The sequence below is a fragment of the Zeus faber genome, assembly GCF_960531495.2.
Source record: "Zeus faber genome assembly, chromosome: 5".
Lineage (NCBI taxonomy): Eukaryota > Metazoa > Chordata > Actinopteri > Zeiformes > Zeidae > Zeus > Zeus faber.
Genome location: NC_137192.1, coordinates 17,920,053 through 18,044,059, shown reverse-complemented (window position 1 = coordinate 18,044,059; position 124,007 = coordinate 17,920,053). Strand labels below are relative to the sequence as shown.

The 124,007-nt window shown below is 43.4% G+C and overlaps 9 protein-coding genes across 13 annotated transcripts; 6 read left to right on the top strand and 3 right to left on the bottom strand.

Annotated features, from left to right (window-relative positions):
- The first annotated feature begins 5,468 nt into the window (after window positions 1-5,468).
- tarbp2 (TAR (HIV) RNA binding protein 2) lies at window positions 5,469-15,853 on the top strand. Of its 2 annotated transcripts, none has more exons than XM_080001240.1 (7): window positions 5,469-5,677; window positions 6,780-7,094; window positions 11,745-11,814; window positions 11,982-12,099; window positions 12,382-12,509; window positions 12,799-12,994; window positions 13,300-15,853. In XM_080001240.1, the coding sequence occupies exons 1-7, from the start codon at window positions 5,625-5,627 to the stop codon at window positions 13,452-13,454; spliced, it is 1,035 nt and encodes a 344-aa protein (XP_079857366.1). In that variant the 5' UTR covers window positions 5,469-5,624; the 3' UTR covers window positions 13,455-15,853. The 2 variants fall into 2 exon arrangements, with proteins under 2 accessions (XP_079857366.1, XP_079857365.1); XM_080001239.1 differs by having other exon boundaries at window positions 13,297-15,853.
- Window positions 15,854-16,704: 851 nt separating this feature from the next.
- LOC307230582 (bone morphogenetic protein receptor type-2-like) lies at window positions 16,705-41,586 on the bottom strand (the record flags this gene model as incomplete). The annotated part of the gene is made up of 11 exons (XM_080001018.1): window positions 16,705-16,899; window positions 18,024-18,104; window positions 21,436-21,555; window positions 22,680-22,760; window positions 38,719-38,846; window positions 38,941-39,097; window positions 39,687-39,844; window positions 40,048-40,162; window positions 40,831-41,052; window positions 41,223-41,323; window positions 41,577-41,586. The coding sequence occupies 11 exons, from the start codon at window positions 41,584-41,586 to the stop codon at window positions 16,705-16,707; spliced, it is 1,368 nt and encodes a 455-aa protein (XP_079857144.1).
- A 4,449-nt stretch (window positions 41,587-46,035) lies between these two features.
- Window positions 46,036-48,501, top strand: LOC307230581 (cell division cycle-associated protein 7-like; the record flags this gene model as incomplete). The annotated part of the gene is made up of 8 exons (XM_080001017.1): window positions 46,036-46,143; window positions 46,453-46,731; window positions 46,933-47,025; window positions 47,107-47,250; window positions 47,444-47,587; window positions 47,691-47,840; window positions 47,952-48,088; window positions 48,434-48,501. The coding sequence occupies 8 exons, from the start codon at window positions 46,036-46,038 to the stop codon at window positions 48,477-48,479; spliced, it is 1,101 nt and encodes a 366-aa protein (XP_079857143.1). The 3' UTR covers window positions 48,480-48,501.
- Window positions 48,502-49,324: 823 nt separating this feature from the next.
- On the bottom strand, window positions 49,325-60,831 carry sp1 (sp1 transcription factor). 2 transcript variants are annotated; one of them, XM_080001438.1, is made up of 6 exons: window positions 60,777-60,831; window positions 60,075-60,148; window positions 57,893-59,267; window positions 53,707-53,845; window positions 52,387-52,580; window positions 49,325-51,492 (listed from the first exon to the last, which is right to left on the bottom strand). In XM_080001438.1, exons 1-6 carry the CDS (start codon window positions 60,781-60,783, stop codon window positions 51,185-51,187), a joined length of 2,097 nt encoding a protein of 698 aa, XP_079857564.1. In that variant the 5' UTR covers window positions 60,784-60,831; the 3' UTR covers window positions 49,325-51,184. The 2 variants fall into 2 exon arrangements, with proteins under 2 accessions (XP_079857564.1, XP_079857565.1); XM_080001439.1 differs by lacking the exon at window positions 60,777-60,831 and adding an exon at window positions 60,286-60,612.
- Window positions 60,832-64,512: 3,681 nt separating this feature from the next.
- On the top strand, window positions 64,513-72,880 carry tespa1 (thymocyte expressed, positive selection associated 1; the record flags this gene model as incomplete). Its single annotated transcript, XM_080001016.1, has 7 exons — window positions 64,513-64,663; window positions 65,360-65,402; window positions 69,826-69,879; window positions 70,252-70,347; window positions 70,478-70,686; window positions 70,854-71,321; window positions 72,816-72,880. 7 exons carry the CDS (start codon window positions 64,513-64,515, stop codon window positions 72,878-72,880), a joined length of 1,086 nt encoding a protein of 361 aa, XP_079857142.1.
- Window positions 72,881-83,315: 10,435 nt separating this feature from the next.
- On the top strand, window positions 83,316-85,636 carry LOC307230579 (anti-Muellerian hormone type-2 receptor-like; the record flags this gene model as incomplete). The annotated part of the gene is made up of 6 exons (XM_080001015.1): window positions 83,316-83,320; window positions 83,929-83,974; window positions 84,148-84,369; window positions 85,040-85,154; window positions 85,348-85,505; window positions 85,616-85,636. 6 exons carry the CDS (start codon window positions 83,316-83,318, stop codon window positions 85,634-85,636), a joined length of 567 nt encoding a protein of 188 aa, XP_079857141.1.
- An 852-nt stretch (window positions 85,637-86,488) lies between these two features.
- Window positions 86,489-88,866, top strand: prr13 (proline rich 13). Its single transcript, XM_080001472.1, has 4 exons — window positions 86,489-86,561; window positions 87,174-87,237; window positions 87,373-87,827; window positions 88,297-88,866. The coding sequence occupies exons 2-4, from the start codon at window positions 87,222-87,224 to the stop codon at window positions 88,336-88,338; spliced, it is 513 nt and encodes a 170-aa protein (XP_079857598.1). The 5' UTR covers window positions 86,489-86,561; window positions 87,174-87,221; the 3' UTR covers window positions 88,339-88,866.
- Window positions 88,867-89,416: 550 nt separating this feature from the next.
- LOC307230879 (poly(rC)-binding protein 2-like) lies at window positions 89,417-100,806 on the top strand (the record flags this gene model as incomplete). Of its 3 annotated transcripts, none has more annotated exons than XM_080001352.1 (13): window positions 89,417-89,508; window positions 90,564-90,696; window positions 91,013-91,036; window positions 91,137-91,169; window positions 91,293-91,409; window positions 91,736-91,867; window positions 93,089-93,217; window positions 93,481-93,555; window positions 94,281-94,322; window positions 95,396-95,495; window positions 95,783-95,835; window positions 96,117-96,286; window positions 99,514-100,806. In XM_080001352.1, the coding sequence occupies exons 2-13, from the start codon at window positions 90,628-90,630 to the stop codon at window positions 99,548-99,550; spliced, it is 981 nt and encodes a 326-aa protein (XP_079857478.1). In that variant the 5' UTR covers window positions 89,417-89,508; window positions 90,564-90,627. The 3 variants fall into 3 exon arrangements, with proteins under 3 accessions (XP_079857478.1, XP_079857477.1, XP_079857479.1); XM_080001351.1 differs by lacking the exon at window positions 99,514-100,806 and adding an exon at window positions 98,081-98,507; XM_080001353.1 differs by lacking the exon at window positions 94,281-94,322.
- Window positions 100,807-103,321: 2,515 nt separating this feature from the next.
- Window positions 103,322-121,808, bottom strand: LOC307229871 (mitogen-activated protein kinase kinase kinase 12-like; the record flags this gene model as incomplete). Its single annotated transcript, XM_079999979.1, has 13 exons — window positions 103,322-103,408; window positions 103,534-103,831; window positions 104,062-104,129; window positions 104,816-105,560; window positions 105,668-105,808; window positions 106,276-106,392; window positions 106,640-106,749; window positions 112,713-112,821; window positions 112,910-113,068; window positions 115,349-115,507; window positions 118,136-118,327; window positions 118,672-118,855; window positions 121,298-121,808. 13 exons carry the CDS (start codon window positions 121,806-121,808, stop codon window positions 103,322-103,324), a joined length of 2,880 nt encoding a protein of 959 aa, XP_079856105.1.
- Window positions 121,809-124,007: the final 2,199 nt, after the last annotated feature.

Genomic DNA, 124,007 nt, shown 5'->3' with positions numbered 1-124,007 from the left:
CATAAAAGGCAAAAGGGGGGGAATGGGGGAACGGGCAGGGTGTGTCAGGCAAGTGAGTGAGGGGGGTAAGGAGATGGTCAGCGGATTTTAAAACCTCTACTGCTGCTACTGGTATTTTCGGCCTTTTATACCCTCCCCCGGCAATGGTGTCACTTTAAATTTATTTTTACTTTTTTTTTTATTTAGCGAGCCAGGAAACATTAAGTGTCGCTTCAAATAAGGTTATGAAAGGATAAATATACGTAGAATGACCCATATGAGCAATACCAAAATGTGGACATTCTGTTCCACACGGTTTTTCCACTGCCAGGCCTTCGCTTGAGTCACCATAGCGTGTGCACATTATTTATTTTATAACCGACGCAACTTTATAAAACAATCACACAGTCCACGTCACGCCTCGACGTGGCTTGATTGATCAAATTGGTCGTGTAGCACCACCAGCCCTCCCGCCCCATCCTGTAAAATGAGAGCAAAACACATGATGATGTGTGAAACCAAATGCAAATGAAGCTGCTTTTCCTGCCATTATCTGGTCCTGACTGAATAGTCCCGAGAAAACAATAGAGCGCTCTGACGCAGCCACAGGCTCGGGGGTCTGCTTCGCTGAGCCCCTGCGTGCGGGGGTGGGGGCGGGGGAGACATCCAGGTTTCGGACAAAGGCACAGGTGTCTGCAGGTGTGACGCCGCCTCTGCAGCGGGGTTGGGTGGGGCGCGGGGGGGGGGGGGGGGGGGGGATGTCACATTCTGCCCAGAGGCTCAAAATCCCAGGAATAGGTACAAAAAAAAATAAAAAAAGCGGATTGCAGACTGTGAAGGCAAAGTGAACCAATAGCACCCTCCAGGCTGAGCCCAGGTCGGGTCACATCAAACCAGGAGCGAAGAGGGGGAGACTCGAGATAAGAGGAAACAACGAGTGAAAAGGTCGATCTCTCCCCCGAAGATTCATATCTCCGCCGCTTTCTAAACATCCTGAGCATTTGTTGTGCAAGGAAAATATGTGGAAATTTAAATAACGCCCTTTTGAACTCTCAAAGCACCTGTTGTTAAATGATTTATAAAATATGCAGTGTCTTAATGGGAATGGCGGTGATTACTTCTGTGGTCACAGGAGTTTAGATCCATATGTTCCTGTTTTGTATTTCACAGCACTGCCTAGAATTAGAAAACGACTAGATCCGAAAGACCATGAACGCCTCTCCTCTGTTTATCTATGTGCTAGTGTGAATTTTTCAACTATAGATCTTAATCACATTTTGAGTCCGCCTGTTGTTCTGGATTCTTATAGAACCACTTTTAAAGGGTTACCACCCGTTGTGCAAGATGCACTTAGTGCACTCTAAATGAGGGTATTTTGTTTATAGCTACCGTGGGAGTTGTGGGTGACTCTGTGCCCCTTTAAAAAAAGATAATCCTTCCCATTTAATGGCCTCCGGATGACAAATTGCTTCCAGCAGAAAAAAAAAAAAAGTTGACAAAATTGCACGTGATACTCAAAAATACATATTCAGTCTACATGAGTACCTTTGATAACTCAAATTAAATTATACAGAGTGGAGTGTCAGCAGAAACCTTTGTGCCTAATCCTCAGAAATTGATAGAAATAATTATCTAAGAGAAAAGATTCTGAAGTCCATTAGTGCACACCTAAAAAATGTAACTATCTCAATGATGCAACAGGAGTCAACGCAGACGGAGTCAGGAAGATCTCGTGAGGCAGTCCATAATATGAGTTCGTAAGGGCTAGTGCGGTTTATTCAATTTCATCCCCATTGGAAAGTCTTATTCATTGACAGGAGAACTACTATACACTGCGATGGCACAGAACAAATAGTTCTTGAAGATGGTCGGAAAAACACTTAGAAGATCGGTGTCCATTACAACCTAATACCTTAACAAATATATACAGCACTAATAAGCTGTTCTTCCCCTTTAAAAAAAAAAAAAAAGCCTAGTATTCTGATGGAAATCTGACAAACATGCAGCCGAAACCGTCCTTGTTTTTCTTTTTTCAACGGTAGCCACTAAAAACTTCCTTGGGACATATGAAGCAGGGGGGATTTAAGAAAGACGTAGTGGCGAAAGGATGAGAAAAGCGATGGCAGAGAACCCTAAAAACAAACAAGTCGGAGAAAAAACAATCAAGAGTGGCTTGTGCGGCCATCAATCAGAATTTCCAACAAAACAACAAATGGAACAAGGCTTTGAATTTGTAGTGAACAAGAAAAATAGAATGGTAAGGGGAAAAAAAGGGGGGGGGCGCAAAGCGGGAGCGAGGATCGGCCGACGGAGTGAGACAGAGTCAAAACGAAGTTAAGAGAACTGAGTGATTTGGGTTTGAAGCGGGGACAGGGAGCCGGAGTTGGCAGCGTTTTGGTGGAGGAGTTTGGTGGTTCAGAAGTCCTCCAGCGCGAGGCGCCAGTGTGTCCGGCGGGGGCCCTGACCATGAGCTGCCTCACCCCCCCTGAGCCACGGCCACAAACCCCCACTCCCCCCGTCTCCCCCTCACCATCAGCACCGCCACCCATCCAACCCCAAAGCCACTGGCAAGCAGCGCTGCACTGAAGCTGCTGGTGCTGCTGCTGCATGTTTATTTAATATTCTGAAGAAATTGAAATATCTTTGTGGTTTAACACACATGCATACACACTTATATATACACACACAGACACACACACACACACACACCAGCCAAATATAAATAAATAAAGTAGAATAATAATATTCTCTTGATTTGCGGCCAAGAATCGAGGCGGAGAAAATCTGTGTTTTCAAAAGCGTAATGGGAGGAGCCCGAGTGGCCTCACACTGCAGGCAGCATGTCCATCTCATTGCCACAGAGGAGAAGGGGAAATTAACAAAGTGGTTATCAAACACCAAATACCACTGCTGTGTGACACACAGTGTAAAGAGAGAAAGCCTCTCCTTTTGTTTTTTCACATGCGCATATCACCGAATCTCGACTCGGCCACCGCTAGACGGAGGGATTCATATTCATAGGAAAGGGGAACATCTTTAAAGGTTTAGCTTTGGAAAAAAGGGTTATAGTTTCTTTGCACTAAAAATACGGTACGGCTAATTGAGAATTGAATTAGTAATTTTCCACTGAAATTATACAAATCAGGTGTGTGCATGGAATTGATTCCAGGTGTTCACTTAGAATCTCCCCCCATGCAAGCCTGATGTCGCACGTGTTTCTATACGTGTGTATCTATGAATGTGCGTGAATGCACACGTAGTATATCGATAATGACTCCGGTCGTTATGGAGCAATTCTTTCAGACAGAAATCCTTTAAACAGCCTCGGTTTTGGACTCCACGCTATCCCCCTCCTGTCTCCTCTCTCCTCAACAGCCACCAACCGCTGCTGCTGCCAAAAATAACACAGGAGCGCCACTCGAACCCGCGCCTCACCACAGCGCGGCCTGGCCGCAAGAGAGGGATCAAAACACACACAAAAAAGGAAACACATCACGTCGGGGAGGGGTGGGAGAGGGGGGGGCGGCGGCAGAGGGAGGGAGAAAGAGCGTTCATATAAGAAGATATCTACTGATGATTTTGGCAACCAAGGAACCACACATACTAATGCACAGGGCCAGGACAGGGAAAAGGAAGGAAGAGGGGAGGGTGTGTGTGTGTGTGTGTGCGTGTGTATATGCACATAAGAGCACAGATGCATGCATATACTAATGTGTACATATGTATGCGTGTACACATATCCGTGCGTATGCATTCATGCGTGCGTGCGGGTGAGCGATGACAACATTATTTATACTTCACCCTCACACACTGGACGCAGTCTGGCTGCGTAGTCATTTCAGATCTTCGCCAGAAATGTATCACTAACCCCATGAAAACAATTTTGAGTATCACATTAAGGGTCAATAAATTGCGGTGCCGAACCAACAAATAAAGGCCCGGCCACCATGACAAATTAGTGCTGGATCTAAATAATGAGTAGGATGAGTGTGTACTGGTCACAGATAAATCACAGAACAGTGATTGTAGGTTCGCAAGTTCAACTCGGTCGGGGGAAACTGTTTTCAAGGCCATTTCCCTCTTTTTCTCTCGTCAAAAAGCGGTCGTCGACATCGAAACACATTCACCAGTTCGTGGATGTGTAGCCAGGAGGGCTCAAATTCTACTTCACCGTTGGGTTAAGAGATTTGTAAATGAACGATGGGAGGATTAACGGATCAATCACGTCAAGAAAATGCAAACGTGCAGAAAATGACTGAAATCCTCAACTCAAGTAAAAATCCTCCTACTGTCACGTTAGCCAAACCGGAGGCCCCGACAATTTTCTGACATGAATATTTAGCGTTTTCTGACATATTATGAACAATATTATGAACGACTGCCTTGAAAATATTAAATATGATCCATGGCAGGATAAAGGAAGGAAACCTTTCCCGACACATTTCCTAAATTCTTACATTATCGTGTTATTCAGACATATCCTGTTATACAGACATGATTTACTTGCAAAAATATTTGCAATGGGCTTGATATCGATTTAAAAAACGTGTTGGGCAAACACACATATGCACCCAGCACATGCACTGCACATTTGATCCTGGGGTTCCAAACCCCGTTACCCCCTAAAAACGTCACAACCGGTACAACAGGGCTTATTATTGTGGCCTACAAACAGTTCTCACTTTCAGTGTGAAACTAGAGCCGTGTATCCTGGCCCGAGCTGGTGAATTAATACCGCTTTGCAATTTTATTATTACGCCACAAGAGCATATTACCACTGCTTTATTTCCTCGGCTCTTTCTCACGCGGGGCTCCAGCAGCTTTGCAGTGCGCGTCCGCGCACGCAACTGCAGGGCGACGGCCAGGGTTGCCAGGTCTGTGTGAAAGAACCAGCGTGATGGGCCAATGAGAACCAGCCCCTGGGGGTGGGGGGGGGGGGGGTTGTAAGACAGTCACGGTGTACGTGTCCCCCCATTACGCACGGTTTCGTTCCATCATCCGCAGACCCCGTTTTTTTTATGCATTTTATTTATTTATCCACCAGCGGACAACGGATTCAACCCGCGGCAACGCTTCAAAAGTTGCCAAATTCCGCGGGAACACCGCGGACCTGGCAACACCGATGCCAGGCGCCTCTGGCGAGGAAGTGCAGAGCGCTGGATCAGCGGCGCCCTCTAGGGGAGGAACGGATCCATTACAACAAGATGAAACCTGATCGACGGGAGTTGTTTAAGGGGCAGAAGCTGACAGAACAGTGCGCGTGTGTGTGTGTGTGTGTGTGTGTGTGTGTGTGTGTGTGTGTGTGTGTGTGTGTGTGTGTGTGTGTGTGTGTGTGTGTGTGTGTGTGTGTGTGTGTGTGTGTGTGTGTGTGTGTGTGTGTGTGTAGAGCCGGTAGACTCCGTGCAACAAAACGAGCCGCCGCGCGACCCGGCGGCCCAATCAGCGGCCAGCTCTCAGAGCTTGGCAGCGCGTCAGCACGTACCGAGCAGCAGTAGCAGCAGTAGCAGCATCTCGTCTCGTCTCGTCTCGGGTGGCGCGTCGCGGAGGGTCCGGCTTCTTCTAATGAACGCTAGTGTCCGTCTTGGTGGGGGGCGATCTGGATTTGCCATCCGAAAGCGACCGGCTCCATCCGCGTGGAACAGGGGATGAACGACGAGTCGGCGCCGGACAGCTGCACGACGCTCTCTGGGTGCTCCAGGTACGCGGCCGCTAGCATGAAGCTAACTGTTAGCAATCACAGTGTTGCTCAGACGAGCATCTCCCGGGCTTTTAACACATGGCTTAACAGGTTTTTTTTTTTTTTTAATATTTAATCATATCTGAACAAAGTACTTCATATATATATATATATATATATTATTTTAACAAATAATATATATATTTTTTTATAAGCTTTATGGTTATGGTTAGGCTAGTTGGTTCCACCCGCAGCCGTGCTTTGAGCTAACAGTGAGCATGCTGCCTATGTAGATGTCAGTACTTGACACACGAGGATGAAATTGATATTGAGATTGAGATTGCAATCTGTGTAAGATGCACAACAACAAAAACAAGGACGGTATCCACGACTAGAGTGAGTCAAGTTCACCTTTGTAGCGTTTGTCTGTGTACAGTGACCCAACTGTACTATTAACTAAACTATTCCTTGTCTTCTGATCAGCGAATATGAGTAACTCACCATGTGTCACAAACATTTCGTCATACTCTGTATCATGTATACATGTGTTTTGATGAGCTATGATGAGCAGTGGTTGAAAAGCACCTCTTCAATACTGTTACTTAACTAGAACTATTCAGGACCTGATATTAAAGCTTCTTAACGGGACCACCGGATTCTATTGAACATCTTCGTCTATCAAAACTAGAAATATTCATCAGTACTTCACATTTGATGATTTGACACGTTCCATCATCGCTGAATTACCCTATATGCATTAAGCTGAAGGTGTTGATAGTTAAGATTTGTTTACCCTAATAGTTTGGGTTGTCAAACTTAAACATTCATATAATCTGGTGTGATACTAAATGTACTCAACACTACCTGATTATATAAAGCATTCAAGTCTATGTTAGTAGGCTATCAGAAAACTAAAAGTACTCGTTCAACATCATGATTTTATATTTTGATATAAGGACACATTCCATAATGATTTAAGCCTTGAGCATACGTGTTTGTCATTCATATTGTGATACTGTTGGCAAACTTTAACATTAACCATTTTTGTAAATTGGATGCATTCCATGTATGAGAACCACTTTACCACAACTAATATACTTTTTTTTTTTTCTTCCTTATTTAGTATTGAGCAAATGCTGGCTGTGAATCCTGGAAAGACGCCCATCAGTTTGCTGCAGGAGTATGGAACGCGGATAGGCAAAACCCCTGTGTACGACCTGCTGAAGGCGGAGGGACAGGCCCACCAGCCCAACTTCACGTTCCGCGTCTCCGCCGGAGAGATCAGCTGCACCGGTCAGGGGCCCAGCAAGAAGGCGGCCAAGCACAAAGCAGCTGAGGCTGCCCTTAAAATGCTCAAAGGAGGTTTCGGGGATCCCACTGGAATTTGTGTCGGAGTAGAGGGGTTTATTGGGGTGGATGTAGCTGTTGACGAAGACAGGTAAGCTTACTGCATCATCTTTCATCAGTAGTTCAGGGAGAGAGAAGACACAAGCTTTCTAATACAGCTTTATATAAGAGCTGTCACAATTAGGGTTGGGTCCAAATTTTCCGACCGGCCACTGTCAGCCGAACAACTGGCGATTGTCGATATAATTGCATGTTTTGCAAACCATTCTCACTGATCGGGCTCTGATGAACGTCCTTCTCCTCGTCTCCTTTGTCTACAAAAATAATTTCCAACGCAGGTGTTGAAAGGCTCCAATCTCCATCACCATCTCCACTTGGCCTTAAGTTAGGTTTATACTTGCCCCAAGCACAAGGGAGTGTATGACGTCACCAGGGGGTGGTACAAAAGCGCAAGGGGACCTGCGTGGGGACCTGCGTGGGGACCTGCCGCGGGAGGTCGCGCACCTCTGAGATTTTGTGACTTGCTGCGAGGGGCGCTCCCTGGAAATGCAATGGCAGATCAGCGTTTTACTGTTTTATTTCTGATATGTTGGCCAAAATGGAACCATAGCACAAGTCAGATGTGAAATTCAAAGGCTACCAATAACTTTTTGAAGTTGAGACTAAATAGTATACGCAAAGCCCATTCATGTGTGGTGATTTTATTGTTAATTAACAGGGCTGTTGTAAAGTTCAGTTGGCAAATAAGAGGTAACGTTCTTATTGGTATTTTTGTGCAGTTTCTTTAGAATCAGAATCGTCTTTATTGCCAAGTAAGTTAACATGTACAAGGAATTTGTCTTGGTGTTCAGTGCATACATGAAACATAAATGTAAAGTAGAACAGGAAAAAAAATATGTAAAATATATAATAATATGTAAAATCAGCCTTTTTTTTTTTATTTAATAAAGGACTGTACAGTTTGTGCAGGAATGTGTAAATGTTCAGAGTATAAAGTAAAACAGTATGTGTAATGTGTACAGATAACGCATTGACATATCAATTCAATTGAAGGCGTACAGGTCCGTGTAGTGTCTATGGTTGGATGGGATGAGGGTCTGTTTCAGTGGGGGTCCCGGCCCTTGTTGATGAGGCCAGTTGCAGACGGGAAGAAACTTTTCTTGTGGCGGGAGGTTTTGGCCTTGTTGGACCGCAGCCGCCTGCCAGAGGGAAGTGTTCCAAACAGTTAGTTTGTGTCCGGGGTGGGAGGGGTCAGCCACAATCTTACCTGCAGGGTCCTGGAGGCGTACAGGTCCTGGAGAGATGGCAGATTGCAGTGAATCACCTTCTCAGTGCAGCGAATGACACGCTGCAGTCTGCCCTTGTCCTTGGTGTTTGCAGCAGCGTACCAGATGGTGATAGGAGGAGAGAATGGATTCAATGATGGGAGGTGTAGAAGTGCACCATCATCATCTCTGGCAGGTTGAACTTCTTCAGGTGCCACAGGAAGTACGTCCTCTGCTGGGCTTTCTTGATGATGGAGCTGATGTTCAGCTCTCACTTGAGGTCCTTGGAGATGATGGTTCCCAAGAAGCAGCAGGACTCCACAGAGTCGACTGGGGAGTCCCACAGGGTGATGGGGGTGAGTGGGGCTGCGATCAGTCCACAACTATCTCCACTGTCTTTACTGCGTTGAGCTCCGGGTTCTGGCTGCACCAGGTCACCAGATGGTCAAGCTCCCACCTGTAGACTGACTCATCCCCACCAGAGATGAGCCCAATGAGGGTGGTATCGTCCGCAGATTGCAGGAGCTTGACAGACTGGTGGCTGGAGGTGGAGCTGTTTTTATACAGGGCAGAGGAGAAAGAACGGAGACTTGAGGGGAACCGGTGCTGATGGTCTGGGAGTCAGAGACGTGTTTTCCCAGCTTCACGTGCTGCCTCCTGTCAGACAGGAAGTCTCTGATCCACCTGCAGGTGGAGTCAGGCACGCTCAGCTGGGAGCGCTTGTCCTACAGAAGAACCGGGATGATTGTGTTGAAGGCAGAGCTGAAATCTACAAACAGGGTCCTAGCCTTTGTTCCTGAGGAGTCCAGGTGCTGGAGGATGAAGTGGAGAGCTAAGTTTATTGCTTCGTCTACAGACCTGTTGGCTCTATAGGCGAACTGCACGGGGTCCAGGAGAGGTCTGATAGATTTGAGGTGAGACAGCACAAGGCGTTCAAAAGACTTCATTACCACTGAGGTCAGGGCGACGGGTCTGTAATTATTAAGTCCTGTGGTCCTTGGCTTTTTTGGGACTGGGATGATGGTGTTTTGGTTTGCGGTAAGTGATTTGTCTGAACCCTTTCCAGACAGAGGCAGAGTCATTGGCTGAGAACCGGTGTTGGAGTCTCTGAGTATAGTCGTTTAGCATCTCGCACCTTCTTGCTAAACCTGTACTCAGCCACTTTAAACATGTCTCTGTCCCCACTCAAACGCCTCTTCCTTCTCTGACCTTAGTTGTCTGAGTTTAGCTGTGAACCAGGGCTTGTTGTTGTTGTAACTCACCCTGGTGCGTGATGGTACACAGCTCTCCTCACAGAAGCTGATGCATGATGTCACAGCCTCTGTGTACTCATCCAGACTGTTGGTAGCAGTCCTGAAAACATTCCAGTCGGTGCAGTCCAAGCACGCCTGAAGATCCCCCACAGCTTCACTGGTCCACTTCTTTGATGTTCTCACCACAGGTTTACATAGCTTTAATTTCTGCCTGTATGCAGGAGTCGGGTGGACCAAGACGTGCTCAGAGTGTCCCAGTGCGGCACTGCTTACTGTGGTGTAGCAGTGGCCCAAAGTATTCTCCTCTCTGGTGGGGCATTTAATAAACTGTCTATATTTGGGGAGTTCATGACTGAGGTTTCCTTTGTCAAAGTCGCCAAGGACAATAAACTAAGGAGTCCAGGTTTGTCCGTTCCACATACTGTATCTGGTCAACGGGCATGCACTGGCTCCTGCACGTTGGCCTGCGGTGGTATGTAAACACTGATCAGTGTGAATGAAACAAACTTACAGGGGCAGTAGAAGCGTTTGCAGTTAATGGAAAAAATATTCCAGATCGAGAACAGTGCTGTAGGATCACTGTCACGTCATTACACCAGCTACTGTTAGTGTAAAAACACAAACCTCCACCTTTTATTTTACCAGCACGTCTCTCTCTCCTACGGCGTTCACTGCGCACACAAAGGTGTGCGCACCTTTGACCAGAATGTTCAGTAATTCCACGGATGTGACGATTAAAGTTAGAAATAAATCCACAGGGGTTGTAGCCCTGATGTTCTTCATCATCTCTCCTCTGGTGTACGAGCTCCCGGAATTGTCACAAAACACTAAATTAACAAACAAAATAGAGTTCAGTAAGTAGTCCTCTGTAATATAAGGCTGAGCAGAACATAACTTCAACCTCCTTCTCCTGACTTTGCATGAACGGGTGGAAAGACCAGCTCCTCGTTTGCACTTTTATCAGAGTATTAACCACCATGAGCAGCCATTCCTCCTTGGCACAAACAAACTGCGTGCAGCCAGGTTTGCTGTTTGTGCTCTTTTTTTTTTTTTACTACCTGCTTCACACGGTACTTTCTCTCTACTGCCACCTGTGGTTTCTGAGAATACCGCAACAGAGAATGAGCCCGTTATAAATGCCCTGCACGGGCGGGGCACAACGCTGCGCCCTGCACGGGCGGGGCACAACGCTGCGCCCTGCACGGGCGGGGCACAACGCTGCGCCCCGCCCGCACAAAGGTATATCCACACCCGCGTAAAGGTATAACCAGGGCTTTCGACAATTATTTGAAGAAGAAAAACTGGCAAAGCCTACGCTGGTCTTACCACTGGGCCACACCAGAAGCGACAGGTCAGCCTTGCGATAAGCGGCCCGGCTTCAGATACAATGTTAATCAATGTGGAAGTTGACACCAAGCGGAAGCGTCATCGCCGTGTGAGCGGCATGCCGCTAAATAATGAGAAAACACTTTAATACTGTAACAGCTCAATAAATACACCTTTATACATTTTGGCAATCTACTGCATCCTCCTCTGGTTAATGGTACTAACTAGGTATTTAGTAAGCCTTGAAACACTGCTTACGTGAGCGCGCCATAGATGGAATAAAGGCATACCCAGGAGAAATAGACGAATCGCCAGTTCAAGAATCTGTCCTCTGATTGGTGGACTGTGGTCGATAATAACCGAGCTTCTGATAAGCTGAGTGTGACACGACTCATTGTGACATAAAAAGCCACGTGGTTTGCCAAAAGCGAGGACATTTCAATGAAATAAACAGTGCATCCGGTTTCACCAGGAAGTGACCCTGAAGCGCATCATTGTGGGCGACGACACACTAGGTATTAAAGACCAGTTAATTATTTCCCGAGGTTAATTCTCGTGGAGGCAGATCAATAAATTTGCCAAATAAAAGGACAAACTCTGTATATATATATATTGTATTTATTTATTTATTTATTTCCTATGGGCATTAACCAATCAAAGATTTCTAGCACCTAGATGATAGGACTCTCAGGTTGAATAATTTCAATTCACCAATACTCTTTCAACACAGCTGCTAATTATTTTGGCTTTTTTATAATGTTAGCCAGCTGGTGATGCTGTCATTTGGCTAGAAAGCATTGTTGGCAAACTACCTATTTCACTGCTACCTAGTAATATTTCAGTCAACATATTTCCTTCACTAAACATTTTTATTTGTGTGTACTGATTTTTATGCAGCTTGCAGACAGATATGAAGACTTCCAGCACTTTGCAACAATCTGAATGCAACCCAGTAGGAGCTCTGCAGGTAATCTAACCATTTCATGAAATAGAATAAATAAATCCTGTGTTTGTGTGGGTACATGCATACCTTAATGTCCGTTTCTATGTGACTGTGCTTCTCTTTGGTCACTTTGTGGTTTCACCTGTATGATGGTTCGTGCCCATTAATGTGTGCATGTATTCGAATCCCAGGAACTGGTGGTGCAGAAGGGCTGGCGCCTGCCTGAATACACTGTTACCCAAGAGTCTGGTCCAGCACATCGTAAAGAGTTCACCATGACTTGTAGAGTCGAGAGATTTGTAGAAATTGGTAAGCCTTCATTATAGAGAATTGGAAATGCGACAGTTTTATGGATACTGAAAACCCTACATAATGTATATGTATGTGAAAAATAATCTCTTGAACTTGAACTTGAAAATGCCGTTTACAAATCTACACATGTTACTAATGTAAGGGAAGATGGGAGGCTAACAAGATGAGGTGATGAGAATGTGTCATTGCTCTTCTCTGCCTGCCCTATGTGTTTCAGATATGTTTTAACCTGTTGAGATCATTACCCAGAGACAGTGGTTCCTTTTCTCCTCTTCCTAGGAAGTGGAACATCCAAAAAGCTAGCCAAGAGAAATGCAGCAGCCAAAATGTTATCTCGTATCCATGACGTACCGGTAGACCTGAGGACCAGCAACGAGGCTGACATAGAAGAGGACACATTCACCATGGTGAGAAACCCAGACTCTCTGTGAGGCCTGGACAGTATATGGACAGTCTGATATGAGACCAGATATTGTCTGGGTTGGTTGTCCTGGTTCAGTTAAATGTTGTCTTAAAGACTGCTTTACAGTAAAGTAATGCACTTGAACTTGAACTTGTTCTAATTAACGCCTCTACCTGCTGGGATATAATATCCACATTTCTCATGATTGTTTCTCAAATATTACTCGTGTGTAAATGTCCTGCAAAAGCACCAATAGTCATCCTCAAACGTTCTGCTGTTCTCCATGCATGTAGCATATGGGCAGCAGGGCCGAATCGGGGAAGTGTAAAGGCTTCGGCTGCACCTGGGACTCGCTGCGTAACTCCGCAGGGGAGAAGATCCTCCAGCTCCGCAGCCACCCTCTGGGCATGCCCTCCGACTCCAACTTCTGCTCCCTGCTCAGTGACCTGTCCGAAGAGCAGCGATTTGACGTCAGCTATTTGGATTTAGGTGGGTGTTTTTATCATGTGTTTCATCAAAAAACCCAAGTAGGACGGCCAACAAGCAGCATTACAGTAGCCTGTTGAAGCCATAAAAAAAAAAAAAAAAAAAATATATATATATATATATATATATATATATATATATATATATATACACACACACACACATACAGTATATTAATCTTTGTAGTTGAATTTCAAACATTGAGTTATTTAGTTAGGCTGCTCATGGTATTCAACACAACTTAAATTCACAGCGGACTTTTCCGTTAAAAGGGTGTGGCTGTCTTTGTATGCTTGTTCTTCCAGAAGAGCGCAGTCTCAGTGGCCTGTGCCAGTGTCTCGTGGAGCTCTCCACCCAGCCGACCACCGTGTGCCACGGCTTTGCCCCGAGCACGGACACGGCGCGCGCCAACGCAGCCCACAATGCACTTCAGTACCTCAAAATCATGGCCGGAGGAAAGTGATCTCTCCTGTTCCTCTCCCAAGACTGAAACTTGGCGGCAATAATGCCACGATAGATTCCCCGCTCTGCAGGATGAAGGCACTTCACAAGGTCATCAGTGAAATGACCCCATGCTGTTGTGATTGATTTGAATTACTCTCCATCACCTTTGATGGGGAAATTGAGACTTCTTCCCATGACTAAATTGCCCTCTGGAGCCCATTCACTTTATCCAATTGTTTCCCAAATTGTTGCCAAAGGACACATAGTTGCTAGAAATTGCAACCCCTTTGACCTTTATGCCCCGAAATGAAACTAAGTTTTAATTTTAAATTCATGGCATTACATTCCTTTTAGTGAAGGTTTTTTTTATTCTGACATGAGTAAACCAGTACAGACTTTCTGTGGCACGACAAAAAAAAGATACATGTCTTTTTTTGAATTGCATATGTAAGCGCAAACAATTATCGATGCCAGAACGGCTTCCCAACACTTGAAAGGGTGCACGGGGTCAAATGGGGGCTATACATTCTTGTCTTACTGTGTAGTCCTTGGGTTTTGGTGCGTCCATTGTTGTCCGCTTTTATCGGTGGATTTCGCCAACCAGCTGTGCTGCTGAAACACTTCTCAAAAGAGACTTTTCAAAGAATGATGACGGAAGACATTTTAAATAAATCCCTTATTTTTTAATTTATCAGAATCCATATCAGTCTTTTTGGGGAATGATGACCATGACCTCCTGTGGATTTCCTGTGAAGTTTTAAACCCTAGGCGTATTGCAAAATTTGGTATTCTGACAATTACACCATGAAGGTCAGTTTTCAATTAAGCCCCATTTTAAAGTTAAGATTTAGATGAAAATGAAAAATGTGACACGTGGACTATTTATTAGACGACATCAACCGAGCTTCTCAAAAGTAATTGATCTTCTCTGTGTCTCTTACCTCATTGGACGGTTTTGACATTTGAGGAAAGTCATCGATCGATCGCTGAAAATTTGAATCAAACATACACTGTAATGTAATGGCTTTTGAATTGCATTGCCTCGAAGACTGATGGGCCATAGAAGTGTTGAGCTCCATTTCTTCAAATGAAGCTGCAGTCTTCAGTTATGTCTCTTAAATATGAACACTTTTTCATGGAAAACAACCTTCTTGAAATAATCTGAATTGGAGAACCGTATGCCAGAGAAAATGTGTAGCTACATACTGCTCCATAGAGTATTGTTCACTACTTGCAGCATGAAAGGAACGGTTCATCAGGCCTTATTAAGATGTTTCTTACTTTATATGGAGCACAACCTTGCGGAATGCTCTACTCTTGACAAACTTACCACTCTGCTGGAGCTTCTCACTGTGCTTTAATGCAGTCCAATGGAGAAAACATTGAACAGAACATGTTAAATCTCCCGTTCAAAAATGGGAAGCTCATAATATAGTCACCAAGTCCTTATATCTTATCCTCCCAAAAATGGTTGTAAACTGCGTAATCAGGTTTTTCAGAATTGTATTGAGTCTTGTATAGAACAGGAAGTTGCAGCGCCTCATTTTCTCAACCCAAGATTGAAAGGGAGATTTCTATTATTATTATTTTTTTAAATCAAGGCTTAAACATTTGCGCCATTGTGCAGAGTAAGTGGCGAGTTTCTCAATTGTAAAGTGTTTGAGGTTGTCGTATGAACACTTGATTGGATACAACATTTTAATAAGGGGTAAAAAATGCAGAAGCTTTATTTTTATCTTTACTAAGTAATAGTTTCTTGGAATTAATCTTTTACGTCATCAAGAAAATTTTGGCCATCAATCAATTTGATGTGCACTTCTTTTCTAAATAGTATTGTGGTCAAAACAGTGTTATCTTGTATCAACTATCTTGTATTTGTTTGTGAAAACATTGCAAATTCGGCATTTCATGAGTTGATCTTTTTTCCCCCCAGATTCTCAAACTATTTATTTTTCTTACAACAACCCCTCGCTGTGGGTGGTGTAACTCAACTGCTGGTGTATTCCACAGTCAAATCACAACTGAAACAAGTCAATGTTTAAAAAACAGACTTTGCACCTTAATTATCACTGCCTTTTGCACAGTGTAGGGTGACTAAGCGCTTCTAGATCTACCTGTACTATGTTTATGTCCCGAACGGCTCAGTTTTCAATGCAGTCACTCCCATGAATAAATAATGACTTGTTTGTTAGTTGTTTTAATTATGTAAATCCCCTTAACTTGGCATTTTCTGTCTCACGTTACTGGGAAAATTACCCATATTTCAATTTGGCTTAAAGTACCAATCATATAAATACTTATTTCAGTTTCTTTAGTTGTTGGCATTTTTGTACATTTTTGTTGGAAATGGACATTGATCAAATCATCATTTGAAAATGCTGTAACATCTGTTTTTAATCTGCATTTTATTAAAATAAAACTGCCTTTATTTCACTGGTTTAGTGTGCACTGTATCAAATGCCAGCAATGTGGAAAAATCTCTTTATAATGCATATGTCCATACAGAACCAGATAGGTTTCCTTATCCCTGTTTCAGTGTAACGAATGTCCTAAAAGTATATGCTCACAACTGCCACTGTTTGTAAGAAAACAAACGATACATATTTACAATGCAAATTCCAACAAACGTTTTGTTAGGAGACTTTGTTCGAACATTAACATCCAATCATTTTCTCAAAAGTCTCTTTATTATCTCACATGTTTGATAAAGCTCTTGGTATCAGATTGTTGTATTCAGGATATTCCCACATGAAATGGCCGTTTTTTCAACCTGTGCTGTCAGCATGCTGGCCATACAACAGAGTATTTGTGCCATTGCATCTAGAACAGAGTTGGTCTGCGAGTGGAGTTCAAGTTCTCAACCTGCAATGCAACTCTTTATTCATTCTTTAATTGTCAAGAACTGTTGCAATAACTGTCCTGTTTTGTTGTACGGAACCCTCACCGACCCCCCCTCTTTGGTGAACTATTTTACCATGTTTGGGTCTATAATCAACTAATCACTACTCCGAGAGAGGGAGAATCACCGCGGGTGAGACAATTTAATATAGACACTTACAACATGCACATGGAAAAACAAACATCGGACGACAACATGGAGAGGAGGAGAGGAGAGATGGAGATGTAAGCAGGAGGGTGTTGGGGTGCGTTCAAAGCAGGTGTGTGTGTGTGTGTGAGAGAGTGTGAGTGAGTGTCCACCGGTGAGTGTACAGGACCTATCCCAATTGGTTCTGCTGTATAAGGTCGGTATTATACTGTAGCGCCTCCAATCAGCGGAAAGGGCCCCGAAGCCAGCACTGAGTCCCATAGCGGTACAGAAACCCCACGGCTGCAGAAAAGAGCACCTCGCCCTGCAGCCACAGAAGACCTGCCCCCAGGGAAGCGGAAGCCCACGGAGCAACCACCACACCTGGCCCCCGAGGAGCATAACCCAGACCCAGGGAGTACGAGGAGACCCCGCACCCCTGAGGCGTACACATACAGTACAACACACCCCCATGAGCAGGCACAAGACACAGCCGCAGGCGCTGAACCCGGGCCGCGGGCACCAGGCACGGACCGCAGGCCCGGAGCCAAGTCCCAAACCTTTGTAAAACATTTTTTTAGAACTGTTAAAAATACAGGACATTTATGGGAAAATACCCTCCATTAAACCTAATAGTACTAGCCACACGTAAACACAGCGGTAGTCCGCTGTTATTTGTAGGTTTCTGGTGCATGCTCAATGTGTGAAACAACAATTGCCCATGTGAAAAATCGAGGTCATGACGATCGTCTGGTGAAGCCTCCATTTCACCGGTCCACACGAATACGCAGAAAAAAGAAAAAAAAGAGTTTTGAAAAATCTCCACCATGGAAGAACTTTTTTTCAAATGCTTGGTTTTCCAGTGACCTGAAACGTCGTTTCGGTGTGGATGGGAGGCCAAAACGCAGAGAAAATGCTACGTTTGTAAAAAAAAATACCTGTATATGGGTGGATGGGACCCAAGAAATTCTCCCCATTCAAATGAATTGTTGCAGAGTTTATGTGTAGCACAAAAAAAAGTCGGACAATCGTACTCCGGGACACGATTCGATGGATTAATCTTTGTGACTGTGAAATAGTATCAGACCAACCAAGCCCATGTGTTACAGTGAATGTTATTAAGCGGTTTGTCCGCATGAAAAGGCTATTTGGTTAATAAATACAATAACATAATTGCATAAACACAACAGCAACAACTCACCATTTTATTAAATCTTCACACATAATGTTAAAAACTCACACTCAACGGTATAAACATCTAAGTTTCTGGGTCCCAATTCGAGCTTTGCCCTCAGACAGCACACACAGCCTGTCAAAAACGACACGACTGTTTGTTCCACACTTCAACTCCCGCTCCGTGGGGAACGGGGGACGGATGGAGATCTAGGTCTGTTCTTCCGTTATTGTACCGGTCGGAAACCCTCCCCTCTCCACTCCTATACACGCCCACCCTTCCCACTCCACCTCCCAGTGGCCGCGCCCAGTCAGAGCGTCTCTGCACAAAACCTGTTCCCTGACGTCAAGTCTCTCTGGGTGATCAGGAGGTGGCTGCTCCTCTCTAACCTGCTTGGCCTTCCCGGTGGTCTCAGACGGGCGGGGGGGCTCTGTGCGCTGTGTTTGGGTCCAGTGTGAGTTTAGCGCCATCTGATGGAGAACAAGACGCATTACACGACATTAGGCAAGGTCACTGATCAGACGCTTTTGTCCGAAGCGACTGAGAAGAAGAACGTTTGTCACGGTATCCAACCGACTGTATGTCACGGTCGCATCCAAACGTCCTCTAGACGCGAGCGGCACTAGTGGAGTCACAGAGTTGTTGTTTTTTTTGCTGTTGGCCTTCTGGCATTTGGCCTGGTCCTACAATGCGCCGGCCCAGTCCGATTTGACTGCGTGGTCCCTGGCAGGCCCCTAGCATGTCAGCCTGGGCCAATAACATGTATTACCATAATAATTTGTTTGAGCGCTCATATGATGTCACCTTCAAAGCATTATCATTTCTCGATGCAGTGCACTCAATTGTATAAATACCACCGAATTCACTTAGGAATTACGGTCATGCTTGGTAGTTAATTGACAACAGTCATGACTCACATAAAACCATTGAATACAATTTGTATTTATTTAATTTGGGTTGCCAAGAATTCTCTTGTGAATTCCATCATTTGAATAAATCTTTATTTTTTTTTTCCCTGTATCTGTAAGAGCCAATCAAATCAAAAGGTATTTAAAAAAAACACATTTCATGCAGTATAAATGCCATGCAAAAAGCATCAAAAAGGAATATATGAAATATGGGGAAATGTGGAAAGGCTCCCTCTGATCTGTGACGCGGGCGGCCTCCGTTATCATCCAGCCACTGCGCCTCTTCCCCCCCCGTCCTCGGAAGGACTACAACCGTGGACAGCTGCGAACGGGAGAAATAGCAACAAACCTCCCCAGCGAACCAAGCGTGCGACTGGAGAACAGGTTTGCTCCGTCGCCGCGGGACCCCGGATCTTCGTCGGGGAGAGTTGGCGATCCGGGCCCCAAACTCTGATTGTGGGCGACATTGCTGTAAAATATGTAAGAATGTGCAGTAAGAACACCACAATACTTTGCTTTCCTGAGGATATGGTCTCTGACGTGACGGAAAGAATCCGGAATATATGGTGGCTGCACCTCCAACTGTGAAAAAGCATCATCATGCCAAAAGTGTCCAATGATGTTGGGAAACAGTTTGACGTGCTGAAACGAGACTTTATTGATACTTGAATGTTCAGGTGTTTGTCGGTGGTCCCCCACCACCGAGCAGAAGAGGAGTTGAGAGATTCAGCAGATTGTTGGCACTGAACACGTGGCTGACAACCGCAACTATCGCCCATTCGGCGCAATTTATTGCCCATTTCGACTCTCTCTGGGAGCGCAGACATCTTTTTAAGGCGGGGGGACTTTGCCTCAACAAGGGTTGGGTTTTGAGGAAGCGAGACGATGGCTGGAGGAGGCTAGGAAGAAGAAGGGACACAAAGGAAAAACATGGAAAAACAGAAACTAACGCTTTTTACGCCTACTGGAGACACTGAAGTACTTTACAGACGGAGACAACAACTCGGACCACAGCCCGATCCCCCTCCGTACCCAGATCTGCCGCTCCTCACTCCCTCAGCGGCCTCCTACTCCCCTCCTCGCCAGGAACCAGACCCTCCAATTCCATCAATATACCCGGACTTACTACACGGCGGAGATCCCGATGGCCGTGTCAGCACCCACTGGTTAAAAATGTTATAAATTAACAAATATATAAACTAACAAACAAACAAATAAATAAATAAATAAATTCCCATCACCAAGTCAGGAGTAAAACTTTTTTATCTCGAACGTATTTTACTTCCTGCGTCATCCGTCTGTTCCCTCTGCCAAGGACAAGAGACAAGAGGAACCAAGACAAAGAAGACATAACACAACGTGGAAACTTTGGAAGAGAGCCACCTCAGCCCCCGCCCGGGGAGCTTTGTATCAACTATCTTGTATTTGTTTGTGAAAACATTGCAAATTCGGCATTTCATGAGTTGATCTTTTTTCCCCCCAGATTCTCAAACTATTTATTTTTCTTACAACAACCCCTCGCTGTGGGTGGTGTAACTCAACTGCTGGTGTATTCCACAGTCAAATCACAACTGAAACAAGTCAATGTTTAAAAAACAGACTTTGCACCTTAATTATCACTGCCTTTTGCACAGTGTAGGGTGACTAAGCGCTTCTAGATCTACCTGTACTATGTTTATGTCCCGAACGGCTCAGTTTTCAATGCAGTCACTCCCATGAATAAATAATGACTTGTTTGTTAGTTGTTTTAATTATGTAAATCCCCTTAACTTGGCATTTTCTGTCTCACGTTACTGGGAAAATTACCCATATTTCAATTTGGCTTAAAGTACCAATCATATAAATACTTATTTCAGTTTCTTTAGTTGTTGGCATTTTTGTACATTTTTGTTGGAAATGGACATTGATCAAATCATCATTTGAAAATGCTGTAACATCTGTTTTTAATCTGCATTTTATTAAAATAAAACTGCCTTTATTTCACTGGTTTAGTGTGCACTGTATCAAATGCCAGCAATGTGGAAAAATCTCTTTATAATGCATATGTCCATACAGAACCAGATAGGTTTCCTTATCCCTGTTTCAGTGTAACGAATGTCCTAAAAGTATATGCTCACAACTGCCACTGTTTGTAAGAAAACAAACGATACATATTTACAATGCAAATTCCAACAAACGTTTTGTTAGGAGACTTTGTTCGAACATTAACATCCAATCATTTTCTCAAAAGTCTCTTTATTATCTCACATGTTTGATAAAGCTCTTGGTATCAGATTGTTGTATTCAGGATATTCCCACATGAAATGGCCGTTTTTTCAACCTGTGCTGTCAGCATGCTGGCCATACAACAGAGTATTTGTGCCATTGCATCTAGAACAGAGTTGGTCTGCGAGTGGAGTTCAAGTTCTCAACCTGCAATGCAACTCTTTATTCATTCTTTAATTGTCAAGAACTGTTGCAATAACTGTCCTGTTTTGTTGTACGGAACCCTCACCGACCCCCCCCTCTTTGGTGAACTATTTTACCATGTTTGGGTCTATAATCAACTAATCACTACTCCGAGAGAGGGAGAATCACCGCGGGTGAGACAATTTAATATAGACACTTACAACATGCACATGGAAAAACAAACATCGGACGACAACATGGAGAGGAGGAGAGGAGAGATGGAGATGTAAGCAGGAGGGTGTTGGGGTGCGTTCAAAGCAGGTGTGTGTGTGTGTGAGAGAGTGTGAGTGAGTGTCCACCGGTGAGTGTACAGGACCTATCCCAATTGGTTCTGCTGTATAAGGTCGGTATTATACTGTAGCGCCTCCAATCAGCGGAAAGGGCCCCGAAGCCAGCACTGAGTCCCATAGCGGTACAGAAACCCCACGGCTGCAGAAAAGAGCACCTCGCCCTGCAGCCACAGAAGACCTGCCCCCAGGGAAGCGGAAGCCCACGGAGCAACCACCACACCTGGCCCCCGAGGAGCATAACCCAGACCCAGGGAGTACGAGGAGACCCCGCACCCCTGAGGCGTACACATACAGTACAACACACCCCCATGAGCAGGCACAAGACACAGCCGCAGGCGCTGAACCCGGGCCGCGGGCACCAGGCACGGACCGCAGGCCCGGAGCCAAGTCCCAAACCTTTGTAAAACATTTTTTTAGAACTGTTAAAAATACAGGACATTTATGGGAAAATACCCTCCATTAAACCTAATAGTACTAGCCACACGTAAACACAGCGGTAGTCCGCTGTTATTTGTAGGTTTCTGGTGCATGCTCAATGTGTGAAACAACAATTGCCCATGTGAAAAATCGAGGTCATGACGATCGTCTGGTGAAGCCTCCATTTCACCGGTCCACACGAATACGCAGAAAAAAGAAAAAAAAGAGTTTTGAAAAATCTCCACCATGGAAGAACTTTTTTTCAAATGCTTGGTTTTCCAGTGACCTGAAACGTCGTTTCGGTGTGGATGGGAGGCCAAAACGCAGAGAAAATGCTACGTTTGTAAAAAAAAATACCTGTATATGGGTGGATGGGACCCAAGAAATTCTCCCCATTCAAATGAATTGTTGCAGAGTTTATGTGTAGCACAAAAAAAAGTCGGACAATCGTACTCCGGGACACGATTCGATGGATTAATCTTTGTGACTGTGAAATAGTATCAGACCAACCAAGCCCATGTGTTACAGTGAATGTTATTAAGCGGTTTGTCCGCATGAAAAGGCTATTTGGTTAATAAATACAATAACATAATTGCATAAACACAACAGCAACAACTCACCATTTTATTAAATCTTCACACATAATGTTAAAAACTCACACTCAACGGTATAAACATCTAAGTTTCTGGGTCCCAATTCGAGCTTTGCCCTCAGACAGCACACACAGCCTGTCAAAAACGACACGACTGTTTGTTCCACACTTCAACTCCCGCTCCGTGGGGAACGGGGGACGGATGGAGATCTAGGTCTGTTCTTCCGTTATTGTACCGGTCGGAAACCCTCCCCTCTCCACTCCTATACACGCCCACCCTTCCCACTCCACCTCCCAGTGGCCGCGCCCAGTCAGAGCGTCTCTGCACAAAACCTGTTCCCTGACGTCAAGTCTCTCTGGGTGATCAGGAGGTGGCTGCTCCTCTCTAACCTGCTTGGCCTTCCCGGTGGTCTCAGACGGGCGGGGGGGCTCTGTGCGCTGTGTTTGGGTCCAGTGTGAGTTTAGCGCCATCTGATGGAGAACAAGACGCATTACACGACATTAGGCAAGGTCACTGATCAGACGCTTTTGTCCGAAGCGACTGAGAAGAAGAACGTTTGTCACGGTATCCAACCGACTGTATGTCACGGTCGCATCCAAACGTCCTCTAGACGCGAGCGGCACTAGTGGAGTCACAGAGTTGTTGTTTTTTTTGCTGTTGGCCTTCTGGCATTTGGCCTGGTCCTACAATGCGCCGGCCCAGTCCGATTTGACTGCGTGGTCCCTGGCAGGCCCCTAGCATGTCAGCCTGGGCCAATAACATGTATTACCATAATAATTTGTTTGAGCGCTCATATGATGTCACCTTCAAAGCATTATCATTTCTCGATGCAGTGCACTCAATTGTATAAATACCACCGAATTCACTTAGGAATTACGGTCATGCTTGGTAGTTAATTGACAACAGTCATGACTCACATAAAACCATTGAATACAATTTGTATTTATTTAATTTGGGTTGCCAAGAATTCTCTTGTGAATTCCATCATTTGAATAAATCTTTATTTTTTTTTTCCCTGTATCTGTAAGAGCCAATCAAATCAAAAGGTATTTAAAAAAAACACATTTCATGCAGTATAAATGCCATGCAAAAAGCATCAAAAAGGAATATATGAAATATGGGGAAATGTGGAAAGGCTCCCTCTGATCTGTGACGCGGGCGGCCTCCGTTATCATCCAGCCACTGCGCCTCTTCCCCCCCCGTCCTCGGAAGGACTACAACCGTGGACAGCTGCGAACGGGAGAAATAGCAACAAACCTCCCCAGCGAACCAAGCGTGCGACTGGAGAACAGGTTTGCTCCGTCGCCGCGGGACCCCGGATCTTCGTCGGGGAGAGTTGGCGATCCGGGCCCCAAACTCTGATTGTGGGCGACATTGCTGTAAAATATGTAAGAATGTGCAGTAAGAACACCACAATACTTTGCTTTCCTGAGGATATGGTCTCTGACGTGACGGAAAGAATCCGGAATATATGGTGGCTGCACCTCCAACTGTGAAAAAGCATCATCATGCCAAAAGTGTCCAATGATGTTGGGAAACAGTTTGACGTGCTGAAACGAGACTTTATTGATACTTGAATGTTCAGGTGTTTGTCGGTGGTCCCCCACCACCGAGCAGAAGAGGAGTTGAGAGATTCAGCAGATTGTTGGCACTGAACACGTGGCTGACAACCGCAACTATCGCCCATTCGGCGCAATTTATTGCCCATTTCGACTCTCTCTGGGAGCGCAGACATCTTTTTAAGGCGGGGGGACTTTGCCTCAACAAGGGTTGGGTTTTGAGGAAGCGAGACGATGGCTGGAGGAGGCTAGGAAGAAGAAGGGACACAAAGGAAAAACATGGAAAAACAGAAACTAACGCTTTTTACGCCTACTGGAGACACTGAAGTACTTTACAGACGGAGACAACAACTCGGACCACAGCCCGATCCCCCTCCGTACCCAGATCTGCCGCTCCTCACTCCCTCAGCGGCCTCCTACTCCCCTCCTCGCCAGGAACCAGACCCTCCAATTCCATCAATATACCCGGACTTACTACACGGCGGAGATCCCGATGGCCGTGTCAGCACCCACTGGTTAAAAATGTTATAAATTAACAAATATATAAACTAACAAACAAACAAATAAATAAATAAATAAATTCCCATCACCAAGTCAGGAGTAAAACTTTTTTATCTCGAACGTATTTTACTTCCTGCGTCATCCGTCTGTTCCCTCTGCCAAGGACAAGAGACAAGAGGAACCAAGACAAAGAAGACATAACACAACGTGGAAACTTTGGAAGAGAGCCACCTCAGCCCCCGCCCGGGGAGCTTTCGGAGCCAAGAGGAGCCTCCACCGCACTCACCACCGACAACCGCCTGTGAGGATTCAGGATTCAGTTGCCATTCTGTTTAATGATTCCCTCAAAGGAAAGCAGATATCGTATGGAAATTTAGCTTCTTTTAGAATATGTGGATCTTCAGTTGAATTCCTCCCCTCGATCTGTGTTCCTATATATTTACGGGCCACCCAAATACTGTGCAACCTTTTTTTGATGACCTTGTTGAAGTGCTGTCTACAATCTGTATTGACTTTGATTGTGTAGTTATTGTGGGTGATTTAACATCCATGTTGACAACCCCCAGGACAAAGGGGCCAAAGAACTGTGTTGTGTTCTTGATAACTATGGACTGACTCAGCATGTGACGGAGCCCACACACAACAAGGGCCACACTCTCGACTTAAATCATCTCTGAGGGTCTGAACATTCCTCGGGTGGTGGTGGTGACTGATGCTGCCCTCGCTGATCATCGCTGTGTTTTCTTTGAGAGCACTATCTCCGCGCACACATGTTCAAACAGAGGTCGTCACAAAACGGTACATCGCTGTGAAATATTTCTTCAGGCCTTCTCCTCCAAAACCGCCCGCTCTTGGCTCTCAGTCAATGAGCTTGTAGATAATTCCAGGCTAGGAGATCACCTTGACAAGGTGAAACGCTCTTTGCGGAATAGACAAAATAATTGTTAACAAAAAGTAAAACAAGGTTTCTTTGATTCATTTGTTGCACTGCACTATAACTTTCATGCATTCTACGTCCTTTTATGATGTGTAAAACAGCGCCTCCAGTGTATTGCATTGACATTTACATGTCTTTGCGCTCTTTTAAGGACAGAATTGAGTTGAACACGCAATCTGTCAGTCCTCTCATCAAGGCGGCTTCAGTTAGGACGTCATTTCCTCGTTCAGTAACTTGGTTGATTAATATTTATAAGTTCCAGTCGGTAGAACATGCATTTTTGCAAGTTCTACCTGCTGGTGTAATGCTAGCATCAGCAAAGCCACCTGCGGCTCAGCCAACCATGACGTCAACAATAACGTGAGTCACGATGAACTGTTGGTCAAAGGATCAAACGCTGTATTTTTGCTCCCAGAACAACTGGCACATTGTCAACGACAAAGTTTAGGTGCAAAGTGTGTAGCAGAGTTACATCGCTTGCTGCTCAAAAAGAGCAGGGACTGAGGCTGTCGACTGAGTGGAGTGGGTGCCTTTTGGTACCTACGAGGCTAGACAACAACATCCACCGCGTAAGAAAATCAAGGAACACAGAGATTGCGGATCCCACTTAAAAACAGCAGAGACTGAAAAGATGGCATCGGGCGATGACATTCACAAGAAAATTCAAGACGTGCACGGAGCCGAAAGGCGGTTGAAGTCGCGGAGTGTTTTCCGAACAGCCTCCGGAATCGCTCAGCGTGGGCGCCCATTGACGTGTATGCCAATCGATGTGAGCTTGCAAGAGTTAAACGGAGTGAGCACGGGCCGGGTTTTGCACTCAGACAAGATGTGCGGTGACATCATTGACCATATTGCAACAGAGATGAAGGAAAAAATGGTCAACGACTTAATCAGAAGCAGAGGAAGATTGTGTGTGTGTTCATTGCCGAATCCACCTCAATCAGCGCAAGTCTGTGTAGGGGGTCTGTTTACGGGAAGGTATTGCCGACGCAGAGCCAGACATAATATTTTTTGAGCTGCGTGTGTTGGATGGGACCACAGGAAATGATATCACAGAGACATTGCGGCATGTCTTCACTTATATGGCTTCAACTGACCACTTTTTCGGCCTTTGCACAATTTTTACTAACTTGAATCTTGACAAATCCACTCGAGAGGTGAGCTCGAAGGAAAGTTTGCAGGTTGCGCGGGATCGTGGCCAGATGGCCTGACCTCTAAACACTTTTACTATCCAAGGGAGGATAATCTTTTTCTCGAATAGCTAAAAGTGCTGTGTGTCACTTTGCAACCGTGGGCCTCACAGGGTTAAATAGGACGGATCAAAAAAGCAAACTCACCCGGCTGCTGCGGCGGCGCGACCAACATTAAGCTTTTTAAGCCACTTGCCCGATTGCCAAATTGACTTGCCCCAAATGGAAAATCTAGGCCTATTAAAAAAAAAAAAAAACAACCAACAGGGATTTGGATGGAATAATAATTGATTAATGTACAAAACCTAAAATTATCTGGTAACAATTGCAATAAATAAGGTATCGATACCCAGTATAGTGTATAGGTCGGGCGATCGTTTCTATTTTCATATTGTACAATCGTGGCTACTTGGGATCACAAAAGGCGATCCGATCGCCAGTGTGTGGAGGGAGTAGGTGGGCGTGGGGGTACGTCACAACACACCAGAGTTATGCCAGCATGGATGACGTGGATAGCAATATTTCTTCATTTTATTAAATCATTTATTATTATTATTATTGATTATCATTGATGTTGGAATTACATTTTTATGAAAGATTTTGAATGATCACCTCGTTCTTCTATCATCTGATTTTCGCCGTGTTCCGTTTAACATCATTATCTTATCTTTGACGTCACCAACCAACTATTCTTATTCTTATGCGCCGACGCGTAGCGGCACTTCTGGCAAGCTGCCGGTCTCTGTCCTGCCCTCTTTGGTGGACAAATCAAGTGGAGGAGCGCACTTCTTCTTAAAATTATCAGAACACACAAGCTGCGCACTCCGGCTTGAGCCGCAGTCCAAGCTGGAAAAGCTGGGCTTCAGCGATACAGCACGCAGTTTATTTTCGCATAACGTTACATTAGCGATCACGTTTATTTTTCATTTGCCCGATTGGACAACTGCACCAGGCATTCCACTTGCCCCAGCACAGAGTTTGTTTGCCCCGGGGAAGCGTTAATGTCGAGCCCTGTACATACGCATCTCCTGTCCCCCAGCTGTACAGCAGAATATACTGTATACAGTAGACTGGGGCTTTCTCACACTTTATTTCCCACATCTGACTGCACACCTGGCACAGCGCACACACACACACACTGAAGACAATACCCGTTGATCTGTAACTCTGTTAACTTTTGAAGATGTTGATGATGTTTTATCTGTGAGGGAGTGGTTACAGAAATCGCTTTGAGTAAGACCCGTTTGAGGCCTTGCCCACATCTCATTCGGAAGCAGCACCTGCAGTTGTCAACACGAGCAAAAGATCCACAACTCGTGAAGCTCTTGATTACATATTTGCTCATGACGAGGAGGGAGTACAGGGCGAATGTGAAATAGAGGAGGAAGTGTCTAAAATGGAGGACAATGTGGAAGGAAGTCGGGACTACAATAAAGAGAGCTCTGATGAGGAAGAGGACCCTAATTCTAGGGTCACACCACCAGCGACAGGGCCAAGCGCCGTACAGTCACACCGCCGGCAACGACGCTTCTGTGCCTCTGGCTTATTTTTTATTAAAATGGCAAAAAAAAAACAAAAAAAAACGTAAATATTCTTTCCATCGGTTCCTTAAAATAAAGAATTTTCCTTGTTGAAGAAACATGAAATGATGTGTTCCTAATTTTATCAATAGTTCAAGTGATGTTTTTCATTTAAAATAATAGGAACAATGCAGTGGTCCGAGCGTCCATTTTCCAAGGAACAGCGCCACTGAGAGCGTATCTATTCCTATTGGCTGTTGTGACCGTACCATAATGACTCAGAAGCTCAAAGAAAGATAATGAACCGGCCGGAGCAGTTAGCCTTCCCCATTGCAAGCAGAGCTCTAGTCGCATAAGTACACACCACCAGTATGCATATGAAGACTAGGGTTGAATTAGTTAGCCCTCGGCAGTTTAGGGGGGAGGCTCCTAACCATCAATAATCAATCCTCTCCATGGCTGTGCACTGTGTGTTGCACCGTTTTTTGGTCTCAGTGTTGGCTGGGAAGGTGTGCTAGTGTTTGTTACCAGTATGTCAACTGAACATGGAAATCCTTTGGTTGCTGAGTTTGTTTGTTTTTTGAAACGACCTGTGCGTAGCACACTGGCTCAATTTGTAAAGGCAGATCTAGTTGACTTAGCTATACATTTGGACCGTAAAAAAACTGATACAAAATACCTAGAAAGGCTGAACTGAGGGTCATTGTTGAGGTGATGGCAGTGTCATATTTTTGAGCAAGGTAAAGTTTCCTATGCAATGCTTCCAAGGGTAGTGGGAGGAAATGCAATTTAAATTAGAACATGAAAGGCTGCAGGAGGAGCAGGCACAGAAAGCAAGGGAGTCAGAGGTCTAATTGGCTCTGGAAAGGGGTCGGCTAAAGCTCGAACGGTTGGAATTTAATTTTGTAAGAGGTGAAAGCTAGTGCATCTCTTTGTGTCTCTGGGGAATGCAGAGAGGAAACCTGTTATAACTTTGTGAGTTACAGGGGCAGGACAGAGTTTTATCTTAGAGGGGTTACTGCCTTCTTCACCATACAGACACTGGCTATAAAAGTCCAGATCTTGGCATTAGTTTGATTCCATTAGCTGTGCCATTGCACCGCTTCAACCTATTCTAAGACCTAGTTAATGGTGAAGTCATCATGGGGTGTGTAACTCATTGCCGATGGACGGGGTGGACGTGATTCTGGGTAATGACTTGGCTAGGGCAAGAGTGTGGAAGTATGTTCCGCCGCCACCGGTAGTGACGGCATTACCTCGGTGCTCTGAAAAACCGGATGAGTGTGCAAAATACCCAAATGTTTTTACTGTCTGCGCTGTGACTCAGGCAATGAGCAGGGCTAGCTCGGAAAAAAAAAAATGCGGAGTCCACACAATCTGATTCCCCGCGGTTGTGTTCCCAGAGTAAGGTCCTGAGAAAGTCCAGGATCAGGCTCTACTGTGGCCTTTGCCATCTGTCAGTAGAGAGGAGCTGGTTGCAGAACAGGCGGTAGATCCCACAGTGACACCTTTGTTTGAGTTGATTTGGCCTTTGAACAAACGAGAAGTTTTGAAAAATTGTTACTTATTTCAGGAAGGTCGGCTGCTGAGGGAGTGGACACGTGTTGTTGACAACTTGGATACAGACCAGATAACTCAGGTGGTGGTGCCCTTCAAATTCAGGCAATTGGTGTTGAGCATTTCACGTGATGGTGTTGCTCGCCACTGAGGGGTCAAGAAAACGTCTGAGTTGAAGTGTGCGTCGACATTCTTTCTGGCCTCTGTTAAAACGGGAGGTCTCGGCATACTGTTCACTGTCACACATGTCAGCTGACTGGCAAGCCTAGCTCCTTTGTGCGGTGGTGGAGAACCCATTTTAGTACTTTAAGACTCTGACTTGCTTCATATCCACTTTTGGCATACCCAGAGGTGATACACACAGGTCAAGGAAGTAACTAAATGTCTTGTGCCATTACTCAAGTGCTGAAGCAGCTTCGGGCGAAACACAATGTGTCAAGTGCTTATCATCCAGAGTCACAGGGAGCCCTCCGGCAGTTTCACCAGACTTTGAAGTCACCGTTGCGCTCTTACCGTATTGAGCTTTCCAGGGCTGGGAAGAAGGTTTGCCCTCGCTGTTGCTTGCTGAGGCTGAGGTTTGTCAAGAGTGTACAGGGTTTGTGGTCATTTGGCAGTTTTTAGTGACCACTGGAAAAATGTCGATCCTCCTGACAATATGTCAATGACTTTCGTTGCCAGTTGCGTACTGCCTGTGCAACTGCCCAAAAGTGGCTTAGCGTGGCTCAGGGGAAGAGGAAGGATCTTTTTGATCGTGAGGCCAAGTCTTGTCAGTTTGAACCAGGTGACGAAGTTTTGGCCTTGTTGCCTGTAGGTTCTCCTTTTGAGGTGAAGTTTAGTGGGCTATATACGGTAAAGAGCCGGAGTGTGACTACCTGATCCATACAGGAGAAAGAAAGTGAAAACTACCTGATCCATACAGGAGAAAGAAAGTTAAATTATGCCATGTGAATCTTTCGAAGCCTTACTATGGTGGGCAATCAAATGTTTTGGAAGAGAAGAGGGATAGTGATTCATCAGTGCAAGCATCTAAGTTCAAAGTCGTACTGGCTGCTGCAAAGCTTGCCACAATGCCCTCAATGCCCGCTGAAGACTTTGTGGTTCCATCAGAACAGAGTGCCATGGGGAAGTTAAACAACTCCGCTTATTTGAACAATTTGAGAGCTCAAAAAAGTTATTTGTCATATGCTCAACGGACAGATTTACTTCAGTAGATTAACTCTCATCTTTCACTGTTTTCAGACACTCTGTCACATACCCACCTTGCGCAGCATGACCTAGATGTTGGGGATGCGAAACCAATTAAGCAATACTTCTATCGTGTTCCGGTGGAGAAGCACAAGCGCATGGAAAAAGAGATTGAGTACTGTACATACTTGAGGATAGTATAGCAGTCGCCAAGTTTGATTGTCCCTGACTGTTATCCAAATCCACGTATTAAAGATGGCCTTGATGAGGTAGTTAGTGTGAAATTCATGACAAAACTGGATCTTCTAAAGGGCTCTTGGCAAGTGCCACTAATGCAAAGGACAAAGGAAATATCTACTTTCATAAAACCTGGGGGATTGTTCTCATACAATATCATGCTTTTCAGTAGGGCTGCTCGATTATGGCAAAAATCATAATCACGAGTATTGAACACGATTACTCATTGACTTTGGAAACATCGTGCACTGATTGAGCAAACAATAGCTCCTTTTAAAAAGTGGATTTTCTTGAACTATGAATATAATTCAACTGAAAAACAAAATGTAAAAAAAAAAAGAAAATTTGATTGCGGAACACTCCAGCCATGTTCCAGCGCCTAATGATTAAGGTTTTGCGTGGACTAACAGGCTGTACAGCATACTTAGATGATGTTGTTGTGTTGTGGGAATGTCATGTTCAGCGTCTCATGGCCCTGTTTGATCGCTTGGCTGAAGCCAATCTGACGTTCAACTTATCAAAGTGTGAATTTGGGAGGGCAACAGCGACATATATTGGTAAGGTTATGGACCAAGGGGAGGTGTGCCCTGTTAGAGCTAAAGTTGAGGCTATTGCCAGGTATCCTGTGCCAACAACAAAGAAAGAGCTGACGCATTTTTGGGGGTTTGGTGGGGTATTACCATAGTTTGTCCGAATCTTTCCACTGCGGTGGCCCCAATGACAAACCTTTTGAGTAAGAAGGCTGCATTCACGTGGTTGACCCAATGTCATGCTGCTTTTTTAACTGTGAAAAACCTGCTTTGTTCCTCTCCTGTGCTTGCAGATCCGAACTTTGAATGGCCTTTAAAATTCAAGTTGGTGCCGGAGCTGTAATGATGCAAGAAGGTGGAGGGGGTATTGACCACCTGGTCTGATTCATGAGGCCCATAGCTTCCGAACATACCCTACACATTCCCTACATATACTTTAATATGAAAGACCAATAACTGCTAATTTTAACGTATAAGAAAATACAAACAAGTTATTTTGGGAATTATTTTGTTGATCATTAGCCTCTCATGGTCTTCTAATATATTGGCCTGTTTTGTTCATCATTAGTGATAAAATAGATAAATTCCTATTCTACACTAAAAACGATTTATACATTGTAAGTTAAATGTAGCCTGATCAGGTATGTAAAATATCCAAGTAAGTATATATGTTGTGGATGAAAAATACTTTATTTAGCAGATAAAACATTTTACTGGATCATAATACGTGGGTTTTTTTCAGCCGCAGACCTCTCTCCTGAGGCCCCTAGTTCTGTGATCCTACACCCACTGGTCGTAGGATGTATTGCATTTTATTTTTCCAGGTCATAGTTCACTGATGATCTAATTATAAATATATGAAGACTATATCTGCTGTAATATATTTTACGAATATTAAAATACATTAATATTAGTTATTAAAATAACAATTGATGCTCAAAAACAAATTCCTAATTTATTCACATCATTAACATATTAATTGGTATGAGTGAACAAAATATAATTATCTGAAAACTGTACATTAGAATTAATTAATCAAATTATACATTTATGAAAACCATATGTACTGTAATACTAATCCATTTTGGGGAACAGAATTATTTTATGGCATTTTGTAAATCAACAGAAAACTGCCTTCACAATAACAATGTATTTTATACAACTATAAATAAATAAACTTAGGTAAGTGGTTCAAGTGACTTCAATTGCAGAGTAATATATTCAATTGAATTGTGTGTAATGGGCTACACAAAAAACACAAAAATAATGAAAGTAATTCAAAACACATACACAATAAATACATGTTCCTTGTCTTACGTAATTGCTTATGGTTATTGTTACCAGTAATTATAATTCAGGTAGACTGCATACATTGATATCTCCAGAATGTTTATAACTTCTGACGTTATTGGGTTTTTCTTTTGTAGAACTTACTCTTGTGCATGTCCGTGCGCATATATTTCTGATATTTAATATGCTGCACATTGTTAAATGAAAATGTTTGTCTTCTGGAAAAACAATACCTGTCCCTTTGTTTCTTTTGTATGGTTACAATTTTGTAACTTATAATCCTTTAGTTAAAGTCAATTCGCCCAAGGTTACTGATTCACATGATCTATGTACTCCATCAACTTGGCATGCATGCAACAAGTTCTTCGTTCTTCGTACTACATGTCTATGCGTGGCGCCATCTTAATGAGGTAGTCATTGTTGATCACAAACTCCATCGACAATACTAAATTGCTTATCTGGATCAAACTCAAACAACGCCATGTTGGAACTGCCCAAATACAAATCTTATTCAAATTGCATGACGGTTGGTCGGATCCATAACATCCATAAAAGTCTGACGTCATCTTGGTGAGGGCCCAGCTGTTGACCAATCACGAGGCAGCAATGCTATCATGTCACATGCACATGCTTATCATTTGCACATGCACATGCATTGCAGCCATGATTAAAAAATACCGTTTTTTTCTAAATTATTCCACAATAATGGACCGATCTGGATCAAACTTGGACGACGGCATAATACACCTTTGCCGAATACACCGTTTATTCATCTTGTCTGTGAGTGTGGCGGATGCATGATATCCATAGACTACGGATGTCAGTTTCTCATTTACAATAGTAATAGCCCCTCGGGGCTGGACCCCTAATTAGATGGCGCCGCTATATGGCAGCCCACTCCTCCTAGATACTTGGGTTACTAGGGTGGGTAAAATACAGAGGAATGCATTTTGTCGCCTCAGTACTTGAACTTGCAATGACAATGAGTTATTGTAAGTAATCATGACATTTCACTGCATATATGTTTGAACATATGTATATGTTTGTGACAAATAACCTCTTCAATCTTGAATCTTGAGTTAAAAAGAAAAAAAAAAAAAAGATTGTCTGGTGTAGCTTTTTATATAGCTCCCTCTGGTGGGCAAGTGAAATTATTAGATTTTCATCCTCAGCACTCATGACAAAATAATTATTTTAATTGTTAAGCTTGATCAACATGATAGAGCACTGAAAAATGATTGATTATGGATTAATCATAATCCAATCGAAACGCTCTGCATTCACGCCTGAAAGGCAGAGGAAGAGATGACGACACATTTCCGTCCCGCCGCTGTGGGTATATATCACGGCTTGACCTCCGCTTCCTCGTCTTTTCTTACTTCACGTAAGACGAATCCACAACGACCCGTCAGCCTAGTGGAGTTTCAACAAACTCAGTGGTCACACTCTATCTCCAAACAAATTCACTCCAATCTGGCACAACCCAGATTTTCTGGTTATAAACAGACCAATAATCTTCAGGTCTTGGAAAAGACGGGACCGACCCATGTGGAACACATTTTTGAAAACAATTTTCTCATATCCTTTCCAACTTTAACACAAAGGTATAACATTGGTGGTCACAGCTTCCTTTAATTCCTTTCAACTAGAGCAGTCTCTAAAAGTTCAAATGTAGTTCACGAACAAAATCCTACAACCACCTCCAACGATTGAACATCTTACTCATATCGGTAATATTAAAAATCCCTTTTCCAGGATATACAAACTTTTATTAAAAACAGATGATGCTTTATCTTTACCTACCATGAAATTGTAAAGAGACCTTGCTGTTTCCACCGATATCAACCTGTGGAAGCAACAACTCCTTTTCTATGACTCCAAAATGCAACTCATCCAATTGAAGATTTTGCACAGAGCGCATATCACCAACACAAAATGTTCAAATTGGTTTTGTGGATGAAGACGTTTGTTCTCACTTTTCCCTTTATACCAGAGATGACTACTTTCATGCCTTCTGGCTCTGCCCACCAACCAAACATTCTGGACCAACATCGCCAAGAAGCTATCAACCCTTCTGGGTCACAGCACTCCAGTCTACCTCTCTGTCTGTCTCCTCAGTGACCTCTCCTCAGTCGACCCACCACCCAAACACCACCAACCCATTTTGAGCGCCTTCACAATTGCCAAGAAAATAATATTACTCAGTTGGAAAAACAGAGATAATATCACCACATCCCAATGGTTATATTTATTAATAAAATACATCCCAATGGAAAAACTATTGGCAATATCCAAAAACGAGGTTGATCCATTTGATGAAATATGGGATACTGTTATCACTGACATAACTCCATCCATTAATGCTTGAGTCTTCCTAAGTCGGTGCAATGTCGTGGTGTTTTGGGGCATGTGGGGGTCCCTTGGGTCACACCAGGGCTCTGCGGTTGGCTGGGTGCCCAGCAGCTGTGGGGACGTCCGTGGCGCTTAGTGCTATGGCCGTGGGTGTGAGGGGGGGGCCGCCTATCTCTCCCAGAGTCAAAGCTCATACTCAGTACATACACCACTCAATAGGTCTAGGGTTTGCAGGCACACACACACGCCACCGGCACCTGCTTTGAACGCACCCCAGCACCCTCCTGGTTGCATCCCTCTTCTTTTCTTCCTCATTTACTGCCATAACTATGACAGGAAGAGGCCACATGTCCAACTGCTGTTCCACTTTTCCTGGACTGAATTAATCCTGTTTTTTTGATAAATGTTGTCGTCCGATGTTTACGTTTTTCCGTGTACATGTTGTTTGGTTCTATGTTTATTTGTCTCACCCGTGGTGATTCTCCCTCTCTCGGAGTAGTGATTAGGTGTTTATAGACCCAAACATGGTCAAATAGTTCACCAAAGAGGGGGGTTGGTGTTGGTTTTGTAGAACAAAAAACTGTGCTCTTGTCATCCTACAGGTCGTCCACAGGACAGAGTTGTTGCAGCAGTTCTTGGCGATTAAAAAATGAATAAAGAGTTGCATTGCAGATTGAGAGGTTGAACTCCACTTGCAGACTAACTCTCTCCTAGATGCAATGGCACAAATACTCTGTGTTGTATGGCCAGCATGCTGACAGCACAGGTTTAACCTCTCCCATCTCCCTCCCGGTGGAAGAACCTGTCGCCAGCTGCCTTACCCAGGGAGGCATGCTACCGGCATAGCACGGGAGCCTTGGTGTGGCCCTGAACCTGTCCCCCTAATTGGGCCTAACCGGACTCCAGGACCGGGACGAGGCGCCGCTGCTCGACGCCCTGGTGTCCCCCACCGGCGCCTTTGGAGAAGCTACGGGCCTCGTGACAATGAGGTTTGAGGAGGAGAAGAAGCAGCAGCAGGACGACTGTCCTGTCCCTCCGAAGCCTTCCCTTCTCCCCGTGTCTACAGCCGGAAAGCACGCGCTTACAGCGAAAAAACACACACACACACACACACACACACACACACACACACACACACACACACCATTTGCCCACCGCGGTGCACAAATGTCTGTGCCATGAATCACATGCCCCATCCCCCACACCTCCCACCGTCCTTTCCTTTCCTCCCTCATTTACTGTAACTATGACAGGCCACGTGTCCAATTGCTGTTCCACTTTTCCTGGACCGAATTAACTCTGTTTTGTCCATACGTGTTGTCGTCTGATGTGTCTATGTTTATGTTTTTCCATGCACATGTTGTTGTTTGGTTCTATGTTTATCAATCTCACCCGTTGGGATTCTCCCCCTCTTGGAGTAGTGATTAGTTGTTTATATCGTCCACAGGACAGAGTTGTTGCAGCAGTTCTTGATGATTAAAGAATGAATAAAGAGTTGCATTGCAGGTTGAGAAGTTGAACTCCACTTGCAGACTAACTCTGTCCTAGATGCAATGGCACAAATACTATGGTTTGTAAGCCCAGCATGCTGACAAGCGCAGGTTAAAGAATAAAAATAAAAAACAACAAGCATCTGATAAAAATGAAATTCCCGATGCTGACCACACGTCAACTGCTGGGGTTAATTCGACCAAACGACCGGTTTGTGAAATTCGATCCCCGGTACAGTAAGTACCAACGCTTTACTGGAAGCGGCGATAGCACCGCTACGCCAGCAGGTGGTGAGAGTTTACAACTACCTGGACGACTGGCTCATCTGCAGCCAGTCGAGGGAAGGAGTCAGGCAGGCGGCCAGATTAACCCTTTCTCACCTGGGGAGTCTGGGCTGCGCTGTCAACATGGAGGAAAAAAATGTATTGATTCCAAGCCAACACACCCCTTTTCTTGTCATGGAATTGGACTCTGTTTTTATTATGGTCCGCGTATGCTCAGCCAGGGCTCAGGCCATCAAGTCGTATCACAGTCACAGAGTCACAGTTCGGACCCGGACGGTCAGTGATGTCATTTTTTTGTGTCAAAAACTACTGGGCATGATGGCGTCAACGGGCGTGGCGCCACCCCTTCGCATGCTGCAACCCAGAGGGTGGTACGCGACCAAGCGGGGAGCATTTCATACCACTCTACCACAGACACATCCACCACGGGGCGGGGGGGCCGTTTACAACAGTGTAACAGCCTACGGGCAGTGGACGATAACACAGGCAAAACGCCACATAAATGTCTTAGAGCTGCACACGGTGCTATTCGCTCTTCAGCACTTCCTGCCGAGGGCCGACATGTTCTGATGAGGTCAGACAGCGCGTTGGCCATAGCATACATCTAGCGACAAGGAGGAGTCCGGTCCCTCTCCCTGTTTCAGATGGCTAACCTTTAACTGCTGTATGCAGAGCAGAACCTCCTCTCCCTCCGGGCGGTCCACGTCCCTGGCTGCCTCAACCACATGCAAAGTATTGTGAAGTTATTGATCCAATCTATTCCTCAAATATTAAACTACTCAAGAGTGTTAATTACCTTAAACTCTGAAGGTATGATCCTCGTAACATCCAGGAAAAAGTGCATCAAAGTTCAATGTCTCTATATTAATAATTGACCATCATTTCAATAAAAGCTCAGAGTTAAGCGGCAGAGTTTTCAAACAGTGAACTGGAATGTATTCATTAATTAAATCCCACCATAGATCATCATGGGCTTCAAGATCATTCCTCTGTAAGTACATGTAACAGCTGCTCTCATTGGTCGGAATGAAATCATGTTTAAAATAACTTTTTTTTTAAAGTGTAGCCTGTAGAATACTTGGTGAGAAAGTAATAGATTACGTCACAGTGAGTATGAGTTCAAACACACCATCTTAAAAATGTACAAAATAAATACTCAATTACAGTCATTAGTGTGAAGTGGAAGACGAAACCAGAGGTTTGTTTTTTTTAAATGTATATATAAATACAGAATTGCTCAAGTAAAAGTACCACTTTTCTACTTCATTCAAAGTATAGCACTTCTTCTATCCAGTTCCCTGATATAACGGGTTCCTTAGAAAAAAATACAACAAAAACAGCCAAATATAATTTGAGAAGTAAAAAAGCCAACGCATGTGAAATGAATGAATAAGGCAATGTACCGTAGACATTTTACTTTGCTGAATAAATGTACGGTGAGAGACATCAGTAATGCAGAATTCTGAAAGGTAGTAATTTTTAAAAGTGACTTTGACAATGAACTATACAAAAATAAACATTCCGACAACATTTTTGAAGAAAACAACATCAAATCATAGAGTGCAGCAGGATTGCAGAGTGTGTAATCTGTCCACAACACACGGAGCCGTCAGTCTGGCATCAGGTTCATGATCCCAGCACTCCATCATGAGCTCCTGTAGTGAGGGTCCCTGAAACTGATATTTAGATGTATTTAGTTATTATCATTAAACAGTCATTCTATGTCTTATTTTCAATCCTGGTGGTATACACATTTTAATATGAGTCAACAGTTTCTGCGGAAACGCTGAAGTACCTGCTCCCAGTGTTTGGGTATGGAAGGCCTCTGGTTCATCTGAGACACATACAGGACGAGTTCTTCCAGTGTCACGTTCACTCCCAGCTCAGTTTCGTACGGGAGGCAATGCTCTGGTGCCGTATTATCTGCAGGTTTTTAAACATTTTGAGCGAGTTTGAGAACGGACAACGAGCCGTGACAGAGATGACCTGACCTGAGCGTTTGGGCTTCCAGTAATACCTTCAAACAAGTCTGTGCAGCGCATGCAGATCTCCCACAGCAGCAGCCCCAGCGAGTAAACGTCCCCCTGCATGAGGCACTGACCGCTGCTCAGGTTCACAAGGCCTTCCAGGATCTCAGGGGACATGTAGCGCAGCGTGCCCACATGGACACAACCCTGCAGATTCAAGCTTTGGATGGTCATCTCTAGCGCTGGGCAATATACCAATATAATATCAATACCGTGATAGAAGACTAGATATCATCTGGAGTTTTGGTTATTGCAATTTTGTGATAAAGTTAAATGTTGTCTTTAAGGCTGCATTACAGTAAAGTAATGTAATTATATGAACTTCATAGACTGATCTTGTTGTTCTCCTCAACATATTCATATTACGAATGATTATTTTTCAAATATTTATTGTGTGTAAATATGGTATGAAAGTAACTAGTCCTTACTCAAATACCATCCAATTATCGATTTGTCAAAAGATGTTGTGATATTTGTCAATATTTCTCAGCCCTTGTCATCTCTTTATCCCCCCTACGCTAATAGCTGCTATGATGGATGTTTTCATGTGTAATAACTTTGTACATCGAAATCTCAAGTAGGCTATTCGACCCAATCATGGTCATGTAGCTATTGCTATTTTCTGCATTACAGTAGAATAAAAGAGAACACAGGGGAGTTTTGATTGATCAATTCTGTGATCAATTCCACATTGTTTTTCTTTGACCAGCTTATTGTTGCTTAGAGTAGGGTTCACCTGCACAGTCCTTGTGGGCCACGGCCAGTTGTGGTGTCCCGGACAGGAAGACAGAACGGTGGAGCACCCAAAGTCGCTCAGGGCACAGGTACCGTCTGCTCTCACAAGCACATTGCTGCTGCTGAGATCCCTGTGGGCCACTGCGGGTTTGTGCACACCTGTTGTGCAAACACAAGACACACACACACACACACACACACACACACACACACACACACACACACACACACACACACACACACTTAATAGATTTAGAATTAATACATACACAAATATATGTTAATATAGAAAACACCAAAAGTTGTTATCAACAATGTTTTGGCACAAACCACTGGATACCATGGCTTCTAGAGAACCATACCATGTCTGTGGAGGTCAGAGTGCAGGTAGGACACACCCTGAGATAAAGACTGGGACAACTTCATCGTTGATATCCAGTTGCTCATCGTGTTACACAAGAAGGATTGGAGGGAACCCTGTAAGGGAGTAAAGTAAAGGAATGTTTGAGAAGGGTGACATTGTGTACTTACAAGTCAGTATTATTATGCAGCTGCAGAACAATGACATAATGACTTATGATAAGCAACATGGAAAAACCCATGACATCATAACTAAAGTAGAGATGCATATTTGAATGTGGCAGCAGGTGGCAGGAAGCGTTGAAGTTCAGTACAATACTTTTACTTTACTTTAGTCATTTGGAGGCCTTTGTACTTTATATATCCAATACTTCCACTACAGTTGGAACTCGAGTGCATTCATTTGGAACATTTGTTTTTGAAAAAAGTGTTTTTGGTACAAGTCAATATTAATACCAAGAGTCTTTCAGCTGGAGTCTGAGTCAAGTTTGAGAAGAAGAGGAAACCGCTACTTCAGCTAAATCAGGTCGAGTCATCAAACAAAAGTTTAGGTTCATGCATTAACTATGGAATGTGTTTTGAGTAGAACACTGAATAGAGGACTTTTACTTTGACTTGTACACGGTTTTCTAAGGTTATTTATACCTAATTATAGGATATGAGTACTACAGGTCTCTGCATAGAAACCAAACAAAACTACATGAACACATTTTCTTTCCTTTTTACATTCTTTATATCTCCAAAATGTGAACACAAGACGTTGGTAAAAGTTCAGCACCACCCACACATGCAGCAAGTTCCAAAACCATGAGCCACTGTCCGCCCTCGTGGTTTCTCACAGCACCAAGGAAATGAACAATGGCGGAATGATCCATCAGCGGCAGCTCGTGAATTTCTTCCTCGATGAAGAACTCCTTGTCGCCGCCTGCGGGGAAAACTTTTACCGCCACCACGGATCCCCGGTAGTTCCCTCGCCAAACAGTCGCAAAATGACCCCGGCCCACGATCTGGAGGGAGTATAAAGACAGGACTATGTAAATACAGTACAGCAGACAGTTGAGACATCCACCAGGGAATAAAAATTATTTCTGTAAGATATTCAGAATCAAGCATTTAAATAACCCTCATGGTATACTATTCCACCGTTCAGTTGCCCATTACACCAGAGACAGCGTACCTGCTGTAGTTCTATGTCAGCATGCTCAATTTGAGGTTTTTTCACTCTGTGACAGGAACACAAGGGCGTGAAAGCTTGGGGAGAAGGCTGTCGTTTCTGATCTGAGGTCAAGAAAACAACAACAGCAATCTGTGACAATCTCAGAAAGGAGGTCGGAGAAAGGGAGTAAAGAACTCAGATAAAAACCAAGGACAGTCGGGGGCAGAAATGAGAGAGAAACAGCTGCCAAGGTCAAGGGAAATATATCACATGAATTGAATATAAGACTGGCCACATCTACACAAGATTGGGGAAAGGCCTGTACATATGATTCTACAACTGTCTAATTTGGATTTTTGCGTTTCTTTGGCAGACAAACACACATTGCGCCTTGAAATATTAACAGATGGTAAAATTTGAAAGTATTAATTTTAATTCAAAGATATAAAACATTTCACCATTTTCTTTGAAGAGATGTCTCAACTTGACCACAGCGAGGATGGAGGACAGCAATAGAAGAGCTCCAATGGGAACGCCAATCAAGTAAATGCTTGTTTTATCTTAAACATAAGATGCATATAAAAAGTTTAAAATATACAATTACATCTCACAATAAAACAATGTTGAAAAATAACATTTAAATAAAGTGATAAATGTCACAAATAGGAATGACTCCTTCTCACGGCTGAATGTGTGTGAGTATCTGTCAGGAAATCATTAGTAACCAGCCTGTTTTCCTACCTACAGAATTGGAGTGTGTGAGTTTATTGGGTTTGGGCTTTGGCTTCCAGCTGCTGATGTTGACGTTGCTGTTGCACATGTCTGCGCTGCACACACACTTGGTGAGTCTTTGGTCAAAGTGTGTGGACACCACCTGGCAGGTTGTATCTGGGCAGGAATCTTCAGCCCCATCACAAGCTGCAATACACAGTTCAGCATCATCATCAAATAAAAACACAGCAGCAATCATTTACAGAGCACAAAGGGATCATTGGTCAAAGATCTATTGATGCACTTGAAAACAGTAACTTGAGGGAGGACCAAATTTTTTTTATTTTTTTTATTATATTCAGTGTTTATTATTGATATAGATTAAATAAAATTGTATTCTAACAAATACTTTGTTCATACAGGATATACTAAAGAACGTAGTCGACTGTAGAAATGTCCAATGACTTTTGGGATACAACTCACTGAGCAGGTCAACCTCCAGCTGGCCGTTGACTAGTAGAAAATAACCCACACAACACTTAATGTGAGCGTAGCAGAGCTGCTCTGACCCATTCACATCTCCAGATATATCACTGTATTTCATGTTGTTGGGCTTGGCCTGGAAAGCACATCGCCTCCGCTGAATGACCGACTGCCCAGCCCCAGAGACACACAGAAAGATGCATTCTGAAGTGGAGAGACAGACAGATGGTGTGGATATTTTAGAAATGAGATTATCAAGCAGATAGACAGAAAGACATAAAAATACAGAATGACAGAGAGACGGACAAAGTAGCTAAATATGTAAATATGTAAATAGGTATTTGCATATGTCATTATTTCTCTTTCATATAGCTGTTTATTATTATGTAACTCCAAATCACAAAGGTTTAAATTATATCATACAATCCAACCGCAGCACACAATCATGTGTCTTCAAATGATATTTTTGCTTCTATGGAAAAAAAATGACATAACTTAATATGACATAACCTCTTTTTTAAGTATGCATGTGCTTTTTCCCCAATTCAAACTATTCAATTCAGCAAAAGCACTTACCCAATGTTGCGCACAGCAGCCACAGTTGCTGGATCATGGTCAGGTTAAACAAAGACTGTCCAGGAAAGGAGGTTTTCCATTTATCAGCCATGGGAACGAGGAAAGGAGTTTCAACGATTCCCACAGTCACTCCCCCAAACACAGCTGCTTACATACGACACATCTGAGAGTCCCAACATACCTGCCAGCTAATGAGCATGGAGCTGGGATGCAAAACATCGACAGGAAAGGATGTTTATTTTCATTGTTATTTATTGATTACTTTTACTTCAGAGATGTGAGAAACAACAGATACGAAACACAATAAATACATTTAAAAATTAAAGAAGACATTCAGCAAATGCTTAATCGAAACAAATCAAGAGAAGGAGTAAACGCTTATTTTTCCCCCTTTTCAATTAATATGTACAGTAAATAAATGCAGCAGGGAGACGGTGAGGAGGTGAGCACCCAAAAAGAAATGCAAAAACAAACACATTTGATTGGCATGTATTATCAAATATCGATTCTATATTGTGAAGTTATATATACACAAATATATATTAATATAGGAAACACCAAAAGTTGTTATCAACAATGTTTTGGCACAAACCACTGGATACCATGGCTTCTAGAGAACTGTATACTTACCTATATTGTCAAATATTGTGGAAAATATTTCATACTGCTGAATAATAATAATGACCAAATATCATTGTTGGTCCAACAGTGTTTGTCAACATCAACAGAACTTTTAAAATTCAACTTCACACCGACAACGAAACACAAACTTTGTTATTATTATTCTGGGCTACATAAAAAAAAATGGCCTGGTCATCGCCCGTAGTAGGTTTGTGAAGTGACACCTACTTTTTGCCAGCTTCAGTATTAACTCTTGGAATGTGTATAAGGCCAGAGGAGCTGAGAGATCTGAGCGGTCATCGCTGACCAGCATGTTGGAAATCTCATTTGGTGCCGGGCCAGTGAGAGCTTTAGAAACCATCACAGATATTATTAGTTTAGTAAGTAAGTATTAGTAAGTTATTAGTAAGTAATAGTGTCATTGTTTGTGAACTATCTTTTCAAGAATTTTACTGAGATATTGGAAGGTTATTATGGGGCTAGTGTGGTCAATATACTACGCCAGTGGAAAATAAGTGTACTGTCCGCAGCACAAGGAACGATGGGATCATTTGCTCGCTGTTTTTCAGATTATCATTAAAGTCCTGGAGGCGCGAGGACCAACCCGGTAGCAGGCAGAGATCACCCTGGTTAGAGGGAGACCGTTTTAACCCTTGAAGAAAACAAAATAGTTACAGCTCTGCAAGGCGTTTGTTTGTTAAAATGAATGAATAAATGGGTGATGGCTGTCCTGATGTGTGATGGTTCTCAAGAGTCCTCGCTCGACATCCATGTGTGAGGAATAAAGACGTGTGCAGACATGTGGATCAACGCATCCATCCGGGTTACTGAGGGGGTCGTTTCTCCCTGACCAGGGGCCGCGATCATCTTTTTGCCCCTTGTTCTCGAACTGGAAGTCTAGAGGCCGGTACTAAGTCCACACCAGACACGCACTTTTATTGAGTTTTTGAATAGTTTTTACTGCTGTTTTTTTTGGACTAACTGCTAGACATATAATATGTGTTTAATTTAAAACAAATAAATAATCAATTAATTACTTAATCACCTCCGTTGTTTCATTGGGTGTTAAAAACCTTGGTCGATAATCTTTTAAATGATTGAATAATGGAGTCATTATTCACAGCAAAGCGTTTCAGCGAAACTTAATACGATTACGGCCTGCTGTGGCTTCTATAGCGCCCTCTGGTGGGCAGGTTGAATGATTACACGTTCATCCTCACAGCGCTGACGAAATAATTATTTTCATTTGATGGTTGACGTGATCAACATGATAAAACAATGACGAATAACAGATTACGGATCAGTCACGGGCATCCCATTGGGGCTACATTGGGTGGGGAAGGATGGTAGTAAGTTGATAGGATAGCAGTCGGCTCCGTAAATGCATTTCCCCCCCACAAACTGGAAGCACGGCCGCGAAAGTCGGAACAAACTTTTTAATGAGCCCTTGTAGATCTAATGTGGGTCGGGATTCAGCGACCGGATCGATACACTTTCCCCCCAAAATTTGTTGAGAAACAACATTTCGGCGGACCGATGAGTTGACATCGGCGCGAGTTCGCGGAGCGATTAAAACGGGACCCGGAACTTGTGCTCAAACGCCATTGGCTCACAGAGCCCGGAACTTGTGCTCAAACGCCATTGGCTCACGGAACCCGGAACTTGTGGAAAGGACGAATTGTGGAAAAGGAAGTTGGTTCGTTTTACTTAAGTTAAAATAAAAATTAAAAAAAAAAAAAAGACCAAACTCAAATGGTTATATATTAACTAGGACGAAACGACACAAATCTTTCCAAAAAAAATCCAACGCCAGAATAAAATAAATGTAAAACATTTAAACACACACACACACACACACACACACACACACACACACACATACATACATACATACATACATACATACATACATACATACATACATACATACATACATATATATATATATATATATATATATATATACACACACACACACACACACACACACACACATACATACATACATATACATACATATATATATATATATATGGGTTTTTTAAAGAAGAGACTTTATGAACCTTGTTGGTAATTCTATTATAATGAACATTCAATGGGCAACAACCATCCATTTTTCCAGCTGATATCTCCGACAAACGCGCTCCCATAAGAAACAACATCGGTTTTGGAGACAATATCGGACATTGGTACAAAGGCTGTCGGCCCAGTCCTGCGCTCCACCCAGAGACGCCCGCACCCAGTGTCCAATGTCCCTAATTGTGCAATCAGCGGCCGGAGGACCAAACCAATGGTGTTGAGAGTTGCAACGAGCGGGGGATCCGTTTGTTCACGACTCGAAGCAGATAAACCCGACGCCGTGTGTGGGGTGGGGAGGGGACACCTTTTAACCCACCGGGCCTGCGACGTGTTCATCGGCCGTCCTCCGGGAGGGAGCCTCGCTATGCATTCGTTTCCACAAGAGCTCGCCGGTGTTTTCGGGGAAGAGTCCGAGAATGAACGAACGTTTTACGGGTTTTCTGAGGACGAGGTCGGCGACGCGCGGGACCAGGTAGGACTCGCGGTTAGGTCGATTTAAGCGAAGGGCGTTGATTGAGTTGGGCCGTCTCGCTGGGTTAACACCTGGGGTCACAGTTGGGTGAGTTTTAAAACTCGCAGCCCTTTGAAATCTTTCAATTAATAACCATATAACCGCCTCATTATGTAGCACCTTTTTTTTAAGCCGATTTCCCAACCATTGTCCTAAAAAGTGTGTGTGTGTGTGTGTGTGTGTGTGTGTGTGTGTGTGTGTTATAAACCTCATCAGACTTGGAGTTTGGAAGATGACTCGGGGCCGGTCCCTGACCCGTCCTTCGCGAAGGGGAAGGAGGCGTCCCCCCGGCGGCCCGCCGCTCAGCCCTTCAGGCTCAGGGTGGCCCTTCGCCTGCGGCCCCGCGCCCATCGGCCCGAGGGAGGACGGGAGGGCGGAGACGGACGGGCCGGGCGAGCTGGAGGGAGGGAGGGGAGACGTCTCAAATCTGAGGAGGACGAGCGCCTGGTGACGTCGCGCGCCATCAAATCTGGCTCCGGTTCCGAGGATGACGGAGCAACTTCCTTCTTGGCCGAGAGAGAGCGGACCATCAAGGCAAACAAAGCAATGGTAAAACCATCAATCTACAGCACCCAAAAAAAACACATATCGCAGGACTTGATTTGGCTGGAACCGTTATCTGGCTCAGCGAGGGCAGTGGTTATGTTAAGTAAGAGAAGTTGTTGTTGTTGTTGTTGAAGCGTGCGCGGTATGTCCCATCGACTTGATCTCAATGCATTTCCTAAACGCTCGATTTTGCTGTCGTAACAGTTGGCTCGACTGATGGCGGATCTGCAGAAGCTGCCAGGGGGCGCGGGCCTCCTGAAGACGCAAACCAGCAAACAACCAAAACAAAGCGGCTCCGTAAGTAGGTTATGATCCCACGTAAGACGGTGGACCCCCAAATTCAGAAATATCCCTATAGATGTCATTGTTGTCTTGCAGCGCCCGCCGCGCGCCGGCGAGGCCAGGAGGAACCCCGAGCGGGCGTCGCGGAGGCAGACCCGGTCCATGGGCGGGTGCGGGGAGGACCCCGCGGAGCCGCGGGAGGCGGAGCTGGAGCTGAGCCTGGAGGAGGAGCTGCTCCAAGTCAGCTCCCGTTTTGACTCTCGGGGTTTACCGCGCTTAGGACGAGGACGGTTGTCGAACACGTGTGCTTTAACTTTGCGTCTCGTAGCTCGAACACTCGGTGTTGTCCGTGGGGGCGGGTGGGGGAAGCCTCTTCCGGCGTGGGTGTCGGCGTGCCAGCCGGACCCTCTGCTAAGATCTTCTGGTGTCTCAGGTGCGCGGCGCCCCGCGGCGGCGCGGCGCCCCGCGGCCCGGCCAGAGCCAACCTCACCCGGTGCGTCCGGTGGAGGAGATCACGGAGGATGAGCTCCAGCTCGTGGCGGAGAACATGACGGAGAAGGTCTACGACAGAGTCGCGGTGAGCTCCCAAACGACGAGTCCCACCTGGACACAGACGAACCCAGCGAGCGGGGTTTCCGGGCGTCCGTGTTGCCGCTTTATCTCCGCGTGCTTGTTCCCAGGGCTCTACCTGTCACCAGTGCCGTCAGAAGACCGTGGACAGCAAGACGTGCTGCCGCAGCGGAGACTGCCGCGGGATTCAGGGCCAGTTCTGTGGGCCGTGCCTCAGGAACCGATACGGAGAAGATGTCAGGAAGGCTCTGCTTGATCCGGTCAGGACGTGACTTTAGCCGGAGCCGTTCCGACTTCCCCCCCCATCGCCCTGCTCATATGCTGTTTTTATTGTCTTTTTTTTAGATTTAATTTTTTGGCCGTCTTTTCAGGAGTGGCGGTGCCCCCCGTGTCGCGGCATTTGCAACTGCAGTTTCTGCCGTCAGCGAGAGGGTCGATGCCCCACCGGCATCCTCTTTCCCCTGGCGCAGTACCACGGCTTCTCCGACGTCCACTCCTACCTCAGCAGGTGAGGACGCGGGGCGTTGGGGGTTTGTTTTGAGTGTAATATCCATCCATCCATCCATCCATACTGGAATACAGTTCCCCGCTCCTTCAAGTAAATCTAGACAAACGTTCAACAGGAATGTGTGCTGCTTACAGGAATGTTTACAGCAATGTGTTTCTCACTGGCCACTATAAAGACTTGAAATTCCTCAAAGTATCCAGTCGTTCATTTACTTTACATTTAGTCATTTAGCAGACGCTTTTATCCAAAGCGACTTACAAGGGAGAATAACATTCAAGCTACAATGTTGTTCAATGTTTGATTTGACATAACTGATTCTTTTTCTTTCTTTTTTTTCCCCCTCAGCCTCCGAAACAAACTGAAGGATGAAGAGGAAGACATGGATTTGTGATTTCTAAACACGAGTCTCATTCCATTGTTTTTAAATATGTTCTTGTTTTTAGAAGTTTTGTTTAAATCACTTGTGCATGCATTTACGTTCTCTGTGAATAAATTATGCTGTTTTTAATAACAGCAGTAGCTACAGATACTGTATCCACTTTCAATTATTTCCTTATCCAAGTTTACTAAATACTATAGAATTACTTTTTTTTTATTTTTTTTATTTAATAAATTGTATGCATTATTTATATTCTTCTTGAAATTGTCATGCTGTTCAGCAAGGATCCTATGTATTAGGTCCAGTTATTGGTGTATATTTGAACATTTATTTTATATTGTTTTGTACCACTTGAGGTGGAAAGTAAATAGTTTTCATGTATTGTTACAGTACCCTGCTTCCACCTGACAGTACTTTTGTTTAAGAAAACTCATATTTCGACTACAATCCACAATGACTTGAAGAAATCATAGGAACATTGCCTTTCTCTAAGGTTTGAATTCCAGAGCTGATCAAAGCTAAAGCAGTTTGGCTGCAACCAGCACATGGACCCCAGAGGTCACTACTGTTCTTTATCATACTGAATAAGTCTGTCAAAGAACGATTTGAATGTGAAGCATACTGAATGTTAGACAATTAAAAATGATTCATTTATCTCTTAGTTATTTACCACTGTGCTCCTCCAACTACACACGGTTATAAAACAAACAAATGACTTCAGTTAACTAGTGTACTCTTGGGTTATTTTCATTACTACCCGATGCATTCTCTGTAGCCACTAACTGAAGATTCCCAGTTCTTGTACTGCATTCCCCCATATGAACTGTTTCACAGCAAGAGATAGAGGTGAGACAAAGTTATTTCCATAATTTTAATCCAACGGTTGGCATTTGTAGAAGTATACATAAAATATAAAAAAAACCTCCTGTTTAAAAAAAGAAACATGCATAAGGGCACTTGTTTTTAAAGAACTTGAGTTTGTTTTTTTTGACAAATGTGACAACATAGAAACTATAATTCATATACATCCCAAATAAAGTACTCATTCTTAACATGGTGGATATTCATTTAATAAACAGTGATGAGTATAAACTCATCCTATTACCCTGAATTTTACATTTACATAAAAAGATGTGCATCCAAGGTCTGACTGAGCTCGCCTGAGGCTGATCTTTCCAGTTAGATGTCTGCATTTCATGAGCAAACCTCATAAACCAAGGACATAATTTGATTCCTTTCATAATATAAACCTTTGGTTTGAGCTTACATATTCTTGCAGTATGTAAATGAGTATAGAAAATATTTCACTTGATAGGATTAAATTACACATCTGCTCAGGAAAATTGTTTTTTTTGAAACACATTGAAAAGACCACTAGGTAAAGTAAAGAGCAAAGTAAAGAAGTAAATCACAAAGACGATGTGCTTGGAAGACCTGGATTGTGTTGAATACACGGAGTTGCATGAGAGAAGGCTTGAGAGTCTCCAAACAAAAACTACATTTATATTAAAGTAATGACAAGAATGTGTATGAGAGGCACATACAACTGAAGGACAATCTCTTGCAACCATATAGAATGAGCCTCTTACATTGAAGAGTTTGGGAAGCCTGTCACACAATAGAAAATATATACATATAAATCATCATGGCTTTAATGAATACCTATATAACAAAAAGGTGAATGTTATTCCAATGAGGATTCAGTGTGCTTATATTCTTACATCCACAAACTGAATATTACTCCCGCCCCTGAAGCCATTCCATCCCTTCAATAAACTGTCAGGGGAAGAGGTTTTACAAAAAAATAATATATCTTAACACTTTTATATTGTTGAAAGTCCGTCACAGATGAGAGATCAAAGCAAGCGGAGGCCTAAAATATTGCTCGATTACCCGAAGGGTCAAACAGATTTAGTTTCAGATGGAAATCTGACTTCAAGCCAGATATGGGGTCAGTCACAACTGTCCGGTTTGAAATCCATCTGTAGTGCAGCGGCCGATCTGAGGGCCGAAAAACACCTGAGGTGAAGAAAAGCGAGAAACAGGGAGGAAACAGCCTCTTAAGGACTACCGTGATGTCTTCACAACAAAGGCTGTTAGAGACGTTGTTGTATAATCACTACTGAACAGTGAAGGTTAATAATAATAATAATAATATGAAAAAAAAAAAAAAAAAAAGAAATTGGCTGTTTGTGTGGTACAACTCTGAATGTAGTGCCATTTCCCTTTATGATAGCGATAGTCCGATACCATAAGTTTCTGTATTCATTATTTTATTTCAACCCTCAACTCATTCCCCATGACCCATGAATGCCGCAGTAACTTAAAATATAAGAGAAATATCAGACTTCCTGCCCCAGCTATAAAATCCACTGTCTGCGGTGTTGCATTTACAACCACTTCAAAATCTGCCTGAAGCACTTTTACGTGGGGGATGGGCGGAGCGCCGATCCTGGCGTGACATACTGCAGCCGCATGTAGCTCCCACTCGGAGCAGGCTCACGTGTTTTTTTTATTTATTATTTTTTTTTAAAACCTGGCGACTCAGTCACCATTTATGTAAATTTTTTTGAGCAGAGCAGTGAATAAGCCAATCAATGAGTTCAATAATAAGAGTGAATAGTACAACAAAAATAAAGGTATCCGTGCCTCTGTGCTGTTTTAGAAGTCACCAGACAAATGCAACGTCCGCAGTGGCCGCCTCCCCCTGCGGCGCTCTAGTAGCTGCTGCCGTTCATTTGGTGAATGTCCACTTGCAGGACGTTGACGCCGCTGCTCGCCAAGCGTGCTATACTCTCCGCGGACAACGTTTCCATGGTGACGAGGGTGTGCTGGTCGTTGGCCACCACTGCTCCAGTGCCGGCTTCTGTCCCCGCCGCTGGCGAGGCGGCGTCCCCCGACACCGTGGTGCTGGTGGCGGCTGCTGCTGCAGTTTTTTTGTTGAGGTGGGTCTTGATGTGCTTGGAGAGGTGGTCGCTGCGCATGAAGCGCTTGGGGCACTCTGGGCAGAGAAACTTCTTTTCACCTGATTGGAAAACAACAACAGAACTTCAGGAAGGTGCAGCTGTTATCACACACTCGGACTGGCAGATATAGTCTGTCAGGGCTTTTTAAACCCTGCCCAGTAGCGCCTTGGAGTAAATTAAACAATTCCAGTATATTATCACTTTATTTTTTATTTATTTTTTTTTCATAAAAACACATAATTTTAATGAATTTATGACATTCCACTGCCATGTATTAAGCCCATTTACAAATGCCTCTTATATAAGGTCCAGTGAATGTAGTTAGGCTGTTAGTTCGCATGAAAGGGCTGTTTGGTTCAGCACCATCAAAACGTAAAAAAAACAAAAACAAAACATATCTTAAAGTGCTAGTAATAGTGCCAAAACTAGCCGATCCCATGTCTATGTAGTTAATCCGGGAGAAATAAAAGTTTCTCTATAATTAATTAAAAAATATATGAATTATTCCTTACGATAAGGATCATGGGGTAAAAGTTGAGATTATGTGCAAAGTTTCCTCATCCAATTTTAATTCACTTTTTAGAGGATAAAATCCAGGACTGTCACCATGTTACTTGTTTACATTCAAGATTCAAGAGGTTTATTCGTCACATACATATACATACGTTCATACATATATGCACTGAAATGTCTTTGCACTGCAACTGGAGTTTATGCACAATAGTTACTCAACCGAACATAATGGTTAACCTAATTTCTACCTAGCTAACTAACTGACACTAACTGATTCATAAAACCTAATGCAGTTGGAGAATTGAATAATATAAAAAAAATAAGACTCAAAAAGGTAATACAGAGTGGGGATACAATATAGAAGTAAAGGGAATAGAGTTATGTATATGGGATAGGCTATTTCACCAAATAGTCGTTTTCTTTCTTTCCGAGGGTCTGACCTGTGTGCGTCCTCTTGTGGCGCTGAAGCTCGTCTGAGCGGGTGAATCGCTTTCCGCAGAAGGACCAGCCGCAGACGAACGGCCGCTCTCCTGTGTGCCAGCGGAGGTGGGCTCTCAGGTGGGACGTCTTCCCGTAAATCTTCCCACACCCCGGGATGTGACAGATGTGCTGCTTCTTCTTACTGGGGTCACTGCTATGGAGTTGAGGAGAAAGAGCTCAAAGCTGTGCATTAACCACAGTGCAGTGGTCAGTGCCGGGCTCGGGCCATCGTGCAAAATGACAACAGCTGTTGCTGGGGGGCAGCGATTGCCGATTGGGGGTGCGTGCTTATAGAACACAATGTACTGCGGCAAATGCGGTCTCCACGTTACAGAAGTGCAGGATTTATTATTTACAAGTAAAGTATTTACACAAAAACATTTTGTTTTTGGTAAATTAAGTCCCATAGCAACGGAAAGCAACAGGGAGACAGGATGGGACAGTGGAGACACTTTTTTTTTTGGGAAGTGGGAACAGTCCGGGAACTCAGTTGTGTTTAAAATTTTGTAAATAAAAATATCTTAAATAAAAACCCCAGTAAAACGGGCACTGGAGACAGGAACTGGAGCTCGCATAGCGAGAAAAAAAACAACAAAAAAAACAAACAAACTCCACTCCAATTCTCTGATACCTTTTTCCGTTGTGGACATTGGTGCATAAATAGACAGGAGTGTCTTACAAAACCCTGAGGCACAATGACAAACCTGCCAGGCTGGGGGAAATATTTTGAGAACCACAACGGTGTAACAGGGAGTCTCTGTGGCGTTTGAGTTACCAGAACAAAATGACTCAGTAACAGTGTGTAAATTTGACCGGCACTGAATCTGAAAATATATCTGACACTGATCGGCCGGTCATGGCCGATCCATCGGTGTATCTCACGTTTTATATGTGAATATCACGGTCACATTTTTGTTGCTTTGTTATAACTCTCCCGCATTTGGTACCTGCATATTTTGACTAAGAATTGCATAGTTGGTACACAAAACACGTGGAGGTCAGCAGGTTCGCAATGAAAGACGCTGCCGCCGCCCCCCCCCCGCCTCGGCCAGCACACCTGGGGGGCTCGGGCGCACCGCCGCCTCCGCCGCCTTCCACATCATCTCTATTCGTGACACATCCCGCCTCGTCTTTTCACATTTGAAATAATTTGTAGTGCATGTTCACGTCAGAACAGAACATGATTATCAACACTCCACTCAGTTCTCAAAATCATCTTGTTGACGAGCAGTAGAAGCTCTGCTGAGCTGTGAAGAAAGACATTGTGTGTCTTTACATACCGGCCATCTCCTTCTTTGCAGAAAGGGCAGGTACACGCTTCCCTGCGGTTGCGTCGTCCCTGAGGAGGAGGACTGACGTCTTCCTCATCCATGGCAGTGCTGTCATCCAGACTGTCTCCGCCTGTCTGCAGCCCCTGGTCTATTGCGTCGGTGAGACAAGTACACTGTGGTTAATCATGGTAAAAGGCCTAGATCATCGTACTGTTTTACTTACACACACACACACACACACACACACACACACACACACACACACACACACACACACACACACACACACACACACACACACACACACACACACACACACACACACACACACACACACACACACACACACACACACACAAGATTTAGAATTAAGTTAAAGGTAGGGAAGTTCAGGGACAATGGCAGAGGCAGGCATCAGTTATGGTGAAGTCATGTGATGAGTAGCACACAACATCATAATAGGCATCACTAATTTTAGTAGCGTATAGTTCTTCAGAGTGGGTGTGTCTATTACAGTTTTAAAAAGTTATAATTTGACCAACTTTCGGGTTGTGTCCACCAGCTCCCCCCCCCGGGGAGCAGAGATGGGGGGCTACTTTCTCCAGGATAACTACACGATTTGGTACTTTTATTAAGCTCCTCCGCTCTTTATCCTTTGTTGTGAGATTTCAGAGAACGGCCCAAAAAAATGGAGACGAAAAAAGAAAACCCCAACTCAGCGATTGTTTTAACTGAAACCGCCGTGCCACCCCCCGGTGGGACCCGGTGCTCTGTCAACTGCTGCGTGCCACCCCCCGGTGGGACCCGGTGCTCTGTCAACTGCTGCGTGCCACCCCCCGGTGGGACCCGGTGCTCTGTCAACTGCTGCGGTGCCCTGTATGGCGCAGGTGCTGCTGGCAGAGCCCCGGAACACCTGTAGAGTCCGTACGGAGCCTCTACCGGAACTCTACGTTTGTTTTTGTCTTTTTATTTAATGAGCATAAAGCTGTACCTGCACCTGCAGGGACCAAAACAAATTGGAAAAAATAGAGCGCACGGAGCGGCGGACGGACAAAGCTTATTCACTTGCGCGCAGAGCGAGGACGTATGCGCGCAACATTTTTATAAAATAAATAATACATTTTGAAACACTGCATATTCTTTTTTCGAATGTTAATTTTCAGATTCGAACAATTACAAGGCTTGAGGTTCAATCAATCAGTCGATATTCTACTGCAATTGAAGGTTTTTCTTTTTACAATTCAAAAGTTAAATAAATATGCTATTTATATAAATTCGTGCATCACTTAATCTCATTTCATCATAACATGTGGGCCTGTCCTACAGGAAAGACAAGTTTATATGTTGAGTGTATCCATTGCTGTGCTGGTTATACTATAGAAAGATTTATTGCTTGTGTTTAGTGAATAATACAGAAGGAACTTAAAAAGATGTGCATACTAAATCGCAATCTTGGTCCAAAACCCCCCCCCCCAAAAAACAAAAAACGCAATTTGATTATTTTCCCAAATTGTTCACCCCTTTAACTGTATGTTGAGGGTGACCCGTAACACAGCTACCTGAGCAAATGGCAAAAAAGCATCCCATTGTGCCAGCCAAAACAAATTAACGAAATGTTGGGCCTGTTCCATGTGAACACAAGGTTAAACTGGTAAAACCAGTTGTTCCGAAGGCAAACAGTGAGAAATTATTGTAGTCTATGTCTATAATAAGAAAAATTCAACCATACACTACTGAAAAACAGGGACATAACGTCTTTGTCGTCACCAGCTGGTTTCTGAAAAGGCGATTTGAAGCTTCCGCCATCTCGGCGTGAATCATTTCTAAATTGGGACGGCGGGGCGGAGCCTTGGTGTGCTGACATGGAGTGACTGAAACCACAGTCAAAGGAAGGAAGAAACACATCCACCTTGCTCAGACGTGAACAATAGATGTGTCAATCAAGCCAAATACCACTCTTTATGGAACTATTTTCAAATCGCAATCAACCAAAGCCCATCACAAGACGTACACTTACACCATAAATTATTATGGAAAAAAATAGTAACTACCTAGAAGAATGTATTTCTAGTAGGGAGGCAACGGTACAAGGTATGTTATCTAACTGTTCGGTCCGCCCCCTACGGTTCAATGCGCATACGTGAACCGCGGTATTTCGGTATCACGGTCCACCTGCCACGTCAGTCGTGCGGGGTCCGCGTGGAGCCACGCAGCGTTTCTCTATTTTTTGCGCGACAGGTCTATTTTATTTATTTTTTTCCAACTATGCGTGGCTACGCAGCCTTTTCATTAGACACACAGATAAAACTACATAGAAATGTTTTCGTAAAGAGAACAATCAATCAAGTTTTCCAGTCGGAAAATAACCCCTGGGACGGCCTTTTCCCTTTTTATTACAAACTACTACTAAAGACACTCACTTCCTCGGTGAGTTCCACGGTCGTTCACGAACGATCCGATTCTTTTGAACGACTCTTTTGTGGGAATGAAGGGAACCGAGTCTCGCTGCGTGATGAGCTGTTCTTTTTTTTGTCATGTTTTACAGTTTTATGTTGTGTTGTTTGTTTAAGTTGCTGTCTCCTGCCACCGGCAAATGTTTTCCCCTCCATGCAAGAGACAGCATGTGCTCCTCCCTAAACGAGAGGTGCCGTGGCTGAAATGGAGCGCACCCACTGTCACGTCAGGTTCACAAAGTGAAGGCACACACGCACTGGTCTGACTGTGAGGTTTTATTTAAATAAGTTATTTTACTATTATTATTATTTATGTGTGAAAAATACTGTTTATAGCTGTTCTTTACAAAAATAACTTACTTTAGTACACAGTAACTGGACCGTTTCGGTATCTTTGTATTTAAGGGGGTAAAAAAAAGTTTAAAGGTGTAAAAAGTGTTTTTAATATATAAAGTTAATTCTTTTTATATGAAAATTTGTATTTGAATTATCCACTATCCTGGACACCTGCCCTCCAATCAGTTTAACTTATGCAGATTATAAAAACCCACCAATTAACTTGAACCCTGCCCCCCCAGTCATACACAGAGAGGATTACGCTAGTTATTTGTGGCAGACATTTTTTACACCTCTTACCCCCCCCCCCCTTAAATATAAAGATACCAAAACCGTACAGTTACTGTGGCCCCAAAACCATGATACATACAAAATCGTGAGCCCATAGTACCGTTGCAGAGGTTTTCTTAAGCAGCACCTCGTTGCCAGTTTAAATCACTTCCACATTGGCTTCAACAATCAGCCATAATAGTAATACATTCACAGAAAGCTATATACAGATGTGCGATGCTATACTGGCACAGCTGACTTTGTTTGAATGGCATAGCAGGTAGTCTGCAATTAATATAGCTCTTACTAATATAGCTAAAGCTCTTGGTAGTTCATTCTTAAAGCCATGTCCAATTTCAGTCCAGCTTTAGTAAAAATGGATCATGAGCATTGCATTTTTTCAGACTTTTACTCAGAGTGGATTGTGTGGCAATGATTAACTTTGGTAACTACAGGATTAAATAAATGAATTTGAAAAATGTCACACTCTGAGCTGTTTCAGAACATTGCTGTCCAGAGACAGCTAAAAACAAACTATTTACTTCATAATGAATAGATGTTTGATGTGATTTTAGACTCCTTAAAATAGAATTATGTTGTCCCGTACGTATTTAAGAGGGAAAACATTCCTTTCAGGAGAATACCATCATAAACACAATACAAATAGAAACATGTTATTCGAGTTAAAAATAATTGAAAAGTTCCCATCTCCAGCAGCATTTTTTCATGCTATTACTTAATATTTAATATAATTTATTTCAATCCTCTCAATGCATATATACTCTGCACAATTGCCCCCCTAGAGATATAACCAAAAAATATATTGGGATAACCTTAGCACTAGAGAGCCTGGCTCTTAATACTGAAATACAAAAAATAACTTAAAAGCAGCCAGTGTTATTTCTGGAACCTTTGGAAAGTGGATAGATACTAAACTAAAATCCCAACCGATAAATACTCATGAACATGAATGCAAAAGTCAATCTACTAAAAAAAACAAAAAAAGCTAAGGTAAGACCTGCATGACAATTAAATCCACAATAAACAATAGGAAAGCTTAAAACGTGTAGAACACAAAAATGTAAATAAATTAGATATAATTAGAGATGTGGTGAAGGGGGGGGTTCCACACTGACCTGCAGGGTTAGAGATGGTGATGGGAAGCCCCTGCAGCTGCAGCCCGGAGCTGCTGGGCGTGTTGAGGTTGATGGTCTGGAGGCCAGGGATCTGCACCGTGTTGATGGCAAGCCCTCCAGCAGCGCCTTGAGCATGGCCCAGTTGTTGAAGAGACTGCATGGGGGCCAAAGTGATCTGAGCTCCTGCCGGACTTTGGAGCTGAATGGTCTGCCAGCTCACTTGGCCGTTCGGACCCACGGTGCGCAGGAGGATGGGTCCCGTGTTTGGCATTATCTGAAGATTTTGAAGTCCTTCCTGGGAAAGCGTTGGCGTGGCGAACACTTGACCTCCTGCACCGGCCTGGATGGTCTGGAGGGGCGTCCCACCCTGAATTATTTGCTGAGGCTGAATAAGGATTTGCTGTGGCTGTTGCTGCTGACCATCTCGGTTATCTGGCTGTATTGGGACACCAAGTGCAGAACCTGTACTCGGCTGAAATGCCCCCGTGACCAATCCATTGCTGTTCTGCACCTGGGTCATTCCATAGGAACTGGCAGTTTGGGTGGTCACAGTGGTTGTGCCTGTAAGGTACCCGGTAGTACTGTTGGACACAGACTGCTGCTGCTGTTGTTGTTGTTGTTGTAAGAGCTGGTTTATGGCTGTATCCCCACCATTCCCATCGCCCCCTGCACCAGCAACCCCAGTGCTGACTGGCAACAAAGTGATATTTCCATTAAGGGCCATGGGCATGTTGGCCACAAACTGGGGCTGGTTTTGCAAGATGCCATTACCTAAACCTAGATTTTGTATGGGAATGGCACCCTGTATGAGACTCGGCATAGTGATGATGTTTCCTGTACCACCTGCTCTATTGGTGGTGGCTATGATCTGCTGGCCGTTAGGGGAGGATACCAACTGGAACTGTTGTCCCGCTCCAGCAGCGGCCGCAGGGTCCTGCTGAGTATGGGCAAACTGCAGCTGCTGGCCATCCATTGTCTGAAACTGGGGAATCACCTGGTACTGAATATTGGGCATCATACCCGATAAGGTGGTGAGCACCTGCTGGCCTTGCAATGCTGGCGTCTGGGTGACGACATACTGTTGTGGCTGTTGCTGTCCCTGAGTACCTGCAGGAGCTGGAGACAAAACCTGCCTATTCTTCACGCCATCCATCATCACCACCGAGTCGGTGGAGATGGTGGCCGTGCCAGAGGACGCCTGGGCACTGACGGGGATAACTTGCCAGCCGCTGGCAGTGGAAGCCAGCACGCCGTGGCTCAGGTCCAGCTGTTGCTGGTTGGCTTGTTGATCTGTGGACGACTCGCTCTCCCCAGGGGGGTCAATTCGGCTGCAGGTTGCCGCCAACAAAGCAAGAGGTGATGGCTGCTGCGAATCCTGGGGGAAAAAAAAACGATAGCAGGAAAAGTAACAATAAAAAAAAAAAAAAAAAAAAAAGGTTATAAGATGGCCTTTCCAAAAACATATCAACAGGTGTCGGCACTCCTGGTAAATCTGATGTCACTTCTATTAAATAAGACGGCGGATGGATTAAGTTATGTGAAATCTGTCTTTTTTTTTTTTTTTTTTTTTTGGCGTAAACTTTTTTTGTTTGTTGTGTTTTTTTTAATGCTACTGCGATTGAGAGCAACACTCTCTTTTTTTCCCCCTTCTTCAACTTGTTCCCTCCAATAATTACACAGGGTGTTGGCTGGAATTAGTGTGTGTGTGTGTGTGTGTGTGTGTGTGTATTGGGGGAGCAGCAGAGTGGTAGAATAATGGGTGGGACCACATTTCTCTTTTTTTTTTTTTTTTTTTGAGAGCGTTCGGCGGGCTCCGCATCCCCTCCCCCCATCCCACCCACCGCCCTCCCACACTTGATCTGGCCCTATAGACTGACTCCCTCCTCCCTGGCCACCCCCTCCAGGGACAGCCAAATGGGCCGAGCCGGAGAGAAACACGAGGTGCGGGGGGCTTGACGGCGACGGGAACACCCCGTGTGGGCGAACTCACCTGCCCCATTCCCCACCCAGTGACATGTGCTCCCGGGGAACATCAACAACAATGTCCCCAACCCGGGCTAAACGTGATGGAATGGTGGCAAACGACAACGAAGGAAACGTTCACAAACACCCCGTCAGCGGCACGGTTCACAGGCGGGAGCGGCGGTTACCCCGCAGGCCGGTTAAAAGTCAGTCAACCTACTTGCGAGCTTGTGTTTCGCTTCTGGTTGAAGTCTCCGCTGCTCTCCATAGCGGCCATTTCGTCCTGCTGCTGGTCTGCGGGATAGTTTTACTGTCAGTTGCCTTGTGGGATCGCAAATAAGCTCCGTAAAAACAACCCCCCCCCCCCCAAAAAAAAACCAACAACAACAACGATTAAAAAAACCAAAACGAACAAATGAAACAAAACAGACCCGTCAAGAGGCTTGAGTGTCCCCGGGCTGGATTAGCTGCGTAGCTCAGCTAGCATTACCACATTCCTACAAGTAGAGAAAAATGCCTTCCGAAAGATCGGGGTGGTTGTCGGGAGCGGGTTTTGACTGGGTCCGTGAAGCGGTTTACTTTCAAACCCGCGTATCACCTTGAGAACGTCGACAATTAACTATTAAATATATTTTTTAAAAACAATCGTTAATCTTACGTAACGGACGTAACGTTACCTCCAATAGTTAGTTAGCTAGCTGCTAGCCGCTCCGGCTAAACATCGTTAGCTGATAGTTAAGTAGGTAACTAGTAACTAGTGTGAGTGGTGGCTGTAGAAACTTCGGATATCACAGTTGGTCCGATCTAAACTCATCCGACCGACGCATATCGGCGCAGTTGGCGGCGGGCAACGCGCCGTCCACCGGCTTTAGGAAGCGAGACTCCTCGGTAGAAAAAAAAAAAAGAAAAAAAGTTGACTTACTGCTCATGTTTTCCGGACGGGAGGAGTTTCTCGGCGCCCGCTCTCGGGTTGACAACTTTTCACAACTTCACACGAACTTGATGAGCGTCGCTGGGAAGGAGCCGCGGCTGGAGAGAGGGGGGGGGGGGACGACGACGAAGGGGACGCTCGTTTTGGGACACACCGCGTCCCACGGCGAGGGGCGCGAACGGCGAGAAAAAGAATCAACTCAAAAACAAACACAAACAAACAAAAAAAATATATAAGCAAAATATATGCGTGCGCGTGTGTGTGCGTGTGTGCGTGTGTGTGTGTGTGGCGGATTGAACCGTATTTCGGTCCTTCAATCACGAAAATGATCGCTCCATCATAAATACACAAACATGTATTTGACTTTCTTTCATATATATATATATTGTTACATATAACTTTTAAATTATATATATATATAGATATATAGGTATATATGTATATATGTATATATATATATATATTGTTACATATAACTTTTAAATTATATATATATATATATAGATATATAGGTATATATGTATATATGTATATATATATATATATATGTATATATATATATATATATTGTTACATATAACTTTTAAATTATATATATATATATAGATATATAGGTATATATGTATATATGTATATATATATATATATTGTTACATATAACTTTTAAATTATATATATATATATAGATATATAGGTATATATGTATATATATATATATATATATATATATTGTTACATATAACTTCTAAATTATATATATATATAGATATATAGGTATATATGTATATATATATATATATATATATATATATATATATATATATATATATATATATATTGTTACATATAACTTATAAAATGTTGTAGAATTTTATATATATATATATTGTTACATATAAATTATAACATTTTGTAAAATTATATATATATAGATATATAGATATATAGGTATATATGTATATATATATATATATATTGTTACATATAACTTATACAATTTTGTAGAATTTTATATATACATATATATATTGTTACATATAAATTATAACATTTTGTAAAATTATATATATAGATATATAGATATATAGGTATATATGTATATGTATATATATATATATATATAAATATATATATTGTTACATATAATTTATAAAATTTTGTAGAATTATATATATATATACATAACTTATAACATTTTGTAAAATTATATATAGATATATAGATATAGATATATAGGTATATAAGTGTGTGTGTGTATATATATATATAGCTACATATAACTTATACAATTTTGTAAAATTATATATATAGGTATATAGGTTTATATCTATATCTATCTATCTCTCTCTCTCTCTCTCTCTCTCTCTCTCTCTCTATATATATATATATATATATATATATATATATATATATATAAATATATAAATATAAATATAAATATATGTATATATATATAAATATATATATACAATTTAAATAAAAAAATTGAATACAATATGTTTCCATTTCCGAATTACCCATTTCCAGACGTGGCACACGCGACGTAAAAAGAAGCGCACGCCTTTCCGAGAAACTTCCCGATTGACAGTCGCGCGTGTCCAATAGGAGTCGTGATTATCGCGAAAGCGGCGGCGGCGCCCAATCACATTTGACCACGGGCCGGCGCGCGAGGCCGGACCTGCGCCAGGGTAGGCTGTGCCGCGGCGCTCGTTGACGTGACGTCGACAACAATGTCGGCCGCGCAGTAGCGGGCGCCGCGTAAATAGCGCGCTGCGTGTTGCCGCGCGTCCGAGCAACCGCTCTCAACTGGGGTTTTTTTTAATTCAAATTTCTCTCTTTCCGTCTTTCTTTATATATTTTCTCCTCTTGAACGCCAAGTGACGAGAATTACTGAACCCCCCCCCAAAACTGACGTATAAACCGAGCCTCTCGTAGGCGGGAAGCAATGCAAGGGGAGTGGACGGCGGCGCCGCTGAAGCCGAGGAGAGAGGCTGGGAGGCGGGCGGGAGGGAGGGAGGCAGGAGGCGGGGAAGCTGGGAGGAGGGAGGATGAGAGGCAGGGAGGCTGGGAGGAGGGAGGGCTTTCACTGTGAGAGGGGCTGTCAGTGTGGAGCCATGTGTCCGTGTAAACAGGGGCCGCCCCGCCACTCGGGCATGGCTCCTCGCCTGCGTTCTGATGGGGGAGCCACCGTCAATACATAGTTGTGTATGATCATCATTTATACCCATGACAACAACTTATCCTGTGCATAGCATCGGATAAGCATATTCAAGATTCTGCTTTATGTATTTGACTTTTCTTGTTTCGCTTTTTTTTTGTGTGTGTGTGTATATTTGGCAAATCTATTTAATTGAATTTCATTCTTTTATTCATATTCTTTTCTCAGAATTTCTGTAATAATCGTCTCTTGACGCCAAGCGATAATCACCACAACGCGTTCCATGTAAATGCACCTGTAGACATTCTGATCCGGATTCAAATGTGTGCGAGGGACATGCATTAAAACGTGGGCCACATTTTTCATCCGCATCAGCAAACTTGTGAACTCCTAACACCCCAGCAGACACATGCATGGCACACGACGTCCAAAAGGCGATAAAGGATGACGAGTGGTGTGTTGCAACAGTCCTGGCACGGTTTATTATTTGTCTGCGGGATCTCAGACTAAAGGGTTTAAATGACAGAATACCATGGAAAGAAATAGAGAATATGAACAATTCAGGAGGGGGTTGTTGCAAGAATTGGCATCTACATGTGAAAATGCATGGTGAACATACAAATTAATAATTATACAAATAATATGTCGCATTGACAAAATGTTGGCTTTCTGCCATGCCGATGATTTATTGAAACTTTTTTTTTGTGAAAATGTTATATAAAAAAAAAAAAAAATGTGATTCTGATTCCTTACAGCATCTTGCACTTGTATCTGCTGGAATTCAGAAACAGGAGCTCACACACTTAAGTTTGAGGTTGCTTGTTTCTCGTCCCTCATGTAAGTCACTTTGGACAAAAGCGGCTGCTGAATGAATAAATGTGAAGTAAAGGGTTAAGTTTAAATGCATTGCCCCAAATTCGGGATTGACAAATCAAGCCACAAACCAACACTTGAACACCACACTTCTCACCCAACATATCAGATAGCAGATATCTTGCCAGTTTGTTTGTCTAAAAGTATTTTCACACGCTTGCAAGGTATGCACACAAAGCCAAACTGAGAAGGCTTGTATTATCGTAAATTACATCTTTAAAAAAAGGCGTCGGGTGTAATTCAAGATGGCTTGGATAAGGGACTTGTAGCTGAGAACAGGAAATGAGGACAGGAGGTCTGCTCAGCAACTGAAACCTGCCCCAGAACAGAAAGGTTGAGTGCTATGCTTCACATTTCCTCCGCGTTGAGGTTTGGCAGGACATACGGAGTCAGCAGTAACACTTCCCCGGATTTAAATAAGGTAAATAATATTGGTGAAACAACTTAAACCACATGTTCTTATCAGAAAATGACTGCATTTTTTGACTGCATGACGGGTACTTTCTAGACTCTGCATCGTTCATTATCCAGAGGAGGCTCATTTCTAAGAGCACTGTAATGCTTTTGTTGCATAGCATAGGACAACAAATAATGATTTTGAAAGCAATGTTTTCGTACATCATTGTAATGACTAAGTCCCTGTCAAGTTCCATTGTACTTGGCTCCTACTTCAACCGTTGCCTGTGAACTAGGGGCATGGATACCCCCTCTTTCACCAGGCGTCAAGACTGGATTCAGAGAAGCCGTCGGGGGCACATCCCGAAGGAGCTGGACCTTGAAAGACCACGGTGTGATCTCATCTCTGCCTCCCATGCAGCCGCATCAGAAGATGATGTCTTTTCAGATGGTCAGTCCAAACGTTATTGAACTTTTTATTTTTTTAAATTTTTTTTTTATCTTTAAAGTTTTGTATAATCTAGAACTGTTGCCTCTCTGTTTAATTTGAACTAGGGTTTGAACTTGTGTTAAAGTGCTACTGTTCACCCTCTACATTGAGGGGTAATGTCAGGGTTAGGACTTATGGAATAATGGCGGAAATAGACAACTGCTACCCCATCTGAGAAACTTTGAAACTCCACATTTTTTTTCAAACTTACAGGTATCAAAAAGATGCACCGTCAACAATAATCAAGATTTCTGAAAAGGGATCCGCTGATGAGATAATTGTATGGGATAACTGTAAGAAGCAGGCCTAAAATAGTGGACCAGTATGAGATCTCCTCAATACAAAAACCCAATACCAGGAACCATATCAATTGCATCATATGAAAGAAATGATAACATTTTCTGCTTATTTGAAACATATGAGCATCAGGGATGTATGTCATGGAAACAAATAAGTTACCCGGCAATTATTATGTTCTGTAGATAGTACATTTTCAAATGAAGTACCTAAGCGTTTTGTTGCTCATTCATCCCAAAACAGCATGTACTGTATGTATGGGTTTGCTTTGTGTGTGGCATCACACATAGCAGAACAAATTGGCGTGAAAAATGAAGAAAAGGTGAATTTGTATATGACTGTTACCCACGATTTCCACAGGATACTGCGATGGAAAGATCGAGAGCTGGCTCCGCGGTTGCGGGTGAGTCAGTGTGTGTGGCTTTTTCTTAAGATGATGACTTTTAAGAACAGACACTCTAAACCAAACAAAGTAAAGGTCATAGCATCACTCCATCAAAACTGCCTTCATAAACAACAACAACAACCCTAACAACAGATTGGGGACCCTTTGACTGTGGAAAGAATGATCTGTTCTCCACTATAATTTTTCATTTATATTTTGGTTTCAGGACCCCTGGCAATGTTGTTCCAAGTAGATCCCAGTCAATGTTGTTATGTGCATGCAAGGAATTCCGATGGCAAAAAAAAATCCATCAAAATGGTTGCACATTAAGGTTCAAAGTCCAAATCCATACTCCTTAAAATAAAACTGAGACAAACTATTCTGGTCACTTATTATGTACGACAAGAATATCATTCCCGCTTTCATTTATGAGAGCGTGGTGAGAGGAAGTCAGTTTACACACACATTTACTTATTTAATCGTTGTGTCAGCCATTGTCAGGTGTTGAGTAACCATCACATTTTAAACAGCTCGCAGAACCGACGAGAAGACAAGCTCAACACAACACAAGTGTCAGGACAGCGATGTGGGTTCTCCGAATCGAATAAGATAATTGTGCATATCAGTGGTGTTCTTGCAGCAGGAGTCTAACGTGACGTTTGGGCTGCTTGACATGTGAACATTTCCTGAAAAGGGAAGTGCAAAGCATAATGTTCAGAAGAATTAAAAGATAAATTGTTCATCGGCCGAAGAGACTCTCCAAAGAAAAGAACATCAATAACTTTAACTCAAGGCGTGTTTGTTTAGGAATTTGCGCTAACTTGTTCCATGTAACAACCATGTGAAGGGAATAACCTTATAGTTTGTATGTCTTGCAGATTGGAAGCCGGCTCAGATCACACCACCGGCCACTGTGTTGGTAAGTCTAAGCCACACTGTCAGCCATCTAGACAAGCTTTGTGTTGAAAAATGTACCAGAGTTTAACTTAGTCTAGGTTATAATGTGGGACTGAACCATAGGTATAAAGTACAATTTAAGGTTAAATAATTGCATTTTCCATAGAACATATGCTGAAAACCAGCTTTGAAGATGACCTATATCTTGGTGCTGATGGTGAGTAGATGCACAAACCCACAAACCTACAAACATATCGTATTGTATCATATCGTATCATTAGAAGCAAGAGCTCAGATGCCTCAAAGAAATGAAAGGAAGTAATTGCTCTAAGTGAACTTGGCAGGTTGTTCCAGTCAGATGAAGCTTTATATTTAAAGGCACGTAGCCCAATTTCTTTAGAAATTCTAGGGACGGAGAAAAAGGGATACTCAGTATGCCTTGGACTATATGATGTCCAATATGGAATTAAGCTTGTCTTCTGCAGCACGGTGGAGTCTCCCTATAGGTTGCTCTGGCCTCCCAGGTGTTAAGGTCTATGTGGCACTTTTTGATGTTCGCTATGATGTTGTCCTTATACCTTTTCTTTTGACCTTCCGGGGCACAACACAAACACCAGCTCGGTCCATCTGAGCTGGTGTTGGGCAATGGTGGCAGTGATGGTGGGAATGTTAGCCTCCTCCAGGATACCTCCTCCTCCTCTGTTGATCTTCAGAAGTTGTCGGTCAGTTCTGTACATGACTCTGACTCTTAGAGGCAGATGTTTACCCGTGAGATGAAGGTTAGCAGCAATGAAAATGGAAAACAGAATAGGAGCAATGACACAGCCCTGCTTGACTCCAGCGTCAACCCTGAAGGGTTCCGTTTCATCTCCACTGCCACTGGGTACTGTGGCTGACATATCGTCATGCGGCAGTCTTAGTATCAGCATGAATTTGTCTGGGCAGACAATTTTTTCCAGAACCAACCCGAGGGCCTGATGGTTCACAGAGTCAAAGACTTTGGTGAGGTCTTTGAAGGCCATGTATAGTGGTTAATTTTGTTCCCGGCATTTTTCTTCTAGCTGGCGAGCAATGAAAATCATGTCTGTGGTACCTCTGTTTGGGCAAAATCCAATCTGACACGAAGGAAGAATGTTTTCTGACAGGGGGAGGAGTCTGTTAGTTAAAACTTGAGCTAGAGTTCTCCCAGTGGTGGAAAGGAGGGAAATGCCACAGTAATTTCCATAGTCTTCCTTGTTAAAGACAAAGACAATTAGGGCTTCCCTAAGTTTTACAGGGATTTCCTCCTTTTCCCATATTTTAAGGAGCAGGGTATGGATGTGACTATGGAGATCCGGCCCACCTTCCTTCAAGTCTTCTGCTGGGATGGCATCAGGTCCGGCGGCCTTGTTTTTCTTCATCCTTCTTATGGCATCCTGCACCTCTCTCCAGCTGGGTGGTGCTACCATGTTCTGACTTATGGGTTATTAAGGGAGTTGGTCCAAGGCCTTCATCTCGGCAGTGGTGTTGCTGTTCAGTAGGTCCTCATAGTGCTCTTTCCATCTGTTTTCCATTGACTCATTATCTTTCAGCAGTGTCAGCCCATCTTTGGAGCGAAGGGGGCATAGGCAATGGGAGCTGGGGCCATATAGGCCATATACGGCTCTTGTGGCATCGTAGAAACCTCTGGTATTCCCAGAGTCTGCAAGCTGTTGGATCTCCAGAGCCTTCTTTGACCACCACTGGTTCTTCAGTTCCTAACCCAAGAGTGGACGGTTGACTTTGCTTTGACATGGGCTGCTCTTTTAGCCCTGCAGTTGATCATCATTTTTCCAGGTGATAAAGGTTTGCCGCTTGATGTCGATGAGCTGTTGGATTTCAGTGTCATTCTCATCATACCATCATCGCTCTGGCGTTGAGCACATCATGGTGGTCTTTGGTGCAGAGGACTACATAGTCGATGAGGTGCCAGAGTTTAGAGCGAGGATGCATTCATGATGTTTTAAATTTGTTCTTTTGGTGGACAAGTGATGACCGGGTTGTGTTCTGAGCACTTTGTCTACAGTAGTATTCCATTAGAGTTGGTATTACCAACTCCTTCTATCCCCATTGTGCCTCTCCATAGATTGTGGTTTAGTACCACCCTGGCATTGAAATCTTGGGGACCTTGGTTAGGATGTTAACCAGGTCAGCTTCTTCCTGTGCATTAAGTGTTGGAGCTAAAGCACCAACAACGGTGGCCTTTTGGCTGCCCTGCAAGCATCAGCTGTATGGACGTTTATTGATGATTACAGGGAGTTCAGAGAGGTGGCTGATGAGGCTGTTCTTAATGGCAAACCCTCATGGATCCTTGGCTCATCAGCAGGTTTCCTTTCCAGAAATAAGTATATTCCTGCCTTTCTCCTCCCTCGGCTGCCCTTTATCAGCCAGATGGGTTTTGGAGAGTGCTGCAACATCAAACTGGAATAACTTAGCGTGGTGGTGATCCCTCTAGATGCAGTAGTCCAGAGTTTTCGAGGCAGGCTATGTTTTGGGCACCTTTTCTTGCCCCTTGCCCTACTGTGGTCACTGGATCCTGTATAAGGCTGCTCAGTCATGGGTGCACCGTCATGGGTGCAACTGCTGAAAGGCTCTTTTGCCTCAGTCCACAAGCTTAACATCTGAGTCGGAGACCCACTGCCTGTGTGTCAGGTTGTGTCTCAGAGCTGCCAGACTTCACGTTCCTACCTTTCACCACTTTCTGATCGCCACACAACTTTCATATGGAATGTTGAGCGGTCTAATTCCCTTTCGGGAGGACGCCTGCGCGTCACATCTTTTAATGCGGAGAGGCTGATGCACCTGCAGCCACCACACGGTTCTTGGCAGAGGGGGACCATGTTCCAATGGCATGTGTCCATAATGATTGGGGACCATCCCTTATTGTCAGCCTTCATCTGCCTTCAGTGCCGTTGTGACTTGCCGTCATCCTCCACCAGTTCCGCCGTTGAGCTCTTGGTTGGATTGCACTTCATCTGGAACCTCCCCCTCGTATTTACCACCATGGGTGATCCTACCAGGAGTGAAACTTCAGATGGCATTTCTCTCAGGCTCATTGAAAACACAAGCTTCTCCACCATGGCAAGGTGGCGATCCAAGGAGAAAAATACTCTTATCAACGCATAATTGTTCGATTGTAACAACTCTCCTCCTTTGTTCCAGCTTCAGTGATAAAGAATGGGGAAATTCATTCAGAAGTGGGGTGAGTTGCAACAGTTTTACTATCACCATTAATAAGCAAATATAAATGTCAGAAACAAATTAGGTACAATTCTGCAGCTTCTTTTGAGAAAAAATTAAAAATAAAAATCTGAATAATTAAGATTAAATAACACTTTCTATTCCCACCATTCAGGAATTGTGGTCCTTATTCAAATTATAGATTCTTCTTGTTTGACTTGAATGAAAATGAGTCAGAAGAAAATCCTCTTCCCAAATTGATTAAATCAATCAAATTTAACATTCTGATTGTTTGGATGACTGTTAGCCTTCTTATTTTATATCCTTCTTCTCCTTGACCTTGAAGACCCCCCCTGCTGCCCCCTCCAGTCAGGGCGCGTAGCAGCAGGTTCACCTCCAGGTCAGTGGATCACTGTGAACAGATCATTAAAAAGAGATCAATTCATTTTACAATAAATGCTCCTCCCTATTAATAGTGCCATACAATACTGGAAGCTTTTCGCTATTTTTCATGTACTCCTGATCTTCACCCCCCCCCCCCCCCCCAAAAAAAAGTTGAACAAGTTTTTGCACTCTGCACTCCTGCACTCTGTTATGCTCATCTTAAGTAGGTATTTTGTTTATTCTTGGAGTATCTTACAGGTCAATATCAAGTGAATGAAAATATGCATCATATTATGTTATTGCTGTTGTGCTACTAATTCAATTATTTCTTGTTTAATAAGTCTATTTCTGTTGCATGTTTTTAGTATGATGTTTGTATGCTTTGCAGCACACTCAGTCATAAAGTGAGTCAACACTCCCTGGACCTGGGAGATAGTATGGCCTCAAGCTGCACGTCCTCCTCGACCATTAAAACGACATCAAGGTGATGTCCCAACACGAGGTGGAGCTGGAAATATACTGTACAACGTCATGAGCGCTGTGCGATACAATGCACAGGCCAAAAGGCAAATCTACTAAAACAATACACTCTCTCCCTCTCTCTTGCACACCAGTGTGTCCGAGGTCTTGCAGTTGTGTTCGGAAGACGCAGAGGAGACGCTGTACCAGCTGGGTTTCGGCTGCGACGAGCCACAGGTCACCGCTCGCATCCCCCCTCGATTTTTCACCTTCCCCTCCCAGGTCCAGGGCATCAACTTCCGCCTCTTTCTGGAGTCGCAGCTCGAGCGCCTACGGGAGGAAGACCCGAGTCTCTCCCTAGCCAGTAAGATCCCAGTATTAATATGAAATAATATACTTTATAAAGTCTACTTTTAGATTTCTTTGTCCTGTAAATACCCTTATCATAGTTGGCTGTGTGTGATCCATCCTGTCCAATGATGGTGTGGTATTACGGTCAATATTTATGTGTCGGCTGTCTCTTTTTCACAGGCCGTTTCAGACAGGTGGAGGTGCTCACGGCCATGGCCAACGCATTCTACTCCCTCTACTCCTATGTGTCCCGCACCCCTCTGCAGAAACTCACCCCACCGGAGTTCCCCCTCTCGGCATCTCCCATGGAGAAGTTGGGACGTTTCAGAAGCAGCATTCGCAGCGAGCCGCGCTCTCCTGTGGAAAGGCTGAGGGACACGGTTTCCAAGATGTGCCTGTACACAGGCTCCCGTGAGGGATCTGACAGCATCTCCCCCCTGGCTTCGCCCAGGAAGAGATCCAGCCTCACGGATGTTGGTGGAATCGTCTCGGAGAAAACCAAGATTAGCGCCAAGAAGCTGGATTTAGTAGAATGTGGGTCAACTCTGGCTATCAGTCCAACCGAGGATATTTATTACATTTATGGAGAAAGTAAAGAGGAGCACAGGCAGAAGACCACTGAGGACGTAGCCACAGAGAAGCATGGCAGTAGAGTGTGTCATAAGGAGACTGGGAAGACCAAACAACCAGATATGATTGTGTCAGATTGGATTATCCTCGAAACAGACCTTGAAAAAAGCAGGGCCGACAGCATAAAGACATCTTCGCCGTTGTCACTATCAAGGCAATCGGTGCAGGAAATGAATCACCCAGGGTTTTTTTGTGGTGGAATTAAAAATTTGGTTTGTGACTCTACGCAGATTACGAGGCCAGATGACTTCATCCCCGTTGCCAAGGTTACCCATGATTTAATCGGCCCACAGATAGTGGAGAGCACAAACTATGCACTCTTCTTGTGTTCACAGACACAGCGTAACGCCCCAAGTGAATTACCTCATATCTGCTCTGATCAAAGTCTCGACAGATCATGCTGTGAATCACAGAGACCCAATAAGACCAATGAGACATTAGCAAATAAAGCGTGTGGAATATTAATTGATATCTCTAAAGCTCACCAGGACTGTTACCGGGGCTCAGCAGACCCATGCTGCATCACTGTGACAGGCTGGGAGGGGGGTGATGTCACTTCCTGTCCCTTAGATACATCGGGTTCCAGTTCGGGTTCAAGCACTCCACATGGAAAGATTGGCGAGCTGCCATTTGGCCAGTGGAGAAGACAGTACCTGAGTCCGCTGGAACATCAAAACCTGAAGCCTATCACCAGACACCATCAGCAGGCAAACTCGTTTGAGCTGGAAGAGGTATTGCCATATTATGTACATGAATGATTCCCTCGTTCTAAAATGATCGCTGATTAGACACGCAAAGTATGCCTCACTTTAAGGAAAATGTGATTATATAATGATGCATACCTCTTTCTGTAGGTTATTAGTGTTGGAGAAGATGGTTTTGCAGAATCCACAATTGCAAATGTAGCCTCACAGTACAAAGGTAGGGCGGAGTGGAAGATTCATATCATACTGTTCATACTACGGAAGATTGCATGTAGTTGCAACTCAGCCAGAATTGAGTACATTTGAGCTTTTGGCACTGAGGCTCCACTTTACGTAGCAGGCAGATTGCTCGGGGCACAGTGCTTTGAACACACCACAGTACCTCTGTGTTTGAGACAACTTTTAATGATATACTGAGGAGTCACAGCTGGTGTCGCCTCCACGTCGCTTACGCAATGAGCGGAAAAGATTTCCAATCCAAATGAATTGCTTGAACAGTCCCCAAAAAATGAGTTTTCACCATGGTAGCAGACCGGCTTCATGTAGACATCCGTTTCTCAAGAACGTCAGACTGTTGTTCTTATTGTGGCGTTGGGGATATGGTGTTTCAGTATATTTGGATTTGCTGATATCCTGTGGATATTGTTTTGTGCGATCAGACTTACTGCGGAAGAGTTTGTATCTTGCTTTTATGTCGCAAGCGTTCTGCTCGGTGCTGCCACAAATGGTGTTTATGTAATTGAATTAAAGTCAAACTGTGGGTGGATTTTGAGTGAAATTGACTGTGTGTTTGCGTCCTTCTTTCTAGGTGCCGCGGTCCGAGGGGACAGCATGCAGTCTGACAGTAGCGGCTATGCAGAGGAGGACGTCTGAGACGGGAACGCTTTATCAGATCACAGTACATTCCATCACACACAGGGTGTTCAGCTGCTGTGAAATACCCTCTGCATTTACTCCTCCAAACCTGCGAATTTGATCTTTGGAAGAAGAATTTAGAAAGGTGTGGCTAAGCCTTGTGAAAAACTACCAACTTATTGGAATGCTTGATGTGTGGGTGGACTGACAGTTGAATCTGGTATCAGTCCGACACCGGGCTAGAAAGGTCATTTCATGTGAGAATATCCTGAATACAACAATCTGATACCAAGAGCTTTATCAAACATGTGAGATAATAAAGAGGAGACTTTTTTTGGCAATAGAAAGGGATTATCTCATGGAGAAAATGATTGGATGTTAATGTTTGAAGAAAATCTCCAAACAAAAAGTTTATGTCCAAAATTGTATTGTAAATATGTATTGTATGTTTTCTTACAAACAGTGGGAGTTGTGAGCATATATTTTTAGGACATTCGTTACACTGAAACACAGGGATAAGGAAACCTATCTGGTCCTGTATGGACATATGCATTATATAGAGATTTCTCCACATTGCTGGCATTTGATACAGTGCACACTAAACCAGTGAAACAAAGGCAGTTTTGTGTGGTTTAGGTTATTTATTTTATTAAAAGGCAAATTAAAAACAGATGTTACAGCATTTTATAATGATTTTATCAATGTCCATTTCCAACAAAAATGTACAAAACGAAAGAACTCAAATTATTATTTTTATGATTGGTACTTTTGGCAAAATTGAAATATGGGTAATTTTCACAGTAATGTGAGACAGAAAATGCCAAGTTAAGGTATTTACATAATTAAAACAACTAGCAAACAAGTCATTATTTATTCATGGGAGTGACTGCATTGAAAACTGAGCCGTTCGGGACATAAACATAGTACAGGTAGATCTAGAAGCGCTTAGTCACCCTACACTGGTCAAAAGGCAGTGATAATTAAGGTGCAAAGTCTGTTTTTTAAACATTGACTTGTTTCAGTTGTGATTTGACTGTGGAATACACCAGCAGTTGAGTTACACCACCCACAGCGAGGGGTTGTTGTAAGAAAAATAAATAGTTTGAGAATCTGGGGAAAAAAAAGATCAACTCACGAAATGCCGAATTTGCAATGTTTTCACAAACAAATACAAGATAGTTGATACAAGATAACACTGTTTTGACCACAATACTATTTAGAAAAGAAGTGCACATCAAATTGATTGATGGCCAAAATTTTCTTGATGAGGTAAAAGATTAATTCCAAGAAACTATTACTTAGTAAAGATAAAACTAAAGGTTCTGCATTTTTCACCCCTTATTAAAATGTTGTATCCAATCATTTAGAAGTGTTCATACGACAACCTCACCAAACACTTTACAATTGAGAAACTCGCCACTAACTCTGAACAATTGCGCAAATGTTTAAGCCTTAATAAAAAAAATTAAAAATATCCTTTTCAGTCTTGGGTTGAGAAAATGAGGCAACTTCCTGTTTCAATACAAGACTCAATACAATTATGAAAACCCTGATTACGTAGTTTACAACCATTTTTGGGAGGATAAGATATAAGGACTTGGTGACTATATTATGAGCTTCCCATTTTTGAACGGGAGATTTAACATGTTTTGTTCAATGTTTTCTCCATTGGACTGCATTAAAGCACAGTGAGAAGCTCCAGCAGAGTGGTAAGTTTGTCAAGAGTAAAGCATTCCGCAAGGTTGTGCTCCATATAAAGTAAGAAACATCTTAATAAGGCCTGATGAACCGTTCCTTTCATGCTGCAAGTAGTGAACAATACTCTATGGAGCAATATTCTCTGGCATACGGTTCTCCAATTCAAATAGATTATTTCAAGAAGATTGTTTTCCATGAAAAAGTGTTCATATTTAAGAGACATAACTGAAGACTGCAGCTTCATTTGAAGAAACGGAGCTCAACACTTCTATGGCCCATCAGTCTTCTAAGCAAAGCAATTCAAAAGCCATAAAATTACAGTGTATGTTTGATTCAAATTTGCAGCGATCGATCGATGACTTTCCTCAAATGTCAAAACCATCCAATGAGGTAAGAGACACAGAGAAGATCAATTACTTTTGAGAAGCTCGGTTGATGTCGTCTAATAAATAGTCCACGTGTCACATTTTTTGTCATTTTCATCTAAATCTTAACTTTAAAATGGGGCTTAATTGAAAACTGACCTTCATGGTGTAATTGTAAGAATACCAAATTTTGCAATAAACCTAGGGTTGAAAACTTCACAGGAAATCCACAGGAGGTCATGGTCATCATTTCCCAAAAAGACTGATGTGGATTCTAATAAATAATTTTAAAAAGGGATATATTTAAAATGTCCTCCATCATCGTTCTTTGAAAAGTCTCTTCTGAGAAATGCACACACTACACACTACACACTAAGACAAGAATGTATCGCCCTTATTTGACCTAGTGCACCCTTTCAAGTGTTGGGAAACCGTTCTGGCATTTATCGATTTGTGTTTCACCATATGGCTTGGCGGTAGCGGTGGAGCCGAATCCACGTGAAGCACAAATAGTGGGTTTTTAACTAATATTTACATTGTACAAATATTTCAAAAGTTATTTGTTTTTCGCGAAGAAAAAAAGAAAATATATACAGAAAAATGAACCGCAGCGCTGCAAAGACCAGAAACTGAAACAATGTCCGGTCTTTACCGTGACAGGTCTTTTTTAAATTATTAAAATGTATTATTTTGACACACCCCCGCCCCCTCTGTCCTCACGTGCCAGATGCCGCCAAATGAGCAAAAAACAATAACGGACATGTTTGCTGCAGGGGGTGTAGCTTTAGCCTCTACTGTAGCCGCAAAAGCCGGCCACTGAGGAGGAGAAGGGACAGGGGGAGCAGGAGGCAGCGCGCCTGTGTGGGCCACGCCCCGATGACGACGATGACGGTTTACTCATTTAATTGTCGATGGAAATAAGACAAGGTAGCGTAATCGCAATGCTGCCAATTTAAGTGAGGCCGTGGCTGTGAGTGACCTTGATAAAGATGATGGAAAACCATGCTGGATAATATAGTACTGTACACCTGTAGCACTACTGTGCTAACACATATGCCTGCTAATGTATTAGCCTGCAGGAAAAAATTAAGAAATAAAAAACTGTTTGTCCTATGTTAATTTCCAGGTATTTCAGGTATGGTGTTAACTATTAGGATATGCTGCATGTGGTATGGATGACAGTCATTACTATCTGTGGCGGAGCTCTCCACCTCCAGTAAGTTCAAATTGTTTGGTGCCGCTCTCCATTGAGCAGAACCTTCACGTGGTAGGAGCATGAACTGCAGGTCAAACTCCCAAAACAAGCACACCGTTGATTTAATTTCCCATTACCAGTGTGGTGTTGTAGTTTCTTGATGAATGTGATGTGTTGATGAAGAAGGAGTGACCGCTGACGCTGACTTGATTAAAATAATAATTTTATTACACAAATCAGCATCAAACCAGACTTGCCATGGACGTCCTGGGAGAGAACAGGAGCCGGATATATTCTCTGCCAAGCGGCGCTCAGCACTCGCTTTTAAAGCTGTACAGAGATAACATACCAAATCTGGTTCCAACCCATAGGTGCCCGCTCAGCCGCTTTCTTGCCATAAATCTAAACATTTCCTCCTCTGGTCAAACTGGAAGAATCAACACAATTCCCTTTCCAAGAGGGCCTCTGAATAGACCCGTTGTTGTTTTCGTTCTCCGTATGACATAGAGGCAATAAATCGACAGTAACATACGTTAATATTATTACCGCACTATATCTCAGCTTTGGGAGCTCAGTGACCTCTTCACCTCAAACCTTCCAGACACCTCAGTATTGTTTAAATTGCACGGCTTGTTGCACATCTTTGTCAGGGAATTCCCACAATTCTGGTCCTGGATGTATAACCATGAAGGAACACTGAGTAACTTGTTTGATGGCCCTTCAAATGTAAACAAACTGTTCTTTCTTTTAAATTAACATCTTAAAGTCTCTTTTACATCCGGCAGAGCCCTTGGCACAAAGATTATCGGTTTGTGAGCCCTAAAAATGAGTTTTAGATGTACATTAAAGCCATTAAAGGTTTGTTTACATTTGTATTGTTCGTAAACATTCGAGCAGAACAGTCATTGGCGCAATAATAACAATTAAAAGAGCACACTGTCCATCTAGAAGTCCTGCTCTTCAAGAATATAGGACGATATAACCAAAATCCATACTCAAAAAAAAGTTCCGAAATGTACCTTGAATTGTTATAATCTCTCTAGGACGCGGATCTAAAAACCTCCGCGAAGCATCTCACAGTGGAGATGGAAGTTGTAAAAAAAGAAAAGAAAATAATGAAAGAGACTATCCTGGATATACAATCCAGAAGTCTGCGGGACAACCTCATATTTTCTGGGATCCCAGAGAACAACACCGAGTCCCCAGAAAAAATGGTGAAAGACTTTCTCCGCACCGCCCTGAAACTCCCGACGGACACCGTGAAGCAGATCACCCTTGACCGAGTTCATCGACTGGGACGCCGCGTGGGGAACCGTCCCCGCTCCGTCATTGCTAAGTTTGAGCACTTCAAGCACAAGGAGCTGGTTAAAAGCAAAGGACGGGAGCTGAAAGGAAGATCAACGACCGACGGAAAGCGCTGTATCCTGTCCTGACGGAGAACCGGCAGAAGGGTAAACGCCTGTCGATGGTTGTTGATAAATTATACATAGACGGTCTGTTATACCGAGACTCCTCCACCACACCCTGGTTATTCTGATCATAATGTATGCATTCTTATCGCTCACTCTCATCTCACCTTCCTAATTAACCCTCCGTACTTCTCTCATCATCTCACCTCCCTAATCCCTCTCTCCTTACTTCTCCTATCACTCTCACTCTATAATGTCTTTCACTTTATGTATTTCTAATCCGGCAATGTTCTGTGTTTATCTTTGTCTACTTGTCATTTGTTTGTGTAGTTGTGTATCCCTACAAACTTCCTACAATACTATGGCAGTGAAAAGGAATGGAAAGGAGGAAATCCCAGACTTATATATGGGAATACGTGGGAACGGTAGTATAGCTATTGCCTTGGATTCACTGTCCCATCACCCCCTGACTAGCTTCAATGACACCCATTAAGTTTGTTAGTTGGAATGTGAGGGGCTTGGGCTCACCAGCTAAACATAGCAAAATCCTAACTCACCTCACCAGGCTGAACCCCAGCTTCTGTCTACTGCAAGAAATTCCTTAAGAGGTAGTATTATTTCATTCTCCACTCACAAGAAAAAGAAAGGACTAGAATGCCAAAATAAACTCGAGCAGCGACTAAAGGAGTTGCACTCCCAACAAGCCCACTCATCTTCTGGGCAAATCCGAAATGAGATCAGGACAATTACATCTCAACTTGATACTATCATCCATCAAAAGACACTATTCCTTATGCAATGAACAAGAGCAAATTATTTTGAATTCAATGACAAATATGGTAAATCTCTTGCCAATCAATTGAAACGTGACATCATATGACAGCCATTAAAGATCCATAGGGTAGAATAACATACTCTCCGCAAGACATCAATAACATATTTAGAGACTTTTATGATAACCTATATCACTCGGATAATGAATCGAATATATCAAACATTCACTCATTCCTTGATGATACTGACCTTCCTAAACTTTCGATGGAGCAGGCTGCCACCTTAGATCAACCACTTACTCTTGAAGAACGCAGGAAAGTGCTCTTCTCTATGCCCAACAAAAAATCACATGGGTCAGATGGCTACCCAGTGGAATTTTATAAACACTTCTGGCCACTTATCTCCCCATTATTCATCAGAATGTTTACAGAGGTCAAGTCAACCTCCACCATGCCTCCGCACATGAATACCGCTCTCATTTCGGTTTTGCTCAAACCCAATAAGGACCCAACCCTCACCTCCAGTTACAGACCTATAAGCCTTATTAATTGCGACCTTAAGATTATAAGTAAAACCCTAACCAACAGAATTGAAAAAGTAATTCCATTTATAATTCACCCAGACCAAACAAGCTTTGTCAAAGGCAGAGACTCATCCAGCAATATGCGTTGTTTATTCAGTCTGATCAGCATATCTCAAAGAAACAACTTTAATACTATTATTGCCTCTTTGGATGCCGAAAAAGCATTTGATTGAGTTAATTGGACATATCTCTTTTCAATTGTCAACAAATTTGGCTTTGGAGAATCCCTCATTCAATGGATCAGAATCCTCTACAACTCTCCATCTGCTTCTGTCATCACCAATGGTTACACTTCACAGCGTTTCACTCTACAACGCGACACAATACAAGGATGTCCGCTCTCCCCTTTATTATTCGCCATCATTATTGAACCCCTCGCGGTGGCTATCCGTCTAAACAGTAATATTGTAGGCATACAAACAGGAAACTCTGTTCACAAAATCAGTTTGTATGCAGAGGATATCCCGTTGTACATACGGAACCCAATATCATCCCTACCGGAGGTGTTCAATCTTATGTCTAAATTGTCAGCAATCTCAGACTATTTAATAAATTGGACTAAAACCACAGTCTTACCACTCAGTGGGGGGGACTGTAAATGCTGCAACCCAGAAACTTCACTTAACCATCACAACGGGTAATATTAGATACCTTGGTATAAGGTATCTCCTCCAATCTATCAGATTTGTTTACCCTTAACTTCACTCCATTGCTCAACTCCATTGAAGAAGACCTCATTCGATGGAACAACCAACCCATCTGACTAATTGGTAGGATAGTGTAGAAGTTAAATTGTTATAAACTTTGTTCGTGGACGGACTAATTTTACTGTGGTGGGGCGGGCTTCCCCCTTGTGCAGGGCATGGGTGGGCATGGGGGTCCTGCCGGCTCGCCCATGGAGCGGGCGGCTCGGGCGGGTTGTCGGTCTGTCGCCGTTGGGCCGGGATCCGGGCACCCGGCAGTTCTTGATGATTTAAGAAGAAATAAAGACTTGCATTGCAGGTTGAGAACTTGAACTCCACTTGCAGACTAACTGTCCTGAATGCAATGGCATACAAATACTCCGTGTTGTATGCCCAGCATACCAACATCACAGGTTAAAAAGAAATAATAATAAATAAAATCTCTCTAGGAACAGGCTGGAGACTACTTTACCCGTTCTGAGCCTGCTATGATGCAGTCGTTTATAAATCATCGGCCAAAACAAGACGCAAAAAAACCAACAACCTATCCACAACCAACAACCAAACCACTCTTTTACAGGTTGCCTTGTTTTAGGATGAGATCTTTGCTGCCCTACTACGTGCTTGAGTATATATAAATACAGTATATGATAGAATACTGTGACGGACCAAGGGATCGCGTGGTTCAGCCGCTACGGCAGCACGGCTTCCTCTTCCGCGGCCGCCCAGCTGCCCCGAGTCACCCGAATCAGCGCCTGCATCTGTCTCACAGAAAGGAACCAGGACCCAGAGTGGAACGTCATCATCCTGCGCCCAAACTGATCATTATTGTCATTACTACTTTTACTGAAATGCGTCTTTCACTGGATAGATAGATAGATAGATAGATAGATAGATAGATAGATGGATAGATAGATAGATAGATAGATAGATAGATGGATAGATAGATAGATAGATGGATAGATAGATAGATAGATAGATAGATAGATAGATAGATAGATAGATAGATAGATAGATAGATGGATGGATAGCTATCCTTTAATACTCTGCATTAACTGTATTTGTTTTCAATGTGAATAGTTAGAGCCATCTGGTGGCTTAATAGTGCAACTGCATATTAGATCATTTCCTTTTTAAGTTCTGCTCCTGCCAGCAAAGGACAATGTTCCTAAACATAAGATAGGTGCACGAGAGCATGGTCGACATGTATAAATCTTTAACCCACAGTTTGATGTATATGTATGTGACAAAGTTTTATATCTGAAACACCACCAATGCTTTTACAAGAGTTGGTTATTTCTGCTTATTACTTGTTTAAACATTACATTACAGCATGCTGATCTTGTTTGAACTGTCTCACAATGCGTCCTATGATGTCTGCAGACAAAAGGTCAAAAGATTCTTCTCAAAAACCACACATGTCCGATAACCAAGTCATCACAACCTAAACTCAGAAATGCAGGGTCCATAACGAGACGGTGAGAATGCTGATGTCTATTGATATGCACATTCTCGGTAACCAAATCCGATCTGATTATTTTTGGGCAGCCCCCACCCGCCCCCCTGCTCACTAAGGGCTCTGATGAAATAAGCTGCAACAACCTCAGGTTTACTGTTTGTGGAGTTTTCTTGCATCCAGATGCTATGGCGTAAGAAAGTTTTATATGTTTTTATTGTCGTCTGCAAGTCTGCACTTCCAACTGCACTAATAACAATCCGGGGTCTGACTGGGCGCGGCCACTTGGAGGTGGATTGGGAAGGGTTGGTGTGTAAAGGAGTGACTTACGGAGGAATCGCAAGGAGAGGAGAGGGAAGTCCTTGAGTCTGTTTTGTTCTTTACAAGAGATGATATGCACAAGAAACCATCAACCATCATAAGAAACCATCAATGCACCCATTAACTTAGATGTCAAAGGGTGTGAGTTTATCATACGGGTCCATGTGCCAAATGTAATTTGTTCCCGGGACACTGTAACACCCCCCCATTTGGTCTAAGACCCCGATATCTTTGAATCCTCGAAACGCCGCTGGCAGTGATCAATATTCTCCTGCTCCTCTGACATTGCTGCAATGAATGTCTCCTGCAATGATTTTATAAACTAGACTATTGTTTTGTTTCCTCTAGATTTTGAGTTATTTATGTCATTATCTCGGGAAAACAAAGTTACCAGAAAATGATCCCGTTATCCGGAGAAAATAAATGAAATCACCTCGTTATCACAGGAAAACTGAGTAAACATAATCTATGAATGTATGGCCATGAAGGGCTTCCCTAGCAACCAATGATTTTTGCTTTTTATTTTTCAGCAGTGTGAAATATGTTCCACAATATATTCTACATGCCAATCAAATGTGTTTGTGTTTGCATTTCTTTTTAGGTGTTCACCTCCTCACCGTCTCCGTCCCCCATTTATTTACTGTACATCTTAAATGAAAAGGGGGAAAATAAGTGTTTTCTTCTTCTCTTGATTTGTTTCTGTTAAGAATTTGGAGAATGTCTTATTTAATTTTCAAATGTATTTAATGTGTTTTGTATCTGTTGTCTCTCACATTTCTGAAATAAACTAATCCTCGTTCCCATGGCTGATAAATGGAAAACCTCCTTTCCTGGACAGTCTTTGTTTAACCTGACCATGATCCAGCAACTGTGGCTGCTTTGCGCAACATTGGGTAAGTGTTTTTGCTGAAGTAAATAGTTTGAATTGGGGAAAAAGCCCATGTTATGTCATATTAAGTTATGTCATTTTTTTCCATAGAAGCAAAAATATCATTTGAAGACACATGATTGTGTGTTGCGGTTGGATTGTATGATATAATTTAAACATTTGTGATTTTGAATTACATAATAATAAACAGCTTTATGAAAGATAAATAATGAAATATGCAAATACCTATTTACATATTTACATATTTAGCTACTTTGTCCGTCTCTCTGTCATTCTGTATTTTTATGTCTTTCTGTCTATCTGCTTGATCAACTCATTTCTAAAATATCCACACCATCTGTCTGTCTCTCCACTTCAGAATGCATCTTTCTGTGTGTCTCTGGGGCTGGGCAGTCGGTCATTCAGCGGAGGCGATGTGCTTTCCAGGCCAAGCCCAACAACATGAAATACAGTGATATATCTGGAGATGTGAATGGGTCAGAGCAGCTCTGCTACGCTCACATTAAGTGTTGTGTGGGTTATTTTCTACTAGTCAACGGCCAGCTGGAGGTTGACCTGCTCAGTGAGTTGTATCCCAAAAGTCATTGGACATTTCTACAGTCCGACTACGTTCTTTAGTATATCCTGTATGAACAAAGTATTTGTTAGAATACAATTTAATGTCATCTATATCAATAATAAACACTGAAAATAATTTAAAAAAATAATAATAATTTGGTCCTCCCTCAAGTTACTGTTTTCAAGTGCATCAATAGATCTTTGACCAATGATCCCTTTGTGCTCTGTAAATGATTGCTGCTGTGTTTTTATTTGATGATGATGCTGAACTGTGTATTGCAGCTTGTGATGGGGCTGAAGATTCCTGCCCAGATACAACCTGCCAGGTGGTGTCCACACACTTTGACCAAAGACTCACCAAGTGTGTGTGCAGCGCAGACATGTGCAACAGCAACGTCAACATCAGCAGCTGGAAGCCAAAGCCCAAACCCAATAAACTCACACACTCCAATTCTGTAGGTAGGAAAACAGGCTGGTTACTAATGATTTCCTGACAGATACTCACACACATTCAGCCGTTAGATGGAGTCATTCCTATTTGTGACATTTATCACTTTATTTATATGTTATTTTTCAACATTGTTTTATTGTGAGATGTAATTGTATATTTTAAACTTTTTATATGCATCTTATGTTTAAGATAAAACAAGCATTTACTTGATTGGCGTTCCCATTGGAGCTCTTCTATTGCTGTCCTCCATCCTCGCTGTGGTCAAGTTGAGACCTCTCTTCAAAGAAAATGGTGAAATGTTTTATATCTTTGAATTAAAAATTAATACTTTCAAATGATACCATCTGTTAATATTTCAAGGCGCAATGTGTGTTTGTCTGCCAAAGAAACGCAAAAATCCAAATGAGACAGTTGATAGAATCATATGTACAGGCCTTTCCCCAATCTTGTGTAGATGTGGCCAGTCTTATATTCAATTCATGTGATATATTTCCCTTGACCTTGGCAGCTGTTTCTCTCTCATTTCTGCCCCCGACTGTCCTTGGTTTTTATCTGAGTTCTTTACTCCCTTTCTCCGACCTCCTTTCTGAGATTGTCACAGATTGCTGTTGTTGTTTTCTGGACCTCAGATCAGAAACGACAGCCTTCTCCCCAAGCTTTCACGCCCTTGTGTTCCTGTCACAGAGTGAAAAAACCTCAAATTGAGCATGCTGACATAGAACTACAGCAGGTACGCTGTCTCTGGTGTAATGGGCAACTGAACGGTGGAATAGTATATCATGAGGGTTATTTAAATGCTTGATTCTGAATATCTTACAGAAATAATGTTTTTTATTCCCTGGTGGATGTCTCAACTGTCTGCTGTACTGTATTTACATAGTCCTGTCTTTATACTCCCTCCAGATCGTGGGCCGGGGTCATTTTGCGACTGTTTGGCGAGGGAACTACCGGGGATCCGTGGTGGCGGTAAAAGTTTTCCCCGCAGGCGGCGACAAGGAGTTCTTCATCGAGGAAGAAACTCACGAGCTGCCGCTGATGGATCATTCCGCCATTGCTCATTTCCTTGGTGCTGTTAGGAACCACGAGGGCGGACAGTGGCTCATGGTTTTGGAACTTGCTGCATGTGTGGGTGGTGCTGAACTTTTACCAACGTCTTGTGTTCACATTTTGGAGATATAAAGAATTTAAAAAGGAAAGAAAATGTGTTCATGTAGTTTTGTTTGGTTTCTATGCAGAGACCTGTAGTACTCATATCCTATAATTAGATATAAATAACCTTAGAAAACCGTGTACAAGTCAAAATAAAAGTCCTCTATTCAGTGTTCTACTCAAAACACATTCCATAGTTAATGCATGAACCTAAACCTTTGTTTGATGACTCGACCTGATTTAGCTGAAGTAGCGGTTTCCTCTTCTTCTCAAACTTGACTCAGACTCCAGCTGAAAGACTCTTGGTATATTAATATTCACTTGTACCAAAAACACTTTTTTCAAAAACAAATGTTCCAAATGAATGCAGTCGAGTTCCAACTGTAGTGGAAGTATTGGATATATAAAGTACAAAGGCCTCCAAATGACTAAAGTAAAGTAAAAGTATTGTACTGAACTTCAACGCTTCCTGCCACCTGCTGCCACATTCAAATATGCATCTCTACTTTAGTTATGATGTCATGGGTTTTTCCATGTTGCTTATCATAAGTCATTATGTCATTGTTCTGCAGCTGCATAATAATACTGACTTGTAAGTACACAATGTCACCCTTCTCAAACGTTCCTTTACTTTACTCCCTTACAGGGTTCCCTCCAATCCTTCTTGTGTAACACGATGAGCAACTGGATATCAACGATGAAGTTGTCCCAGTCTTTATCACAGGGTGTGTCCTACCTGCACTCTGACCTCCACAGACATGGTATGGTTCTCTAGAAGCCATGGTATCCAGTGGTTTGTGCCAAAACATTGTTGATAACAACTTTTGGTGTTTTCTATATTAACATATATTTGTGTATGTATTAACTCTAAATCTATTAAGTGTGTGTGTGTGTGTGTGTGTGTGTGAGTGCGTGTGTGTGTGTGTGTGTGCGTGCCTTGTGTTTGCACAACAGGTGTGCACAAACCCGCAGTGGCCCACAGGGATCTCAGCAGCAGCAATGTGCTTGTGAGAGCAGACGGTACCTGTGCCCTGAGCGACTTTGGGTGCTCCACCGTTCTGTCTTCCTGTCCGGGACACCACAACTGGCCGTGGCCCACAAGGACGGTGCAGGTGAACCCTACTCTAAGCAACAATAAGCTGGTCAAAGAAAAACAATGTGGAACTGTTTACAGTGTCAATCAAAACTCCCCTGTGTTCTGTTTTATTCTACTGTAATCCAGAAAATAGCAATAGCTACATGACCACGAATGGGTCGAATAGCGTACTTGAGATTTCGATGTACAAAGTTATTACACATGAAAACATCCATCATAGCAGCTATTAGCATAGGGGGGATAAAGAGATGACAAGGGCTGAGAAATATTGACAAATATCACAACATCTTTTGACAAATCGATCATTTGAAGGTATGATCATTAGAAATATGAACATGTTGATGAGAACAACGAGATCAGTCTATGAAGTTCATATAATTACATTACTTCACTATAATGCAGCCTTAAAGACAACATTTAACTATATCATGATTATATCACAGAATCCACTGGGAGATTTAGGGGGAAAAAACAAATGTGCTGGCTTAAACACTTTCAATGTTCCTGTTTATTGTTATGATTATTATTGTTATTGTTAATATTATCATTTGTGTTTGTATTATTGTATTATAAAAACAACGTCAGGGTAGAAAATCGGCAAACAGAACCGTTTACAGATATGTTGTGAATGTTTAACAGTTTGGATTGTAATAGCCACATCCTAAAATTACAAGAGCAGTACTTGATTCAGCCGAACAAACAAGCAAAGTTCATTTACAAAGTACAATAATAGAATAATTGAATGAATGAAACGAGTCAGGGGTGTCGTCCCTCAACGACCTCTTCTTCCCTCAACGAACTATTGTTTACTTCCGAAAAATCCGGTGCGTTCGCTTTGCATTCAATGAACACTTTTTTTTTCTTCATATTTTTGTATTTTTTTTTTGTTTGTTTTTTTCACTTAAAAAAAATATACATTTAATGGTTTTTTTCCCCCCAGTTTAAAATGTTATTTAGAGTTTGGGTTTTTAGCGGTGGGCGTGGTTTCTTCCTGTGGAAAACAATGCGGAAGTAGAAGCTGAACCTCTGCACACCCGAGTCCTGATAAGCTTCTTCATATCAAGACTCCAAGGTAAGCTGCGATAAAAGACGCTTTCGATCGTCACTTTTTATTTATTTTTATTTTTTTTTACTTTTGTTTTTATGGAATTTGACTCAGAAGGGTCATCATAATTATTGGAGGACATGGAGCTATCCTACTATCGGTGGGCTGGAACTCCTGGAGATGGGAAAGCTGCTCGACTGTGAATTAAACACGCAGCTCTGTTCGCCAACATAAATGTCACCCAAAATAATGGCGCAGAAAAACGTCAAACTTATTAAACATAGTACAAATCGTAAAGACATTCATTTACATTGTTTGCCAAACCTATTTGACAAGGCTGTTGTTATATATATATATATATATATATATATATATATATATATATATGTATATGTGTATATGTGTGTGTGTGTCTGTATATATATATATATTGTTGTATTGTATATTGTTGTATATTACCAATGTTTTTATTTAAAAATGTAATATTAATTTAGTAGTTTGTTGCATATTGCCAATATTATTATTATTATTATTATTATTAGTAGTAGTAGTAGTAGTAGTAGTAGTAATAGTAGTATTGTTTTTGCTTATTGTTTTTTAACACTGCAACAATCAATCAATCTATCTATCTATTTACAGGAATTCATTTAAAGTCCACAGTTCTTGCTGCTCTCCCAAGGTCGCGTTATGTGGCCTAACCAAGGTAGGTCTAAATATGAAACAAGTCAATTTTGACAGTTTTTATACCTGGCTATGTTTAAGCTTTTTGTTTTAATCGTTTTGTTGATATGAATGTACACCTGTGCACGCACTTTTTTTTTTTTTTTCCCAACTCCAGGCCCACCTCCTCCTGTAGGGCCGCCAAACCCTGCCTACCCCCCTGGCTACAACCCTACGTACCCTGGCGCACCCCCCTCCGTAGCCTTCCCCCCAGCTCCAAATCCGATGGTCCCACCCGGCCAGTACCCTGCTTATCCTGCAGGGGGGCACCCGTCCATGCCACTACCCATGGCTCCTGGGGTGATGCCCTATGGAGCCCCGGGGCAGCCCCACTTTCCTGCAGCTCCTGGCGGTTATCCAATGGTCCCTCCTGCTGGTATACACCCGGGTCCATACCCTCATTCTCCCAAAAGCGGCCACCATAAGGGCCACCATAAGGGTCATCATGGTGATGCACTAGCAGGGGGGCTGGCCGGAATGGGAGTGGGGCTGGTTGGACATAAAGCCCACAAAAAGATGAAAAAGGCGAAAAAGATGAAGAAGGCAAAAAAGGGCCATAAACATTGCGGCAAGGTACGTTTCGCTTTGGCCGTGGGCTTGGGAACGTTCGGCTTTGAAAACAAGCGGTTTTGTAAGATTCACTCCAATCAACTGGCTAGTGGATCATAAAACTAGTTATTTTTTTATCATTAATGGGTGGGTATTCCTAACCCTTTAACCCATAATAGATATGAAAATTGTGACTCACTTCCCAAATTCTCCAGTGTATAAAAGTGCACAGACTTTGCACTGAGATTAAGTTGGTTTTTTTTTTGTTGCATTTGAGCACTTATATTTGCTTTATAAATCCTTGTTTGAACATATCACACCTTTTTAGCCGTAGAACACATTTGTTACAGGTCAGCCAGTACAATATATATATATATATATATAAATTTATTAATTGACAATAAACAAAAAGATACATCATGCAAATGACATTTTGTTTACATAAAGAGGATTTTTATACGATAAAATGTGTTTTCCACTTCCAAACACACAGTCCTCAAGCAGCAGCAGCAGCAGCAGCAGCAGCAGCGACTGATGCAATGGAAGAAATGGACGACAGCAGCTTAAAATCCGTCTCCTGTTTGGGACGTTCCTGCATGCTTTGTCTATGACCATGGACATTTCCCTTCGACTCTTCTTAATTATTATTTTTAACACTGAGGGAGGGAGTGCAGGCCTTCCGCCACCTTCAGCACTACATTTATATCAGTCTAACTCTTTACGGTGTTTTGAAAAATCATAACGAATCGACCTTTTAGAATAAATAGTCTAATTATAACAGTATCTGCCTTTGTCTTCCCGGTGCTGCACCGTCCCCGTGCAGTTCTTATCCCGTTCTGCTGTTTTGTTTCCGTTCTCTCTGTTTGAATCACGTGATGTGGTGTGTATGTGTGTGATGTGTCTACTGTAATAAGATTTAAAAAAAAAAAAACAACACTCTGAATTCAGGATCTGTGATCTGACCCTTGCTTTAAGAGCAGCACATAGATTAGGCTTACACTCAAAAGTCTGGTGATTATAAGAGTTTACGAATAAAATAATGGTGTGAATATAAAGCATAATAATAAATAATATAATGTATTGATACTGGTGTCTGTGTTCATTTCTTCCAAGATGATGGAAGTCAATGTAGAACCATCCTGTAGAACCGGTCAGTTAACGTTTCCAAAAATCGGTTGAAATGCTTTTTTTCCTCCACTAGTTGGCCACAGAATAAATAATAATAATTGAAAATATATGAAAAATCGACAACGAATACAACAGAGTCGAAGGAAAAAAAAACCCACGATATGTTCAGCAGAAAGATGAGTAAAAATAATAAACAGCCAAGTTTTAAGAGCAGGAAAAAACATTTGAGTCACTAAAGTAAAAGTCTTTATAATAAGACCTGAGTTTCGAGTGATTTAGTTATTTTATTTCAGAATGGTTGTAGATTTACCATAATAATATAATAACAATAATAATAATAATAATAATAATAATAATAATAAAGTGCGGGGGCGCGGGAGGGAAAGGTCAGAGGTCACCGTTTGTTGTCTTTGTGTAAAGGAGTGGAGCTCGGTCGCACATCACTCTTCCCTCTTCCCCCGAATCCTTTCTAAACTCTTCCCCCCCGGGTTTCTACCCTCCCGATCCTCTCCCCCCATTCTACCCTTACAACCCCACCCCATCCCCCGGCCTCACCGCACCGCAACGCCCGGCTCAGGTAAAGACGTTTCGCTCTTTTCCCCCCCCCCTCTCTCTCCGGGGAGCTTTTTAAATTCCCCGTTTACGATCAGGTGTAGGCGAAGGGAAACCGCGCGCGGCGGCTAGCGGGTTAGCGCCAATGCTAACGGGCTTCACGTGAGGCGGACAGGCCGCGCAGCCAGCGTGGGGTGATTTGGTGTGAAAGTAGAAGGGGGCAGTGGTCACGTTGGGTGATGATATCAGTGACTCGATTCAACCGCGTCGCCGGTGTGGCTTCACAGAACGATCCCCAGCGTGAATTGGACAGACTGTTTGTGTGGATAATGGCATCTGGCCACCTGGCTACCTAGCTAGCATGCTAACCACCGCACACATGCTTCATTCATTTCCCCCTTTCCACCCGATCCCCCAGTGCTAACCGGCTAGCATGGCTGTGGCGATAACATGCCCGTCTACTCCCAGCGATTGGACGCGGTCTTTTCTTCATCAACCTCACCACGTCTACGTTGGTGTAATGAAAAAGGGTTTGTTTGTTGATGATGTGCAACGTGTGTGAGCCAGCGTAAGCTAGGAATCGCTAGCGCCCCGGAACGAGCTCCCAAATTGTGAATCCCCCTCAGAGACTGCATGTGTTTAACATTATTAAACACATGCAGCTTCACTAGGTAGCGTTATGCCTCCGTCTAATAACATACAACGTGGAAACCTTGGATTCAGAACTTTTCTGTTTCCCAGTGTAGGTGAATTGCTGCAACTGTTAAGTTTAAGAGTCAAACGTATTTGTCTATATACATTTGATCCGGCTGGTCCTTATCGACAAATTAAAACCCGACCCTGTGATCAGGTCCAATCTGTGTATATGTAAGTGCTGCACACTGTAAATACAGTTATATTCATGTATACATACCTATTAACCATACATACACATCTGTCATTTCACGGCTGTACAATGTGACAAGTTATGGATCTCAATAGGATTTCCTTAAGTTGTTCATCAAGGTGGCTGTACTGTACCTACACATGGCCTGAGTGCATTATTTATTATTATTCTTTTTTCCCTGTCTCTTCCGCTAGATCCATCGTCGTGACCAAAGAATCCAATTCTGTACCAAGAGCTAAGTCCTGCACTGTGCCAGTTATGGACTCCGGTGTGATTGAAGGAGGGCTCAATGTCACCCTCACCATCAGACTGCTCATGCATGGCAAGGTCTGGCTTTTTCTACAAGTCTGTAATATTAAATGAAAATAACTTAACGCTGACAGTCATGTATCAAGGAAACCATACTGGATATGATAACAACAGCCGTTGCTTGATAATAGAGTCCTGTGACATCACAGAGGGGACGACTGGGACATAGTTCATCAGTGCTAATCGAGTCTTAGAGAGAGACGTGTCTTCTGCTTTTAGCCTTTCCCAGCATATTTAGCCAATAATGATCCATATCCGTGTTGTATCAAGGACACCGAATGGCGGCAATACATGATGTAGCTAACGTTCTTTTCTCCCCTGTTCGTCGTTTCAGGAAGTTGGAAGTATAATTGGCAAGGTAAGTGCCGGCGTGTCTTAATTCAATAAAATGCTGGTAGAGTTGGAGAGTATTCTGTATTTGATTAGGAAACTGATCCAATTCAATGTTGTGTTTATAGAAAGGTGAATCTGTGAAGAAGATGAGAGAAGAGGTGGGTTCTATGGAATAGTAACACTTTACAGTCGGCTCGTTCGTTGCATTATATCACAAAGGCGTAGAATCCACAGTTATTTTTGTTCCGTTTATTACAAATTCTCTGTTGGTCTTTTTGTAGAGTGGGGCTCGCATCAACATATCTGAGGGCAACTGTCCCGAGAGAATCATTACATTGGCAGGTCCAACCACCGCCATCTTCAAAGCATTCTCCATGATCATTGAAAAGCTGGAAGAGGTATGTCCCGCTTAATGCATCATCCCGATCAATCCTTACTAGATATTGAGGATTGCGGTAATTACTCTGATCCTCCATGGTATCAAGCCAATTTAATTTCAAGACACATTTTACAGGGTTTGACCCTATTTGTAATGCATGTGGTCTACATTTTCAATAGACATTACTCTGCCAGTCGGCCCTTACCATGGTCTAATCATGGTCTAACTCTAAAATCAACAACAGCTAATGGACAGATTATCCATCTGATCCACACATTTGATCTTTCATTCTGGTGATCATTACAAAGTCTGTTTACCTTGGTCTAAATATACATTTTATTTTAGGACATAAGCAGCTCAATGACAAACAGTACAGCGACCAGCAAGCCACCCGTTACTCTACGTATTGTCGTACCTGCTAGTCAATGTGGCTCCCTCATTGGGAAAGGTGGCTGCAAGATCAAGGAAATTCGAGAGGTATGTATGATGACATTCATATATTTAAAGGGGAACTATTATGCTCCTATGTACACACGTTAATAAAGGTCTCTGAGGTCCATAAAAGATGTTTTTGATGCATTCAAGCCATTGTAAACATGCCTCTAAATCTGTCATGCTCCTGGTGCTCTGTTTAAGTGGGAGGAGCTAGCCTCCCGAGGCCCCTAGTTCTGTGAGCCAAAGAGGTTTGAGCTTTACGCCGTGTGCCGTTTGAATCTACTCTGTAAACTTTGACCGATGTCACCTCATATGTCACCTCACCTGAAATATGTTTCTGAACAAATTTGAGTCAAGAAATAATCAATACAGTTGCTAAATTTTCACTTATTAGATCTACAAGGCCTCATTTAAAAGTTTGTTCCGACTTTCATTGCGGTGTGCGGAGCAGCGCAGAATACAACAGAGCACTTCCCTTGATTAGCTCTTAGCTTCGATGCTAGTGGGTCCGGATGTGCTCCAGCTGTGGGTGGAGTTACTCAGGTGGGGGGCGGTTCTAATTAGAATGACTTCCTTGGTGATGTGTAGGAGGGTAGCAAAGCGGAACGGCTTGTTTCACCACAGGACTTCTTCATTAGAACGCTCACTTAAATCTAACCAGGTTGTCATATTTGACAGTTTGTTTGTTAGGAGGCCCATCAGAGACCCAAATGTATGTACACAACCACTGAAAAAGCACAGTAGGTCCCCTTTAAACCATGGATCCTCAACAAATCTAGTGCAACTGACTGAGTAGGGCAGGTAAAAATAATTGTTGGAAATGTATTTGATTTGGACTCCCCCATCTGTGGAAATATGTTTTTAATATTGAATTACATTTGACTTGGCAGCAGAAGAAATTGAGTAAAATATTTTTGTTTTCAATTGTATGATATTTAATTAATCAACCCCATTGAAAATAACTTTAAATACACTAGACCTTCTTCTTTGAAACACTCATCTCATAGGAATGTAAGATAAAGCAAAGAGCGATAAGGCAAAGTCATATAATCCTAATTGTGTGTTTTATATGAACAATCCTGCCTGTTCATAAATATAAAATATTTGCCCTAGACTCAAATCCACCCATTTAATTTATCAAGCTTTATCTAAAGATTCTCTGTCACAACAGTCAACTATTGAGATGACATTGAGATGACAAGATGATCCCTATCTCACAGATCAGTAGTTTATTTTTCAATTTGCTCCCTCATTGTGCTCCAGTCGACAGGTGCTCAGGTACAAGTGGCAGGAGACATGCTTCCCAACTCCACAGAGCGTGCCATCACCATTGCTGGCACTTCTCAGTCTATTATTGAGTGTGTGAAGCAGATCTGCGTGGTCATGCTTGAGGTGTGTATACACTCTTGATTGCAATCAACTTCAAATTTCTTGCAACAACACTTTTGTTGTTCTGTGTGTTAGCCAGCACAATGCAAGAGTTACAATTGTGGTAATCAGGTGATTTATTTTTTTTATAATGCCCATACAACTTACTATTTTCCAGAATTTAAAACAAGTTATGTGCATGTCCATTTTGTTGCTTTAAAACCTTGTGAAGTTCTGAGTTCTACAGCTGAAAGGAGTATCAATCATATATATTCTTGACTCTACAGTCTCCCCCTAAGGGGGTCACCATCCCCTACCGGCCCAAGCCTTCAGGATCCCCTGTCATCTTCGCAGGCGGACAGGTACTGATTAAACTGGAGTGACATGTTGCTCTTTGTTATTTCCCAAAGGTTTTTCATACGCAATTTACTTATTTTTTATTCACTACTACTAAAATGTTGAGCATGCATGGGAAGCCTTAAATGTGCTTTATTGTAATTATTATTATTTTTTTTTACCTTCTGAGAGGTCTGTCACTGTGCATGTAACGCTGTGGAAGCAAGTAGAAAAGGCGTGAGGTACTTGGTGTGGATGCTTGCTTTAGGATCGGTGTTGTCAAGGAGGCAATCGCAGTGACAATTTCTGTGATGGTTATTCAAATTTTGTGGCACTTCAGATTTTGGAGGTGTATCTCAATTGTTGCAGCTAACTTCCTCCATTGATCAAAACTGAAACCAAAGAATTGCCACTTTGATAATTGCTGGTGCTGCCTGTAAACATGCTTTCATCTTACTAAATGCGCTTTAATTCTCCGAAAGAAAAAAAATCTCGCCCTTTTCCTCGTTTGTTTATTTTTTTTGTTTGTTTTTTTGGTTTGTTTTTGCTGATGTCTAAGATTTCTCTTTTCCCAATTTGTGGAGACTTTGGACAAGACGTTACCCCGGACAGATTTTCCTGCTCTGCCCGTATGGCAGATAAACACTTGGATTAGTGTCCAAGGGACGTAGCTCGCAGAGTATAGTGGGAACTATGCTTTGTCGGAAGTCAGACGGGAGGCCTATGAAAGCTTTGTTCTCATTTGTTTCAGGCGTATGCTGTACAAGGACAGCATGCGATTCCACAGCCAGATGTAAGTGCGGTAGAAACCTCTACATCCTCTCCCGCCTCATCCCTCATTAAAATAGAAAGTAAAATTGGTCCATCAATCATTCCTGAGTCAAATGCGTGAACAAGCACACACACTCGCATCCCTCACCCAAAGAAGTAGAGCTGGGGATATCCTTGTTGGACTGTGTCGTAATGTGATGCCTCCCCTCCACTTTACCATTGTGATGATTTTAAAAGCTCGCAGAACAAAAGTAGTTCAATACAATAATGGTAGTTAATGTCAATATTTTTTTTTTTTTTTTTTTTTTTATGTTGACTCGTAGACAGTTGGTACATTAATGTTTGTTTGTTTGTCCAGACTCTCCACACTTCCAACACATAACAGTGCTGTCCACCCATTTTATTTTTCTAACTTCATCCAGTGTCTGTCCTTAATTCTGTCACTCATGTCACCCCTGTTTTTCTCTTCACCTCTGCACTTTGCTCACCATGTTTTGCACACTTGTCTCTAGGCTGTCGCTGCCTCCAGAATGGCATGCCATTTCGTACACCAAATTTGTATTGTATTTACTATAAATTAGTATTTGATAGTACGTCGAAGCATCATGTGGTAGTTGGTGTGTAACAAGTCAACTAACCCATAAGCGTTGTGATTTGTTCAGATTTGCCTCGGTTTTTAAGCACAAATCTATTGCTGAGCGATGCATTCTTTTCATGTTCTCCTTTATATTGCCCACGGCTGCTGGCTGTTGTGTTGTTGGATAAGAAAAAGTTCAGCTTAACAGCAGTAGTTGTTATTTAAACCATGTATTGTGGTTGGGTATACTAGAGATCTTTTCTCCTGAGGATTTGTACCAAACCCAGGACTCAAAAGACTCACGCAACCTGCACTGTCAAAGAGTAACTATGGGGAACTACATAGACCGATGCCATGAAAAACTAAAATGGTTGGAAATAGTGGTGGGGTGGGGGGTGGGGAGTCAGTATTTTTATTTTTTTTTATGGTTGCTTCTTTATACTGACTCTTTTTCTTGTTCCCATCTTCTCTTCTTCCCCTTATTTCCCCCATGTCTCTCCCTTCTCTTGCTCTCACAGTCTTCCTCTGCTGCTATCTCTCCACAGCTCACCAAGCTTCACCAGCTGGCTATGCAGCAGAGCCCCTTCCCCATTGCACCCAGCAACCAGGGATTCACCGGTACACTGTCAAAGCGAGGCCACATGATATCGGTCCATAAGCTGGAAATGTAGTTCTCATTGAACTCTTAAATTCGGATCTTTGCCTCCTCGCTCGTATTTAAAGGATCATGATTTTTGATGCATGGATTGATGGATTGGATCATATCGATAGAGATGTGTGCTTGCGCTATACTTGTGGATGTAGAACTTTTCCTTGCTTGTTGGTTGACCAGGAACTGGATGTGTTTTTGGTACCATTACCGATTGCCTTTATGATAATTATCATTAGATTTTTGTCTCTTTCAGGAATGGATGCTTCTGCCCAAACTAGCTCCCATGAGATGACCATTCCAAATGATGTAAGAACTTCTGACCGAGTGGATTTTGAATATCTGAACTATAATCGAATAAGTATATAACACTAAGGTCATATTTGCTTTCCAACTATGGTTCTAATATTTATCCAAATGTTTTATACACATTTTCAAAAAGCTAATTAGCAAATCATTTTCTGTTTATATCTGTGCTATGTGACGTTCTATATAGCCCTGAGGAAAAATAGATAAATACGCCTTTCAGGGAGGCCTCATCAACAATGCATTGTCCTTTAATCCAGTTTCCTCCTCACTTCTGCCTCTAGTTGATTGGGTGCATCATTGGCCGCCAGGGGGCCAAGATCAATGAAATCAGGCAGATGTCAGGCGCTCAGATCAAGATTGCCAACCCAGTCGATGGCTCCTCTGACCGCCAAATCACCATCACAGGCCCCCCCGCTAGCATCAGCCTGGCAGAATATCTCATCAATGCGAGGTAAGATGCATGTACGGATACCAGCGCTCGACAGGTTATTCATACACTCAGGGATTTATTTAAAATTACTTGTATTATTTGTAATCAGTTGTATAGTCTATGGTATAATCTTCGAACGACGCACTCAGTCTCGCTTTCATCTCAACTTGGTCTGATTAAAATTTTAGGCTATGAGTGTGAAGAAAATAATCATTTGGAGATGGATTCTGCCACCTTTTTATTAAAAAAAAAAAAAAAAAAAAAGATTTTGTTTCTCTTTTTATACCATTCTCCTTGCTATTATTTTCCCATTTGTTCAGTTTGGTCATGCTTTGATTTTACTTATTCTTCCAACCTTTTGAGATGTGCTCTCAATATTAAACTAGTTTCTGGAAAAAAAAAAACAAAACAAAAAAAAACCGCCTAACGTGCTAACCCGCTTAACCTATAGCATGTACTGACTATCAGGGGGCATTACAATACGACTTCATGGCATTTCTTGCTTCTGTCCCAGCTAATATTTGGTTACCTCACCAATGTGGTAGGTCTGATTACATATCACATTAAGCTCCCTATCATCTGCCTAGACTCCATCATTCTAGTCATACGTTCATTTCCTTCTTCCCTTTTCTCCTACCCTCGATATTATCCCATCCCAGAAATGTTAATTTTTTTTTTTATTTCTTTTTGTATTTTTTTACCCCCTCCCCACACACACATAGATAACCAATGACAATTACATTTTATAAAATATCTAAAATTAATTTATCATCTTCGGCTTGCCACTGAGTCGCTCCATGCCAAATCGTCAACATTTTGTGCATTCAGGCCTGAATAAAGAGATCATAAAGAGATGAATAGCTTTTTTTTTAAATGACCATACAGTACAAAACACTGACATTTACATAACCCCTGATGGCATTTGTAAATTTTTTATACTAGTGCAGTGCCTGTTCAACGGGCTGCACTGCAGACGGAAGTGACTCAAGTCGCAGAGCCCTCAAGCCCCGCCACGCTGCTGCGCACGGCTTGCTGTTCGCGAAGCCCCGCCCCACGATCTGAGCGGCTTGCTGTTTGCTGGTTTAATTCAAGGTTTATTAATATGATACGCGTAGCGTGTCCAAATTACACCAAATTTAACACTACATGTCCTTGGGTCCCTAGCAATACACCTGCCAAATGTGAAGTAGTTCGAATGGATGGTTGTTGAGGTAATCGAAGGACGGACAGACGGACAGTGATTCCTTCCTTTGTAGTTAGATTGCCTCTATTTTTGGCTTTTAGAAAATTTACACGCTATGGTGAGAAACCTACTTGAAATCTGCTGGTCCTGCTGACAACCACGGTATTCCGCATTTTGTATCTAAATTCCCTGTTAAAACAATGATTTTGCCTTTTCAAGGCAGGGAAAGTCCATAACCAATTGGAAGACATGTGAAATGTTATTAGCAAATACACAACGGCAAAATTACGTTACCATATCATTTGAATTATCCAAAACCCAAAAAGGGAATGTTAAAAACATGGCGCCAGAGAAGCCCGGCAGCGCATTGGCTTTAACACTTTAGTTTGGCGTTAGCGACTTATTCATAATGAGTACTCTGCCCTCCTCCTCCTCCTCTGCAATCCTTAATATCTGGATTTTTTTTTTTTCCCCCCCCTTTTTGTTTTTGTTTGTTCATTGGTCTTACTTCCATGCCAGTTCTCCTACTTGCCTCACCCCTCCTCCCAGTTTCTCCCCCACCTTCGCCAGCCTGCCCTGTGACCCATCCCGACTGTGTGTCCCTGTCTCTCTGCTTGTCTTTCTTTCTACAGTGTAGAGTCCTCTAAACCTCTTCCCTCCTCCTCATCCTCCTCCTTGAACCCTCAACAGAGCAGCCTGTGCCCTCCCTCCACAACCACTACTACTACTACTTCTACTACCACCACCACTTCCTCCTCCGCTGCTACCTCTTCCTCCTCTTCCTCCTGTGTGGTGCCCCCCTCAGCCTCCATCCCTCTGTCCTTGTTGGCTCCAGGGCCGCCGCCCCCTCCTCCCTCTTCCTCCACCTCTTCCACTGACCCTCTGCTCCCCAGCTCTCCTGCCTGTGTCTCCAGCCTGCTCAGTCTCAAGCCCCTCCCGCTCCTGGCCCTCCATGTTGGCAGTGGGGCGGGTAGCTCCGCCCCCTCCATCCCCCCTGAGCCCAAAATTGCCTCAGAGTTGGGCTCCAAGTCTAAAAGGCGAAGGCTCTCCCCTTACTAATGTTGGAATTATAAGTCATCTACCACTTTAACTTAAGTGCTGACAAAGCTTCTTGTCCTCTGCATCTGCGCTCGCTTTTGTATCTGGCTGTGCCAAGTCACATTTGGGGAAACGCACACACACAACAAAATGTTACGAAGCCACAAACATGGCCTTTGCCATATTTCTGGTTGTAATTAATCCGCTTTGAACGTCTTGTCTCTTTTTCCCTCTTTCTGAAGCATTGCTTAATAAGACAATTGTGTTTCTAAGGGAGTTGGAGCCCTTTTTATTAGCATGGGCAATGGATTATTTTCCTAAATGTACATGTTTTACTGAAGCATTTCTCTATTTGTGTAAGCTTTGCTCAGGTAGCAGCTCTCTTAAGATGTCACCTAGTTTTCAATCGATGAAATATACAGTCATTAAGTGTCACTATATGTATATATTACCAGAACTCGTGCCCACACAAGGGTAGTTATTGGTTTGGTTTTTTAGGCAATTGCCCTCAGGTATCAAATTCAGTTAGTCAATAGGTAATTTGTGCAGAATGTCTCCCTTTCCCCCTGGAACAAAGACATCTCCAGTTAAACTCTCAAACCCTGTCATATTTTATCTTTTGAGTTAGGGTGAAGTTTCAACCACAAGGAGTTGTCAAGGGGACATTGAATATTTTTTCGGTCATTGGGAGTTTTAAATTGATCCGTTATTGCGAAAATAGCTTCAGATTCTGATGCCAATCACTCGTGTTCACTCACAATGATCGAAAAAATGTTTGGTTTTAAAAAAAAAAAAAAAAAAGTTCTGAAGTTTTTAAGTGTTATGAATAGTGAGATTTGATCGTGTGTGTGTGTGTGTGTGTGTGTGTGTGTGTGTCTGTGTGTGTGTGTGTGTGTGTGTGTGTGTGTATAAGGTACATGTACGTCTTGTATGGTATGACTGCATGCTTTTTTTTTTCTTTTTTTTTTTTCTCATTCCCTGCCCCTGGTCTCTTGGTGTTTGGGCCCTCTGCTATCTCTCTCTCCAGACTCTCCTCTGAGGCCACTGGACTGGCGGCCAACTGAAGACACTGCATCTGCACTGCACTAACTCCCACCTATATATCAATTGCTACCATGAGCAGTCAATGCAACTATCCAACTGAGAAATTTATATATTACCCTGCCTCTCCCTCAGTTATAATCCTGTCAACCGCCATTAATTTGATGCTGCATTTATTTATTTTATATTTTTGTTTTTAGTCAAATGGTGAACAATTTGGTTTTTAACTCCCCTTTCAAGTCCAGTTGGAGGTTTTAATGGTTTATTTTATTTTTTATGTCATCATTCTCCCTTTCCTATATCTTTCTTTGCCATCACAAGAGTGTGGTTGGAAAACTCTGGATAGGCATTTAGATTTAGTTCTGTACAGCCAGAAATTTTTTTTTTGTTTGCTTTTTTGTTTCTTTTTTTTTTTTTTTTTCTTTAAAAAGGAAATGACCAAAAAACAGAAAAATAAAAAAGTATCAAAAAAGAACTATAGTGACTTTATTTTTGTTGACATTTTTCCCCTCCCCTGACATCTCTCTCTTTAGTTCTATCCATTTAATATCTCAAATCCTACATGTTTGGTATCTGACAGCCCTCACCCCTCCGTTTGACATTGTCACCCTAGAAAGTATGTAGCCTCTACAGTCACCCATTCTGTTTGGTTCCAAATATGACAAGGACATCTAACACTAGTAATAATGCGATCAGATTCATTCAAATTTAAGATGTGTAATACTGTGCATGTCACCTTTCCCCCCCCCCCCCCCCCCCCCTCTGTGTCATTCCTGTTTTCCACCTTCTGTTGTTGGCCCTGTATTCATGTGTTCATACGTTGCTCGGGCTGGGGGGCTTTTAGGGGAGGGTTTGGCTTCAGGGGCAGAGAAGGAGAGAGGGTTCTCCTCGCTTTTTTGTAAAGACTGATATATACTAAAGTTTGAATATTTGTTTTAAAATGGAGGAAATATTTTTTTTAAACTACCAAAGGGGGGTCAACTCCCGCACATTGACTGGTTTGTCTACGAATGTGATGAGGCTAAGAACTGAATCAATAAACTGGGAAACTAGACAAAGAGGGGTTGTGACTTACACTAGTTTCCTGCTCTTTGCTTTGCTTAAGTCAGATTTTATTTTATTATTTGCAGGAAAGAAATCTTTTTGTGCACGTTTGAGACTGTAGACCTGGGTGCCACAACAATGTTTAAAAATAAAAAATAAAAATGCAGAAATAAACATGTGAAATGCTGTGAGAATTTTGGTAGTTGCTGATGAAATAAATTCAACACATTCACTGTTTTGAGTTTGAGTGAAATTTTATTTTAAATTGTTCTTTCTTAAATATATTTATTGTACACAGTTACAATACACAATGCAGTATAAAAACCTAATATTTCAACGTAATGCTTCCAATCATGTTGGGGTGAGTGTCTCTAGAACCCAGCCACTAGAAGGCAGTATTGTTGCTTTTTGGCAATATTGTACTATTATCATTTCCAGAAGTGTATATGTTGAGGGGGACAAATAGCAACTTTCCAATGCTTGAACAATCAGGACTCATCCAAAAATAAACACAAAGTGCCTATAAAATACAAAAGCTGCCATTTTTAGCTTATTGATTGGATACTACCAAGTCACTGGGTTGGTCAGTGGAGCCAAGTATTATACTCTGAAGTCGAGTTGAGTAATCTGTGGCGAGAGGGCTCCTTAAAGGACACAGACTCTACTGAGATCAGCTGATATCAAAATCTGTACATGGGGGAGCCCATACAGCTCACAATTACATTTTTTTTTTTGTAATTTACTTAATTGTTACTTAATTGTTCTTAGTTGTTGAATTCAATCATTGACACGTCTCGAAAAAATCCTTGGGCGTCTGTCATTTCTGTCCAATGTGCTGAGAAACCACCTGGCTGATAAGCAACAATTTCAAGATTCAAATTTGCACTAGACTTTAAACTTCCTGGGATTTGCTCAGTGCCTCAGCAAACGCCAACCACGTGATATTTGAGGCTTCACCTGTAAAAGTTTCACAGACAATCTCTTAATAGGCCTCAATCAAGAATAAGCCCCTCGGGGCAAGTCCGACTCAGGGTGGGTCAATGCAGAGAGCTAATTTCCCCCAGAGGGTTTATTAAAGTGTACAAAAATAAGGAGTTATCGTTAAATATCAAATTTTTCTTATGCGGGTATTTCTATAAATTAAAGTAAACCTCTTCTGGATGTTACATGGAGACTTAATTGGCACACTTGTAAAATGGGAACGCACCCAGGTGGAAATTCAGCTATAATATATATATATATATATATATATATATATATTACATTTTTTTCACATTGATGGAAATGACCAAATTTAATTTGCGAAGTCAAAGAGCAAAGTCACTAAATACTCTTTGAAAGAACATCGCTGGATTCATGAGAACAATTTGATGGTTTTCCAAAATGATCTTGCTCCACTGGACTTATGTGAAGCCAGGTAAATATTTTCTATAGATAACTCCTGTTGGTAATGTGGGGATTTCTGAAGTTCATTTTAGAGTTATGTCGTTTTCACAGAGTTCCTTCGTTTGCCGTCTTTTAACAACTGGTGAATTTCCGCTGTTTCACATTTGATCTGGAGTCATTACAAAGTCAGTGAGGTTGTTCTGAATCGTACATACACAGTAACATAGCCATACTTTCTCTACAGCATGCTGTCGTGGTGTTGTGTGCACCCCTTGATGGAGGTGAGGTTTGGAAACATCACTGAAGTAAACACTTCACCTCTGCCCTAAATTAAAATCAAACGGTGGTTCGGTTCATCCCTAAAAGCAAATAACAGAAGACATATTGCTTATTCGCTGCTCACATATTGTTTCTCTTTTTGTATTTCCCGTGCTGTGATGCCCAAACATGAACAGCAGCTACAGTATATTCTAGTACCACAAGCTTTCTGAGGTTCATATACAGTAACGTCATCTACTCGAAAACATCAGCACCATTAAATTATACAGACACATTTTTTAAAAAATGTGTTAATTTTACAGTGTCAGATATTTACATTGATATTAAAACCCAGACTGTAAAAAAATGACAACATAATCCCTGATATGCAAATATGAAAAAACAAACAAAAAAAATGTAAACATTGTTTAAAACTGTAGTAGTAGTAGTGTTTAAATAAATAAATGATAAGTCAGTGCATAATGTTTTTGGGGGAGGGATGGTATATGACACAGTCCTTGGAACTAATACAATTAGAAATTAAGTGCAAGCTGCAACACAGAGGACCTGACCCGGAAACAATGACAACTTAATACGATGTTCCAAGAAGCCCTGAAAGGATTTCCTAATGTTCCAGTGAGGAAAACGGAGTAGAGTGACACGAAATGGCGTGAAATAACATGACACAATTTTTTCGAGAGGTAAAAAAAAAAAAAAAGTTTCAAACTCACATAGAAATTGATGGCGGCGGCGATGACGGAAAACAAGTGGAATTTAACGAGACGGGACAGAAAAGCCCTGTGAGTGAGGGGAGCTGAGTCGGACTTTTGATCTCCTTTTGATCTCCTTTTGATCTCCATTCTCCCATCCCCTGACACAATCATAATTAGGAATGTCCTTCTTCAGGCGTTGTCGTTTTTCTTTTCTGGCTTCTGGACATTACGATTAGCAATTGATCTTCATATATTGACCCCCTCTGCGATGTCCGGAACGTATCCCTGCTGCGTTTCGAAAAAAACTAATATCTGAGAAAGGAAATGTTTGCTTCGTGGCAGGTAACTGAGGTCTTCAGGGTCTGGTTGGTGTTAAGGTGTGTTCGTTGTTTTTCACCAGTTGGGGGGAGGACAGCTCGGCTCTGCACTGCCTGAGTGGTCCAGCTCCGTACTGTCACAGTCCGAGTCGTCGTACAGGCCCTAGTGCAGGGGTTCATCCGGGTTAGTCAAAGAACTGGTGTACAAAATGAGAATTTGAACAATATAATTCCTCAAACACAATCCCGTACTCCCATCACTTTCTCTCCTCCCTCTCTGTCTCCTACCTGGTAATTGTGGTCGGTGGTCAGCTGGGTTTTGACCTGCTGCAGGGCGGCCTCCTTTTCGGACAGTCCGTCGGAAAGCATCTGGGCGGGGTCGGGCGGGTCGGCGGGGATCTCGGAGCCCTGGGACAGGAGGTCGTCGCTCTTGTCGTCCAGGCGCTCGTCGGTGTTGGTGCTGACCACGTCCGGCGTGCCGCTGTGGGAGTGGTCAGTGGTGTTGCCCTCCTCCCCGTCCGAGACGGACAAGTTCTCCGAGCTGAAGGTCGACAAGGACTGGCACTTCGTCATGCTCACCGGACGCCTGGGGAGGGGGGAAAGCACCGAGCACACGGGCATTCGGGTCAATAAAATGAGCAGTGTTTTGCGCCTCTGTTATGAAGAAGTAGATGTGAAACCACTCTTCATCGTTTCCATAAGTGCTGTATTTTACAGGATGACAGTGGGCCACTGTGGTCCATGCTGTTAGAGTATAAATAATTGATGGTGGACAATGAAGCTCTAGTTTATATTTAGGTGAGTGACGACCCTCACCTTCTCCGTGGCAGCTCCACTTCACTGTCCACTTCTCCTTCCTCCTCCTCCGATGACACTCCGCGCCTCTGTGGATGACATTGTTGATCGTGAAAGGATTTACAAATACTGACAGACTGCACAGATATCCTGCGCGGGGGTGACCACGAAGAGACCAAAAGGGTCACGCCGTGGTTTTTTTTTTTTTCCATCTTAACCTTATTTTTCATCATCGGAATCAACCCGGCTCAAGTCCATCAGAATATTTTACATAGCTTCAGCAAACTGCCGCAGACCGAGCGGCAATGGAATCTCTCGGTTCATTTCGCGATTTCCAGGGTGCATTATTAACGGGCGCAGTCCAAAATGTCTCCGTACGCAATTGGATGCACCTACAAACGGTCGGAGCAACTGGCTGGTTAACCCGCCCCATATTAGATAAACGGTTGTGATCGGTCCGACCTGGGCCGGGGCGGCTGGGAATCTGTCTAACGGGAGGACGGGACCAGACCCACGTGCCAGAGCAAATAAAACACGAGCTTGCAGGTTCCTCTGGTTCCCAGGCTACCAAACACCCTGACTTAGGATAACAGGTGTAACATATGTAGGGCTTTTGCTCACTTCAATGCAATTTGTAACTAATAGTACCAACAACTGGAGAAAAGTCCAATACAGTCATAGCCAACTAACTTGATGGTATCGAATAAAGAGTTTGGCTTCCCAACCCATCTTTATGCGGTTCACTTTTGGCACGTCCTCGAGGGGAAAGCCTCACCTGACTCCGTGTGACCGCTGCCCTGTAGAGCAGCGCGGAGGGTGTCAACCGTTGACTCCTGGGGGAGCGCATGATCCCCGCCACCTCCTCCTTCTCCTCGGCGTCCTGCGGCGGGCGAGGGTTCCCGATCCCTCGCCCGGCGGCCGCCCCTCTCCCGCACGGCGAGTCGGGGCTGCTGGAGAAGGGGATGGAGGCGGCGTCTTCGCTGGGCGTGTCACTGCGTGGAGGCGTCTCTGTGAGGTCGTCGGCCCCCACGCCCACGTCGGGCCCTTCCTCCGTGCCCCCTGTCCGTCCTCCTCCTCCTCCTCCTCCTCCTCCTCCTCCTCCTCCTCCTCCGCCTCCCAGGCCGGCCGAAGCGCTCTGGCTGCCCCCTCTCTCCAGACCCAGCCCTGTCTGCCCTTTGCTGCGACCCTCCACCTCCAACGTGCTGGAGATGAGGTCCGGGCTGGAGGAGGACATCTTCTTCAGCAGTAGGTCGTGTTGCAGGCCCCTGAGGGCCGCGCTGGGGTCCAGGTGCTGCTTGCTGCTGGGCACAGAGGAGGTGGTATTGACCAGAGCTAAGGAAGAGGACAGCGTGGCTTTCAGCTGAGCCAAGTCGCCGCTGCTGCCCTTGCCGGCTTTACGATGGCGGGGTTTCCCGCGGCGAGAGCGTCCTGGGGAAGTTGAGCCCTTGTTGGGGATTGTGACCTGGGTCATGGAGGAGTCCAGTTTGGGGAGGATGACCTCAGACTTGAGCAAGTCTGGCCTGTGAAATCAGAGAGTCCGAGAGGGTGGTCAGAGAAATAGAGATCTGTGACAAAATGAAAGGTTGTTGTTCTCAATACCTCCCTGGAAATACAAATCGGGTTTTACCTCTTGCTATACGAGGGCAGTTTCTGAGGTACGTTGCGTTTCTTCATCAGCTTCTCCATGGAGTTGGAGGAGCCTCCCTGTCTGGAGCTGTAGTGTTTGTTGAAGCAGCCCGGGTACTTCTTATCGAGGCACTGCTCCCTCCTGTGGGTCAGACGCGACACTTATTTAATGGACGCCTCTGAGCAAGATGTACAATAGCAGAACCCCCGTATGGTGTGCAGGGCGCAAACATGTATTTAAGTCACTACGGAGGACCACCAAGGACATCCCACATCATCTCTACCCTCCACTTTCATCAAATGAAGACTGCCGCGTAAATGATGATGATCAAATTGATAATATCTTATATAACCATAATTACAATGGTATTTATGGAGCTATTTTGCCTTTTGAGCTCAGCTCTCTCAGGTACCCATGCGTGACATTTCAGTATTGTATTTTGGAATAATACTTTATGAATCCCTGACATTTACAAATTTTAGCGGGAAAGATTATGCTTCCTGCCTGGACCAGAATACACTCCTGACAAACTGCTTTGGTTCTGATCCTGAATGCACCTTTCTTGCTGGAGAGGAACTACAACAATGAGTCGGTGTAAAAGTTCGTACTTGAGCAGCTCCTTCTCCTTGAGCTCGAGCTGCAGCATGACGGCGTTGAGCTCCATGTATAGGTTGTTGGCTCTCTCCAGCTTCCTCTCATAGTGCTCTCTGATGTCTAGTGCATGCCTAGTGGGAGCAAATAGCAAAGATAGCGTTGTGTAAAGATTACAGTTGATTACAGTTTTATCTGTAATGAGCCGTGTTTATTTTCAGTGAACATATCTTGTATGCAGATTTGCATTCCATTGTTTCTATATTTAGTTTGTTGTCCCATATACAGTATGTGTGGTAAGGTACGTGTAACATTGGCCATATTCATCCGATATATTTCCTTATCTAAATGTTAATGTCGCTGTCCCCTCTTCCCACCCACCTGAGCTCTTCTCTGCGTCGTATGATCAGCTCCTCGTCAAGCCGGTGGAGACACGTGCCCTCGGATTTGATCTTCTCAAAGTGGTGTCTCACCTCCTCCCGCCACTCGGCCTGGAGGCAAACACGCAGCGCATCCATCACCAGAGCAGGTGGACACACCCACATCCACATCCCATAACCCAATCCATTTGTTTTGGATGGACGAGAATGGACAAAAGCAGGCGAGAGATAGGAGTCTGTGGTCAGTAATGGTTTCCATATTGTTATTACGATTACAATTAGATAGATAGATAGACAGACAGACAGACAGACAGATAGATAGATAGATAGATAGATAGATAGATAGACAGATAGATCGTTGAATTAGTAGGATTAGTATTAGTATAAACAGTTGTAGAAGTAGGATAAATGGGGTTAGAATTAACTGAGGTTTGGGGGAGGAGACCACACCCGAACCACACCTACTACCAATCAACATTTCTGTCAGATCCACCTGACTTTTGATTGTTCTGCTTTTTCACACCACAACCCACTCACAGCCTTTCTGGAGCCCCTAGTAGGGCTGGGTATTTGTACTCAATATTGCTAAGGTATCGACCGAAATAACCCGATACTGAGTAGTCTCGAAAGTTCTCCAGTCAAACGATACCTGCATTCGATCCTTTTCGTCCCAAGATCGAGAAAAACAATTGACCCTTTGTATGGTTTTGCTCGCAACCAATCACTGCAAGCATTCCTCGATTTAATGAGACGTGTGATTGGCCGACTACCACAGCGGCTCCAACAGTCTGTTAAAGGGCCTACATGGCCAATCACCCGCCGGCACGCCAAACAAGCCCAGAATGAAAATCTCGTCCATCCGCCATCTCTGACTGGACCTTAGCTCGTTTCCAGAAGGTTTTAAAAGAACGTAACATCTCATTTCACCGCACCGACAATGAAGCTAAGCTTTTTGCGATCTACACCGGCTCCCCAGGGAGCGAGCGGCTGGACGGCGGCTTGAAACTCCTCTTCAAACGTCACATCACTTCTGGGTCACCTTACGCGATGACATCACGCCGTCGGCTGGCTTCCCCCTCACCTGGCCATCCACAGCAGGGTTAGAGCCCCCCCGCCCACTATCTTTTCTTCCCGTTCTATCCTGTCCCCCCTCGACCCCACCCCGACCCTCGACTCGCATCCCCGTGTATTTTCTCACGGTGCTAACCTTCCCCCAGCAGAGACCGCACCGCCTCTACTCACGCATCCTCCCCCACCCCTACCCATTGCTTCTAACAGCCCATACACCCTGATTACAGCTACCCCCCCTATTATCCACACTGTCTTGCTCTTCATCTGTTTCAATCTCCGTCCACCAGCAAAATCCTTGCTGGTTATTTTATAGACCGCCAATCTCATTCAGCCCTCATTGGTTACCGCTTCCCACCCCAGGACCATCGACATCATTTCAAGGAACATTCTTCTCCGCCATCCAACACCGGCCAGATCCCACAAACTCACTGCTACAGAATTCACTTATGCCTTATCCCTCTACAGGGACACTATCTGCTCAGTGCACCCAGAACATCGTTCCGAGTTGGACAATTACCTCAATACTGTAATCAACCTGTCGCTGCGTTTCGGCTCTCGTGCAATCTCTGCGGTGCTCCATCTCACCCTGCCTCAGCCTGCACCATCGCAGCTCCTTCCAAAACCACCGCCGCTTGTCACCCGGACACCAGCCTTTGCTTGCCTTTCAGCAGCAGCACCTCCTCCACCCTTCACCGCCAAGCAATTTCTACCCACAGCTCTGGTTCCCCTGCCAAAAGAAACAGATAGGATTGGTCGACCCAGACTTTACCAGGGAGGTCGGATGATTTGCAACAACTTCAACAACCTGGGCTGCAAATCCTCTGCTTGCAGATTCCTACATAGATGCTATTTTTGCAGGGTAGGGGCATGCCCACTCACAGTGTGTCCCCACAACCCCACAAAGACAGCATGACAAGGCCTCTTGCAGTACCTCAAGACACCCATCAACATACCAGCACTGGCTCTTCAGTACCACCCCGACACGGCATTCTTCACATTCTCATCTAAGGCTTCACCTGTGGCTTCCACCCTGGTTTAAAAGTCATCCCATCGACTTCCCACACCTGCCCCAAACTCCCGTCAGCCACCAGCGAGCCCGAAGTCGTCGGCAGACTACTGAAGAAGGAAGTTAGGGAGGGTTTCATGATGGGCCCCCTCCAACAGCCTCCTTTCCCACTCCACTGCATCAGCCCCATCGGGATCACCACCAGAAAATACACCGGTAAGAAACGGCTCATCATCAGCCTCTCATCTCCACACGGTACAAATATTCCTAGCATTAATAGTCTCATTCCCAACCCAGAATTTTCCATTCAGTATCCAGTCGACCAGGAGATTCTGCTCATTCGTCTCGCCGGTCACATCGCTTGGCTGGTGAAAGCAGATATCACCAGTGTCTTTGAAGTACTGCCTCTCAATCCCGACTTCTGGTGTTTCTTGGGGTCCTTTGGTGAGGCAACTATTACTTTGCCATACGCCTCACTTTAACGACTGTAACTCTGACTCTTACAACATTTGCTCACCATCACTCAAGCTGAAGACAGATGCTGCCCTATCACTAGGTTTCGGAGGTTACTATGGTAGTAGATGGTTTTCACCCGAGTGGCCCCAGGAATTCTCCGCAACACCATAACTCCTTCATCGCCCATTACAAGCTTTTTACCCCATAGTTACTGTAGCATGTCTGTGGGGTCACGAATGTTCCCGCAAAACCATCCTCACCCATACCGACAAGACGGCCACGGTCAAAATGATCAACAAAGGACGATCCCTTTCCCTGGACATCATGCAATTCATGCGCCACCTCACTTGGATCTCTGTTTCACAGAACTTCAACTTGCACGCAGCTCACATTCCCGGCTTTCATAATGTCATTGCTGACTCACTTTCTCGCTTCATGTTTCAGAAATTCAGGCGCTTGGCTCCAGACTCGGAAATCCACCCCACTCCGATCCCTCCATTTTCTGACGCGATCTTCAACTCCCCAGCTACTTCCCCTTGTGGCCACCACTCAAGACTTCACCATGAGCAGCCTCGCTCCTCGAACCCTCTCGTCATACATGACAGCCTGGAAGTGCTTCCAGACGTTCCCACCATCTACGTGATACCCTTCCCCCCTCTTGATCCCGTCACAACTCTAGCTTCATTACACATGTCCATTCTTCACTCGCTTTTGGCACTTTCACCGTTCAGGTATACCTCTGCGGCATTAACTTCTTCATCAATCCATTAACAGGCGCCCCATGCAACGCAATCAACCAGGTCCGCCTCATCATGCTCCTCGAAGGGCTCCAGTGGCAGGAACCTCCACTTCCCTCCAAACACTTGCCGCTCATCGCCGATCTACTACACCATTGTACTCTATACTTACCCTCCATTCAGGCTCCCTCACACCCCACGTATACAAGAGCTTGAAATATTTCTCTTGTCTTTCTTTGGTTTCCTCTGATGCCCTCAGTTCACCTCATCCTCCTCCTCTTACGACCCTTGTCATCAATCCAGCCTTTGTGACGTTGCCGTCCACACTCATGACTCCCTCGTTTTCACCCTTTCGCATAGCAGAACCAATCAGACGGGCCGCATGACTCCCATGTTCTTGTTCTGTCTTGACTCCAACCTCGACCCTTTTCTTCTTATTTATTTTTCTTTCGGCCGCTCCCCATTAGGGGTCGCCACAGCGGATCATCTACCCCTCTTAAATTGCATTAATTACAGACATTCCCTCGATTCTTCTCCCCCCGATCCCCTCTTCACAAACGAAACAGGAAGCATCGGCATTCGTTTTTTGTTCCGCGATGGTTCAGTGATGTTCTAATCAAGTCTGCCATCTCACTTTGCATCGACGTTGCTTCATCCGCTTCCCGCCAGGGTCTTTCAGACCACACCATCTAGGTCCTAGGACGCTGGTCCTCTCAAGCTCCAACCGCACCAATCTCCTGGATCTCAGAAAAGCCCACTCAAGCATTATTAGAAGTCTTGTAGGGATCCGAAGGCATGGCTGAGGCCTGACCTCGTGAAGACTCATTCCACCATCGCGAGTCAAGACTCCTGGTGTTCCCTCTTTTACCAAGCTCGCCATTCATCCTTCCTCTAATCAGCACGCCGAAGCCACTCATTCATCATCTCCTCCTCCTCCTCATCATCATCATCATCATCATCATCCCGTGAGCGATGTGGGGATGGTAGCTCAGGAGGTAGAGTTGGTCTTCTAGTAATCTAAAGGTTGCTGGTTCGATCTCAGGTTCCTCCTGCTAGCATGCTGTACTGTCCTTGAGCAAGACACTTAACCCCTAATTGCTCCTGATGGCTGCGTCCGTCGGTGTTTGAGTAATTGTAAGTCGCTTTGGATAAAAGCGTCTGCTAAATGCAATGTAATGTAATGTCATGTAATCATCACCATCACTCTCATCACCATCATCTCATTATCATCATTCCTTATTTTTGCTTCTCATCTTCAGTAAATCAACAACTCAATCTATTCATTGTGGTGTGGTCTCTAACTCATGAACCCTATACTATATATATATATATTTATTATTTTTTTTTTTAAATGATACACACACAAATAAATAAATATATACACACACACAACTACACGCACGCACGCACGCACGCACGCACGCACGCACACACACACACACACACACACACAGTATATAATATGTAGTTACCGGAGGCTAAACCAGCGAGGTCTGTCTTTATTCTTTGAGGCTTCCATTAAAATAAAGTGTGTTGGTTATGCCAGCGAAACCAAAATCATCAGACTGTAGAATATAATTCAATAAAATAGAAAAGTGAATAAAATAGAGGAGGAGCACTGGAGGAACTGACAGAACACAAAAACACAAACAGAAAGTGCAGCACTGGCATATTCTTGAGGACAGCGGAGCGTGACGGCCTTCGGCTGCTGCCTGTCATATCATAGGGTGACGCAGAGGGTTATATATAGTATGTGTGTGTTTGTATGCACATGCACGAGCGCGCTCCGTATGCAATGTGCGCACGCATCTCTTGGTTTTCTTATTAAGCTAATGGACTTTGTGAGCACTCTCCTATCCCTGCAGCCCTCTCTCCTTCTCTCCATTCCTCTCCCTCTCTCTCCCCCTCAGCCACATCATTCCTCTCTGCTCCTGACCATTAAAGCAATCAATACACTCCACCAGAAAATTCTTCTCACTAACGTCACAGGAAAAATCTATTATAGGGCAGAGAAGGGAAGCAAGGGGAGGGGGGGGGGGTGGGGGCTGAGGAAGAGGGCAAAGAAGGGATAAAAGAAGGAGAGAGAAGGGACATGGGGAGTGAGGAGGAGTGAAAAGCAGTGAAAGCGAGGGATGTCTGTGTTTTTCATCATTACATATAATTAGGGGGAGGTGGCATTTCGCCGCGAGCAGGAAATGAACAAATTACTGATTTGTTGTTTGTTTGTTATCCACTCGTTCGATAACGTTTGCTCGCTTGCCTTAATGTGTTTCTTGTACGTATGTATGTGTCCATGGTGTGTGTGCGTGTGTGAACGATAAAAAGGAGAGCGTGGTTTTACATGGCTGCCTGAGTAATGATGGGCATGTCCTCCACATATACATGTACACTACGTTTCCAAGGCCCTCGTCCTTCGGCTGTGGGGCTTTTAACGGCCAGATAAATCTTCCAGCAGCCGACAGCGGACTGATTGGAAGGGAGGGGAGGAAGGTGCGGAGGAACGAGACTGCAGCGTGTAGGGGCTCCTCTTATATGCAACCTCGTTCTGCTGCAGCCTCTTTAATTAATAGGCAGAGCATGATTTGTTTCAATTTGGCCGGCGGAACTTAAAATGAAGACTTTGGTGGTTTATGCTGACAGGTGCACTAACAAGGGAAGGCCCCGCCGGAGAGATTGAACCTGAGCAATGCTCGCGTTCGTAAGTCATGATGTATCAAAATCAACGTAAAACTTGTGTCCAAAAACTGAAACGGACTGGACGGACGCATTTGGTGTCTTTTGGCAATGGACGCGCTCTTGCCTACCTGGGATTGGAAGTACGTCTCTTGTGGGGTCGACAAGATGTCTGCAGAGGCGATATCGAGATGTAAGAGGATCTGTCTGAACGAAGGCCTGTTCCTCGGCTTGCAGTTCCTACGGGGAGCGGAACAAAAGAGCTTTCTTTTTTTTACTTGTTGGTGCGTTTCCTTTCTCTCCCCAAAAGCACCGCTCGAGCGCTCACCAGCATTGTCGGAGGAGGATTTTAAAGCCGTCGGGGCAGCTGTCGGGGACGGGCAGCTGCAGGCTGTTGTTGCCCACGCCCCAGATGATGGCGGAGGAGTCCACGTCTTTGTAGGGCACCTCTCCCGTCAACATCTCCCAGAGGACCACGCCGAAGGACCTGCGGTGCGACGGGACGCGTTCAGTGTGAGACAGGCTGGCGAAGGTCTTGAAGTCAACCCAACCCAGTCAGGACCCAAACATCAGATTTTAATTCATAATGTCTAGTATTGGACGTGTGGTCTCTCATGCAAATGCCTACGGTGTTACACTACATGGTAATGTCATTTCACAATTGCGAGTATATGTTTTACAGAATTACAATGAAGTACGGTCAAATTTACTATAGGTAAAATTGATAAGTGATTGCTTTTAACAGATTATTTTTAATCGATGGAAATGACTTTCATGAATTCTGAGAGGTGACATAGCAATAATCACTGTAGAACTGTAAAACAGAATAGAATACAACTAGAATAGAGTAACTTCCTCATACGCTCCTTTACTGTTTTCCAATTACTTAACTGCTCGACAATATCACCCTCTCTGGCTTAATCCTCCAGAATCCTGAGTTTATTACAAAAAAAAATAAAATAAATACGCCTTCAACAACATTTCACATGGACTTTGTGGTTCCTCTCGTCCTATCTTTCCCCACTGTGCCCCCTTGGGTGAACAGATAATACATCAAAGCGTAGTTTGGTTTACATCAAATGTCTCTCTCTTTGTCTCACCAGTGTCAGGGACGCAGGCTGGCATCAGATCTACAACAACAACTACAAGGATATTACTTGGCACGAGAGCAAAGATATTCCTCAATCAATAATAACCCAGATAATGGGCTCGGGCTCTACCATTGCCGGTGTAGCAGACCGAGGTGGCATGCCCGGGGGGACGTTACTAAGGAAAGTTTGTTGTTGATGGCATGTCGAGTCACTATGGTGACCCACGTATGAGGCAGGAGCGTCATGCAGAAATTAGGGGGCTGTGTAATGCTATAATCATACTGTATATGTAGAGCATCCTTTTGTTTATCATTCACTATGAGAGCATACAAGAGGCACACTGTGTGTTAAGAAGCATACTGTGTGTCAAGAAGAAAATGGGGAATTGCATCAACTTCATCCAATTACAAGATGTTAGATTTAAAAAAGATGGGGGCTAATGGATGTCAGGGTCTATTTCCATAGAGTGTACAGTAAAATGCCCATCAATAATTAAATGAGCGGCCTCTTCGGGATTGATTTCAATTGTGCCTTAACACTTTGCGTCTGACAGCAGGGCAAAAGGTGTTATTGAATTTACGATAGTTGCGCCGTGGCCCTCCTGCATCAGCGTCGCCGTGCATGTAGCTTCACTCCGGATGGAGAGAACATGAGAACATAATGTTCCCGAAGCCACCGATCACCCACTCGCTTTATTTCTTCGGCTCGTTTTGATGTTTTAATTTTTAAACAGGCGAGAGATTTGTAGTCGTTTCCAATCCACAATGTTCCAAATCCCCGTCACGCTCTATTGCCTTTATACAGTGAGATTAGAAAGACTTTAAAAAATTTAAACAGCTGATTTCACGCCGGGCTGCGTATTCGTTAAGACATTTTATGACGCAATATGCCCAACATGTTAGAGAGAGTATATTTTGCTTTCCCATTCAACTTAGCATACACAGCTTTCTGGAACAATTGTCTCCTGGCATAAGTACACAAAAAAGCTGAAAAAAGACCTGAGGACAACCTCTTCTTACCACAACCTCTTGTGTGTTGTTGACTTTTTGGTGTGAGCTACAGTAGAGAAATGTACATACATTTTATACTAAGCTGTACACACCCGTGCCTCACTTTTTCCCCCGAACATCAAAAGCTTTATAATCCTATTTTCACATCTCGACTAATGCACCGCTGGCCCCGGGCCAAAGCGACCGCAGGCTTGGAAGGTTACTCCAGCCTCTCTGGAGTACTGCAGCATCTGGCAACTCAATTATTAAATTACCCACTGTTCCTTTCAGGACAGGGAGAAGGCATTTCGGAGGGTGGAGGAGAGAGAAGGAGGCTGAGAGAGATAGAGACACGGGCAGAGAGGGGAGAAAGAGAGAGAGGGGCGAACTGATAAGGAGAGAGCGAGAGAGAGAGAGAGAGAGAGAGAGAGAGAGAGAGAAATGTAGAGGCAGGGATTATAGATCAACTCGGGGCACCCCATTGGACATGGGGGCCGATACGATTTCATGTAATGGGATATCATACATAATACTGAATCAATTTTATGGTAATAGGATACTGCACTGTATGGTATAACTAATATAACTAACGGGATCCGATGTAGATTTAATGAGCGATTACACTAATCATGAGGCAAAAGTGCATAAAATCCAGCATTACAGCTTATAAAGCAACGTGACCCTTACCAAATGTCCACCTTCTCCGAGACGGGCTCATTCCGTATGACTTCAGGGGCCATCCAGGCCACCGTACCGGCAAAGGACATTTTGGTGCTCTTGTCGCTGAGCTCTTTGGAGGTTCCGAAATCAGAGATCTTGACTGCGTCGTCATACGTGATCAGCATGCTGGAATGAAAGTAACACCAAGGCTCAATGTCATGTCTCCAAAATTATCCCTATACAACAATAAATAAATACAGACACAGACAGATAGTAAATGGTGTCTTCTAGATTTTCTGAAACCTAATATTGTGTCGATTAATTTTCCCCGCCATTTCAAGCTGCACAATTTGAGTTTTCCCGGCCCCAATAATTGTATGTCAAAATAGTGGCTGCTTTGTACCTATTATAAATTATTTTCTTCATCTTTACCTTTTAAGATTCATTGTCACCTCCATTTTAACACAGTACAACCTCACAAGAAGTTAACATTGACACAAAGGCCTAACATTAGTTCTTTTCTCTCATGCTGAGTTCCGACTACGTGATTCTGGCCTGATTTTCCACTCGCAGACAGGTTTTCGGAGATCGCCGACCAAAGCCCCACATCACAGTCGAATTGGTATTCGCTCCCGTGAACGTTGATCACATTGTGACAACTGTTAAAGATGCCATCAGAGGGCTCACCCAGAGCTTGCCGATGCCTCGCAGCAGCAGCAGCAGCAGCAGGCTACATATCTGGTCCTGTCTGGAGCTGTGCAACGAGCAACAGCCAATGAGAGCACACACGGGGTGGGTGCGTCGAGAAGGAGAGATGGAAGTGCACCAGAGCAGCAGCCAGAACCCACATGCAACATGACTACAATAACTGCAACATGGCTATAAGGTATTTGATAAATAAACAGTGATCAACCTTTTCTGACATTTTATAGACCAAATGATTGATTGATTGATTAATAATAACAAATCTTAAAAAAATATATTTAAAAATAATAAAATAATAATAATAATAATAATAATAATAATAATTATTATTATTATTATTATTATAATAATTATAATAATAATGAAAACTGCAGTCAGTAGTCTGGGGATCTCATGGATCTGCTGCACTCACAGACAAGATGAATAAAATGTGTATTTGGGGCAGTGCTGTCACACAAGTTTGATCCAGATCGGTCCATTATTGTGGAATAATTTAGTAAAAAAACAACTTTTTGTCAGCGACGAAACACGCGCACATGCGCAAGTGAAAGCTTGCACAGGTCAACAACCAGGTCGGTCAAACAGATGGCGGTACGTGTAGATGGGACTGATGTCAGACTTTTATGGATGTCATGGATTTCACGAACCCGCAGACAATCTGAATAAGATGTGTATTTGGGGCAGTTCCAACATGGCGTCGTTCGAGTCTCATCCAAATTATTTCAGTGTTGTGGATGGAGTTTGTGTTGAACAATTACCTCACCAGGATGGTGCCACCAGTGCTAGAATGGAGAAATCGTTGCACGCATGCGCAAGATGACGGAGTACACAGATCACGTGAGTCAAGAACTCAAACCTTACCGAAATAGTGTCAAGCACAGATATAGTCATGATTGGACTTTAACTAAAGGAATATGAGATACAAACTCTTAACCATACAAAGTTACAAAGTGACAGGTATTATTTTACCAGAAGACAATTGGATTAAACAAAGTGCAGCGTATTAAACGATTTGATTCTTGGGACAGACACACACCAGAGTAAGATCTACAAAATAAAAACCCAATAACGTCACTGCCATAATTTATAGACATTCTAGCGATATCAACATACTTTATACAAACTTCCTGAATTCAAGTCCAAGTTCAAGAGATTATTTGTCACATACAATTACTGGTAACAATAACCATAAGCAATTACATAATACAAGGAAAATGTATTTATTGGATATGTGAATGTATTTATTGTGTATGTATTTTAAAATATTTATATGTAATACATATATCGCCACATTCATATTTATGTATATATATTTATTTATACAATTATTCACACATTTATTACTCAGCGCGACCCAACCAAGTGGTATCACCCTGAGCGGGGTGCTGTGGTCCACATTTAATCCACATAAGTCTATATTTCAAGCAGAAATTAGTGAAATAATCAAATAAATCAAATCAATTGTAGAATTGTGGAATACTGGGAACTCTGAAAAAAACTGTAATACGTACCGAACAAGACTAAACTGGATCCTGTGTATTGCTGCCTGCACCTTTATTCATATCATATATTATTATTATTATTTTAATTAGGTATAATAATAATAATAATAATCAAACAACTTGGACCGTTCTTGCCGACATCCATTTTGGAATAAAAAAATCCTGTCCCCTTCATGGTATTGCATAATTTCTTGTCCATGGCATAAGGTGAAATACAATAGGTTGTATTCCTTTCCATATGGTGCAGATCAGAATTTCATAGACTAGCAATGTCGTCATTATCAACTTTCCCCAGTTAATCTGAAGGAATTCAATTTCTTTCTAAAGTATAATGCTTTCACTATCAACAAGAGCTATCTTGTTGGTATCGTGGAAAGGGTAGAAATTCATTGTCCATGACAACATTGTCTCCTGTTGTAAAAAGAGCAGACCTACACATCTGCCTTTCCATTTAAGCACAATGTTTATCAAAATAAATATATAAATATTTATTTCTATCAAACGTCATCATTTAAAATGACACACCCCACGTTGCTGTTCAGTGCTTTTATCATGAACGTCTAATCCTGACGGGATTGTGTGAATCGCGGCGAGCCCACCAACTCACTTTGGCGACTTGAGGTCCCTGTGGATGATCTTGTGGAGGTGCAGGTAGTTCATGCCCCCGGCGATGCCCATCGCCCAGTCCATCAGCAGGGAGGGGGTGATCTTCCTGCCGGCTCTCAGCACCTCGTACAGCTGGCCCTGGGCGCAGTACTCCATGATGATGCAGTAACACGGTGCCTGGGTGCAGATCCCCCTGAGAGAGCGGAGAGGAATTAGTACACATTAGAACCAAGCATGCCAGAGATGACATTTTGTCGGGAGTGATATAAATAATCTAGTGAACTGATGACGGATTCACTGAGTAAATATTGGTAAAAAGACCAATATTCCCAAGATGGTGGAATGAGGATTAGTACATTTTATGAGGACACAAAAACCAGTTCAACATGGGACCACGAGCATTAAAATACTATACACCGGTCATGTCACGCGTATTCAAAATAATACCTAGGGTTTGGACAAAATTATCCAAAGTGAGCGGCAGAGCGGCTTCACTTTTAAGTCGCATCAGAAATTCCATGGCTCATTTGCGCTCACTTGAAAGTGATGATGTTGGGGTGTTTGAGCTTGCGGAGGTGCTTAATGTCCGTCTCTTTGATGTCCCGCACTTTCTTCACGGCCACTTCCTGTCCGTGGAGTTTTCCCAGGAAGACGGCGCCTTGGGCCCCGCTGCCGACCCACTGCAGGTCAGAGATCTCCTCGAACGGCACCTCCCAGAGTTCTGAGGAAAGGGCAGAACGGTTATGGGTCCACGGCTATGGACACAAAATAATATATTGTGTTAAGGAATGTATGCAAACAGGCTCACTTTTCAAAGCACATGAATATGAAGTAATATGTTGTCCCTATAGTAGTAGTAGTATCAGGTTCTTCACATTTGTAACCCATTAAGGAAAATAGGCTCATGGTAAATAAAAATATAAATCACGTAAACCTGTGTATTCTTCATGTATACGACGATTACAAGTGTTTGGAACGCTGTTTTTTGTTGCAAAAGCCTCAACAACAACACTGAAAATAAATACCTCACAGCTCGGCGTCAGTTAAGGAAATAACAACTTACGGTTCGGCCTGACTGTGGGAACGGGGCTTTGAGAGGTGAAATTTCGCTCAGAAGAGAAACAGTGGCTGCAGTTCTGGACTGAACAGCCAAACCGGCTTGATGCTCGGGCTGGTACAGCCGAGCGGGTCAGGTCCGCGAGGGTGCGATTCCCTGTTCTGAACTTGAACTCCGCGTTAACCTGAGCCTCGCGGTGCGCGGGCAGACAGACAGGGAGCTCTAATCTGCTGTGGATAACATCCTGGCAACCCCCCCCCCCCCACACACACACACAAATCCTGCTTAGCGCCATTGTTGGGCTGCCACAAAACAGGACTCCCGACACTAACAGCAGGGGGGGCTGAGGGGAGGAGAGGGGGTTTTGGGAGGCTAATGTGGGCTGGAGGGGGGTGGAGAAAGAGACATCGGTGCTGGAGATAGCGGTATTGGTGGTGTGTGTTTGTGTTTGTGTATGTGTGTGTGTGTGTACATGCGCGATTTGGTGTAAAGGCAAGCGGGGGGATTCCCCAAAGGAATCGTCGGGATCTGTGACGCTGAAGCGACAGTGACAACAGGGGAACTCGCGGCCTGCAGTATTGCTGCTCTGCACCCAAACATATCCATCCCACCGAGCAGGACGATATGAATGATTAATGATCTCCCGTGATTGATTGGGGTTTTTGTCTCTAATGAGGCCGTAAAACATTTCTACCTCGAGGACACGAGAGGATACCATCAGGAATTTCGACATCCATCCCCCCTGTGTATCGCATTCTTTGATCAGATAAACGGGATCATTTTGAAACATTGCAAAGAGCCCCCCTTTGGTTCTTTGCAATCAATAGACGCAAAGGAACAAGGGGAATGCTACCTTTGTCCGCCGCGCTACAAAGGTCCCTCCAAGCATAGCTCCACAAAGGACCGTGGAAGAATTTTTTTTTTTTTACGGACTTCCATTATGGCATATTTATTTCACTTCTACCGCGTACCTCAACTCATGTGACTCCCGGAGAGGCAACGGAAAGGAGGGATTCTACGCCCCCGTTAGACTCATTCAAAGTCCCTCTCTGCATAATGAGGATCTACATTTTTAGCAAGCGTGGTCCCACAGGGGATCCAACTTCCAGTTCTGACTGCGTTTGTGCCATTCTCAAATCATCGTGAAAACAGGGAGGAATGAAAGGGAAGAGACAAGGAGGCAGGGAAAGGTATGGGAGGAGGGGGGAAGCAGGGTGGGCGGAAAGAGGAGGGCTGAAAGTCGATTGGGTGATAAAATATCAGAGAGCCACAAAGACAGAGGGAGGTATTAAACTGCCACCTTGTTTTAAAATGATGTTGAGCATCTGTGTGTGTGTGTATGTGTGTGTGTGTGTGTGTGTGTGTGTGTGTGTGTGTGTGTGTGTGTGCTCTGTGAGAGATTGTGTTTTTTCTGAGAAAATGAATGCAAATTGTATGTGTTCCCTTCGGTCTAAGCTGATACGTATTTCTACCAATGTGTGTGTGTTAGGGAAAGCTCATCAACATTTGTGTGTGTCTGTGTGCGTGTGTGCGTGTGTGCATAGACTGCCACTGGTTCTGGCAAATGCACGCTCACGCGTGTGCTAGTGTGTGCGTGTGTCAGGTTTGTGTTAATAGAGATGAGAGGCGTAAGGTCAGTAGATGGCCATGTATAATTCATGAAGCAGATTTGGCAGGGGGGTCCCGGGGGAGCCCTGCACTATTGTAGAGGCTGCAGCCATAAACAGCATGGCAGTGTGGGGGGAAAAGGGTGTGTGTGTGTGGAGGAGGAAAAGCAGGCAAAAGGACGGGGAATTGTGAGGAAAATAAGCGCCCTGTAGCTTGGAGTACCTCCCCCCTTCTCTTGTCATCTCTTTAGTGTCAGGGAGTGCATTTATTTACAATATGGCTTTTGTGGGAGTAATATCCGCACCAACTGGTTAATGTAATTAAATGGAGGGATACAATCATATAATTAGCATATCAAGGCTTCAGTCTGCACTTAAAAGGGGGGCTAGTGGTTGCTTTTGTTGGGAACCCAACGCAGAGGCAAATGTGTTGCTGTGTTTGTACGTTCTTTTTTTATTCTGCTCACAACATCTGCCGGTGCTTGTCGGCCAGTCTCACCTTCCAGGTTGTGTTTGTGTTCAGTGGAGTAGGCTTTTCCGATCATGGTCCACACCGGCCTCAGACAGCCGAACAGCCCTTCCAGGAAGCCTCCTCCTCCGTTGGACTGGCACTGGAGCCGGGCCTCATCTGCTTGGCTCCTGACCGCGCCATTCTCCATGTCCTGGCCCTCTCCCTCGCCCGTCTTCCCCAGGCCCCCGTCGTTCTCGTGGAGCTTCAGCACGCTGTTGGCAAAGTGCTCCTGTTGTTCTTCGCTGGGCGTGGGGCTGTGTCCGCACGTGTGCCCCCCGCCTCTCCCCGCGTTCCCGCCGCCTCCGCCCTCCGGCTCCACGGTGCCACCGGTGTTTATGGACAGGACGTTGCGGAGGACGCACTGCGTCGGGGTCAGGTCCATCTCCGGGGTGCACGGCGTTTCGGCATCGCGGCGACGAAAGGACGGCGGCTCCGAGAGGGGCGTGGTGAAGCCGGAAAGAGAGGGTGAAGGAGCACGGGGTTCATGGATGAGTGCCATGATGGACTGCAGTCATCAGAACAACCAAAGAACTGGGAGCCTTTAGGTGAGGTTGGGAAGGAAGGAAGAGACAAAAAGAAAGAGAAGAGGAGGATAGGGTGCAAGAACACATAGTTTATTATTAAAGTGAGAGGTTATTATTTTTTCCACACACCTTGCATTACTGAACCGAACTGACTCGGCCCTTTAGATGTTAGTTCAGGCAGGTACCTCGACATGTTTGCCACTCATTGATCAACCTTTAGCCAAATGACTGGCATGCCTCTTAGTGGGCAGAGAGATTACCATTTCGAAAGAGAGAGAGAAAAAACGTCCCTTTGATAACAAATACCACAGGGAAATGCAGAAAAATAATAATCGGTCATAGACCACCTTAAGCTAATTTTGTCACCCCTACTCTAAATAGGGCATATTAATGAGTGTATTTTAATGTTCTTGAGTCCCATAGGACTACAGATACAAATTTAACTATAACCGTTACTGGCTGCATAGCAGAGATTAGAATATTAATTTAGATAGTACATAGGACTGTAGGCTTAATAAAATAAAACCAATGATAGGAAAGATACTAATGGAGGTTAGTCTACAGCGATTATTATGCACCCAAAGTTGATTTGGAGGTGTACAATATCCAACTAATAGCTCTAAATGTGTAAACATCAATCAGGGATAGACCTGTTTTTGTAGAAGGAGTTTCAGTCCAAAAACTGTAACTGCGTCTCTCAGACGGCATCATCCTAAAAACCTGCACCAGCTTCAGAAACTGCTTTCAAGAGTAATTCACTGAATGCAATGGTGCCTCAAACAAAACATGTACTGTACATAGACATTAGAGAACTATCAAACCAACTGAAATAGTGTCAGTGGGATTGAGTTTGTTACTATGTCCATTATTTGTGCCGGAAAAGACTGCTATGTTAATGGGAATATTTAATGGGAGTGTTTCAATGCTGCAACCCTTGTCAAGGCTCTCCTTTTCTCCAAGGACGACAGCACCCTCCACACATTGAGGATAAAGACATTTCTGATTGTATTCATCTCTCATGAAAGAGCCCTACAAAATGAGTCACCGCTTAACCCTGGACCATAATAATGACAACCATGATGACATGATGATTTGCTGTCCCTGTTCAATATAATTGCGATTAATTGCACGACACAAAACAATCTTGATTTTCAAGGCACACAAGAATCGTCTACAATATTGTATCTCGGGCGGAGGACGATATTAAAATAATCAAATAGCGTCATATTTATTTTGACTGATACCTCTTTATTGATTATTTGAGAATATTTGGGGGTTGACTATTGCACAATTTACACACAATATATATCTGAGAAAAAAAATCATTAGTGATATGGATATTAGAACCAAGGATGTAGAAGCATCGATTACAACAAATAGAACAGCTTATGAAGTTCAGAAATTTGCATTACTTTATTGTAATGCAGCCTTAGAGAAATTTAACTATATTACAATATTACAATGTAAAACAAAATCCCAGACTCTATGCGACTTGACTCCAGATATCTACACTCACATCGCAATATTTGATCTATAATTTATTTAATGTAAAATCCCATTACTATCTGTGCGTACATGTTTTTTTTTTAACGCACTTTTTGGTGAATTACTGGAATGAGAGAGATTCTATACATTATCCTATTTTGTCCCATTTTATCCTACCGCAAATGATTCTATCCTAAATTATTCCATTATCCTACAACTATAAATAACCAGAGAGGGATCATTAAGAAAACCCGGCGTCCTAATGCGGGGAGTCTTGAAAAACGACCCTCATTACAGTTGGGAGCTCGGAGAAAACCCTTAAACGCGGAGACACAGCTGCTGCCTGTCTGGAAGCCAGAATAATCACACATCATCCACACGCGCCTGTTCTTTTTCCTCTCCTAAAAAAAAAAAACAGTCCCGTCCCATTTGTCCGGGCGCGGGGGGCACCGGCTGCCGGGGCTGCGGGGCCGGGGATGCGCTGGCGCGGGGCGGCGCGGGGAGGCTCGCGCGGCGGGGACCTCACCGTCGCACGGCCGGTTCAGAGTTCCCTCTGAACGGCGAACAAAATGGAAACGAGGCGGCGTGTCCGTCCGCGGACAACCTCTCCGCTCCGCCTCCGACCTCCATGGAAACGAGCGACGCCACCTCGCCCCACCGCACGGACGCGGGGACGCCGCCTACCTTTT

Coding starts and splice junctions, on each gene's coding strand:
- tarbp2 (XM_080001239.1), top strand. CDS start 5,625: ATGAACGACGAGTCGGCGCCGGACAGCTGCACGACGCTCTCTGGGTGC. Junction 5,678..6,779: donor ACGCTCTCTGGGTGCTCCAG/GTACGCGGCCGC, acceptor TTCCTTATTTAG/TATTGAGCAAATGCTGGCTG. Junction 11,815..11,981: donor ACCCAGTAGGAGCTCTGCAG/GTAATCTAACCA, acceptor TTCGAATCCCAG/GAACTGGTGGTGCAGAAGGG.
- sp1 (XM_080001438.1), bottom strand. Junction 59,268..60,074: donor AGCGAAACACAAGCTCGCAA/GTAGGTTGACTG, acceptor TTTTTCCCCCAG/GATTCGCAGCAGCCATCACC. Junction 52,581..53,706: donor TGCAAAGAAGGAGATGGCCG/GTATGTAAAGAC, acceptor TCAACTCCATAG/CAGTGACCCCAGTAAGAAGA.
- prr13 (XM_080001472.1), top strand. Junction 87,828..88,296: donor GCCATAAACATTGCGGCAAG/GTACGTTTCGCT, acceptor CCAAACACACAG/TCCTCAAGCAGCAGCAGCAG.